A 144,179-nucleotide genomic window follows, 5' to 3' on the forward strand; every position below is an offset into this window, starting at 1 on the left:
GTTTTGTGGCCCTTCAGCCTGAAAGGTGTCTTGTCTTCTTACTTTTTCTCCTGAGGCTCAGTCTTTGAAGAGAACAAAGTAGTTCTGGAGTTTCTCTTCCTTCCCCAGAGTCATTATCTGAAGGGCAAAGAAAATAAAGCAGAATGTTGCTTCACCAAGGCACTCCTCAATCTCATGCTTGTTTCATCTTGTGATAGTGGTGGCGTTGCTCCACTCCAGGCTATGGGGAAAATAGGCTCTTACATTAAGTGCTTAAGCAAAGAGTAATTTATTAATACTAACACAGATGAGTACATAGGCGCTAAAAGAAATAAACAAAAGGAAGAAGCCCTTTAGGCATGCTTGCAACAGTAAAGCACTATTCCCTCAAGGGCCACCCTAAGAAACAGTATTTTCTATCAGGCCCTTGTCTCTAAAATTTCACACCTTCTACTGCTTTTTCTCAGTGCCCCAGTTTATTCCTAGGTGAACTAGGCAGTCTCTGGTCAGTCACAACAGAAGATTAGAATTAGAAGTATGTAAAATAGGTTATTTACTGCCTCACCTCAAAATGACATAACTGCTCCCTGAAGATTACCAAATTTAAAACTGGTTTAGTTTTTCAGCTTGCAATACAAATTCAATATAGAAATGCCTATCTGGTGATTTGTATCTCATCAATCACCAAGGAGAGAAAATTAGCCCAGCTATTTTTTTCTCAGATGTCGGACAACTATAATTTCCACACAAAATTTTCTATTTCAACACATTTTAAGTGGAAATCTTTCTAAAATGCGTAAGAAGTTTTCACAACTCTACCAATAGAGTAAATACAACGTAATTTAAGTTGTTAATAATCTCAGGATTATCCAAGTGGGTCCTAGTCTTCCAGATTAAGACACTGCTTTGTCAAAGAGCAACATGGCCTCTCTTAAGTGAACTGCAGCAAGCCAGGCAGCTGCTAGGTAGAAAGGACTCCTATGAGTCTAGGCCAGTGGTTATCAGATACTTGGCACCAGGACCTTCAACTGACATGACTATTCTCAGAAGTTCTGGGAAAGATTCCTATTTAACTCCTCCAGAGCAAAGACTTGGCATGAGACCACAGCTACCCCAGAGTTACAGATGGGGCTGTCTCGTGATTCTGTGGGAAATTTGCTTCTTTACTTGGCACGTGCTGCACAGTATGTCATTTTCTGCCCACAGTTTGGTGAAAAGAGAACTCCTCGAAGCTCCTCTTTAAGCATGTACATGCAATGCAAAAGCTAGGCTTCTGAGTGCCAAGTATAACTGAATAAAGGACAAAGGAATAAGATCGTCTATTCTCTAAAAATACCTTGCATAATACAACCCAAAGAATGCACTCTACCTTCAAGGCTATGGCTAGTTCAAATAAACGTAGTCATCACTACCCTTGAATTAAATGGATAATAAAAGGTTATAAACATGTTGTAAAATAATTCAAACTCAGTCATAGCAATGATTTTTCTATGTTTTGGGCAAAGGGTTAATCTCTGAAGAATACCAATAGTATAAATGGTTAAAATATCTATAAGAAAGATACTAATTCAAACCCCTTAGCCTACTTGGATATAGTTTGCTAGAAGTAAGTTTTGTTGACAGATGTTGATAGAGATACTTAAGAAAACATTATGAACAAAAAGATGTATAAATGTTATAGTTCAAGTATAATTCATACACTTCCTTTCCCAAGTTTCTCCATTATACACTAGCTTCAATTTTTTTTAATAGTAGGTGTATTTTACAATACTTTGATCCTCTTCAATATTCTGGCATGACTCCCTTTTTCCTAATGAAGCCCATATTTTAGCATTCTTAAGTTTATATATTACAAATGTAAGAGTCAGGTCTCTCAGTTGCAAAATAACAGAAACCCTCCTAATTCAAAGTGGCTTAGTTCCTAAATGGGGAATTTATTGACTCATATAAACGGCCAATCCAGGGATGCAGCAGACCTCAAATATAAAAGGATTTATGGTCTCAAAGAATTTCATTACAGTTCTCTCTCTCCATCTCTCTACTCTTTCTATATTTTTTTGTCTTCATTATTTAAGGAGATATTTTCCCCTTGGCAGTCAAAAAAGGCACCAGCAGCCTCAGGTCACAAACTCCAGGAAAGAAAACCATTGGCTCTTCTTGGGTTTCATAAAGTCATACCAGATACAGAAATAAAAGCATAGTTTCCTAATGGAACTCAAAGACAAAAGAAGCATGCTGGACAGTAAAATAAAAAACCCTACGAAATTACACTGCAAATTACAAATTAACTTTTTAAGAATCTTACAGACAAACATAAGGGTTAGCTTCATCATTTTTAAATTTTAGTGAAAATATCAAATCAACAAGCAAATATTATATGACTGTGTATTATGCTCAAGGGATATAAATGTTATAAAAGCCAAAGTTTCAACCACTGAATAATCATAGTCTAGTTGGTGGTTGACAAAATTTGATGCATGACAAATGAATGAATGGAAGATGGGATTTTAACCAAGTGCTAAATATTACAGCACATATTATAACCTTAATATTAATTCAGGAAAGAAAGGATGATTGTGGAGTAGAACAATCATTGAAGGTTTATAGAGATGGTGAAAACTATTTTATTTCATGAAAGATGGATTGTCATTGTTGGAAGAGGGTGGGAAAGAGTGAGGGTTGAAGGGAAAAGAATGAAATGGCTCCGAGGTGGGCATTCTATATGTAGAGACCTGATGGTAGACAACAGCCCACTCATAATGGAGAATTCATGTTGAGGATAAGGTAAGATGGTTACAGAGAAGTTAGCTGACGGAAGATTTTAAATACTGGGTTTGAATTTGAACTAGTTATAATTTCTCGATATGTAGGTTTGCAGAAGAATAGAGAGGGAAATCCAGCTGCAGGTCATGATATAATTGGAGTTCAGAGGTTGGAATAATATTTCTGCTCTGAGACAGGGGCCGTCGCTTCCATTTATGCAGGTTGTAATCTGTACAACGCTAGTGGGCACCAACCACGTTGCAGTGTGAACGGTGCTTCTGAAAGTTGGGAAATACACTACCCTTATAAAAATATACGGTCCATCTAGATGACTTCAAGAAACAAAACATATCAATTTGAAGGGGGTAGAAGATAGGTAGGTACTAGGTAGAAGTTAGAGAGAAGGTTGAAGAGAAAAGTGGAGACCAGATTATGGAGTGCCTTGAATTCCAGGCTAAGAAATACAGACTTTATTCTGCGTTTAATGCAGGGAAATTGGGGAGCGATTGCAGGATTTTGACTAGAATAGTGAAGTAGCAATCAGTGTTTGAGGAAAATTAAATTTAGGCTACAGGTCCAGGATTGATTCAAGGGGGCAGAAATTAGCAAAATAGAGAACTATGAAAAGATCATTAGAGCAGTGCAGGAAAAAACTGGACCATAAGATAGAAAGCAAAGGAGATCTTTGGGAGGTATTTTAAAAAGAAAAAAAGATAAAAAGAAAGAAAGGCAAGAAAGTGGAATTTTGTGAACCTCTTACAAAAGAAACATATGTCCTGGGACATATTATTATTATTTAGGTAGAGAATAAAGAACAGAAATTACGTTTCTTTCAAATCGCTCCCAGTGACTTTACTGTTGGCAGTTATATAATTCTTTAGAGTTTACACAGTAATTTCAAATATATTATTCCATTTGGATAAAGATATTTTTTGAAATCATGAAACTAAGCACTGTCCTAAGCTTATATATAAAGGTAACATCTAAACTACAGAAATTTTTATCCATCACCTATGATAGAATGCAATTTAATATTGCAATGACAAACTTCCATGTGTTTATTTGGACCAGAAAAGAATGGGCAGTAATACCAGCATGTCTGAAACCAAACTTTCCATGTACTCTGGATCTTATTTCTTTCTGATCTCATTCTTCTTCAGGGACCTTGTTCCCTGTCTTTCCTCTTCCCATCCCTGATCTTCCCTTCAGCATTTTAGAAAAATATTCTTTAACCTATTTCTATTCTGAGTCATCTCTTCACTTTCCATCAATCTACACTGCTGACAGCGTAAGTGTATGTTTCATGTCTCTACCTCCTCTGCATTGGCAATTCTCAATCCATCCCACCTCTGTAAGGTTTTCTCCCTGGAGATAACACAAATCTCCTATTTGCTATTTTTGTTGGACGTTTTTCAGTATTTACCATATTTGACCTCTTGGCAGTGGATGATAGTTTTCCTCTTCTTCATTCTTGAAACTCCTGCCTTGGGTTCCTGGTCTCATTCTGTTATCTTGCCTCTGTGACTTTGACTTTCTCCTGTCCTTTCATATTTATAATCCTCCAGGGTTCCATCCTTCACCCTCTACCCTTTCTTTTTATACACACTTTCTCTGGGGAATTTCATCCTCTCCTTCTAAAGCTTATATACTGACCACTGTCAATTCTGTATCTCCAATCCAAATCCAAAGCAGTATATTTACAATTGGATGCCCCATATATGCTCCACAAAACATGTCCAGCACTAAACTTCTCACCGGTACCTCAAGTCTGTCCTTCTTTCCATACTCTCTTCAGAAATTATGGACCCACTGTTCACACAAGGATCTAAGGTAGAACACAGAGAACTGTCTTTGATTCCTTTCTTCTTCATCCTCCATGTGATGGTTAATTATATGTGTTAACAAAATTGGACCACAGGGTGCACAGATTTTGATTAAATATTATTTCTGGGTGTGTCTGTGAGGGTGTTTCTGGATGACGTTAAAATTTAAATTGGTAGTCTGAATAAAGCAGATTGAGCAAAACTACTTTCTATGGGGCTGCATGTTTGCCATCCTTCCTGAAATTATATTGATTTTTCATAGGAATTCTTCCTAATGACACTCTTGCACACAAATCCTTTTTTCAAGGTCCCTTTCTGAGGATTCCAAGTTAGAACAACAAGTTTTAATGGCTGGTTAATATTTTTATATACCATTTATACCAGAATTTAACTATTTCCCAATAGTTCAGTGTTTAGATTGTTTCTATTTTTCTCTACAATAACTAGCTTTGTAATGATTATCTTTGTATGCAAAAATGTTCTCATGTGTTCTAGATTGCTTTCCATGGATATATTCCTAGAAGGGAAATTACTAAATCAAAAGGCGTGAAGCCATATTTTACAGTGCTTGATCGATCTGTATTGCTGTCAAAAATATTTTTACCACAATACGCCAATCTTAATGTAAACATTTTTAAAAACTTATTTTATTAGTTATGAGATTATTAGCATTGTTTTCATTTCTTTGATCGCTGAGATTAAATATTTTCTTACATATTTACTGGTTGTTTACCTTCTGTTTATAAACTTTGCAATTTTAAATTATCCTAGTGTTTTTTAACAATATTCATATAATTATATAACTTAAAGTTGTTAAATCTATGTCATTTATGCAATCTATTTAATCTATGCAAATATTCTGTTTGCTTTTAAGTTTTTAAAAATTGTTTAAAATACAACAGTTTTGATTTTTGAGTAATCCAACCTATTTGTTTTCCTTTGTGATTTCTTCTAATGCTTCCCTACTCAGAAAGTTGTCCTGCAATTAAAATCAGATAAATTTTATCTTACATTTTTTTCTCGAAATTTTTCTCTCTTTCCTATGTCTCTCTTTAACATTTATCTTGTGCATCCCTCTGTTATTTACTTTGACACATGGCAGAGATCGAAAATAGATTCCATCTTGTGTGCCAAGTTTATTCACTCACTCAATAAAAATATATTCAATGTTTACTATGTACCAGGCACAGTGTTAGGCATCATTGTTAGAGGCAAATGTTGAGAGGGATGCTGAAGTCACATTTGAAGTCACTCAGTGGGAGAGTGCACTTAACTGATTGCCAACGGGAGAGAGAAGAGGGAGGGGAAATGTGTGGCCCCATAGCCTAGTGCCAGGGATTTTGCCCTCTTTTTGCATGTTGTGCTATCAACTCACTCCTTGTAGAGAAACAGATCTTATGATCAGGGGATATGCTCAATAATGTTAAAAACTGCAAATGAGTCAAAAGCATAATTATCCTGAAAAGAATAAATAGGTTTTCAGGAGTAAGTAAAAATATCTGCTCCCCCCCACCCCACTGCTTCATTTAATCACTCAAAAGTAGTAAGATATAACAAATTACCTTTTCTATAAGTATTTTAACATGGTTATAATCATATTGTTTGTACAATTTTATATTCTACCTTTTCCATTTAACATTATAAAATATTTGCATATGCCATAAGCTTCTTAGTAAACATAATATCTGATAGTGATACCTAACAGGTTTCAATGGACAAATTACTCTTTTCAAAGCAGAGTTAGTTTCTTTTCTTAAATAAGTAGACATTTTTACAGGTTCTCTATTTGAGATATTATCAGAAAACCATGCCCATTTTTTCAGGTGTACACATTTAATCCAAGTGGATTAATATAAGCACACACTACCTTACGTCCTCAAGCAAATTTCTTTTTCTATTAGCCAGGCAGTGTTTTCAATTTTCTTCTTTTTGGTAACTCTGAAGACCATTCATTCCATAATTTATTGAGCCTCTAAAATGCAAAATGATCTATAATAGGGCACTGCCTTAAGAAATCATGTTCCATATATTCTAATATATTTAAATGTAGCCCTTTACATTCTTAACCTACTCCTCTCTACTAGCTCCTTTCTAAAATTTTTAAGTGTATGGTAATCCAAAAACAAAACCCCAAACTCCAAAACCAAACTTCTTCTCAACCTAGTTTCTTCCTCAAACTCCAACCAATCTATCTTCCTTCTCACCCAAACATAACCAAAGCAGAGTCCACTCTTACTACTTCTCTCCCCTTAATTATCTATCACCCATTTATTCCCCAAGTACTGCAATCTTCCACCTCACCCCTAATCAGTTAACTTTACTTGACCTCTCTGTAACTCAATCAGAAAGACTCCCCTCTCTCTTCAAAGTACTCTCTTCCCAACACCTTTGCTTTCACTGTTACTTATCTCACATAACCTTGTTCTTAATCACCAATTCCTCCTTTTATCTCACTAGCCTTTGAATGTACAGTAGAAGCCCTTAACTCCAGGTAACTAATTCACAGGATTAGAGGAGGCTCTTCCCCTCTCTGTAAATGGGTTCCTTCCCCACCGCACTTCAGGGCTGAAGGCTCCTGGCACAAAAAAGTGAACCTCCAATCCATCTGTGTATACTTACTGACCTATATGCTCAGTCAGTAGAGACAAACAGTTTATTCTAAAAACTGTTAAAGCAATTACACTTGCTGTTTTTATTATGTAATTTAATCAAATGGTATATAAACTAATGAGATATGAGAGTAAAAAAAGAGTTGTTTCTATGAAAATTAATGAGTGGTTTAGAAAAGCTTCATAATGGTTGGTAGCTTAAAGAAAAATTGCAGTCAAATTAGGTGAAAAACAAGGCCAAGAAAAATATTTTTCAACTCTAGACATATTTTACATTGAGTGACCTTACCATGCACATGTCTTTAAGTTCTCTCACCACTCAACAAAGCTAAAACTGGAATCTGAATGATGCTCTATGGCTTAACAGACGAAGGTGAGCTCCAACCAACAATAGATCCACATACAAAGCAAAAACCTTGACCCTGCATCAAGAGAGAATTAAAGGAAAGTAGATTTATGTGTTTTAAGATGTTTATGCATCACTTATTTTTCCCAGCTGTAACTGACTCTACTGATTAACCTGTCCCAGTTGCCTTGTCTAAGAGGCATTTGTTAGAAATATCTTGATTACATCATGAGGCCTCTTCTTTCCTTGCTTTGCTGTCTCCTTGAGAAATTTCATTTCCAACCAGAGCTTCAGCTGAGCCTTTAAACAAATAACCACCACATCTGCAAGCTCTTCACAGAAGGGTCCAAGATTCATTCATCATCACCTTCTGCTGCCCTCACTGCATTGTGTCTTGCACACAGTAACTACTTCAAAACTTATTGAGATTTAAAGCATAATGAAAATGTTAGTCCATAAGTTACAACCCAAGAATTAGAAATCTGGTTGAATTTGGTGTATTACAAGAAAACTCCTCTATTTTGAAGTCATAATTTACCCCCTCTCAACAATTAAAGGAAAGAAACTCAATCGATAATTATAATCGGAAAACTATCAGTTTTAATTGGGTAGCTGAAGCTAATTTTAAAAATCAACTATAGTTTTCCAGCAATGTACAAACAAATTTGGTAGACAATGACAAGTACCACTACAGCTTTCAATTTTATCTAAATGAAGGCTAAAGTTTTGCTAATCTCTTGAATCCTGTGGGTTTATTCTCTCTGAAGCAATTTCCTCTAAGCTAGATAGGACAGATATGATTATCTCTTCCATTTGACAAATGAGAGAATTAATGGTTCCTGACTTACCCTTGACCTTATAGATAGTTTGTGACTTAAATGGGATTTGTACCCAGGCATTAGGCATCTTGAGTCACCTTTAATTTTTCCTAAGCTCCTTCATAATTGGGCAGGAGAATCAGGAAGTAAATAGTGAAAAGCCAAACTCTTCTATCCACAATTATCACTCCTCTTTTTACCAGGTTGTCTAGGATTATGCCTTTAGAGTTCAGTCCTTTAACACATTTTCCCACAAAATTCTTGGGAGGAATAATAAGTTAATAATTCATTCTTTAACATCTTTCTATTAATTAATATATCCAATTTGCTGTCCTTTGATTAAGTAATTACCTGAGGAAAAGGAAAGGAAAGTAATGGGCATTTTGAGAAAGAATTTGTTACTTTTTTTTTGCATTTTTAAAAATTGAGGTTTCTTGTCCCATTTCTTTTCAAACCCTCATCCTGATCTCCTGTTGAAGATGGCGCCATCTTTGGCTTCCAGGCATCATTCTCCATCTAAGATCGACAATGTGCTTACTAAAAAGAAAACTAATGTTAATTGAAACTGTTTTTTGTTTCATTTTTTTTCTTGCTATTTACATTTTGCCTATACCTGTTTGTGACTATCGTTCTGTCCCTAGTCCATGAATGTTTTTCTCATGCTTTCAACAGGGAACTCTCATCATCATAATACAATTCCTAGTCACATATCGCCTTTTTTCTGGCATTCCTTTAATCCAACACTTCCCCATCTCATAAGCCTAAATTTACTTATCACTTGTGCTAGAATAACAAATACATCACACAAGCCAAAACTTAATTAGCATATTTTCTGAAATTATGTGATGTTGAATGAAAAATTCTGCTAACGCACATAAAAATTAGTATAACTATTCAGACTACGAAGTTGTTTATACACTTTGTCTCAGAAATAGCATTCCTGGGAATTTATCCTTAAGAAGTATAATTAGCAGATGTGAAAACAAGCAAAAAACCAAATACAGCTTTTATAAAATATTCACTGTTAATTATTTTTAAAAAAAGCTATCCAAATGTCCAAATATAGGAGACCAGCTAAGTACATGTTACATCATTGAATAGGATAGATAGGTAGACATTTAAAAGTATAATGATTAAGACTATATAGGAAACCAAAATATTATAAATGTGGTGGTAATTAAAAAGCATTATTATAAAACAATATGCTGTTTTATAATTTTAATTAAATAAAATATAACTATGCAGATCAGAAATAGATGGTAACATGCAAAAGTGGAAATAGTTGCTGTGCTAAATGAAGGAGTTGTTAGTGAAAATTTTTTTCAGAAATTATTATTGTCGCTACTTTGTTTTCTGTTTGCTTGACTTTTAGCTTTATTGATATTTTATATTAATAAACAATGTTAATTTCATGTAAAAATTTGAGGTTTAATTGACATATAATATTATATTAGGTTCACGTGTACAACATAATGATGTTATATTTATACATACTGTGAAATGATCACTGCAATAAGTCTAATTATCATCCATCACCATACAAAGTTACAAACTTTTTTTTCTTCATTTGATGAGAACGTTTAAGATTTATTCCCTTTGTGATTTTCAAATAAATAATACAATATTGACTACAGTCATCATACTGTACATTATATCCCCATGACTTATTTATTTTATAACTGCAAGTTTGTACCTCTTTATCCTGTTTACTCATTTGCCCCACCTGCCACCCACTTCTGCTCTGGCAGCTACCAATCTGTTCTCTGTATTATGAGTTTGGGTTTTTTTTCTGTTTTGTTTGTTCATTTGTTTTATTTCTTAGAGTCCATGTGTAAGTGAAATCACGTGGTATTTGTCTTTCTCTGTCTGGTTTATTTCACTTAGCCTAATACCCTCAAGGTCCATCAATGTTGTCACAAATGGCAAGTTTTCATTCTTTGTTAGGGCTTAGTAGTATTCCATTGCATATGATACCACATCTTCTTTATCCATTCATCTATCAATGCACACTTAGATTATTTCCATATCTTGGCTATTATAAATAATACTGCAATTATAGTGGGGTTACAGAGATATTTTGAGTTAATGTTTTTATTTCCTTTGGACAAATACCCATGAGTAGAATTGCTGGATCATATGGTAATTCTATTTTTAACTTTTTGAGGAACCTCCAAACTGTTTTCCATAGTGGCTGCACCAATTTATATTCAGCCAACAGTACACAAGCGTCCCTTTTCTCCACATCCTCACCAATACTTGTTATTTCTTGTCTTTTTGATAAAGCCATTGTAACAGGTGTAGGATGGTATCTTATTGTGATTTTGATGTGCATTTCCCTGATGATTAGTGATGTTCAGCATCTTTTCATGTGCCTGTTGCCCATCTGTATGTCTTCTTTGGAAAAGTGTCTGTTCTGGTCCTCTGCCCATTTTTTAATTGGATTTTCTTCTGCTCTTGATTTGTATGAGTTCCTTATATATTTTCAATATTAACCTCTTATCATATATATGATTGGCAAATACTTTCTCCCATTCCATAGGTTGCCTTTTTCTTTTGTTGATGGTGTCCTTTACTGGGCAGAAACTTTTTAGTTTGATGTAGTTCCACTTGTTTATTTTTGCTTATGTTGCCTTTGCTTTTGGAGTCATACCCAAAAAATCACCACCAAGACCAATGTCACTTATGTTTTCTTCTAGAAGGTTTATGGTTTCAGGTCTTACATTCGAATCTTTAATCCATTTTGACCTAATTCCTGTATATGGTGTAAGATAGTGATCTAGTTTCATACTTTTGTGTGTTGCTGTCCAATTTTCCCAACACCATTACTTAAGAAACTGTTTTTCCCCACTGTGTATCCTTAGTCCTTTGTCACAAATTAATTTATCATATATGCATGGGTTTATGTCTGAGGTCTCTATTCTGTTCCATTGATCTATGTATCTGTTTATATGCCAATACCATACTGCTTTGATTACTATAGCTTTGAACTAGTTTGAAATCAGGGAGCATGGTGCCTCCAGCTTTGTTCTTGTTTCTCAAGATTGCTTTGGCTATCTCGGATCTTTTGTAGTCCATACAAATTTTACAATTGCTCTATTTCTGTAAAAAGTGCCATGGGGGCTTCCCTGGTGGCGCAGTGGTTGAGAGTCTGCCTGCCAATGCAGGGGACACGGGTTCGTGCCCTGGTCCGGGAAGATCCCACATGCCGCAGAGCAGATGGGCCTGTGAGCCATGGCCACTGAGCCTGCGAGTCCAGAGCCTGTGCTCCGCAACAGGAGAGGCCACAACAGTGAGAGGCCCGTGTACCGCAAAAAAAAAAAAAAAAAAAAAAAAGTGCCATGGAATTTTGATAGAGATTGCAATGAATCTGTAGATAGCTTTGGGTAATACGGACATTTTAACAATGCTAAATGTTAACATCGTTAACATTTTTATCTTTTATCTTTATTTTTATCTATTCTTATCTTTTTGGTTAACTTTATTTGTAGGTATTCAGTGCAATCGTAAATGGTACTATTTTCTTAATTTCTCTTTCTGATAACTCATTTTAGAGTATAGAAATGCAACCAATATTTGTATACTGATTTTGTTCTCTATAACTTAGCTGGATTTGCTTATTAGTTCTCACAGTTTTTTTGGTAGAGTCTTCAGGGTTTTCTACATATAAAATCATGTCATCCACAAATAGTGACAGTTTTACCTCTTCCTTTCCAGTATGGATGCCTTTTATTTCCTTTTCTAACCTAATTGCTGTGACTAGGACTTCCAATATTATGTTGAATAAAAGTGGCAAGAGTGGGCACACTTCTCTTGTTCTGGATTTTAGAGCTGAAAGCTTTTCACCTTTCAGTATGATGTTAGCTGTGGGCTTGCCATGTGTATGTTTAGGAACGTTCCCTCTATACCTACTTTATTGAGACTGATTTTTTTAACCATAAATGGGTTTTGAATTTTGTCAAATGCTTTTTCTGCATCTATTGAGATGATCATACGATTTTTATCCTCCATTTTGTATCATGTTGATTGATTTGCAGATGTTGAATCATCCTTGCATCCCTGGAATAAATCCCACTTGATCATGATGTATGATCCTTTTTATGTATTGTTGAATTCAGTTTGCTAGTATTTTGTTGAAGATGTTTACATCTATGTTCATCAGGCATATTGGCCTATAATTTTCTTCCTTTGTGGTGTCCTTGTCCATTTTAGATATCAGAGTAATGCTGGCCTTGTAAAATGAGTTTGGAAACATTCCCTCCTATTCAATTTTTTCAAAGAATTTGAGAAGGATAGGTATTAAATCTTTTTTGAATGTTTGGTAGAATTCATCAGTGAAACTGCCTAGTCCTGGACTTTGTTTTTTGAAAGGTTTTTGATTACTGTTTCATTCTCCTTACTAGTAGTCAATTTATTCAGATCTTCTATTTCTTCATGATTCAGTCTTGGAAGATTGTATGTTTCTAGGAATTTATCCATTTCTTCTAGGTTGTCCATTTTAATGGCATATAGTTGCTTGTAGTAGTTTCTTATGATCCTTTGTTTATTGTGGTACCATTTGTAATTTCTCCTCTTTCATTTCTGATTTTATTTATTTTGGCTCTATTTTTTTTCTTAGTGAGTCTAGCTAAAGGTTTGTCAATTTTCTTTATCTTTTCGAAGAACCAGCTTTTAGTTTTACTGATTTTTTTAAATTGTCTTTTTAGTTTCCGTTTAATTTATTTCTGCTCTAATCTTTATTATTTCCTTCCTTCTACTAACTTTGGGCTTCATTTGTTTTTCTTTTTCTAGTTCCTTTAGGTATAAAGTTGTTCATTTATTTGAGATTTTTGTTAGCTGAGGTAGGTCTGTATCACTATGAACTTCCCTCTTAGAACTGCTTTTGCTGCATTACATAGATTTTAGTATGTTGTATTTCCATATTCATTTGTCTTAAGGTATTTTTTAAAATTTCTCCTTTGATTTCTTCATTGACCTATTGGTTGTTCAGTAGCATGTTGTTTAATCTCCACATATTTGTGATTTTTTGCAGTTTTCTCCTTGTAATTGGTTTCTGCTTTCATATTATTATGGTTGGAAAAAATGCTTGAAATGATCTTCTTAAATCTATTGAGACTTGTTTTGTGGCCTAAAATATAATCTATCCTAAAGAGTGTTCCATGTACATTTGAGAAGAATATGCACTTTGCTGCTTTTGGATGAAATGTTCTCTATACATCTATTAAATTCATCTGGTCTAATGTGTCATTTAAGGCAAATGTTTCCTTATAGATTTTCAGCCTGGATGATCTATCCATCGATATAAGGGGGTATTAAAGTCCTCTATTCTTATTGTATTGCTGTCAATTTTGCCCTTTAGGTTTGTTAATATTTACTTTATATATTTAGGTGCTCTGATTTTATGTGCATAAATATTTACATACGTTATATCTTCTTATTCAATTGACCACTTTATCATTATGCAATGCCCATCTTTGTCTTTCAGTACAGCCTTTCTTTTAAACTCTATTTTGTCTGATGTAATTATAGCTACCCCAGCTTTCTTTTAGTTTCCATTTGCATAAAACATCTTTTTCCATCTGTTAACTTTGAGTCTGTGTGTCCTTACATCTGAAATGAGTCTCTTGTAGGCAGCAGTTAGATGGATCTTTTTTTGTTTTTTAATAATTCAGCCACTTTGTGCTTTGATTGGAGCATTTGGTCCATTTATATTTAAAGTAATTATTGATAGTTATGTACTTATTGCCACTTTGTTAATTGTTTTCTATTTTGAAGTTCCTCTCTGTTTTGTTCTTCTTCTTTTGCTCTATTCCTTTGTGGTTGGATGACTTTCTTTAGTGTTATGCTAAGATTCCTTTCTAATTTTTTTGTGTGTATAGGTTTTTTACTTTGAGGCTCACATATGACAGCCTGTGCTTGTGTGTGTGTGTGTATATACTGATATATATATATATATATATATATATATATATATATATATCAGTCTTTCATAAGTTGATAGCAAGTTTGAACATATTCTAAAACTCCACATTTTTACTCTTCCAACACATTTTGTTTTTGATGTCACATTTCACTGTATATCCCTTAACTAATTATCGTAGTTATTGTTATAACTTTTCTCTTTTACACTTCATACTAGCTTTATATGATTAATCTACTATCTTTACTATATATTTACCTTTACCAGTGAGAGTTTTACTTTCACATGTTTTCTTGTTATGAATTAGTGCCCTTTCTTTTCAGCTTAAAGAAGCCCCTTTAAAATTTCTTGTAAGGTCAGTTTAGTGATTATTAACTCCTTTAGCTTTGCTTGTCTGAAAAACTCTGTCTCTCCTTCAATTCTGGATGATAAATTTGCTGCGCAAGGTATTCTGCTTGGAAGTTTTTTTATTTCAGCACTTTGAATATATCATGCTACTCTCTTCTGGCCTGCAAAGTTTCTGCTGAAAAATCTGCTGATAGTCTTATGGGGGTTTCCTTGGATGTAATAAGTATTTTTATCTTTATCATTAACTTACGATATCTTAATTATAATGTGTCTTGGTGTGGATTTCTTTGGTTTCATCTTATTTGGAACTCTCTGTGATTCCTAGACCAGCATACCTGTTTCCTTCCCCAGGTTAAGGAAGTTTTCAACCATTATTTTTTTCAAATAAGTTTTCTGCCCCCTTTCTCTCTCTCTCTTCTCCTTCTCCAACCCCTATAATGCAAATGTTATTCCACTTGATGTTGTCCCATAGGTCCATTAGGCTATCTTCAATTTTTAAATTTCTTTCTTTTTTGGGGAGGGTGCTGCTCCGTTTAAGTTAGTTCCACTGCCCTGTCTTCCAGGTTGCTGTTTCTGTTCTTTGCTTCATCTAGTCAGCTGTTGAAGCGCTCTAGTGTATTTTTTCAGTTCGGTTGTTGTTTTCTTCAGTTTTGTGACTTCTGTTTGGTACTTCCTTACATTTTCTGTCTCTTTGTTGAAGTTCTCACTGTTGTTGTTCTCATCCATTCTTCCCTCCAGTTTGGTGAGCATTTTTATGACCAGTACTTTGAACTCTTTATCAGGTAGATTACTTATCTCCATTTCAGTCCTTTTTCTGAGGTTTTATCTTATTCTTTCTTTTGGAAGATATTCCTCTGTTTCCTCATTTACTTGACCCTGTGTTGGTTTTTATGTATTAGGTGCAACAACTACCTTTCCCAGTCTTAAGGATTGGCCTTGTATAGGAGATGAACCTTTCTAGCTCAACCTTGTCCTAGCTCTTGGCTTTCTCTCAAACATTTTGATTGTCTGAGCAGCCTAATTTATTCTTGATGTCCCATTTGTTGAGCATGTGTGAAAAGGAGAAATCTCAATCAGCCTGTTGGAAGCCATACACTCAGGCAGCATTTTTTAAAGTATGCCAACATACACAGTCTTATGAATGGCACCTCATTCGTAAGCCCTGCTGGCCTCCAGACCAGGTGATCTGGAAGTGTCCCATGGGTTACAGTTGCAAAAACTGGGGCTCTAGATGAGTGTATAAGTTCCTTTCTGGGACGTACTAGTGAGCTGTAGTGAGGCCAAGGGAGAACGCAAAGATGGCTCCTCCAGCCTCATTCCTGAGAGCTCCTCTGTAGCCTCTAGATGTGTGGCAAACATGAAGCCTGACCCACAAGCTGACGCTCTGGGACAAGTAAATAGGCCTTTTTCACAGGCAGACTTGGGGTGTGTTTCAGTCTGATGTCTGTGCAGTGCCCTGGGACTGGTAGCCTGCCAAGAACTGTCTCTCCAATTGTTTCAGTCCTGTGGGGCCCAGAAATGCAAGCTCCAGCTACCAGAGCCAGGCAATCAAGGATCGTTTCCTGTGTGAATCACATTTGCCTACAGCTTTAGCGAGGCAGCAGGGGAGTGCAGGGTCAAGGCATGCCCACCAGCTTTATCGAGGCAGTGAGAGAGCACAGGGTTGGGGAGCACCCACTGTTTTTTGCAAGGGAATGGGAGAGCACAGGCAAGGGGCACACCCTCAGGCTTTAGTGGGGAAGCTGGAGAGGGCAGTGATTGCACATGCCTGTGGTGCTAGCAAGGGAGAGGGAGAGTGCAAAAAGAGAGAGCTGGGGGTCAGGCCCCTGACCCTAATGCTTTAAGATTAGCAAATGAACCTCCTTCACATTCAGCCTACAAGCTTTTCAAGTTGCTGCTTTTGCGCTGGGTCCCTGGGAACGTTAGTTTGCACACAAGCCCTTTAAGAGGGGAATCTCAGTTCCCTACAGCCCTTTGGGTCTCCTGGATGTAAGCCCCATTTGTTTTCACAGCCAGACGTTTGGGGGGCTCTTCTCTCTGGTGCAGGTCCCAGGGGTTAGGGTGCCTGATGTGGTGCATGAGCACTTCATTTCTCAGGGAAAAGCTCCATATTTGTGAGATCCCTACAGATTGGGGCTCTCTGTGCAGGGGGTGAGGTTTCTGGTGAGAATGTATCTCTCCCTCTCCTACCTGTCTCGATGTGGCTCTTTTATCCTTTGTTGTGGAAGAGCTGTTCAGCTAGTTTTCAGGTCTTTTTCAGAGGGACTTGTTCCATATGTGTGTGCATGGGAGGAGGTGAATTCAAGATCTTCTACACAGCCATCTTGAACTTTCTCTCAAGACTGTGGAAGGATTATTTTAGATTAGTATACTTTGTCTTCAAGAAGGAAAGTCCAATGTATTATATGTACATGGGTGGGTGGTGAGGAGTGAAGGGCACAGTCAAAGGCAAGGATTCTGGGAAACTAAAGGCAATCATTAGGATGTTGGATGCCAGGAGTTGGAGTTGAACTAGAGAAGGAGCAGAATAACACAAGACAAATGTTTCTATTTCACAATTTTAATTTAAGCTGAACTTAATCCTGAGGTAACTCAATTCTTCTTATTTGAAAATTTGCTCTACTTTATTTCTAAGTAAAAACATTGATAGTCTCTTTGTTTTGACTCAAAATGTTCCTGGAAACTAGAGCATTAAGAATGTTTATGAAGCAGGTTATGATTTCCTTTAGGAACAGTTCTGAAACTGAATATAGAATATCTGACCCAGGACTCAGCATTAGATACATCATAAATATGACCAGCCATGTCTCATGACGATTAAGAAATTACTATAAATACCTACATATAACATATAAAATTAAAATACCAATTCTAGAAAATGGTCATGGATAAACCAAACACCTCTTTAATACAAAGGACTCCAACAAACTATACGTTTAGAGGGGAACATTTAAAGATGTATGTTTCATTGGCCACTGATCTTTTCTGTGGTCCATCTGCTTATCTGAAGTGTCTGAGTTACTGAAGGCAGTGAGCTAGTGAAAAGCTGCCTGAACCAGGCAGCAGCAGATTTGGGAAGTTCGCTTCACTTCTGAGTCTCACTTACAGTCCCTTTCCATTCATTCTAACATTCTATGGAACTAAACTATTTTCTAAAATTAATATGTTAGCTATAATAAACATTAAGCAACAAATTCAAAATAATTTCTTGTGCCATCTTAGAATTTGGAAGACTTTAGGGTATGCTGGATGGTCCTGCTTTAGAAGGTTAAAGAAGTTTGAAATGATAATTTCTGTTTCTTTAGCTACACATTGGTGGCAAGTAGAACCTTCTAAATCATTTTCCTCCATTATCAGAGTGTGTTCACAAAGTATTTACCAGTGGTGCTGATGGTGTGGTTTCTGTTATTGAAAAGCATTTTACTTTTCATCTAATCATCTACTTTCCCTTTTACTCTCCTCTAACTCCTTAAATAGTTCAAAGTTACCCACGTGGCAGCTTAGAGACAGACCAAAGCAAGGCACCAAGACACATTGAGTGAGGTTTCAATTGCTTTGTTAAGCGTTTAGCCACAGGCTTACCTTGTTAATCTGCTAACAATTACCACCAGGTCATTAGCAAAATCTTGTAAAAAGGAGTTATAAAAACATCTCTCACAGAATCCTCAAAAAGACAGAATACCTTGAATGTAGCTTCCTTTACCCCTCGAAACAGGCAGGTATAGGTGGCATGCAGGAAGCCTGTGTGCTAATTAGGTGATAGCCAAAAGGCAGAGATAAAGAGTGAAGTTTCCTATAGAGAAAAAAAGATAGTTGATTTCAGCAATTTTCACATGAAAAGGTTAAAACTCATTTATTAATACCGAAACGCCATTTAAAATTTTATTTACTTATTTTTAATTGAGTATAATTGACATACAGCATCATATTAGTTTCAGAGGTACAATATAATGATTTTATATATGCATTTATTTGAAATGAGCACTACAATGTCTAGTTAACATCCATCACCACACCTAGTTATATATTTTTAAATATTATTTAAAATTCATCATCTTAAGTGTTGATTTCTCTTGCAAATTAAAAAATATTGAATTCAATTTGTAAAGAGATTTAAATGAAAAATTTGCTCTAGGATCCTGAACATTATTAATTTAAAGTCATCTATTTTTATAAATTAGCTGTATCTCTTGACTATAATTTTCTTGCCTTCCCCTATTTGGAAAATGAACAAATTTTGTTAGAATGACAAATTCACTAAAACTGGAGAGAATACTAAGGTTCCCAAATGTTGCTTTAGCCCTTCTCAAATGTAAGATCTTGAATCTGTTTAATTTCTTCCTGTCTTAGGAATAAAACATTAAACTGGTGAAATTCCTCAAGATTTACAATTTTTAAATTTTACATACTATATTGTTAAATATATGGTATATAGAAATATAATTATATAATACTATTTTTTAAATGCTAGAAACAAAAGTAAGATAGAACTTACAACAGAGCTAGCAAGACCAGAATGAATAGCTCATCTATTACAAGCTCTGCCCAAAGGCAATGTTATGTAAATTCAATTTATAGATGTTGAATAGCTTCCCCAATGTTGGCCTTTGAAAAGCTCTACACTGATATTTTCAAGAAACTAGCAGCACACTCCAACCTGAAAAAGTAATACTATGAAGACGCTGCCATTAGTGATTTTATGTACTTCTACATAACCTTCTTGAATTTGAAATAATGGATAAGTTCAGGTAATAATTTTTGTTCTCTTTCAAATTTTATGACTTCAGTATTGAGTTGTGTTTTATGACCTACATTTATTATATTCTGTAGAGTCAGCCAGCAGCTTTAGGCAAAGAATACCTTCAGAGTCTGAAATCAGACTTTGGGAAGAAATCAGAGGTTTAAAATGAGTAATCATGTATTTTGGAAGCATAGGAATTTTCCAAAGATTTTGAAAAACAACCAAATACTGCATACTGTGTAATATATGAGCAATAATTTCCCAGTACTCTAGACAGCTTCTTTTTCTTTTGTGGCTAGGATAATTATCTATTCATGTACGGGCAAGGATTGTTGCTATAAAACTTAATTTCTTCCAGAGCAGTTTTGGTATTTTTTTTTGGAGGAAGAGTTTGTTTAGCAAATTGTACACTGACAACGGTGAGGAATTTTTAGTTACGAGGAATTCTGACAAGGTCACAGGAATTATCCAGTCTCAGTTTCCAGTCTTGAGTCACATTGAAAGAGTGAAATTTAAACAGTGGTAAATTCAATAACAAGTAACGTTACATAATATTTACATGACAGGACAAAATCTAAAACTTCAGACCTTTTTCTCTTTAAATTAGGTTCTCACGCTAATAGACCAGATATAATTTGTTTATATAACTTGCTTAAAAAGAATGAGGACCTGGCTTCTATAGGAGAAAGAGATCGAAAGAGGAAGATTCTGACCTGGGTTATAATCCTGTTGCGCTCCTAGCTTTCTAGAAGGTCTTAGAGCTATCACAGTACTTTGATAAGCTTTGCTTTCTTTATTTACCAGTATGTGAGCCAAATATTTAACCTGGCTGTGATGAGATAGTAAATGAAAGCATTTAAAAAATATAATGTAAGTTATTTATTAGGGAAAAGCACATGCTAGGCACACTTAGTTTTCATGGTAATATAAACGTCATAGGCTGACTAGGTTGTAAATTTGGTTACTTTTATGGCTTTTAACACTAAAAAATTTCTGCACCAGGGGCTGTCTTTAAGTTGTATTTGTGGCTAAACAGATCTACCCTCATTTTGAGTACTCACTGGCCATTATTAATAGTGATAACTAAAATCTGGTTGAAGTATCTTTAAAAGTATGCAGTATGTGATAAATTCCATGACATGACTGAGGCATTTGAGAAATATTTAGTTTTTTAGAATTTAGGTCAAGAGCAGAAACAAAATTATAATTTATGCATAACCTCAATTTTTTTCCCTCAAGTACACAGAAAGAACAAATGTACTATGGATTTTCTTTGAAGAGGTTTGTAGTTATTATGTTTGTTTTACTTGTTTTTACATAGGGAACCTTTGTTGGCCTTTAAAATGTAACTTAGCAGTGTAACTGATGTATTTTTGCCAACAATAAAACAAATACATATGACAAAATAAATGCATACTCATTTCAGCCCGTAAGATCTGTTTTAAAATTATTTTATTTGCAGACAGGGGAAACATATGAGATCATTTCTTTCCCCTCTGCCAAAGACAAGCTGATTTCCCCAACCCACGTGTACAGTTGAGCAGTAAGTCTAGCATGCTAGCGCGCTCGACTCTCCGGACTTGTGTCTTGCCATCTATGGGGACACACGCATCCGTGATAGTGCACTGGTTGGGGCAAGACTCAGTAGGCAAGGCATCTCCGGTTCACAAGAAAATTGTGCTGACCGTGTAGCTATCCCGTGTGCCTGCCGCATCTGCCCACTGGACAGGGAAAGAAAGGGTGCTTGGTGTAGTGTACACAGCTGTTCCTATCCACTCTCTCCGACGTTATACACTGTACTCCTCTCCCCACGTGCGTTCCAAGGGCAGGATCACAAACACACACACACACACACCCGAATCTCTCCCAGCCGTCACCCGGGACGCGTCGCCCGCTCACTCCGACCTCCCCGCCGCTGGCTCCGCGGCGTCTCCCAGCCACCAGCACCCCACATGGGCGTAACCCCGCGCCAGGCGTCCGCGCGGCCCACGGAGGCCCTAGCCGGCCCCCGCGTTCGAGGGAAGGCGCGGCCCCGGGGTCGGACGGACAAAGTGGGCGTCCAATCGAGCCCGGCACTGCCTCCCCGAAGGGAGGGAGGGACGGCTCTGACGGGCCCAATGAGCGGGGAGCCCGAGTGGGACTTCCTCCCGGAATCCCGTTGGCCAGAATAGCTGGGCCGTGGGTGACACGTAAGTTAAGTGGGAGGCGGCGGCGGCCGAGGCGCCGCAGCCCCGTCAGTGACACCGGCCCGCCGTCCCCCAAACCCGGCCGGGGCAGCCGGCCCCCACCCAACTACTCACCCCCGCGGGCCGCGCGCTGAGGCGCCGCCTGGAGCCCGGCTCCCTTTGTTGGGCGCGCACCCCCTCCTTTTGGTGGCAACAAAGTCGCGCAGTGAGAGCTGCCGCGAGGGGGCGGGGAGCGGCAGGGGCGGGACTCCGAGAGCCGCCGGGGGCAGCCGGGCCAAAAAGTGGGGAGGAGGGAACAAGGCAGGCGGCATCTGCGGACCGGCGCGAGGACAGCCCGCTCAGAAGTATGCGGAGGGCCCCCTCCCGGGCCCAGGCACTCAAGGAGAGTCAGCCTCGCCAAAGTTTGGCGGCGGTGGCTGCCCCGGCGGCATCGATGGCTGCACGCCCCGCGGCGCGCGGAGGCTGAGCGGGCGCCACTTACCCTCCGGCCCAGCTTTTGTGTCTCGCGTCTCCTCCTCATGCTGCGTCCGGCCACCTCCTGCGGCGGCCGCTGCTGAGGCGCCCGCTCGGGCCGAGGGGAGGAAGGGACGGCGGCGGCGAGGACGGCCGCGGCGCGGGGTCCCGACGGGACTATGGGAAACGGGATGTGCTCCCGAAAGCAGAAGCGGATCTTCCAGACGCTGCTGCTGCTGACCGTGGTGTTCGGCTTTCTCTATGGCGCGATGCTCTACTACGAGCTGCAGACACAGCTGCGGAAAGCCGAAGCGGTGGCACTCAAGTACCAGCAGCACCAGGAGTCCCTTTCCGCCCAGTTACAAGGTACGGTTAACGGGACGCGCGCGGCCGGTGGCCAACTTTGCCCCGCGCCTCCCGCCCCGACTGGAAAAGTGGTTTTGATGAGCTGTTGGCACCGCGGGCACCACCTCTGACCTTCAGGGACATCAGAGGCAAACCCCGCCGGACCCCGGAGTGTCAGAGATGACACATCCGCATCCTCCCGCTTCCTCCGGTGGTTACATTTGAAATTGGCAGCGCCAGCCCAGGTTCCGCTGGGCGATGGATGGGCGGGTACACACTGAGTCTTTTACCCCAGCCCTTGTCAAAGGCCCGGCTGCAACCCGGGCAGACAAACCAGGATCCCTGCCTCCGCTCCTGCCAGCCGATCCGGAGGGGCATGGTTTCCTGGTTTCTAGGCATTTGCTTTCCAGTTGACGTTGTCAGTAGCCTAAGAAATGGGGAGTTCGGCCGAGATTTCTCAAACTTCTGTTTCTTCAAGGCAAATTAAGCCATGACCTGGTGGTCCAAACTAATGGCCCAGTCGAATGGAGCCTAGACCTGCTAGTTGCTTATCTCTGTTTACTCAGTAGTGTGACTTTAGAGATGTTGGATGTGTTGGAAAAGTCCATGCTACTGTTCACCATACTGCAGGTATGTTTTTGGAAAAAGAAAAAAAAAAAACTTTATTAAACTGAGTAACTTTCAGTTTGTCCCGGAGAGGTGCAAGAGGAGAAACCTGGTTTTTCACTTTGCCAGACACACAGCAAACACAACGTGATCAATACCTGCAGAAAGACGGAAAGCTCCTATCCTTCTATTTTAGAATCCCATTTAACGTAAATTTCAGGAACATAAACGATGCATGACTGCAAAGTAAGCACCATGTGGCCTTGTTAAGAGCAGAGTCATCCTTTACATATTTTTTGAAAGCTTTTTCTTATACTTGTGGTTAGTTTTCAACACTTATGCAGTCCTCTCCCCACCAAAAGAAGTAATAATAGTAAAGGGCTCTGAGTAGTGAAATGTTGACAGTCCTTGCTGATCATGCAAATATAGCTTATTTCATATTTCTAGGAAGATACAAGCTGCATGGATAGTTTCTGTCATTGTATATTTATACAAATATAAAACAGATACCTTTTCGTTGCTTTAGCTATTTTGAATGTTTTCTGATTCTTGGTCTTACTTGCTTTTCCCAACTTAGAAACAAAGGAAGTATTTTTAGCTTACTGAAGCTGTATAGCCACAGGCAATGAAAATACGTGAGCTGGGCTTTGTTCAAAAGGAAAATCTGTTTTGATTCAGCCTTACTTTAAAAATGTTTTTCTTTAAAACTTGTTGAAATTTACCCATGAGTTAATGTTGGTATGCAAAATATGGATATTTATTTATTTACTTGTTTACTTAGAAGACACCAGCGGCAGTTAGACCAAGGGAAAAACTTGCCATCCAGTAGTACAATGGCAGGACTGGATTTTCACACACGTGACTGGAAGGGTGTATATGGTGGATTATGCAAGGTTGGTGCCTTGTTCTCTTAGTTCAGGAGACTCATGAGAGCAGGTGCTGTCACATTCACCAGTACATCCTCAGCACTGCACAGTGCCTGACACTCAGGAGGGGGTCAATGTATATATTTATTCAGTCAACAAACAAATTTTAACTGTGATGAGAAAACTAGTTCCAATCACTTTTGTCTGCTTTCTCAGACTTCACTTCCTAGTCTGCTTTTTGAAAAAAACCAAGTAACAACAATGAAATATTTTGCCCAAGTAGCACATTTGCCTGAACTCCCAGTGCTGGAACTCATTGACTGAGGAGGCCCTGATTTCTGAGTCATGGCCTTTATTTGCAGTATTCCATTTGGAAAATCCATCTCAGTTTTTTTCCCCCTTTTATTTGCCTTCTTTTGGTGTTGGTAGTGGGGGAGAGGGGTGGTAAGTGGTAATACAAGACCATTAAAATACACAACATTTGCTTTGCTGCAGGAGATGAAAAAAAAATGTTGTAGCTAGTTTGAACAAGTGGCCTTACAGTCCATTTCTTAATTTAGTGTTTTGCCATTTGCTCTTGAATTGTGGTGCTGCACAGTTGCAATATGATTATGTGTGAAGAATGATTTCCCAAGCAGGCTACAGTTTCTTCTTCTTCTTTTTTTTTTTTTTTTTTTTACAATTCTTATTTTTTCACAATTCTGTTCTGTAGCATTCATTTTGGATTTCACATCTGCAGGCCATTTAATGAAGATTTTCTGATGGTACGCAGCTTTTGCTTCCCTTTTCCAATGACAAATGACATTTTACTCAGCGGTGCTGTGTACACATATAGATTTGTTTTTAGGACATTAAACTCTCCATTCTTAAGACTTGTTTCGTTATGTGAGATCTCTTGACCTGGCTTGGATTAAAATCAGAGCTAATTATGAGTGGCCTTCTTTTTTTTAAAAATGCCTCTTGAAAAACGTTAAGTAATTTGGCCATGTAATCTGAAGGTATACATTTGTTAAATGAATGTATTTAGGTCATCTTCAGTTTAATAATGGGTTGTCACCAGACATTATTCTGAAAGTAGGTTATGTCTAACTCCAAGTGTATTTTGGAGTAGAACAGTTCTATAAATAGGAAATGGCAGGGGTTACATGGGGAAAGTTCCAGACTTTGGCAGTGCTCCGTCCACTAAAAACAAATGTCTGTGTCTGCCAGCCTCTCTATCTTCCATCCATAGTGTTCCTTAATTATATTGAGGAGTGGGGCAGAGGTTACCTCTGGTGGCAGAAGCAGTAGTAACAACCTTTGACCAGCGCAGTGTTTAGTTAACTTAAAATTTTTTTTAAAAAACTGCTTTTGGGACTGCCCTGGCAATCCAGTGGTTAAGTCTTGGAGCTTCCACTGCAGGGGGCGCGGGTTAGATCCCTGGTCAGGAAACTAAGATCCCATGTTCCTCGCCAAGCAGCCAAAAACAAAACAAAACAAAACAAAAAAAGCAAAAATGCTTTGGGGGCCATGCTCCATTTTCTGTGTCTATAAACAGTGGTTCTCAGCTTTGACTGCCCATTAGAATTACCTGGGGGCAACTCCCAGTCCAATTAAGTCGCAATCTGTGGGGTGGAACCCACCTGGCAATCTCCCCAGGTGAATGCAATGTGCAGCTGAGGTCGAGAACCACAGCTCTGTAATCTTAAGACTGAGCTGATTCGCACATTTACTTCACTGGCTTGGCTGCAAAGACATTTGAGGCTTTTTTCTTTTACCCCAAGCATGTGATTCAAATTCTAGCCCTGCAACTTTTTGCGTGATCTTGGGCCTCATTTTTCTTATTTATATAATGGAGATTAGAGGGACCTATTTTATAAAATATTGTGAAGATAAAATAATTAATACCTGTGAAGCTCCTAGCACATACCTAGCACATAGTAGGTACTGCTCATTCAACATTAGCTGTTGTTATCATAGCAGTCCCTGTTTGAGATATTTGATCATTTTCTCTTCCCAGGGTTGCCATGGGTAAAATTTTGAAATTGGCAGAATTTGTTTTTATAATTAGCTCCTTTTTTGTTGTACCTAAATGAACATCAAAGAAAATAGGCAGACTGGAATAAATCCAAGTACTTTACTCTGGATAAGGGACCCTCCCTGACAATTTAAATTTAGAATTCAAGTCTGGTTACTAATTAACTCTCTTTATATCATGTCAGATTAGGAGAGGGTGTGATTGCCAGAGGTAGGCAGTAACCTTGTGCAATAAGATCTGGGAGAGGGATGTAACTATTTAAATTTTGGGGGGGGCAAACAATCCCTCATTCTTTTTTTTTTAACATCTTTATTGGGGTATAATTGCTTTACAATGGTGTGTTAGTTTCTGCTTTATAATAAAGTGAATCAGTTATACATATACATATGTTCCCATATCTCTTCCCTCTTGCGTCTCCCTCCCTCCCACAGTCCCTCATTCTTAAAACATTGTATTACATTATTGCAGTGCTCTTGGTCTTCCCAGTGATGACCAGAAACCATCAAGAAAAGGTTCATAGGGCTTCCCTGGTGGTGCAGTGGCTGAGAGTCCGCCTGCCGATGCAGGGGACACGGGTTCGTGCCCCAGTCCGGGAAGATCCCACGTGCCACGGAGCGGCTGGGCCCGTGAGCCATGGCCGCTGAGCCTGCGCGTCCGGAGCCTGTGCTCTGCAATGGGAGAGGCCACAACAGTGAGAGGCCTGCGTACTGCAAAAAAAAAAAAAGAAAAAGAAATAAAGAAAAGGTTCATATGATGTCTTCTATGCTCCTATTCCAGATAAGTGTATTACAGTTATTTAAAACAAACACGTTTGGTGCTTCTAAGGGTGACATGGTTATTCAAGTTAGTTGTCCTTTGCATTATGTTCCCTTGAGACATAGAATGGCCCATTTGCCTGAGCATGAAAACATATTATATCTGGTTTCTTCTTTGTTTTCAACCTACCCTGAATTTGCTTTTAAAAAAAAAAAAAAGTTCTCCTTCAGCTCAGGACCAGGCTTTTAAAAAATTCTTTCATCTCCAGTGCTAAGTGCTTGGCATATACTGTAGTAGGTGATCAATAAATATATAGGTCTATACCTGTATATTCATTGGCTCTCTGCCAATGAATGTGCTTCTGTATGGTGAGCAGTGAAATGTAGTAGATGTGGGCTGAGGAGTCAGAGCTCTTGGATTTGATGTCTTGCTATATATATATATGTATATTTTTTTTACCAGCTGGGTGATCTTGGGTTACTTAACATCTCTGTGATTTGTTTTCATCATATATAATAATCAGGATAATGGTGTTTATAATAGTTTGTCATAGGATCAATAGTGTTAGCGGGTGTACAGTGCTTAGAAGGGTGATACTTGCATTTTGGAATACTGGGGAACTTCATGTACAACAGAGTGGTTCACAGACCTCAGTAATTTAGCCCCACGGGTATAGGCAATGCGTAGTAGGGATACTCGTTTTCAAGTGCAAAGTTAGCACACACAAACATCAATTAGATACTGTCTATTAAATAGACATTTTCACTGAAGTACATACATCGTGCAGTTAAAAGGTGAAATTTATCAAGCTGTTTTTGTTTAGTTCTGTTCTATTTAAAAAATGGAACAGACATAAAAACTCTTTATGTAAAACCCTGCCTTAAGATTTATTTTCTGAATAAAAGATAAAAGCTTCTAGATAACTTTTGAAAATATGACTCAGTTAAACATTCTGTTAAATATATGTGACATGCACGAATATGTGTGACTCCACACACTGTACGTGCCTTAGTCGTCCCTGTAAATTGGAACTCGCCAATATTGGTTCACCAGGGAAGAGAATTGCTCAGTATCTGTGAGCCTTTTGTTTAAGTCTGAGGTAGAAGACCCAGGCATGTTATACAGTTCACTACATCCAAGTAGATTGGAAAACTTACCTTGACCTTTTAAAATTCCCTCCTGCCTTACCAAGAGCTGGGACAGGAGACCAGGTTTTAGAGACTTAAGGAATGAGTGAATTGGAGTTTGAGAATGACGACTGAAGCCGGGAGGACCAAAATGCAAATGATTTGAGAGAAACTAGAAGTGAGAGAGAGAGAAGGGGACTAACATCAGTTTATGACATTTCAAAGCATTGGGGATGATTCTTGCCCACATCTGCGTGTCCTAAAAAGAAAGAAACAGGGACTAGCGAAGGGGGAGTGGGTTTGGCATCAGATACTGTTAGAATGCAACTCTGGTGTTTACCAATGGAGTGACCTTGAGCAGGCAGGTAACCCCTCTGAACTTCGCTTTCTTCCTAGTTCGCTGGGGATATTTTGCACACTTGCATGCACTAGAAATAATACATCTAATGTGACTAGCACAAATCCCAGAGCGCATCACTATGACATTTACTAGGTAACCAGGACTGCTCTTGCAAGATTAATACTGGGCTACTTTTTATTTTGCCCACCGTGTATTACATCTAGTAGGTACTAGAGTCATTACCTGTGGTCTAATTGTGACTCTTTTCAGAGCCATATGCCCACCTTGGCTGAAACTTTTACTTGATTAAAGACACTCTCACTCTGTCTTTTCTACTATATTGACCCTCTTTTGGTAAGAAAGGACTTGAGAACACTTTGCATGGTAGCAGCTAAGAGTTGCTGTTTTTCATTTTGACAAATAAGTGTTCTTATTTTATCACTGAGGACAAAATGTTTTTGCTACTTTTGCCAGTCAGTGGTTTATGGGTTTTGTAGCTTTGTTTGGAAGTGAAATATGTATAACTTTACTGTAAAATAAAAATGGCCAACTGTATTTTTTCTTTCGAGCCACTCTTATTTGAAACAAATTTATTTTGATAGAAATTTGAAAATTTCCTTGAAAGAATTAAATTATGTTAAATACATACCATTTATTGAGTGTCTGCCACATTCAGGTGCTGGGCTTAAGCACTTACATGCATTTTCTCACTTAACCCTGACTGAGCACTTTGGTGTGAAGGAGTAGTCTGCGGCTCAGAGGGGTAAATTAAGTTGCCAGTGTCAAGGTCGAATCTAATGAATCTGCACTTGGAACCCCAATGTGATTTCCTAGCCTGTGTTCTTTCCATAGTACTCCATTGCCCTCAAAATTATTTTAGTGTCTCTGTGACAGTATTAAAGGTTTTGAGAAAGTGGGTTAGGTGGGTCATGTGAGGATTCAAGATAAAATTTAGAATCAGAAGTAACAGGTGTGATTATTTGATGCAGCATTTCCAGAGTGTAGGACATTTGGTGCTGTTGAAAAAGGTGATTTTAGTTGATACTGGAGTTGATTTTAGGTGATCTGCAGATGCTGCATAAAATAACATCAAATCACATGAGAAACTTCTGCCCTTTTGAATTCCCTTTCAGTGTTTTCTTGGCAAGTCAAGGAGAAACTCTCAGTTTGATACTAGAGCCTCTCTCCTAGATATAGTTGCTCATTTGTTTTCAGAGAGCCGACTTCAGGCAGCCAACAGCCTGACAGCTAGACTTTAATAATTGTTTTGTTGTTTTATTGTATTTAAATTTTACGGTTACTACCCATTAATGGCACGTTAAGTCAGATTTTTCATTTACAAAGTAGTAGTGTAAAGTTTCCTTTTTAGAAGTTTATGTTAGGGTAGAAAGTGAACATTTGGCCACCCATTGTACCTATGCAGGTTTTGCATGTATAAAATAAGAACTCATGCTATGAGTACCTGCATGTCTGACGTTCAAGAACGCATCACTTGGTGATACAGACACTGAATTTTACAGTTAAGAAAACAATCCTGAAGAGGATGAATCACTTAGCATATGTCTCAAGCTAAGCCCAGAGCCTACATACGCTGATTTCCAGAACAGCGGAGCACTCCTCACTGCGCTCAGCTGCGTCTGCAGACTGGCAGCACCCTCCTCTTGGTCTGAGCAGCATGGGTGTTGCTATTTTTAAACAATGCTATGTATTTCTGAATGGCACACTTGTGTTCTTTGTTTTTATTGGCCTGTGGGTGCTTTTCCAGAGGACATGCCAGACATTGCCCCACGCTAATAAGGCTCACTAAATAGGCTCATAGCCTGGAGGGACATGGGCATGAAATAAATTGCTCGTTATAATAGTATGACATTTAAAAAAATATTGCTTTAGCTATTTTTCACACATAAAATGTCACAATATGATACGTAGTGAATAGAAAAGTGAAAGATGTGCTGTCATTCTGAAGGATGAGGCATTTTAGAACATTTGAATGACACCATGTCCTTTCCTTTGAGAGTAAGTGAACTTAAGAAAAATATATAATCATTTTAGGAGAGTCAAACATTCTATTTCCCATTTCACCTCTCATTTAAAGCCCTTCTTTAAGTGGAATTTTTAAAAAAAAAAAAAAGCTACAAATCAAGGTATGTAAGAGAACTTTGACGTTGCTTGTATGCTCTAGACAATAGCTATGATACTATAAAATAAGTATTCTAAATGTAAATTAATATTGGGCAGCTGATAAATTGCTTGATTAGTTTGGTTAGTGTAGAACAGTTTATCAAGTTTTACGTTAGTGAGATTTAATATTGTAACTCTATGCTTCCTACTGCAATAATCTCTCAACCTATTAACAAACATTTAGAGATAATTTTTAAAAGGACTTTATATCCTTTTTAAAGGTTTGATTCTGTAAAACACGTTAAATAGTACTGATGTCAAACATCACTTTTATTAGAAGATGAAAAATATATCCTCTTTACTAGATAGGTGAGTATCAGCTCAAAATCCAGAAGTCATCTAAGTTTTATCCGGGTGTGGGTATGGCTCCTTGGATATAGTTCCTCAGGTACAACTTCTCAAGTATAGTTCCTCTTCATGGTAGATCTGTGAAACTAAACCTCAACATATAAGCAACATACAACAGTGGGGCCGGCATACGATACCTACATATTCTTATTCAAAATAGCAGAAAGTGCAAGGTGTGTAGGAGTTGCTGGTCCATGAAAATTCTGAAATCCAGTTAGACAAATGTTCCTCAACTAGGTCCAGGCCTGGGAATAATTCTCCATGGTTCTTGATTCTACCCTATGGACTACTGAGTCATCCTTCCTTTTTTCATGAAAGGTAGCATGTGTTGGCAGCTGAGTTTTCTGTCTGCTTCCTGCCTGTAGAATTTTGGGGATCTATGGCCTTTTTTCATTTAGGACCATCTCCATTCCTTCCAGTCCAAACTGGCAGTGTATCTGCTGGTAAAATCCTCTCAAAATTTTTGTGGGTCTCCTGTGAAACTTGTTGAGGTTTACTCTGTTAGACAAAAAACCACACCCATCTTGGAGATGATTCCTTCTCTACCTTGAGTTTCTGCAGAGGCAAGGGAGAGACAATGCCCTTTAACTTACCAAAGGCCTGTTGAGAGTATCTGTGAGTCACACCCTTAAAGCTGTAGGAGATCCTGTGGTCTGATTGAATAGTACTCTGAGGTGCCGCATTTCCCAGGGCTTACCAAAAGATTTCAGAAGCTGCACCGTTGATCTCATTTTAGACCATGTTTTCTCAGACAGTTCCCTAGAAATGATCTTTGCTTGGAAACTGTTTCTTAACTTTAGCATTGTTTGCTGTCTAGAGAGACTGAGGATTTTCAAAACCTTCAGGTCCTGCCTCCTTTTTTGTTTGGTAGTCCCTCCCCCGATTTATATTCTCATAGTTTGCTATATAAACAGCAAGAAGGAACCAGGTAGCATCTTCAGTACTTTGCTGGGAAAGCTCCTTAACTAAATCACCCAGTTCATTTGGCACTTTGTAAACGTCTCATATAAATGCATGGGTCTGCAGGTCACGTAACTACACATAAGTGTCGTATTGTTAAACCTTTTGCCACTGTGCAATTTCTAGTTTCCAATAAGATTTTCCTCACCTTCATTCATGCCCTTAATAGAAATCTCTTCAAAGTCCAAAATTCTGTGAACAATGTGTCCAAGGCACTTTACACTGTCACTGGCACTCTTCTTAGGCCCACTACATGGTTCCAAAGCCTCTACCACCTTTTAGGTTTTTGTCATGGCAGCACCCCACTTCTAAAATCTGGATTAGTTATCCTGTTGCATAGCAAATTACCCCCAAACTGAATCGGCTTAGAATGACAAATATTATCTCACAGTTTTTGCTGGAAAGGAATCGACTTAGCTGGGTGATTCTCTGAAGATCTCTGTCTCACGATGTTGCAGTCAAACTGCTGATCAGGGTTGTAGTCATCTCAAAATTTGACCGGGACTGAAGGATCTGCTTCAGAATTCACTGATGTGGTTGTTGGCAGGCCTCAGAAGATCCACTTCCAATCTCACTCATCCAGGCCTTTCTGAAGGCCCATGATTCCAACCTGGAACTTAAAACATAATAGCTGGCTTCCCTCAGAGCAAGAGATCCAAGAGAAAGCTAGAGAGAGAGTGTGTATGAACCCAAGATGAAAGTGAAAGTATTTTAATAACCTAATCTTGAAGGTGATAACTCATCACTTTCTGCCATATTCTGTTCATTAGAATCTAATCACCAAGTCCAGCCTGTGCTCAAGGGCAAGAATAACAGAAAGTAAGGATCACCTGGGGCCATCTTAGTAGCTGCCTCCCACAAGGTGAGAACGACATTGTCATTGTTGGCATTCTTCGAGCACTTGCTATGTGCCAGGCACCGTTCTAAATTATATTCTTGGAATAGCCAACATAATACTTTGGTAAAAATGTTCTACTATATATTAAAATGTGATTTACCATTTAATTTTACATATATTAGTGAGAAGTGGCATTTGAAGTCATGGAACTACAGAGGGAAATTATCTGCTGTTTAAACCATCTGACTTGGAAGAATTAAAATTAGAAGAGATTTCCAGGTATCTCTCTGAAGTATAAACCTAACTAGGAGGCTGTTAGGGGAAATCCCAAAGTGGAAGCCATCCTGTCCTTGGGGAGTTTCAAAATCCATCGACAACTTGTGAAAATTTCCTACTCCTACAAATGACTATTTCTTTGGCAAGTAGATAGGAATGCAGTGCAGTGTGTTTGTTCATACAGTATTTTCATTTGCTTCTGAACGTTCCTTCTGACTTCATATAGCCTGCAGTCCTTGGTGAAGACCTCATTATTCGACAATCAGAAGATACAATTTTTAATGGAGTTCAACTGGTCTTAGATAAATTTCTTTGATTTAAAGAAAGAGCACTCATTGCATGACTAGTAATTTCAACTTGTTCATTCATCCCTATTTTGAAAGTCAGGTTTTAAATATTGCAATACATGAGTTATTCTTTTGTGAGGTCGATAAAATAAAAAATAGAGCATATGAGCAATTAGGAAAAAGTCATTAAATGTTTTATGAACAATTGTAATTTCAAATTCACAGTATGGCCTCACTCTTCCAAACATACTTTAATAATTAGAGATACATGAGATGAATATTTCTGTTTTCCATTTGACTTCCATTGTACTTTCCTAAACATATTTCTGTAAGAGATTAGATCGGGAAGTGGGTAGAGAATATTTTGTCAAAATGTTTGAAGCTATACTTGATTCACAAATCAGGGAGAGTTCTGTTCTTGTCAGTGAGAAGTTGCTGTTGAATTTCTAGGAAATCAGTGATTCTCTTCCTGCTCTCCTGCTATCTATGTGGGTGCCAGATTGCTGCCGTGATCCTCTCTGTTAGGCTAGGTTGCTGGGGACTTCTCTTGGTGATACTCTCAGTGATTGTAAGTCCCTTGGGACATGTGGTCTCTGTTATCTGTCCCAAAAACCAAAATGGGAAAATTCCCTACGTGTTCTACAGTATAGTTCTAACATGTGCAGTGTGGTTCTTAGGGACACTTAACAGGCTGCATATTGTCTTTGTCTCGTTTACCTTTTGCTCCCTGGGTTGGTCAGGGTTCATATGGATTAAGCTAGCAGATGCTCTTTTCTGTTGAAACTGCCCAAGGAAGCAGTAGCTTCTAACCCAGTTAGCTAGAATGATGGTATTTGTGAACACATGTGAGACCCCTTTTTTAGCCCCCGAGAAGTGTTCATCTGAGGGTCCCACGGTAGCAATACTTTGAGCAGAGACCGAGCCTTTAAAGAAAGACTGCTTTGTTTTTATTTCAGGCCTCCAGCTTTTCTCAAAACTGCCTCCTACCTGGCAACAGCTCAGTCTAAGACCATGTCGTGTGTCTTGTTTGTGACCCTCTCTTTCCTGAGGGTGGCATTTTCAATTTGGGATCTGTGGGGTCTATGAATTTTCTGAAAATTTATGTCAATTTTGTATAAGTGCCTTTTCCCAAGACAGACGCTATAGCTTTTATCAGATCCTCAAAGCATCAGTGACCTGAAAAAGGTTAAGAACCCCTGCTTTTGGGCAAATTCCCCCTTCTGAGGTTTTTTTAAGTCCATCTTGGAATTTGACCTCCCCTGGTTCCACACCATGAACCCTCTAGAAAGTGGCCAGGTTTGTAATGGAGTCATCAGTGCTGACTGCTATTCCTCTAAAGCCCAAACCCACTCCACCTCCCTCAAATGTAAGAATCCTGATTAGAGATTTAAATGACATCTAATAAATTGCATTCCTAGAATCCACTAGTAATTGCTTAGTAAATAATAAATAAAAATGCCTTGCTATCACATGAGACATTTATGCTTTTCAAATTGCTTTGTATTCATGATATCATTTGGTCCTGAAAACCTGTGATGTTGAGTAAGGCAATATGCAATATTCTTACCATTTTGAATTTGGGGAAACAGAAGTCACACAGCAAGACAGCGACACACTTGGGATTAATGCTCAAATTGCTTGAATCCTAACTCAGGACTCTTACTAATTCTCAGTTTCCAAGGCTCCCTCACCCTGGAACTAAAAGGAGGTTTTGACAGCACCTATTCCAAAACAGAGTTTTTTACTTTGCCTCCTCAGAGTTAAGAATATTCCCAGATGGTGACGCAGCTGGACTTGAGAACTGGCCTCCTTGGGGTCCACTGCCATCCCCCACCACTTCCCATCTCCGTGTCCTCAGAAGGTGCTGCTGGCTGCTCACGCTACCACTTGCTGCTTCACCTCTGCAGCTTTCTACTGTCACCAGCATGTTCACCGTGTCCCTCTCTGTGTCTCATGCCCTGAAGGATGGAGGCAGGCTCCACTGGATTGGATCCCAGGGTAATAAGAGTGATAGTCAGTGTGGTGAACTTGGCTTCACTGCCCTTTCCACCTCTCTCCGGCACATTGTCCTTGATCCAAAATTAGGGGCTTGGGCTGTCCCTAACCTTCAGATGATTCTTTCTCAGACACCTCTGCAACCTGGGGTGTAGACATGGCACGGGCCCACACCGGCATCCTGCTAACTTTCACCACAGGCTCTGTAGCTTCACCTTGACTTCACAGGGGGGCTTTGAAGCTCACCACTCAACTGATTCTCCAGCTGTGTTTTTTAGTTTCCAGATGTAGAAGCCAAATCACTCCTAAATAAATCACAGATTGGAAAAACAGGAAAGAAGCTTTGTAGAACCCAGGTTGCAAAGAGCAGCATATGGATATGTTTTGGTTTGGCCCACACAGTGCTCGGAAAAATTTCACGGTAGTTGTCTACATGGAAAAAGAAAGATATTTTATGTGAGCATCCGGATTTCCAACTTTGTCTGAAAAGTCATAGGATCCCTCGACACTGCGCTGCATTCCTGCGTGGCTTCTGTTTTGAGTGGGGCATGTGGGCTTCGGTTAGCAGACATTTCCGCTGGGAATTCTTCCTCTCGAATACCTCCTTTAGTTTATCAATGAAGAAAGCGAACCTCAGAGAGGTCGAATGACTTGACAACTGTGCTGTCCAGTGTGGTAGAAGCACTTAAAGTGCAGTTAGTGTGTGACTGAGGAATGGAATTTCATTTTTTTTTTTTTTTTCTTTTTGCGGTACGCGGGCCTCTCACTGTTGTGGCCTCTCCCGTTGCGGAGCACAGGCTCCGGATGCGCAGGTTCAGCGGCCATGGCTCACGGGCCCAACCGCTCCGCGGCATGTGGGATCCTCCCGGGCCGGGGCACGAACCCGTGTCCCCGCATCGGCAGGCGGACTCTCAACCACTGCGCCACCAGGGAAGCCCTGGAATTTCATATTTTAACTAATTTAAACTTAAAATTTTTAGCCAAAGCATTGTGAAATATTTTTCTGTTAAGCACAGCTTTATTGCCGTGGTGGCACTGCATTTCGATGAAGTCTTGGGTCGCATTAGATCTTATTGGTGTATTGCAGTGCACATATACTTCCTACCTTTTAAAATGTGGCTGCTAGAAATCTAACAATTACAAGCGTGGTTCATGGTGTATTTCTGTTGGACAGTGTTGACCTGACAGAGCTCACACAGCTTGTTGGTGGAAAGTCTAGAATTTGTCAGCAGATATCCACGGTTCTAACCATTCTTTTTCTCTATTACTACACTCTTGCCCAGCTTTCCTTCTAATTCTCAAAACCTTTTCATTATACCAGACAATCTCATAAACCCCTAAAGGAGTTTTTTTTTTCCTTATTTTTGCATGGCACATGATACAGAAATGATTTTATGTAAATGAAAATTTAGCTTTGTGTATTATCAATGATCATATAATAAAGGTAATTTTAAAGATAATATAATATTCATGATATATAAAGACTAAAATTATTTTTCTTATTTTAAGTGACACTGAGCATTTAGTTGTCTCTGAATTATTTGTCTAAGAAAACAATTTTCAACACATTCAGAATAACAGTGTATTTGATTTTCGACACAGATGTATATTAAAATGTAGTCTAAAATTAGTTACATATTGTAGCTCTAAAACTAGACAAAATTACATTTAGACTTAATATATTGAGTTCCTATATTTGACATGAGAAGAAAGAAATCAGACACTTCACAAATAAAACACTGGGCATGTGAATAGCCCAATCAAGTCTAACGTTTACTTTCTTTTTTTACATTTTAGTTATTATGAATTGTGACATACATACATAAAAGTGTACAAATGATAAGCAAGGCAGTTTGATGAATTTTCACAAACACCTTTGTATGATCAGCAACCTGATCAAAACACATAACAATACCAGCACCCCGGAAGTTTCCTTGAGCTCCTTTCAGTCACTAACTGTCCCCCACCCGCTAAGGATAATTGCTGTGAATTGATTTTGCCTGTTTTTTTACTTTACATAAATGAAATCAAACAATATATAATCTTGTTTCTGACTTTTTCTCTTTTTTAAAAATATTTATTTATTTTATTTATTTATTTGGTTGTGCCGGGTCTTAGTTGCGGTAGGCGGGCTCCTTAGTTGTGGCTCGTGGGCTCCTTAGTTGCAGCATGTGGGCTCCTTAGTTGTGGCATGCATACTCTTAGTTGCGGCATGCATGTGGGATCTAGTTCCCTGACCAAGGATCGAACCTGGGCCCCCTGCATTGGGAGCGTGCAGTCTTAACCACTGCACCACCAGGGAGGTCCCCTGACTTCTTTTTCTTAACATTGTTTGTGAGATTCATCCAAGCTATTACATGTAGTTATAGATCGTTCACTTCTTTTAGTGTGCCATCTTATATGTCTATCACAATTTATCCATTCTACTATTGATAAGCATTTGAGTGATAGATCTGCTGCTATGAATGCTCTAGTTCCTTTTGACTTGTTTTTTTTTTTAAGGGCTAGCGACTTCTTGATGTGCTTGATGACTATTTTGAGTAAGATAATGCAACTTAAGGACTATTTTGAGTGCATTTGCAAAATTGTTATTTTATTATTTCCCTTCTACTAGTGAGTGCTAATTTAGTATCCTTATGCATCCTGTCTGTATGCACTGGACTATTATCAGTACAAATGTAAAAATATGAGCAAAAATAAAAACAACTAAAACCTAACATTCAAAATGCAAGTATTGGTGTCATTGCTCCGCCAAGGATAAGGATAAGCTGCCCAAGGGTCCGTCCAGATGTGAGCTGACTTGTCTGTTCTCTGTTTACCATCATTCGTGCTCTTTTGATACATTCTTTTCCCATTTGTGTTGTGTAAAAGGGTCATTTTTAAAGTAATTATTTTATTTAAAAAGTGGAAATTACAATAGGCCTGATTACCGCCTTTTGCTAACTTACTGAAACAGGTTCACAATCCCCCTGATTTGGGAACACTGCCTCTCACTGGAAGGGTCCAGAGGATAACTGAGCATCTGGGAGCAATGTTACAGAGTTAACTCAAGTATCTGGTGGGTGGTTGAACTAGCCTTAAGAATCTTGTTTTTATATTCTGTGATGCTAGCTTTAGTGCACAATAATGAAAATAAGAATTATTTGTAGTGACCCATGCTCAGCAAATTATTAATATACAGTTTTCACACTGTATATTAGTTTTGCCTTATTATATATAAATGGCTAAAAAGGCAATAACGTTCTTGGAAGTGATTCATGAAAATTTCATTGCTTTTATAACTTGTCTTAATTGAATTGTGTTAGGCTACAGTTTGTCTTCATACAAATTATAACAGAAAAAAATCAATAAAATATTTGTGTAAACAAAAATCTACCCTACTTTTTTTTTTTTTTTTTTTTACCCTACTTTTTAAAAGAATAGATTTCTAAATCACTTAGCATAAAAAGGAAAGACATCCTCCTAGCCACAGAATTAACAGATGATTCCTATCTTGTGATTCAGGCAGACCCTAAAAGTATTAGTATTCAAAATTAACAAAACTGTACTTACTAAACTCTTCTTTAACTGAAGATTTTTACTAATTTATACTGGTTCCTCCTCCTAACACTACTTAGTTCACAGCTGTGAAGTTTTGAAGGGAAGCTATTCAGGAACTGCTCAAAAAACCAGATGAGCGGTTCTGGAGTATTTCAGATAGTTAGGGAGATGGGTTACTTTCAGTCCACTTAGAGTACTGCTTGGTAAATTGTAGACACATCTGAGGTTACAAAATTATAACTTGAGTTTGTTAAAATATAGTTTATTTGGCATATCGTAATTTATTTCTGAAAATTAGACTTCATAGAATGTCTTTCCATGACAACTTTTTCTTTAAAAATTCCTTTATTAAAAAGATTTCTGATTCTGTTTTCTGGAATAGAAGATAGTCAAAGAAAATTACTATTATTAGGATAGGTAATCCAAGGAGGTGTGGTTTGATGCAACTAATGTTATATGAGTAGCCATATAAAGATACTGAGCATTGATATATTTTTGTTTTGTAACAATTTCAAAATCTCAGTTCCTTAAAAGAACAAGCATATTCATGGTCACAGGTCTGTAGTTTGTTTGTGATTTGACCATTGTGGACTGGGCTTGCCTGGGACTGATTTGTCTGGATCTAGGCGTAGACAAGCTTGGAACTGGCTCACTGTCATTTCTATTATCCCATTGACCAGATAAGACACGTGGTCAATGCCAACATTGATGGATTGGGGCGTGGAAGAACACTCTGCGCACAGCTAGGCACTACTGCCTGTGTGGCAGGGTGTGAGTATATAATTACAGTAGTGAGGGGTGAAAAATTAGGAGTGATGACCCTATGTACCATAGTCAATTTCAAAATTGGTACAGTGTGAGATAAAAGAAGAAAGCTTCCTTCATTTGAAGAATTATTTTACAGTGATTTGATGTAGACTTTTAAAAAGGTTAACATAATTTTAGTCATATTTGAGTTTTCTTGGCAAAAGGAATGAGTTCATAATGAAAAGGCATGTAGCATAAGTTATAAACAGAAGGCAACGAGTATATATTTTCTTTTAATCAGCAAACTTTTTCTGAAGCACCTGCTGTCCACAGGCTTTCTTGGAGGATATAATAATTTTACAGGGGCTGCCATTAAGAGATAGAATGTAATTGAAGTATCCTTTAAAGCTGAAGGCTTTTCTATCAGATTTTTATGACTGCTCTTTCAGTGACATAGAATAAGTAGAACTTCTCCACTGAAGTATTTCAACATTTAATATGCTGATTTTAGCAGCAAAAGCAGATGTGATCAAATACAGGATTTAATTTAATACATTGATTTATGTGGGTTGAGAAAAAACTAGAACAATATAGAACATGGACCCATGGATAGGCTTGGACATTTAAATTTTTTTGTAGACTTCTCATGAATATGCAAGTAATGCTTGGCTTTTTAAAAATATCCATTATATATTCACTGGGATTCTTTTCTTTAAAAAAATTAAATGAAAAAATTATTCCAGGGCTTCCCTGGTGGCGCAGTGGTTAAGAATCCACCTGCCAGTGCAGGGGACACAGGTTCGAGCCCTGCTCCAGAAAGATCCCACATGCCGTGGAGCAACTAAGCCCATGCGCCACAACTGCTGAGCCTGCACTCTAGAGCCCACGAGCCACAAATACTGAGCCCACGCACTGCAACTACTGAAGCCCGTGTGCCTAGAGCCCGGGCTCCGCAACAAGAGAAGCCAGCGCAATGAAGAGTAACCCCCTGCTCGCCACAACTAGAGAAAGCCCGCGTGCAGCAACGAAGACCCAAGGCACCAAAAATAAATAAATTAAAAAAATTATGCCATTAGTATTTACTTGAAGGTTCTAGTGCCTACTATAGCAGCTATATATTTTTATACCCAAGGTCTTGGGGAAAAAATATGGAAAATTTAGAGAGATGGGTGCCCTGTCTTTTTGTCAGTATTTCTGTCTTTTTAAAGATTTATCTAATTTTAAGCATTTCTTTAAAACACCCTTATTTTTCAAGTTGCATATTTATTAATTCCTCCATTTAATGTGAGATGTATATATATGTAGTATATATGTGTGTGTATGACTAGTAAGTTAAGAATTGGTCTTCTGTAGTAAGATAATCCTAATAATAATTTGTTTATATTTTTACTTTTTAAAGCTTGATTCTTCATGTCTCGGCTTGAGAATATCAGAACTTTTTTTTTTACCAAAAAAGGGAAGCCGAAGGCTGGTCCCCAGGTACAAAAATATGGCCTTGATTTGGAAATAAATATTTCCTGTGAGTCGTCCTGACATGCTTTTTGTGCATACAATGGAAGAAGCAGTAAGAAAGGCAGGTTTTTTCGACAAATTACTTCTGTACTTTTTGTGAACAGTGCCTGCTCAGAAAATTTTCAGAGTAGGAACATGTAGATTCTTGTTAAGCCCCAGTAAGTAAAACTCTAATACTCTATGAAACCAGTGAATAATTGGCCAGTTACCATGTATTTGTTCTTTAACTTAAAGAAATACTTCCTGTCTTTAACTTTGTCCCTTTGGAAATATGTTGATGTGGAAAGAAAATCTGACTTTGTTTTTGGTTTTCCTTATCTCTGTTTTATTACTTAATTTTTTTTTAAACTCTACTAGTTGATTGCTTAAATACTTTTTTTTTTTTAAACACTCTGGTTGGCACCAGTTGGACCAGATGCCAAAGAGAACATTTCTACTGACTGCTTAATTATTTTGTAAAGGGAAGAGTCTTACCAGGCCCCACAGCATTTTAACTGCAAGAAATTACAATTTTTAACCATCACACCAAGAATTATGTCTTGAATTTTGAGTTGTGTCTCATTCAATCATATCTAATTTCCCCTCTTTCTAGGTCTGTTCTGGTGTTATCCAGGTGACTCAAAAACCTATTGGCATGGTGTAGACTACGTGGATGCTTTTTATATAGTTGTGTTGACTCCACTTTGAAAATACATTTCCTGAATCTTACCAATCTGTGATATTTCTCTTTCTAACATCCTAGTCTGATTGCCTGTCATCTCTTGACTGGGCTAGTTGCAGTAAGCTTCTGCTTGGTTTTCTTGCTTCCACCCTTACCTCCCACATAGTAGCTCAGTAGTCTATAAAGATTATTCATTGTAAAATATAGGGTAGGTAATGTTATTTCCTATCTCTCTTTAAGGAAAATTTCACTTTTCTCTTACCACTTGGTTGTGCTTCACCAACAAGTTTCCAACCACATGGGCCTTTTAGCTGTTGCAGTGACACCCCAAGCTCACAGCCTTCTCAGAGTCTTTAAACCTGCTATTCTCTCTACCTGGAATCTTCTTCCCTAAGATCTCTTCATCATTGACTGACTCCCTTTTATTCAGGCCTCAGCTCAGATGCCAACTCCTACAAAGGCAGCAGTGTTAGCTGTCTATTGCTGTGTAACAAATTACCCCCGAACTTAACACTTTCAAGTAACAAACATATGTAACCATTAACTGTTTCGCGTAGTTTCCTGAGGGTCATGAATCTAGGAGCAGCTTGGCTGGACAGTTCTGGCTCAGGATCTCTCATGAGGCTGTACTCAAGCTGTTGGCTGGGCTACAGTTGACTCAGGATGGGCTGGGGGAGGATCCACTTCCAAACTCATTCACGTTGTTGCTGGCGGGCTTCAGTTTCTTACTGTTGGTCAGATACCTCTGTTTTCCACTACAGAACGCCCCTCCATAGATTGCCTGAGTGTCCTCATGACGTGGCATCCCCCGCAGAGTGAGGGATCTAACAGAGGAAGAGCCCAACACAGAAGCCAGGCTTTTATAATTGAATCCACTTGCACTGGATGCTATCAGTCACGCAGACCAACCCTGGTACAGTGTAGGAGGGGAGTGCACAAGAGTATGAGTACCAGGCGGTGTGGGGATCATAGGGAACCATGTGGAAGGCTGGCTACTACAGCAGCCCATGGGAATTTCACTGGTTACTTTTGAGAAGCCTACATCTTTCATATTTTTTACCTCTGAACAATCTTTAGAAGTCATAGCTGCGTCTCTTCCTTGATATAAGGGAATAAGTTGAAAAATGATGATAGTTCATTCACCTAAGTACTCTCTGTCCCATTATCCTACATATTTATCTTATTTGCACTGATGACTATCTGAAATCCCATATTGTATCTCCTTGTGAATTGTATCTTGTTTGTCTGTCTTCCTCTATGAGAGTATGAGACCTTGAATTCAGAAAACGGGTATTTCATGTCCACTATTTTAATCCTCGGGCTTAGAACAATGCCTGAAATGTAGTAGATCATTTTGTGATAAATGAACACATAGGTTACCTTTTCAACCATTTCGTATGGAAGTTGTTTCTCCAGGCATCCCTGTATTCTAAAATTGAGTGTACTGAACATAAATTTCATTAGTTTAAGTAATATTTGCTGAGTTTACCTTATGTAGAAGGCATTGTGCTAGATACTCTGAAGTTACAAATGAAATAAGCTTACCCCCAAATGGTCTTTACCCCCAAGGAGTCCTTTAAGTAAGGAAGGGTATGTGCCATATGAGAACAAGTGAAATAACAAATAAAGTAAAGAATGAGTAAAATAAAGAAGAGGGAGAAAATTGCAGTGCGAGAGGCAGGGTGAGAATTGGAGGAGGCTTCACAATAGAAGGCCCTCTTGATGTCTTAAGGTCAGTATGTTATTTTGTCCTGAATATTGTGTTTCTTTTAGCATTCTCAGAATGTAAGAAGGAAAGAAACCATATTTCCTGAACAACTAAAAAGTCAGGAAGCCTGGTCTACAAGAGTATTATAGATATGGTAAATTGTTTAGTTATGTATTTTTAAAGATCACCTTGCTGAAATAACTAAAAATAAAGGAAATCATGTTTCATAATGTGTGGTTGTCATCATATATAGAGCAGTTGCCCATACTTTAAATAGCCTTCAATCAGTGTATCTTTGCAATTCGTTCTCCGAGTAACAATTGTATTCTTGTATTGTATAGTATTCTTCACTGTTATCAGCTTCTTATGGTAGTCATTCTGCCTCCCTCGCCTTAAAAGTTGCTTCATCTAGGGCTTCCCTGGTGGCGCAGTGGTTGAGAGTCCACCTGCAGATGCAGGGGACACGGGTTCGTGCCCTGGTCTGGGAAGATCCCACATGCCGCAGAGCGGCTGGGCCCGTGAGCCATGGCCGCTGAGCCTGCGTGTCCGGAGCCTGTGCTCCGCAACGGGAGAGGCCACAACAGTGAGGCCCGCGTACCGCAAAAAAAAAAAAAAAAAAAAATGTTGCTTCATCTAATTTTGCTGTGGACTTGAAAGCCCAGTAACCACACTTGATAGAATTATGTATAATAAGAATAAATGAGACTATGAAAGAGTTTTCAAGTAATTAAGTTTTAAGGGAGGTTTTCTTTTTAGTTTAGCTCTTTGTGGCTCATTTTTTCATCTTTCTGGTACTCACCTGTGTTTTAACAACTTCTCTTAATAAACAAGATGCTGTTTTACTTACGTTTGCTGTTGAACTTTTTGTCTCTGTTCAATATATCACAGTTGGCTTTGAAGTCAGACTGACTCATAAGTCTGTCAAATTTTAGTTTTACGTCCTTAAACTAATTGTTGTATCTTTCTGAGCCTGATTTTTAAAAAGTTGTATCTTACAGTGTCGCTGTAAAGAGTAAATATGTTAAAGGCCTAGAACGTTACTGGCATGGATTTTCTTCCGTCCTCTCTTCCTTCCCCAGTCATCCCCACCAGATTGAATGGGCTTCACACTCTACCACCTGGTGCCTGGCAACAAATGCCTTGGTAAGCAGCATCCATATGCATGCCACTTTGACAAGGATGTCCTAGCTTATACCCAGTGGTCTAGAGCTAGACTCGGAGGACCAGTCCTGCAGACAGCTTTCTTTCCTAAGATTGTCAGCACAACTTGGGGAGCAATCCAAGATTGAGTTTCATGGCAGACTGGTACCAGTACCTTGGCCCTATGGAAAATTCACAGTCCAAGATTGACTGTAAAATTAAACACACTCTCTTGGTATCCTTTAGAGATTTGATACCCTGAAGCAGATATTAGCTGCTACACGGTATTTCACTCCCTGCCTGGGGTTTACAGCAGTGGAATTCAGAGGCAGCTCAGCCCTTGAGAAGTATAAGGCCGTGGGGCTTTCATGGGGGGATGTATCAGTCCCTGTACATACTCAGAGTTAACAAAACATTCAGAGCAAGGAATTTTTTGATTAAGTTCTACAACATCCGTGTAATTACTTACATTTTTCCACTCCCTCACATATTTTCTCAGTTTATCCACCCTTGTGACTCATTCAGTAGCAAAATCAGTGACATCAGCATTCTCTTCTAGTCATCAAGCAAAATGGGTCATCTCCCTGGCCTACTGGATTGTCTGGTGTGCCCCAGAGAATCTCATTTCAGTTTAGGCCTCTTCCTGCTGCTCTATTTCCTTGTTTCCTCTTGGGTGGTTTCCACTGACCGTCAGGAACTTCTCACCATGACCAGTTTCTTCACTCCAGGTTGCTCCCTTCTGAATGTTGCATTTCTTGCATTTATTCATCGTTCATGCCTTGAGAGTCCTGCCAAGATTCTGCCCTTTTCTTGCTTTAAATTCAGCTGAAATTCACTGAGTACCTATTTTGTACCATACATAGAAACAGGCCCTAATACTTACATTCTGGAATAGAAGAGTGAGGTTCAGAAAGGTTTTGTGTTCAGAATGACAAAGGTGGTATATGAGAGAAGGAATTTGAATGAAAATCTGCCCACTCTAAATTCAGTTTTCTTTCCAATTTAGCACAACTCCCGTTTTCTCTAGGTGTGCCAGGGCACTGAGAAACTCTGATGATGTGAGCTGGAAGGCTTCATTAGGTCATGCTTAAGTGTGTGCCGCTGGCCATCATCCCTCTGCTGACGCAGGAGGCTGCTGTAAGCATGTGTGGCAGATGTGCCCTGGGCACCAATATCTGGGTCCACCTTGAGTCTGTAATGCCAGCTCCTGGCCTGTAGGATGAAGAGAAAGCTGCTGTTTTCAGTGTTGATTTTTTTTTTTTTTTTAAGAACTGGTCTTAAAAGTAGATTTAACAATTTAGTGTAAAAAAACCTCCACTCACTAAGAGGAGCGAATTTATTAAATGTAAAGAAGTCGGGGAACTCCCTGACCTCAGTTTTTTCAGAGTATGGTTTTAATCTTTAATCAGAAAGGTGTTATATTAAATAGATAAGCTTTCCCTTTCAGGTTATAAAGCCATGTGCCTCTGTCTAGGCAGGCCACAGAAACTGTTTTCTTTTTTAAAATTACTTCTTTAATAACCCTAATGAAAATGAAGGTTGTTTCCGTGAGTTGAAAATTAGGCCATTATTGATTAATTTTATCATTGGAAGAGAATATTAAAAATAATTCATTTTGAGTTTTATAATGTGTTTTTAGAGGTCCTTTGAATCTGTATTTGATGAGGCAGACAATTACGTCAGAGACTTTAATGAAGCTACAGTGTGAACACCCAACTCAAGAAGATGAGGAAACTATGCACTTTCCCAAAATTTGGAATGAGTGTAGACCAGGGTTCAAATCTGGACTCCATAATTAAATACTTGGATGATCTTTGACAGGTTACCTAGCCACTCAGCCTGTTTCATTGCCTGTTTGAACAAAGATTATACTTGCTCTCTGAAGTTATGAGTCTAATGAAAACATCTATTCTGTGCCTGGTACACGGTAGATGTTTTGAAAAAGGTAGTCAACTCCACCCCACTTTAATTAGTTGATAAATTACGACTTCTAGAAAAACAAATTAAAATACTCGCCTTACTGGTGGTGAGTTAGTAACTTCATCTTTCTATACAAAGGCTTCGTAGTTGAAAACTAGCTATATTACATCAAAGTTTTCATATAACACCAACTTAGAGCTTTATGTCCTATTTTTATTTTCTAATGACACCCTTTTAAGATCTCCATTAGGGAAAGTAAGTTTAGCATATTAAAAGACATGATGCTTTTAACAGGCATTTTTATTTCTCTCATGAAGCATATTTTGGAACGATCTTTGAAAGGCTGCTGCTTCAATCGTTAATTCATTTTACTCAGAGACTGTGAACATCAAAGCAATAAAATTCAGTTAAGTGGAAGAGTCAGGAAATAGAATATTCTGGTGAATTCAGTTGTCAGTGTTAAATAAAAAACATATTACCTTCTCCACCCATGTGTTTTCTGGTCTCTGTATTTAAATCATTCTATTGAATTTGAGGTTGTATTGAAAACTCTGTACCAAGTTACTTTTCTGGTAAAAGAGAAATCAATTAAAGAAAATACTTTTTGTTTCATGTTATATTATTGAAAAGCAGTTCAAACTGTATTAGTTGCTTTACTTCATTGTTAAGAATGGCCATCATTAGAAACAATAGTTCTCCTCTAGGGATGAAAATGTAGATCAGATATGAAGATTCAACTAGATGTATATTGTCCCTTGGCCATGGCAATGAACTTATCAATAGATTTTGATCTTTCCCTTTCTTTTAGAACATGAATACAATAAAAAAATTCCACTTAAGTTATGGTAAAATGAGCATTAACATAATTAATTACTATGATATAAACTTAAGAGTAGTTTATGTTTGTGTAGAAATTTGAAAAGTGCAGAAAAAATTTTGAGACAAAGTCACTCATAATTATTAACAACCAGCACAGTCTCTAAAGTTTTAGTGTTTAGTCTTTATTTATAGAATCAAAGACAAATGGATGTGCAGTTTTCTTTGACTAGTTTAAGCTTTTTAAAATCTGTTTAACTTGATGTTTTGCTTTATCTAGTCATATTTCCACTTTAAGTTTTAGAAAAATTTACAAATGGATGAAAAGAACAGAAGTGAAACTTCCCTTCGTGGCTTAAAAAATCTGTCCTTAATCAATATTGCATTGGGGAAACAGAAAAAAAAATAACAGATTATTTTTAAACGGTATTCTGCAAGAAGTTGATATGTAAAATAGTAAATCAGGTACCTGCTTTCAGAATTCGGGAAAAAAGTTTCTCTGAAAAATAGAACCATTCAGAAGCCAAATTTTAAGAGGTTTTTTCCCACTTATTTTCTGACTTGGAGTATTGAAAGAAAAGTTTTAATCACAGTAATTTTTTGTTGGCTTGCTTTCAGGTCTTTCCATCACAATAAGGAATGTAAGCCTAACAGAAAAACGCAGCCATGAATTATCAATATTTTCTTTATCTTACATGGGTTAATTTCTGATAATTGACTTGGTAAGGAAAATCTTGTGAAAATTCTTTCAATTCTATAATACAGTATTATCAGATACATATTTTCATCAGATATATATCATACATAGTGATACTTTATAAACTCATTTAAATTCAGAGTGAGAAATTAAGCTCATAATAACATCTTTTATTTCTTAGTTATGAAGTTAAGGAATTAAAAAGTTATTTTTGTATATTCCTAGTGAAACACCAGGCCAGAAGATATTAATGTGCTCTTGTTAGATTATCTATGTTCTTTTCAAATTCATGAACTGTGAAAGACAAAATGATGGAAGTACTCCCTTTTTGCACCTCAGATAAATATCATGTATATTTGGCATGTTGATAATGTAGAATTGTCCTTTCTGCCTTACAGGAATCGGTAAGGGCCTTTTTTTCCCCCTCAAATGCCTGTGTTGTTTTCTCTCATGCTTTTAGTATGGGGATGATTTACTGAGTTCTGACAGTACATTGGCAACAATGTTTAGATCAGAGGGTTTTTTTGTTTTGGGGGGGGTTTTTGGTTTTTTATACCGTGTGCTTTGTGTGTGTGTGTGTGTGTGTGTGTGTGTGTGTGTGTTTGATAGCCTCAGAAGAAAAACTTTAATAACTGTTTAGTGCTATTTTTTTGTTTGCCTACATATACTGCTAAATGTATTTATGCCTAATGTGTATTTCTAAGTTTATTGTTTTGGATCAAGAGCTACAATTCCTAATTCATAAATTTGTGGTGTTGAAGGGATAGACTACTTGGGTACTGTAGTTTTTATTTCGGCATTGAGCAAGTAACAAAATAGCACAAAATTATCTTCATTAAAAGTAGAACTCAAAAGTGGGTCCTTTAAAATGTTAAAAAATTTACCTAGTGAGTTCCCAAGATTCTAAAGCAAAGATGAAAGAACCAAGCATGAATATTAACTAAAAATTGTCCCAGTTCTCCTATGATAATTCATATTCAGCAGTAATTACAAAAAAACCACAACATTTCTTTTATCTATATACTTAAATTCATACAGCTTTATGGTGGGGTGATGGGCATGTTGTATCAATGATTTAAAGGTGAATTTACAGATAATAATTTCTTTCTCACAATCTCTTGAATGACAATCAAAAAATTACCGTAATAAATGGATTCCTTTTCTTATGAAGTATCTCCCCAGAAATTCAGAATAATGGAACAAGAGTACACTAAATCACTAAAAAGTTTAATGCTTCTTAAGTAAATGTCTTTTCAGTACTGAGCTAATGGCTAAAGAAAGGTCACTGGATCGTCTAATGAATAGATAGGAGTAATTTCTAATTAGCACCTGTTCCGCCACAAATTACATGTGAATTGGGTGTAAAAAAGCTCTTTGTATATAAATTGTAAAGGACTATAAAAGCATAGTTTTGCTACCAAGAGTGGTTTTTTTAAAGGACACTTTTTTCTCCTGCATATATTAACACTCATCTGCAAATGTATTTAACCTCTTAGTGACAGGTTTATCTACAAGGTGATAAAGAATAGAACCGAGATCTTTAGTGGAATAACTGTTTGCTCTTCCAGAGAAATTCTGATTTACACTTTGTCAATGGGGAAATAGCATAGCATCAGAGGTGAAGTGTTTAGTATGCTAATGAATCTTGTTTTAAGTTATGGTTATAATTAGTTTTATTCTATATTACTTGAAAATCAAAATGTAGTATAATAATAAATGTCAGCTACTCTTGTCCAAATTACTATAAATATTGAATTGTCGGAATCTGGAACCAGTGAGGTTATTCTGTGCCTGCACTTCCTGTTTTCACCCACCTCCCAATTACTTGCAGCTGTCAAAATAGTTTTAATCATTTTCAGATACTTTGCAGAAGAAAAGGGACTTAAGCCCTTCAGCCAAAAAAGATGTTGCCCCTCCTCTTGTGGTCTTCTTTTATAACCCCGCTGGGTCCCCCTAGTCTAGTCAGGCCAGCATTCTTTCTGAGCATCACTGTTATGCTGTAAGATCTTAAACGTTTATCCAGGTCATTCCACAGTTCTGATTCTGTGTCCTTGCTTGTTAAACCACATCAGAGAATCAGAGAATCTTAGAGCTGGAGGAAGCCTCAGAAATCAGTTGCTAAGCCCCTTTATTTTACCAGTGATGAAATGTATGACATTAAATAAATACCTTTCAGATTAAAAATTAAACCCAAATCTCTGGACTTCTAGCCTTTGGCCTGTTCCACCAGGAAATGTTGCCTGCAGATATGTGCAAGTAGACACATGCAAAAATCTGCCTATTCCAAAGAATACCTGATATTTGCATTCTCCCACCTCTGTGTCCAGGCTGTTCACCACATATGCTTGGTTATGCCCTAGTATGGGAAAGAGCAAATTGAAACATGAATCAGGCAGGGAAAAAAAGGAGCAAGCATGCTCCTTAGACCTGTTTGCAATGGGAATAGGAGTTGTAATTGTATGCACTTTACTGCTTTTATTAGTCATTCAGTATCAAAGTTCATTCAGTATCAAAGAAGGATAATGTGTCTGTATCTTTTAGAGTTGTACCTATAGAAAAGGAGAGCCCTACCATAGAACACCTTAAGTATGACACAGGGTCTTAGTTGATATATAATGGTTTTCAACTTATTGAAAATCATAGGTGACAGATAAATCTGAAATAGTATTCGTCAAAAACTTTTTCCTAAAAAATCAGAGCCTTTCCCAGCATTCTGCTAAATTGAATCTTAATCAAATGTATTTATATTTTTTAAAGATTTTTTTTTGGTATGGACCATTTTTAAAGTCTTTATTGAATTTTGTTACAATATTGATTCTGTTTTATGTTTTGGTTTTTTGGCCATGAGACATGTGGGATCTTAGCTCCCCGACCAGGGATCAAATCCACGCCCCCTGCATTGGAAGGTGAAGTCATAATCACTGGACGGCCAGGGAAGTCCCTAAGTTTATTTTACTGAGAATATACAAATCCACTTTGAAATGATTAGTGTATCGCTGATGCCACCTACTCTTCTCCTTTGCTTTAAATATGCATATTTAGAATTTTAGCATTGGAAGGACCTTGATGACTCAGATGTCCAACTACCTCATTTTATTGCTGAGGAAACAGAATTTGAAAGGTGAAGTTTCTTAAATGTGAGCACAGAACTGGTTAGTGTCTGGTAGCATGGAGCTCAGGAATCTTGGCTCAGGCCACTGTTATTTCCCCTAAATTACTTGAAAAATTCTCATTAAATTGTCTCTTGGCTCCATCTGTTTCTGTCTGTTTCTCTGTCAGTCTGTCTCTTTTTTCCTTCTCTCTCTTTTTTTCTTCTTCCAGGCTAATCCATCTCAGTTCTTTGTAAGTCATTTTCAGAGGATTTAATGTGAATACTAACTATGGAATGGGTTGAAAAGAAAAACTGGAAGTTTAACTCTAATTAGAATGCTGGTATCATCAAAGATTTTTTTCTTTCTTTTAGCATCCAGTTATATATGCACCTTTCTACAGATCTGGACTGTCTGTTGATTTTACTCTGCTTTCAAAGATCCCCATGTGCTTTGTCAATTTAAACAATATAGATATTAGATATATTGTCTCTACCTTTCATAGAAAACCTTTAGAGGTTGCCAGTGGATTCCTATGCTTATATTGGTATAAGTCAGCTGTATCAAATTTAAAGCTTCTTAAAGCTGGACTCTTAGGAATCCATCTTGATATGTAACCAATTACAAGTTTTATATGTAAATTTTGTGAAATAATTGGTATGAAGAGTACATTGTTAACGTCATGTGCTGATTATCTTGGTTCAGTCATTTAATAAACCATCAGCAGAGGTATCCACTTTGTACCAGACCCAAGGCTAGGTGACAATCTGCACAGATTTGACTCTCTCATAAGTAATTCCACAAAGTCGTAGGAGTGACAAATCTGTATGTAAAGTATTATAATAAGACCACGGATAGGGATTTGCTTAGGCCCCCATGGAAGAATAGACGTGGGGCATCCATACTGCCTGGAGAAGCCTCTGGAGAGCACAGTGAAGGTGGACGCTGATCTCACATGTCGGGTTTCACATCGTGGGTGACTGTGTTTACGTGATGGAGGCCGGTACAATCGCAGTACCTCAAGGGCTACTCACCAGAATTTCACAAAACCCTCTGTGTCCTCCTCATGTCACATCATCATCAGAAGTCTCCTGCTGTCACCCTAAAATCCACACGTCCTGATACGTAATATACCCTTTCTTTTTTTTGTTTTTGTTTTTTTGTGGTACGCGGGCCCCTCACTGTTGTGGCCTCTCCAGTTGCGGAGCACAGGCTCCGGACGCGCAGGCTCAGCGGCCATGGCTCACGGGCCCAGCCGCCCCGCGGCATGTGGGATCCTCCCGGACCGGGGCACGAACCCGTGTCCCCTGCATTGGCAGGCGGACTCTCAACCACTGCGCCACCAGGGAAGTCCTACCCTTTCTTAAAGGATGAAGGAAAGATAATATTTTTATTTGACCTTGGAGGGTCTCAATCAGTGAGCTCAGCCTTCTATTCTTAAGGTCTTTGACGGGCCGTGCAGTGAGTGGAGATTAAAATATGACCATTGCCCCGAATCAGGCAGTGCCCAGGATTTCAATGCAGGAGACATTCTTATTTAGAGTCACATATGATCTTAACAAACTGAAAATATTCATTGTTCTGTAGCAAATATAAGGAAAGAAAAGAAATCATACCTAATTATACTCCTCTCTCAAAGGAGAGCTTAAAATGTCCAAAAATGGAAAGAGAATGCAGGATATCACTAAGAATTTTAATCAAACTGGTGAAGCAGGTTTTAGACATCTGGTGTTGACTTTGTCCCCGCAGTATCTTATCTTCTTAAGTTCCCTCAGTGGTAACTGGTATAGGTAGTTAAGCAGTTTAGTTGTGGGACAAAAAAAAATGTCAGGAAGCGTACGACGTGGCTGTGGAGGGTAGGCTGGGGTTTACCTCAAAGGGGTCCTTGTGTTGGGTCTTCTTAGACTTGTAAGTGATAATGAAATAGACCTTCCCAGCAGTGACCTTCTAGCTACTAGCAACTTGAGTGTTTCTTAGATTACTCTTCCTACTTCCCTGCACTATCTTGGTATCTCTCTCAAGCATTAAACGTGTCCAACGTGGGATGCAGGGTGCATGATGCCCTGCCCCCACCCACAGAGCTTCCACAGTCCTCCTTGGTCCTGGACCCTCCTTTCACGCAGTAGCATAAGCCGGAAATCTTTGCACCATCCTTGGATCCACTTTCGTAACGTACTTTGAGTCAGTCACTGAGGCATTTTGCATTTATTGCTTAAATACATTTTGCTTCTCTTCCTTCCCCTTCCTCCATCAATGATTACGGCATATACTTGAATATTATAAAGCTAGATTCCCTTCCCCCTGCAAAAGTACTCCTCAGAAAAGAGGAGGTCTTGTACTGGAGTGAGCATAAAGCCTCTGCTATTTCTGGGAGCTCTCCCAATTGCTTCATTTTAAACCGCAGAGCGCTGTGTGAAGGAGACACATTGGCCCAAAATGGCCTCGTTTTAAGGCGACTAGATATTTATGAAGGGCACCTGACAAAAATCTTCTTTTTTGGTTTTAAAGGATGTGGCAGCATTTAAGATAGTGTGGGTATTTATTCCCAGGAATGTGATCTCACAATGGTAAATGCAAAATATCTTTATAAATAAGCCTTTTCACTACCCTCCCCCCCCCACTGCAAAAATAAAAGAAAACAAAAACACCCCCAGTACGTTCAGGAGTTAAGGCTACCAAAAGCATGAATCTGCACCTCCAAGGCAAATGGAGATGTCAGCTATCCTAATTTTTACCAAATATATGTGACTTAGGACATTTCCAGTGACCGCATCAGACAGAGATTCCACTAATGCTGTATTCCAGTGAAGATGGGTATGCTTCAGAAAACTGTCAGAGGACTAAGATGCTGACCTGAGGTGATGCAGACGCAGATGTCAGATATGCCTGTGAAGAGTTTGAATCAAATTGGGGAGACGCGGATGGAGGGACAAAAGTGACCTATCTAAATGTTTTATATTTCACTATTAATGTCACTTATGTAACTGAAAATAACAAAGACCATGATCTTATGTAAACACTTGTACATTCAGAAAAGTACATGAATCTTAAGTATGGAGCTCAGTGAATTCTCACAAAGCAGACAGTGTGGAATCAGACCAGGAATCAGACAGTTACCAGCACCCAAAAATGCGCCCTCCTGCGCTCTTCGAGGAACTGCCTGTCCACCTCCCACTGCCAATAGGCACGGTGTGAACAGGTGCTTCCTCCTCTCGCCACGGAATACTTTCGCTTATTTTTGAATTTTCTGTAAGTAGACTCATTCAGTAAGCGCCACTTTGCTGTCTGGCTTCTTGTCTCAACATTATGTTTGTGAAACTCACATGTGGCTTCATTTGGTGTCTCCACGTTGCTGAGTGGTATTTCATTTTATGAACAACCACACCTTATCCATTCTCCGGGGATAGATGTTTGTGTTGTTCCCAGCTGGGGAGGGTCGTGAAGAGTCTCGTTCTTCCGAGTCTCCTCTGTGACTTCTGGTGACCGCATGCCAGCATTTGCTTGGGTACCTATGTGGGAGTGGGATTATAGACCACACAGGATACCCCTCATCAGCTCCGACGGGTGCTGGCAAACAGGTTTCTGAAGTGGTTGTACCAAGCTCCACGCCCATCAACAAGGTAGGAGGGCGCCTTTCTCCATATTCTTGCCAGCTCGGTACTTTCTGTCTTTTTTATTTTAGTCATTTTGATGGGAGAATAGTGGTATTACGTTATGATTTTAACTTGATTTTCCTGATGACTTAACCCAGCTGACCACTTTTTCAAATATCTAACCACCATTAGGATATCCTTAAGTGTCTGTTCATATTCTTTTTCACTCCCCACTCATTTTCACTTCTCTAAAATTTTGTATATTCCAGTTGGAAAAGAAATCAACTTTTTTTTTTAATTGGATTACCTTATTGGCAAAACTGGAGATCATCTTATATTGGGGCAATATGGAAGTCATTGAGGTGATCTCTTAACTGATCCATCACCCTCTGCTCTCTCTCAGATGCTTTACTCCATCTTCCGTACTACCCATAAAGTTATTTTCTGTACGCAGATCTGATCAAGTCAGTTGTAGCCCTATCCCACTCATTCTCTCCCCTCCCTGATTACCTACCTTCCTGTCGACGCTGTGCTAAACAGAGTGTTTGCAGAACCTCCCTTTGAAAGGTCATGGGGAAGAGGAGTTGGGCGGGTTCGAGGCACACTTGCTAAATATTCAGATTATCAAGGCTCTTCCCTGGAAATTCTGATTCAGTAGCTTCCAGTGGGGTCAGGAATCTGTGTGATGAACAAGCACTCCAGGTTTCTCTTATTTTCAGGGAAGTTTGAGGAATACTACAAACAGGTTGATTTTGTTTTTGCCTCAGTGCTCTTACATGTTCTCTGTCCACTGTCTGGGTTATTCTTCTCCATTGGAAGGAAACATCCACACAAATGTTGCCTCTGGGAATCCAGATTGACTCCTGCAGGCTGAGTAAATCACTCTGTAGTCAATGAAGTCTTACCCCCGGTCTTCCTCATAAACCTAGTCCACGGTGGCCTTCCCCATCTCAGCTGATTGCATGCACTGGTTTTACCTTCAGTTTAAATTCAGAATCAGCTGCAGCTTGCACACGGTCCTGTTCTCCCATTACACTCGGGCCTGCGTGACTGCACATGCCTGCTACTAGCTAGCTTTCCCGCTTGCATCTTGCACCCATGTGGTCAGAGTGATCATTATTTTAAAATCTAAGGTAACATCACATGTTCCTGCTCAAAACGCTCCAGTGGGTCCGCATTTCTCTCAGAGTAAAAGCCAAGTCTTCATGAGGTCCTACAAGACCCATCGCCATCTGCCCCCTTCCCTACCTTTACCCTTTGACCTTCTAGGCTCACTCTGCCTCAGTTATTCTGGCCTCCCTGCTTTTCTTAGAACATCCCAGGTATGGTTGCACTGTAGGGCTTTTGCACTTCCTGTTCTATCTATCTGGAACACTTGACCTGAGGCGTCTGTAGTACTAACTCCTTCACCACGTTTTTCAAGTGTTGGCTCAAACGTCTCCTTCTCAGTGAATCCTGTCTTGCCCACCCTGTTTAAAAGTGAAACCTGATCCATCCTTCCCACAGCTCCAATCTCTTATACTCCGTTCTTTTCTCCCCGTGGCATTCACTGACTTCTAGTGTACTCTTACTTATGTTTATCATTTACATCTTTCTGCAGAATATGAGTTCCCCAAGGACAATATTTTCTACTGTTGTGCTCACAATATATTCTCAAATATCAGAACAATGCCTGGCATATAATAAATGCTCAGTGAATATTTGTTTGATTTGTAGAATGTAATATTCAGGGTGCAATAGAGAAGAGGCCTTACATAGTATCTCTTTATAAGCCAGGTTTTTTATGAAGCCACTTCCAAGATACGTTGCATACCTTCACATTTTGAAGTGAAAACTTGACACTGGCAGTTTGGATGAAGATGGGGTTGCTTGTGTACTGCTTCATTGGTTTGAAGGAGAAGCCAGTTGCAGCCCAGCTCATGCTCCCTGAGTTGTGTGTATTCTCTGAGATACAGGTTTATACAACAGGGTTGATACTTGAGTCCTGGATTTTAGGTTTTTCTCTAAAAAATGCCAGCAAAGATGCTGGCATTACTTGAAGTGTCCATAGAAGCAGGTTTCCATGAAGAAATCAGGTAACTTAAGAAATGTCTTTTACGTTTGGATCAAGCACATCGATTTTGAAAAGTTTATGCATAAATTCTTAGTCCCATTATAGAACCAATGTGCTTTTGCCTATTTTAGCCCATCTGAAGAGCATTCTTGTATACCCTTGCATCAGTTTTGGGTGACCAGAAACCTAATCCTCTCTCTCATGCATTATTTCTTGAAATGCTGTGATGCAGTCCAGCTGAAATCTGATTGCTAGATAAGCATATTACTCTAGAGGGTCTATGCATATACATCTGATTTTAGAATAACTTTTACTTCTCTTACTGTGAATTCCTAAGTTTCTAATATATATGCATATGTACTTATTCATGCCTTTGAGAATGTAACTTTTACTTTGTTGAGTCCCGTATTTTCATGGGACAGGAGGATAATTTTTCTCTTAGCTTACCAAGAGATTATATGTAAAAATCTGCTGGCTCAGCAGGCCGTTCTGTCATCCTGGCTTACCTAACCTTTGGTGATCTCTCATTGTCTTCTTACTGTTTTAACTGTCTTAGCCTCCTCTCGCAACCCAGATTTGTTGACTAGAAGCTTTTTATAAGAGTAATGCCTGTACTTTAGTGTCTCCCAAGGGGCCTGGAATACTGCTGGTGCTATGATAGCTCTGAGCAGCTAAGAGCAGAATTATTTCATGAGGAGTGAATAGATTTCCTCTAATAATAAGAATGATTATTAGTAGCTCACCACTTGAAAGAATGCCAAGAAGACTTGTGTGAAGACATATATCTTAAGTCAGCTAATATAATACTTGTTTGAAAAAGCCAAATCTCAATTAGATAGTGTCATGAGGGAAAGCCTTCGTATAGTTTTATCCAAAATAAGAAAGGCAGTTAGGCACCAATTCAAATCATGCTTAAAATTCCATTTAAATGACTTCATAAACTGTATGCATTAGCAAACTTAAAAATAGACACTTTATGAACTATTACAGGAACTTTAGTGTGCAGTAAAAAAATAAATACAGCAGGGGCTTCCCTGGTGGCGCAGTGGTTGCGAGTCCGCCTGCCGATGCAGGGGACACGGGTTCGTGCCCCGGTCCGGGAAGATCCCACATGCCGCGGAGCGGCTGGGCCCGTGAGCCATGGCCGCTGAGCCTGCGCGTCCGGAGCCTGTGCTCCGCAACGGGAGAGGCCACAACAGTGAGAGGCCCGCGTACCACCAAAAAAAAAAAAAAAAAAAAAAATAGCAATTGCCATGAAGTAGAATTCTAATACCTAATCAGACTGTCCTTTTTTTCCCCTCAGCATTCTGAAAACTTCTATATTTCAGGGCTGTGATTTAACTAATGCTAATCTTATGAGCCTATACATCAACAGATAAATTTATATTTAATCTCTATTCTGTTATCTGTCTATTCTCTGGGATATGTGAGTACTAATGAGCCAACAAATATGGAAATTCAGTTAAAAATGCTGGGACTTAAAGGATGACAGGCAAATGAGGAAGAGAATGAAATATCTTCTAAATGCATTCATTTATTTCTCAAGTATTATTGAATACCACTAGATATTAGGAGCTGGGGGATTGGAACTGAAGTGGTAGTGAGGGCTGGGAATATAGAAGAGAAGGAAAGAGGAGCTAGCCAATCCCAGCCTTCATGGCACACAAAGTTCATTCATTCATTCATTCATTCATTATCTGTTGAATGCCTGTAACTCACTGTAATAGGGATACAACACTGAAATAAATCAAACGAGAAATTCTTGCCCTGACTGAGCTTATATTCTAGTGAGATAGAAAGGCAATAAATAAGGCCCCCAAAAGTAAAAAAAATTAGTAGAAAGAGTTAAGGACTAAGGAGAAAAATGAAGTGGGGAGGGAGCCTGGAAGTGTTGAGGGTGGGAAGCAGGTGGCAGTCTTAGGTTGTCCAGGAAAGGATCTGATGAGAAGGTATCTTTCTAGTAAAGACCTGAGGGAAGTGAGGGAGCTAGTCGCACAGATGCCTGGAGGAGGAGCAGCGGGGCTGCCAGGAAGAGGCAGTGTGAGGTGCTGAAGCGAGAGCTCGCCTCGCATGTTTGGGGAATGCTGAGGAGGCCGCTGTGGCTGGAGCAGGATGGACGATGGGGTGAAGCCTCGTGAGGGCTGTGGGTTTCGCTCAAGGCGTGACGGGAAGCCATTGGGAGGTTTTGCCCCCAGGCCTGCGATGTGACCAAGGTAACTAACCATAATTCAAATTCAGCCATCAATGGTCGAGCAGACAGGAAAGGTTGAATTGTACTGGAAGTTGTAAAACCGGAAGGGGGTGAGAAGCCAAAGCTGGACTTAATGGTTTAGGAGTTACCTGTGAGAAAAACGCTCCATGAGTCAGGAGGATGGGGCCGACTTTGTGGAAAGAGTGGGGTGGAGACACCAAAGTAGAGCCTTAGGGGTGCCTTTGCCCACTCACGGGGGCTGCAGGGGGATCCGGTGTGATCCTCAAAATGGTAATAGGTGTCCCCCTTCTTTTGTCTTTTTACTTGTTTTATATGGGTTGTTTTCTAAGAAGATCTTTGGTATTCTTTCTCAGACTTCTTATGAGGTGAAATGATGAAACAAGGAAGGAAAGATAATTGGAAAACTGTATCTATGATGTTGTCTTCATGTTAATTACCAGCTCATTGTGCAGCGGAGGAGGTGGGTGGGCAAGTGGCTGGCCTCCAGCCCACTTCTGGCCAGTTAGAACCACAGTTGAGAACTGTTCGTAAAGACATAATAAATATCTACGATTTTAGGCCTAAAAAACCAAAATAAAGCAAAACCTCAAGAGTATTATCTTCTGAGAACTATAGTGATTTCAATTTATTTTCCTTTTTTGTCATCGCTCTTGCTATCCTACTTAAGTATCTTCAGCCACAATTATCAAAACACTAATTTGTTCATTTTAATTTTTATCACCTGTAAAATGATAAAGGTACTCGCAAATCAATGTTTTCACAAGTTGAATTGTGTGCCTTTCATACCAAGACTCGGTTGTGTGTTTTTTTTTTAAAGATAAAACCCTGTGTTGTCGTCGGGACTGAAAGCAAAATTTCACAGGCTGTTGCTTCTGCCAAAGAAACCTTGCCCTCTCTTGGCTTAAGGTGTTAAAACACTTAGCAGTGTTTTCTGTCTAATTTTATTTATTTTTATTTTTTATTTTTTGCGGTACGTGGGCCTCTCACTGTTGTGGCCTCTCCCGTTGCGGAGCACAGGCTCCGGATGCACAGGCCCAGCGGCCATGGCTCACAGGCCCAGCCGCTCTGCGGCAAGTGGGATCTTCCCGGACCGAGGCACGAACCCGTGTCCCCTGCATCGGCAGGCGGACTCTCAACCACTGCGCCACCAGGGAAGCCCTTCTGTCTAATTTTAAACTGTTGTTTTCTAATTCTGAATTGGAGCAGCTTGTCATAGATGAAATGTCATAGATATATATTTTACCCCTAAGTGGATGCATGCACCTAATTTCTCTGTGCCTTTTGGATGGAAGTCAGAGTTAAAGTGGAAAATTGCTGTCGGAAGCTGGCATATTTTTAAACTCTTGAGTGAGTTAAGGGGGGAATAAAAACTCTTTCCACCCTTGACTGCATGGAAAATATTAAACTCCTTGTCAGTAAGCAGGGGAGATGATGAGTATTGTGGATTTTCATCCTTCTCTCACGAGTTCTTATGATTCACATCCTATCCCTGTTGTAGTGTTGGTCTGCATTAACGATCTTGAATGCCGAGATTGAACCATTATTTTTATACTTATTTTTTCTTGAACCTGATGGGTGCTTTGAGAATATTAATTATATACCTTTTTTGTTGCAAAGGTTCTAGCAGTTTGGCTTCATCTTGACTGATGCCCTTGACTTCAGAGTATAAATAGAAAAAGAGATAGGTGACAGGGATTGATTAGCAATCCTCCTTCTAAGCAAAACAGTAAACCTATCTAGATAAATCACCAGCCCCAAAGCCTGGAGAATGCATGCTAAAGAATTAAGGGTAGCGTGCGTGTGTGTGTATGTGTGTGTGTGTGTGTGTGTGTGTGTGTGTGTTTAATTGATAGGGAAATTTTCTAGAAGAGCCACAAGAACACAAAGATTCTATCTGGTCCATTTTGCTGTTCTTCAATTTTTATTAGAAAATAGGCTTATAGGTTTTACTAAGCTATTAGAATGATTATTCGCAACCCTCCCCCCTTTTTAAGGGAATTTTTTTTTTTTTTAAGTAACAGGAAACTGAGATCAGTATTTCATTGCTGTTTCAAGTCTCTCTCTCAATATATATGTGTATTACTTTGTTATTATTAGACTTTAATTGTAGGGTTGAAAGAGCTCAGGGAATCACCTGATTCATCCTCTGGCACTTTGAAGCCATCACAGATAGATGAAAAAATATTTTAGTATTTTTCTGGCATTTACTCTGTGCCCTGCCGTGTTTGAAGCACTTCACATCAATTAACTCATTTAGCCCTGACATCCACCCAAAGGGATGGGCACTGTTTTTATTCCCATGTACCATATAAAGAAACTGAAGCACAAAGAAGTTTGGCAACTCTACCCATAAGGAATGGATCTGGGACTTGAACCCAGACACCAGAGTCTGTGCTCTCGACCTTTACGTACCGCCTGCCTCTTTCCTTCTCCCATTCCTTCTAGAGTTTCTAATTCTAAGGGTTAATTTTTACTCTCACTTTCCTTTACCTAACGTGGTTTCCTCAGCCTATAGTTTAAGGTTCCTTTTCGGTTTGGGTTGTTTTTTTTTTTCCTTTTTCTGAGCACTTCTCCAGCTTTCCGTCAGTCACTGCGGCTCCATTCTCTCACCTTCCTCCTCAGTGATGTTCTCAACCCTCAAACCATTTCTGAATTCTTAGGTTATATGTCAGGACTAGAAGCTGGTGGCTGTCATAATGACCAGTTCTGAGTAAGATAATATTAATAGTACAGTTACCTCACGGTTCCTCACATATAGCCTCTATTCCTGTTTACCACATCTTTTTTCTGCTGCATTTGCAAAAGCACGTTATTCATGCCTTAGGTCATGCTATGAGTGATGCCATTTTATGGATTCGTGAATAGTCTCAGATTTCCCAAGACCTTTGGATGTGGACTGTAATCCATAAACATCCTCTCCTCTTTGTGGACCTCGTATAGCATCTCTTTAGGTGATCTAGGAAAGTTTCTAACTGTGTGTCCTAGGATCTTCTAGCTCTTGAGACACGCTGCTCTTAAGATGTCGAATGTCTAAATCCCCATTATACATACAACTGTCAAAGACAGTTTGGTCGATGGGGACTTTGGACCAGCCGGTGGCACGTTATCCTCCTGGCTGAATCGCAGGGAAGAGAGTAAAGCGCGGAGCACCGTCTCCCCTGCCTCCCACACAGAGCGCTCCTCACCCCATTCCCCACACCCCCTCTCCGCTAGGTGGAATCTAGTGGACCCTCTGCCCTTATTGAGGATGAAATCCTGCAGATGAGTTTTCTGCTGCCTAAACCAAAGGTAAGCGTTCCGCGGTCAGTCACTGCTGCTCCATTCTCTCGTGATGTGCCACGTGACGTTGAGTGACTGCTGCCATATTTTACTAAGTCAGGAAGAATTTCACAGGATTATAAGTTGCAACTACAACGTTTAGCGCCATCCTTACCCTTCCATGATAATAGTTGACATCTAGAGTCTGAGGTGGCGGGGGATGGTGGGAAGCAGTCCCCCACTTACGTTTTCTTGGATGTGCTGCTGCTGGGTTTTGTTGTTGTTGTTGTCTTGGGTGTTGCTAGGCTGGATTGTCTCCCCATAAGGGTCCTAACCTCCCTTCAGGAGCCCCCTAGACTCAGGACCCCTGCTGCCACTTTTGACTCCATTAGAGCAAGATCTTGACTACTTTGCCTGTTGACCCTTCTTTGAAAGTGATGTACATGCTTGCTGAAATTGTCCAGTTAGTGCACCCAGATTCCCTATTACCCGGCATGTTTATGTTCCTGTGACCTTCTTCCCAGACCGTGGGAACTTTGGCCAGTGGATTGGAGATGAGGGAGTGTTTTTCCTTCCAGCTGGGGAGCTTAGGTGTTCCCATGGCATCCTGTTCTTGCCTGTGTATATCATGATCACACTGTAATTTATCTATTCCCCTGCGAGCCTCCACTACCTGGCGGAAATTCTCAGACTATGGGCAGGCAGTTCTGGGTCTGGCTTGGTGAGGCTCCCCAGCTCTAGTCTTTGTTTTCCCTCCCTCGTTCCAAATGTCATTCAAGATGGCAGTGTTAGTACCAATCCAAGGAACCTCTTGGTTTTAATAGGCTTTCAGGAATTGGCCGAGAGACTTATCTACTGTACACCTATATGGCTGAAAAAAGTCTAATTTCTCAACAATGGACTTAGAACCAAGCTTTCTGGAGCACAGCTGCCTTTAGTCCAGTTCCAACACCTCTGTGTCTTTGTCCTGTGATGTCTTCCAGCAGTGCCCTTCTCCTGTGGGGCTCCCATCTACCAAACTGTTCTTCACTCCCAAAGCCAGCCAAGAGATTGTCACCTCTGAGAATCTCCCCTCACTCCTCTCCCATCCAGAGCTCACCCCTCTCTTTCACTGGGCTTTTAGTATGCCAAATGCATTTAGCTCTAATTATTTAAAATTACCTAATCTATCTCCTGTGTTGGACTAGAGCTTCTTGAGGCCAAGGCCCATGTCTATTCATTTTGCATTTCTGCTCATAATATGGTGCCAGGTACATCGCAGCAGCTCAATAACTGGGGAGTTGGATTAGATCCCTTTGTAATAATAGCACTGGGGGAAGGAGAGGGATCATCTGGTGAATAGAATAGGAACCCAAGTGGAGAAAGGGAATGGAGCAGCTCATTATTTCGATGACTAATGGGAGGCTGAATTGAGGGGAAAGATGAGTTTGGGGCAGGCATGCCATCAGGGGATGACACCATACCAGTTTGGCTGGTGGCAGGCCTTCTAGGAGTTCTGGACTGAGATGCTAGCAGAGGTGTGAGGAGAGCTAGGGGCTGTGGGATTCGTAGATGGAGCCCTGGGAATGGCATGTTTCTATGGGACACCAAGGTGAGAGATGCAGTGTTGGGAGAAGGGGAAGGACCCTGGAGATGATGGGCGTGTTGGAAGGAGGACAGAGATAGCTGGTAACTGGCAGGGGTGGCAGTGGGGAAGGGGCGGGGGGAGGGACGGGGCAGGGGGTCCAGCAGCAACAAGCAGATGTCAGGGAGGGGAGTTGCTGCGACCATGGCAGCTCTAGGCGGCCGGCAGTGTCGGGCAGCTGTATGCACTGGACGGACAGTCAGCGACTGGTGATTGAATTGTATCTTAGGTAGTCATGGGGAGCTAGGGCTGGTAAAAGAACCAAGTGACAGGCTTGGCTGAGCTTGCAGGGAATGAGATCATTTGTGACCGTAATGCTGAACAAACAGGATTAAAGGGCGCGTCAGAAACGTAACTTTGTTCTCTCCTCCTCTCCCCTATTCCAACCACTCCGCGGAGCTGGGTTTTCTGTCCCTGCATGAAATCTAAGACAGACTTCACTACTTTACAGCTTCTCTCAGATCAAAGAAAGAAAAAAATCTTTCAGTAACTTTTATCCATAAACACAGTCTTGGTTTAGTAAGGATCGTGTCTGGTCTAGTCCAGTGTAGTAATACACATTTTTTTCATTTAAAGGTAAAGCTTTTCCCACTCTTGCAGCTCCCATTTGCTGTAGATGTGAAGCCTGTAGTGTGGGAGAGAGTCCCGATGGGCTTCTGCCTATTTTCCCCCTAATACATCTGCTCTCTCTCCTGCACTCCACAGGCAACTCCAGCTACTTCAGAGTAGATGGGGGAGGTGGGGTTGGTAAAGTGCAGGAAGGTCCTACAGCAGGACATCAGTTTGCCTTGGGTTTCCTGCCATGGCAGATGTAAACCTGACTTGTTCCTTTGTGGGCACTTGTATAGGTTCTTTAGTGGGGAGAGTCTCTCCCTCCTTCATCTCTGTGGCTATCTTACCTAAGTTTTTCCTGACATGGCGGAATCCACCCCTTCTTTCAGCAAGCCTTAGTATGCTGCTGAGGTTTCCTCACCCACCCAGGCATCTTTCACTGAGACTCACGCAGCTCGTGTTGACTTGGCAGTACTTATGGGATATCTGGGTGGAAATCCTCTCCTAGCACCTGAGGGAGAGGTGGGAGCTGGACACACAGATGTGAGGGTAAGTGCCGTGTAGATGTTGGCTGAAGTCGTGAGCGTGGACACGCTTGTCCGGGAAGAGACCTGGAGCCTCACACAGACTCATGTTGCAGAAGCATGAGGACAAGAAGGTGGAAGCCTCTTCCAGAGTGTTGGTTTTACAGAGGGGCAGACTGCATAGGAGTCAGCCCAGAATTATGCCTATTATTGTGTCCATCTTTTACCAAGAATGTGGAACTTAAAATGCATACATTTTAATTTTAATTGTGAAAGGACTCTAAACTGTCTTCTTCCTGTTTTGAAAATTGATGTTAATTTTACCTTAGAATTTCTAATTCTTTGAAGATAAGTTTTAACTTTTTTTTTTCCAGTTGTGTATGAACACAGATCAAGATTAGAGAAATCCTTGCAAAAGGAAAGACTTGAACATAAGAAAGCAAAGGAAGGTAAATAAATAATGTAATTCGTGTTCTGTGTTTTTATCATACTCTTCTTTGAAGCATCACGTACTTGCTTTACTATTTTTTTTGCTAAGAAATTTTTCAGATCACCCAAAGTCAGTTTTATTTGGTGGATGGAGAAGGAGATACCAAGCAATATGCTATACATTGTGCGACAAAATAATTCCTGTTCAAGACTAGATTTAGAATCTTTCATTCAGTTGGTGCCACTTTGAGGTCATTCATATATTGGTTATATGTATTGCTTCGGAAATAACACACAGCTTTTCTTTGAATATTATCAATGCATACGTTACTAACACCTGACTTCCGTCCACAGGCATCCAGGAAAAGTAACAGCATGCGTTGTCCAGAATATGACAAACGTTATATAAACATATACATATACATGTACATTTAGAACGTAATGAATTGATCTTATTGTACAATGTCTTTTAGGTTATACACCTGTTTTCATCTTGTGGTAAAGGCTTTATTGGCACAACTGATTGGTTTGGTTTGAAAAATCAACATTTAGCACAGGTATTAGGCAATGCTGTTGATTTTTATCAGAGTTTTTCTATAAAGCATGGAGCTTATACAGGTTGTGGTTTGAAATTACCTGCATTCTTTTTTTTTTTTTTACATCTTTATTGGAGTATAATTGCTTTACAATGGTGTGTTGGTTTCTGCTTTATAACAAAGTGAATCAGTTATGCATATACATATGTTCCCATATCTCTTCCCGCTTGCGTCTCCCTCCCTCCCACCCTCCCTATCCCACCCCTCCAGGCGGTCACAAAGCACCGAGCTGATCTCCCTGTGCTATGCGGCTGCTTCCCACTAGCTATCTGCCTTACGTTTGGTAGTGTATAGATGTCCATGCCTCTCTCTCGCTTTGTCACAGCTTACCCTTCCTCCTCCCCATATCCTCAAGTCCATTCTCTAGTAGGTCTGTGTCTTTATTCCTGTCTTACCCCTACGTTCTTCATGACATTTTTTTTTCTTAAATTCCATATATATGTGTTAGCATACGGTATTTGTCTTTCTCTTTCTGACTTACTTCACTCTGTATGACAGACTCTAGGTCTATCCACCTCATTACAAATATGTGCCACATCTTCTTTATCCATTCATCCGATGATGGACACTTAGGTTGTTTCCATCTCTGGGCTATTGTAAATAGAGCTGCAATGAACATTCTGGTACATGACTCTTTTTGAATTATGGTTTTCTCAGGGTATATGCCCAGTAGTGGGATTGCTGGGTTGTATGGTAGTTCTATTTGTAGTTTTTTAAGGAACCTCCATACTGCTCTCCATAGTGGCTGTATCAATTCACATTCCCACCAGCAGTGCAAGAGGGTTCCCTTTTCTCCACACCCTCTCCAGCATTTATTGTTTCTAGATTTTTTGATGATGGCCATTCTGACTGGTGTGAGATGATATCTCATTGTAGTTTTGATTTGCATTTCTCTAATGATTAATGATGTTGAGCATTCTTTCATGTGTTTGTTGGCAGTCTGTATATCTTCTTTGGAGAAATATGGTCACCTTATCTTTGATAAAGGAGGCAGGAATGTACAGTGGAGAAAGGACAGCCTCTTCAATAAGTGGTGCTGGGAAAACTGGACAGGTACATGTAAAAGTATAAGATTAGAACACTCCCTAACACCATACACAAAAATAAACTCAAAATGGATTAAAGACCTAAATGTAAGGCCAGAAACTATCAAACTCTTAGAGGAAAACATAGGCAGAACACTCTATGACATAAATCACAGCAAGATCCTTTTTGACCCACCTCCTAGAGAAATGGAAATAAAAACAAAAATAAACGGGACCTAATGAAACTTCAAAGCTTTTGCACAGCAAAGGAAACCATAAGCAAGACGAAAAGACAACCCTCAGAGTGGGAGAAAATATTTGCAAATGAAGCAACTGACAAAGGATTAATCTCCAAAATTTATAAGCAGCTCATGCAGCTCAATAACAGAAAAACAAACAACCCAATCCAAAAATGGGCAGAAGACCTAAATAGACATTTCTCCTGCATTCTATTTTTATTTATTCATCTTTTTGGTAAATCTTGAGATTGAAGTGAGATGTTCCGCCTGATTACCTTGGTGTGAGGTAGAAGGAGGGAGAACAGAGGAGGGCAGTGTGGGCTAGGATGTTTTACTGAGATGTTTCAGATCATTAAAATGCTTTGATAGGATTTGGATTTCCCTTGTCTTCAAAAGCAGAGTGATTTTATAGAGCCATCTAGTGGATAATAAAGCCTTAAGAGCATGAAAGATGGTTTCCACGGCTTGATTTCCTTTTCAGGTCCTGAATGATTTTCGTGTGCCATCTAGTGGCTGGCAATAAATCATCTCTGTCCTTAGGTGCACTTCATGTTTTATTTCTCCTTAATTTCAAGGACAGTTCATCACCAAGTACACATTCTAAATGCACTTTTAATCAGTTGGTTATAGTGTGTATTTTGTTGATACAAGATTCACAACTTAAAGGTAAAGAGGAAAATTATATAACAGTTTTTTTCAACTCTTTCTAAAGCATTAAAAGACAAAGTATATAAGTCACCAAGTAGATTGTCTTAAACCTGAAACATTTTTTAGGTCTGAGTAAAGTATGCCTATGTTCTTTTAGATGTCTAAAAATGCCACAGTGAATTAACTTATACTCTATTTTCTCCATTTTGTATTTTCTAGATTTTCTGGTTTATAAATTAGAAGCACAAGAAACACTAAATAAGGGAAGGGTGAGTTTTTTTTTTTTTCTCCCTTAATTTTTTATTTCACGAAACTTGCAAGAGGGGGAAATATGGAAATATCGCAAAACCTTTTACTCTGTTGATCATTAGGACTGAAGGGCTGAAATACATTTCCCTCCTCCCCTCCCTCCCTTCCTCTCTCCTTTCCTTCCTTCCTTGCCAAGAGATTCTCAGAGGAAGACCTAAAAACTGCTCTTTTAAAACCTACCTTCCTTTATCACATTACTGTGATAGTGATAAATTGGAAATAGCCTTAATAATGTTCAACCATAAACATAATCTCTTCATAAAGAGATTATTTTTATTCACTTATTTATTCATTTGTAGTCTCTCTTTTCTATAGAATGTGATATTTATTTTAATTTGCCTTTGCAGGAAGTCACTGTCACTTGCATAGACATTGCTGTTTAATGTCTGACACGGTACCTGGCCTAGAGTTCCCATGTTCAAAAACATCTGTGGAACGAATGAATACATAAATGATACTGGCAGTTTAAAAAGGTTTTAAGTCCAAATTAACTAGAGAAAAACAAGTTTTTCTCTTACTCTAAGAAAAATATGTAAGCATTGGTTGAATAAAGCATTGGTGTTTTGGGGTATTAAAACTGAGAAGAGTCTGTTCCTTGAATATCTAGGAGGCTGTCGGCTTTCAACTCTTACCTGCTTTAAAAAGCCCTAGCCAGAACTGTGTGTATTCTGTTGTGCATTTTGTAATGTAATTTATTACAAATTAAAATGGTGAAGTGATAAAATAAAATGATAAAGCAAAAATGCAGTTCATTTTAGAAGCTGCAAGAATATGAAAGAAAGAAAGAATTGAGGCTGTGCTTGTACCGGTGACGGGTAAAGCAAGGAGTGGGGCACATAAGATAGAACAACACAGCAGCCTGGGGAGAGAAAACCTTCAGGTGGTTTGTGGTTTGCACCCTCACTAGTTATGGTTGTCCAGGACTGGACTTGTGTGAGGTCCAAATGTGAAGATGCTCCACTGGCACACAGAGACACACTCCTGGAGCGCGTGCTTCAGCCATAGGTGTAGGCTCAAGTTTTGGTCCTGGCTCTGCTACTAAAGGAAATGTTTGTCCTGGCCTGTTCCTTAGCCTTTCTGTTTCTCACTCTGTGAGTTGGATTCTAGTTGGGGTAAAGTCACGTATGTAGAATTTCTTACCCGCTGAAGTTCGAGGCAGGAAAGTGCCTTTTCTCTCCCTTCCCGGAAGCCACGCGAAGCTTGTGAGGCCTGGTTTATCTCCTTTTCCCCTTGGAGCACCGGGCACAATATATCAGCCATGTGCGGTGCTGCATCTCAGGACAAGTTCCCCTGTGCCTCTGGCCTCAGTTTTTCTTCTCAATATGAGAGTGGAAGTAAATCACCTCCAAGGGCCCTGTCAAGCTGCTGTTTCATAATTCCATGTCCTGATTTTTCATTATTAAAGTCTAGCAAACTTAGAGGAATGTGAAAACTTCATTTCTGCTATTAAGTAAAGAGATGGCCTCAGAATTGTCCTGTTTCGAGCTTAGAGTTCATTTTCACTTAACACAAGTGAAATGAGTGAAATCCTTCCATTAAGACCTTTAAGCTCTGGTTAGCAAAAGAGCCAAATTTGTTATTTTTGCGTTAACTGTTTGCTTTTCAATTTACAGCAAGATTCTAATAGCAGGTACAGCGCGTTGAATGTCCAACATCAGATGTTAAAGGTGAGTAATTTAAAGTTGTTCTTCGTGAGTGAATCAAAGGATTAACTAAGTAACTTAAGTGATCAAGGAAAGTTTACAGAAAGTTGATTTGTGTTGTGTTATGGTATATTAAAGCCATTTCTGGCTGAAAGCGATATATAATTGTAATGCTCCATCGTGTTTATCACCTGATTACAAAGAACATATTTAGCTCATTGCACATTTTTTATAAATGAGGCTCTCTGGTCACCTAATTTTTAATTTTGTTCTCTATCCTTTAAGGATTTTTGTTTGTTTGTTCTTTGTTTTGTTTTGCGGTACGTGGGTCTCTCACTGTTGTGGCCTCTCCCGTTGCGGAGCACAGGCTCCGGACGCGCAGGCTCAGCGGCCATGGCTCACGGGCCCAGCCGCTCCGCGGCATGTGGGATCTTCCCGGACCGGGGCACGAACCCGTGTCCCCTGCATCGGCAGGCGGACTCTCAACCGCTGCGCCACCAGGGAAGCCCCTTTGTTTGTTTTTTTAAATCTAATTTCTCAGAGTGGTTTTTCTTAGATATTTTCTTTTATCTTAGTTGCACTGGAGGCAGTAGAAGTATTAAAATGCTGCCTTCCTGTTACTAATGTGTAATAAGTGTTCTGCCTACCACAGGAGCACAATTTATGTTTAAAGATTCTCCTTCCATGGTACTTGGATAAAACTCATTATTGTGTCAGGAAAATTGAAAAAAAAAAAAAGAGAGAGAGAGATGCATTATTTCTGTTCAGGCCAGAAGAGATGAACAGCAGACAGTATGCCACCCTGCACAGCAGGGAAAAAATACCACGCCACTGTCTCCAGCCCTTACCCCCCAGCTTTTTGTTTGGTGTTGTGTTTTCTCCTATATCAGTAGGGCATATCTTTTTATTGAAACCAGCATCTTTCCTATTATCAAGAAAGCAATACATGAATTAAAGCAGACCACCCTTTCACATTAAGCATCTGGAGACTGTAGAATTTATCTAAATTGTGATTACAGTATTATAATCAGGAGTAGTATAAGTGAGAATCGTTCTATAAACAATCGATTTATTACTTCTCCCAAACGGAAAAAAGTCTTTTTCCCCCCCTTCTTTAAACTGGGTTACCAGGAAGGCTGAAAATCAAAGAAAGGAAATAAAAAATGTTGCTGGGAAAACATCAGATTGAAAGAGGCAGTCTAGAGTATCCACGGAGGGGTAATTTTTTCATTGGCTTTACCCTGTTTCCACAGTAACTTGAGTCCCTGGGCATTTCCCCACATCCCTTCCTTTTCCATCTCTCATGCAGACTTCCAACTTCTTGTTTTTCCCGTTAATGTTAAAAATTCAGGAGAAAATTATTTTTGGCCATGATCCCAAACTATTCATTTGGAATGGAAGGGAAATGGAAGGGAGCTGCACAAATTCAAAGCAGTCTGAGGAAAACGAAGGCTACTTCTTCATTTGTGCTGACTTTCTGGCAAGAGAAAGACTACACTATCGAGAGACAGATTCTGATATAATTTAGAGAATGTACATCCCTGCTAAAGTTTTCATCTTTGCAGAGTCAACATGAGGAGCTAAAGAAACAGCACAGCGACTTGGAAGAGGAACACCGCAGGCAAGGAGAAGACTTCAGTAGGACATTTAATGACCACAAGCAGCGATACCTGCAGCTGCAGCAAGAGAAAGAACAAGAGCTTTCTAAGCTAAAAGGTATTTGGAAACCTAATTAGTCACTGTGCATGGAAATGAATACTCATATTAACGTTTGAATAGAACAATAGACTTTTGTTTTATTTTGTTTGTTACTTGCTGATTGATTACCTTACATATGGTCTTTACCAGCTACTTCTTACTTCTTTACGAAGTTTCACACTTATCTCTTTGGGTTTGTTTAGGGAAACAGAATAGAATACTTAGTGTTTCTCAACGGGGCACATTGGCCATGTTGGGCAAGACAGTTCTCTTTTTAAGTGTGTTGTGAGACATTTAGCATCTCTGACCCCATCCACAAAATGCCATCAGTGCTCCCCAGTTACAGTGATGCATTTCCAAATGTCCACAGGGGCATAAAGACTCCCTGTTGATCGCTAATAGTAGCTTCAAAAAGCTCAGGCTCTGGAGTCAGACTGCCCTCGTGAATCTTGGCCTCTTCAATGACTAGTTTATATATGACCACAGGCAAGTTGTGTAGCGTAAACCATCCTCATCTGTAAAAGCGAGCTATTCGTAAAAAGTATCAACCTTGTAGAGTTGGTATGAGGATTACATCATGCAGAGCACCTAGAACAGTTACTGGTACGTGGTAGACCTTCAATCTATATTAACCACCACCAGCATCAGCATCAGGTATTTTCATAGTAATGTGGAACAAAATATATCACTTCTGAGTACATGTTAGTTCTGGAAAAGGGCTATAGCATATTCTACAATCACCTATCCAGGTACTAAATAAGTCTGAAGTGTGAGATTTGGTTTAAAAACGTACATGGTGCTTGCAAAACCACGGGTGAAATCCTGGCGCTTTGCAAAAACACGGGTGAAATCCTGGTGCTTGCTAAAACACGGGTGAAATCCTGGTGCTTGCAAAAAAATGGGTGAAATCCTGGTGCTTTGCAAAAACACGGGTGAAATCCTGGTGCTTTGCAAAAACATGGGTGAAGAACAATTTCCTGGTTTTATATAAAATGTCATCATAGAAAGAAACCGTGTGAAGGGTCCTTTGGACTTTTCTGTACTTTTTTTTTTTGCAATGTTTTGTCTCGAAGTGTTCCAAAATAATAGGCTAATAACAGTATTCCAAAATAATAGGAATACTTTGTAAGTATTCCAACAAGGCACCTGGGAGTTAAATAGCCACTGAGGCAGTTTACAAAGGGTTGAGGTGGTCTTGATGGAGCCAGATGTCAGCGGATGATACCCAAGAGATGTAGACATGTAGGGGCCTTGGCTTGTTGGTGGTGAGCCGGGTGGTGAGGAGTCAGTAAGATAACAAAATAGAGAAAGGAAGAGACTAAACACTGAAAGCCCTTACAAAGGTGGTAAAAGGAAGAGAGAACCAGAAGACTCCAGTGCACAGACAGCACTTGCCACCCTGGGGATGCTACACCCTTGTGTGGTGAAGGAGGACATTTGACTTGTAGGATCCACTGTTGAGCATTTTCAAACCTGAGCCAAGCTGAGGGGATATATTTAATTATATTGATATGAAGGAGATCCATTAAGTAGTGAGAAGTAAAATTTTCTAGGTGTCTGACCTTGGAATGCTTTACATAATTTAGTTCATTCAATTTTAGTAATAACCCTAAATGGCATATTATCTTGTGTCTACTCTATAGTTACTCCTTTCTTTGAAACCAAGTCCATGTATAGTAAAATGTTAACAAGAAATCAGAACCATGGAAAATACTTGTCTGTGAGTTCTGCATATACTCAGATAGTTCAAGCCTGATGGCCTGGTCTGAGCTTCCTGGAACCCAGAACAAAAGTAGAAATACAGCAAGTGATAGGGCTTTTGTCATCAGAAGAGAGAATCTACCAAATACCTTGGTGGGTGAGGGAGCGATAGAGAGAGACAGAGATGGAGACAGAGGGCGAGAGAGAGAGAGAGAACGGTATTTTTGATGTCAATTAATTTTTGGAAGAAGTTTATCAGAGAGACTTAAAACAACTTAATGTGACAGTGCCTTTGATGACACTTTGATAAGTGATTTTCACATCAGCGCTTTTGTTTGATTATGGTCCCTGATAGTAAATTAAAGATAGATGCATCGTGATAGACGCGGGTCTGTAGCGGCAAGCCTATGACGTGTGTAGTCCGAGTAGTCTTTGGCAGGTTACTATGACACGAGGAGGGAGTTTAGAATTTAGAATATGGATAGCTATGAGCTGGTAGCATATAAACTTAGATGATTATTCTTCCCATTATCGTTATAATAATAGCTGACACTTAACAAATGTTTTCCATGTGCCAGTACTGGGGGAAATTCTTTGTACAGGTATCTTATTTAAGTCTCACAACAACCTGCAAGGTAGGCATTATATTTAGTCTAATTTAACAAGTGAAGAAATTGAGGCCTGCTAAAGTTAGGTAACTTGCTCAGGGTCACACAGCAAAGGCACAGGAGACACTGTCATTAAGGTTATAAACTGAATTCCTTTAAAAGTCAGCCACGTTCGGGTATTTCAGGTGCATGTGTGCCTGTGTGTAGACTGAGGGCCCATCCAGCCGATGACACACTTGTGGTCCTCTTCGATTGCCACAGTGTCCTGTTTTGTTTTTTTTTGCGGTACGCAGGCCTCTCACTGTTGTGGCGTCTCCCGTTGCGGAGCACAGGCTCCGGACACGCAGGCTCAGCGGCCATGGCTCACGGGCCCAGCCGCTTCGCGGCATGTGGGATCTTCCCGGACCGGGGCACGAACCCGCGTCCCCTGCATCGGCGGGCGGACTCTCAACCACTGCGCCACCAGGGAAGCCCCCACAGTGTCCTGTTTTGACCTTTGAGAAAATCCGGTATGACATGTAGGTGGACAACCCAACCACTGGCCACATTTCCCACCTTGTTCTTGATCTCTCCCCAAACCCAATCACGAAGCCAGTGCCCGGGGATCAAGCAGGGACTCTAGTGGAGTGAAAGTGGACAGAAAGTATGAGGCGGGATGGTGACTGGAACTTTCCTTCTGTGCTGAGGGCCACCCTGGAGACATAAAGTTCTGCCTGCAGCGAGTGGCTGCCACTTTGGGGACGGTTTGCCCAACGCAGTGCAGGTCCACACCCGCTGCTGTCCCAGCATAATTCTTAACAGCACCCCTTTCACTCTCAACAGTATCTCCCGTTGGAGATGAGTCATTATGGTCACGCAGCCACCATTTAACTTCTGCTGAGTGCTGTCACATGAGAACTGGCCTAATGTTGCCAGAATCTTATTAGACCCAGATTCTTGGTTTTTAAATGGTGACAGCTCTTCAAATGTGGAAGACACTATGTGTAGGCCAACACTGCAGGGGCCGAAAAAAATGTTTGTGTGTTGTATTTAGCCCAAGCGCTGCCAGTTCATACCATCCAGATACTGAAAATGTGGGAAAATTAGCAAGAGGTGGTTCCCCGAACAGTGGAGCTTGTGGTTCAGGAGTTTTTAAGACTTCGCTCTGATTGCTACAGTCTCACATGGTAGCCCTGGAAAGAACTGTCCTATAGCTATTGGAGGGAGAATTTGGATCCGTCAAGAACTCAATGGTGGGAGAAAGAAAATATATTTAGAAGTTTTGAGCAGATGGGGTGTCTCTCTGTCTCTTATTTATTTCTTGGGTTGCTTTTGTAACTGAAATACCTTTTGGGGACTGTGGAAATTATTCATGCTATGAGAAATGTGGTTTTGCTTTTTGATAGCCCTGTTTTTAATTTGTGAAGAGATCAAAATCTTAGATGACCCCTACCCATTACATTTCATTCCTAAGGGTTTGCTTATTAACAGAAACATTTCATTTTTAGCACAGGACTAATTAAAAATCCTTAACTTCTACGACGTGTAGCTTGTTTAAATGTATTTAAACCACTGAACCGGATTGTATTGGGTTGTCCAGCTGAATCCATGCCGCATCCCAAAATGGTATAGGTTTTGTTGATTTGGAATATGGTACTGTCAAAGTTCAAAACAATCCTAGAAAAAGTTATGTGAGGCTTTAGATGTGAAAATAATAGAATCAAGAGCCAAAAAGGCCCAGGGCTTTACGCATGATTTCCCTTTTTCTAAAATAGAATCCGTGTACAATTTGAGAGAAGAGAACAGACAGCTGAGGAGAGCGCATCAGGACATGCACACACAGCTGCAAGATGTCAAGGTAAACAAAATACCCAGCATTTGACTGTTTAGTGTTTGCCTGCTTTACTTTGTAGAGTGACCTTAAAAGTCGTTCCCTATTTGACATGCTTTACAATGCACACTGTTATTTTGGGCTTTGCATAAACCGGACCAGGCCCAATACTTCTACCACTTCTGTATCATAAGCTAAACGATGATCTGGAAATCCCAGCATTTCCATTAGTACTGAAATGATTCTTTTGCTAGATGGTTCAATCTTAATAAGCTTTTTTTTTTTTGGCAATATAGAAATACCTTTAATATCTTAAGTAAAAATAAGTACATGAAGTAGAATGCAGGCTACTATGATAGCTATATACAATTATGTAGAGAAGACCGAAAGGAAACATATAAAATCGTTTGTAACTTATTTAAGGATAGTGGGATTATATATTTCCCCATCTATTTTTCAAATATTCTGCACTATTGTTATAATTTTTAATAATAAAAATGTTAATTCAAATATTATTAATAATATTTTTCACTTATTTCCAGTATGGCTGTAATGTTGCAGGTTTGTTAGATTAATAAGCTTTTTATTTACAAAGGTTTATTAATAACGAGAGGTATTTTTCTTTGTGTGTTGATTTCACTGTAAGTGATTGTGATATTTGGGCAGCACATTTTAGATTGTGGAATACATTAATCATAGTCTTCCCTCTACAAAGATTTCGGAACTTAACGAATACTGCAAAAACAAACCAGCAAGCAAGCAGCATCTGGGTGCTCATGCCACTGTCTGCCCAAGAGGAGTTTGTCTTAGAATGTTAAAACTCAACCTGTAAAATTCTTTTCTGTGTAGCAACAGCATAAGAATTTACTCTCCGAGCATGAACAACTTGTAGTGACTTTGGAAGACCACAAGAGTGCACTAGCTGCTGCACAGGTTAGAAGGGTAGCGGCCTCTCTGGGTTCTTTTTAAGTCTGCTTAACATTTCTGAATTCCTCTTGCGTGTAGTCTCTTAAAGGCCAGGCTTCACTGAGTTCCTTAGGACAGAGCTTTCCTGATGCTGAAGATCGTGCATGCTTTCAAAACTCAATCAAGAGAATATTAAATAAACCTTTGTTTTTTGGTGTTTTTTTGCACTGGCAGTGTGGTGCATATTACTTTTTCTACCCTCCTCCAGCCCCTGCATGCAGTAGTCTAATACTTGTTTCAGTCACAGAAATTATCCCACATATGTGGTCTTTTGCCACCGTGTGACCTGTATTGACGCTTGCTATATGATCTGTAGGATTTTATGATGCTAGCTACCTAAATAAATTATTGTCAAGCTCTATATTTTATTCCTCCCTCCCTTGCTCCCAGCTTTACAGCCTGCACACACTGCTTTGGGGACTAGGCTTATGTGTTGTTTGGTCAAATTACAGGAAATAAGAAGAGCTCTCAAGTCAATAGAGAAGGAAAACGAGAGTCGTAAGCTTCATTTGTTCAAAGCCTAGAACAGTCCTCGGCACAAGGCAGGCCCCGAGTAGACACTTACTGAATGAACAAGTGAACAAATACAAGTGTTGGAGAGCTTATTAAAGTAATATCACATTGAGTGTTATACAGCTTTCTAGTCGAAGCAAAGAAATAAGAATGGCTTCTTAATCACCGGTCTTCACTTTTCTTCTCTTGGAAGAATTGAAAGAAAAGGGCAAAGGAAAACCAACTATCTTTGCTTACCAGGAGACCATGTATTATCTTTTGTCTTTATAAAATTATTAATAGAATCATATGCTGGGCCCTGATTCATCTCAGAGGCTGTAGCATCTGTGTCTCTGGGACCCTTTTTCAAGGCAGTCATTGATTATCTCCCTACAAAACTGTAGCTGTGTGGTAATTTTTTTCCATGGGTATAAATTAAATTGACTTTAGAGGATATTATTACATTCAAAACCTTCTTTATAAAATTTTTACCAAGTATTATTATTTTCTGTGAGGCTGCTTTTCATACTGAAAAATGTGACAAACCAATTTGAATACTCTATGTACTATAATAGCCATAAATATTAGACTAAGCAACAATTTGAAAATTCAGAAAAATATAAGTAAAATAATTCATTTAATGACCAAAGCCAGATTCTGTCGTAAGCATCCTGGGAGTATTGCCGACAAGGTTTTGCAACAGAAAAAATATTTTTATTTAACTTACATATAATTTTCTATTTCTTTCAATAGCTTTTTGGTTCTTTTGGGTGGGGCCTCCAAGTTTCTCCTGCTCTTTTACCCCCGTATTAAAACTTTCCCCAGATCTGCTCAGAAAACAACTGCTATTTCAGGCATCTACGTCTCTCATGTAAATCATCTTATGAGATTCTGTCTTGACAACCTGATTTTTTGCGGTACGCGGGCCTCTCACTGTTGTGGCCTCTCCCTTTGCGGAGCACTGGCTCCGGACGCGCAGGCTCAGCGGCTATGGCTCACGGGCCCAGCCGCTCCGCGGCATGCAGGACCTTCCCGGACTGGGGCACGAACCCGTGTCCCCTGCATCGGCAGGCGGACTCTTAACCACTGCGCCACGAGGGAAGCCCGACAACCTGATTTTTAAATGGAATAATTAAGAGCGGGAGAAAGCAGGAACAGAGTAGAATTTGAGAGTTTACAATTTATCAGGGATTATCATAATAACTTTATGTACAGAATTTTATTTACTGTTCACAACCTACTGAGTTATATAATACTGTATCCTTTTTATATCTAAATAAAGTAAGGTCAAAAAGGAGTACTGTAGCTGGCCCCAAATCATTGCCCAGAACCAAGCTGGAAGCTTATGGACATCAAAGTCACACTTAACTCTTCAGCTGGAATTTGTGGAGACTCCCTGTATCACAGTTACCTGGGCCTTGCTCCAGACCTACTGAATCATCATTTCTAGGGTGGGGGGTCCAGGAGCCTGCATTTTTAACATGATCCTTCCATAATTTAACATGATTCTTAATGCACGCTAGTATTTGAGAACCACAGCATTACTGCCTTCAAAGGTTATGTATCTAGGAGGAGGAGAAAGAAAAAAAGACTAGAATATTTATCTTATTAAAAGTATCATTGTGTGGATGTCATCTTTTTTTCTTTGACCTCCAAAGTTGGTTTGCAAATGTTTTGGTAGATTTCTGGGCTAAGGGCCATTGTTAGCCGTTTGGCACGCCGTTGTTCAAATGATAAAGAAGCACTCCCCTGAGACAGATTTAGCAAGCAGACTTCTGCACCTCTGTGTGAATTAGAAAAAGGCAGAAAGGGGGTGGGAGAGCACTGTACAGGTGCACAGCTGTGGCCGCAGGAGCATGACTCACCAGCCTCGACGCCCCGTCTGCTGTGCACACTGAGGGCGGCGGCCCTGGCCAGCAGGCTCTTTCTTTCAGAAGAGATTTCTGGGTTCTTTGTGTTCATGGAAGTGTGTGTTTACACACACAGTATTTCTGTTTTGGGTTACGGTGTTGGTGCATATGATGAGCTAAGTATAGTCTCTTGGTTTTCCTACTTAAAGTGTTTGATTTTTTCCGTCTTTCTAGCTTCTTGTATTAAAAATATCACACACACACACACACACACACACACACACCCTATCACATATACACACGGGTACACACATGTGAGTATATGAGTATATTCTAGACCTATGCCTTCGTTAGTGCCTTTGTTGCTCTAGAAGAAAAGGACATTCAGAATTGAAGAATAAAAATCCAGCCTCATTTCATGCCTATGCTATTGCTTTCCAAAACTGCAGAGCACAATACAGGAAGCGCTCTGGAGAGGAAGGGACCCTTTGTGAGCACGTATTGACTGGAAGAAGAGGGTGGCCTGAGTGATTTTACATATATATTCAGTTACTTATTTGAAGCCTATGGTTCTTTTCTGCTGAAAAGTGTTACTCAGACCATATTGGTAAAAGATAATCTGCACTTATATTTACATAATTGTGCAATTTTAAAATAGAGTTTAATGTCATAAAACTGATTGCATAGCTGTCTTACTTTTAATAATGATATTTAGACTAGAAATTTATATATAAAAATCCTGACTTAGTTTAATGTAGCATGGGAAACTAACATCTGTCTTAGATACTTTTTCTCTGTTCCCTTTAACTCTGATTTGCATGTGCTTATAAATGGTTGAGCATGTCCAAGTAAGTATAGATAATGCATGGAAACAGTCTGCGTATTTTTTCTTTCTTGCATTTAGGTATAATATTTTTGTCTAGTCTTCCAGTGAACCGTCTATGAATGGTATCCTTTTCCCTCCTCAAATTGTGCAATTTGCATCCAATTGTGCAATTTGTATGCAGACTCAAGTTGCAGAATATAAACAACTGAAAGATACTCTGAATAGGATTCCAAGCTTTCGAAAACCAGAACAAACAGAGCAGCAAAATCTTACCCAGGTGGCACATTCTCCACAAGGTGACAGCGCAACAAGGGACAAGTTACCCGGAGAGCCTCGGGAGGTAAGAGGCATGAACTGGTCATCTGTGGTCAGGTCGCTTTCCCTGTCAAGCTGTCCTCAGGTGAACTGCTCTAAATATTGCCAGCTCTAACTGCAGAACACTGGTTCTCACATTTTAGCATATATCAGAGTCCCTAGCAGGGCTGTTAAAACAGGAATAACTGGGCCCCAGCCCACAGTTTACAGTTCAGTGAATTTGGGGTGAGGCCTGAGGATTTGCATTTCTAGCTGATTTCGGTGGTCTGGGGACGCACACTTTGAGAACTGCTGTTCTGTTTCCTGGAAAAGACTGAACTAGTTTTGTCTTTCTTCATGTGGGTATATTTGTTTGAAAGGAGCTGTCATGTCTGAATATTTTAGGGGGTTTTTTGGGGGGGTTTGGGGATAGAGTGAGAAGGTTAAATGATCATGAGGATATTATATGACAATCAGCCCACTTAAGTATTAAAGCCGATAATATATTTGAACTTGATGCTGTACTTGGTCCATACAAAATATGTCAAAGTTTGTATTATATAGCCTTCATAAAACTACAAGAGTATAAGTGCTAGTCACAGAATCCATTTTTTGTATTCCTGTTCTTCATAAAATTAAGCCTTGTTGCTTAAGAATATCTCCCAAGTGAAACATCAAAAGTGGTGTCGCCCATATGATTAATTCTTACAGAGTTGTTTATGCAATCACACCTGTAATAAAAATGGCAAGTATGATTATCTTTCCCCCAACAAAGTCGTTTTAAACAGTGAATGTTTGAGAAGACTTTCCCCAACTCACCTTCTTATCACCTTATGGGAATAATTAAGTTGAAGTGAGTGGACTTCGTTTGAATCTTCAGTCTGAGCAAAGCATTCCTTCACAGGTTCTGTATCCTCCTGGATGCTTGTTCTTTGTCTGGGTCTTATGTTGCTCCTGACTTAAGAAAACACAACCAGAGCCCTGGTGTGGAAATTGGTTCTATTCTCTATCTAAGTTTAACTACCAGTTTACTGGATTAATCTTTTAAAGACTCAGACTTTTTAGTTCTTCCATCTGGGAGGTGGAGATAATAGTCATCTGCTCTAACCTTTCTCACGGGGAGGTTGTGGAGATAAGTGACAGGTGTTGGAAAGCACTTAGGGCCCTTCAGAGAAATATTTCCTGTAAAGCCAGGGCAGTATCAATTCAAACTTGTCAGGTATGCAAGGTCTTGGTAAAATGTACACCTCCAAAAGCCATCCTCAGATGTCTGAGAAAGGACTTTTTCCCTTGGCTTATTTGTTTATGTATACAATCCAGTTTCTAAGTTATGTTTCTGCTAATTTAAGAACAGGGCTTCACATTTATTTCAATTATGGGACAGCAACCTGACCAAAGAAAGTATCCTTTCTGCTAAAGAAGGTTGGTGGGAGGGAGGACAGTGACACATTTTCCTATTGATATTATACCATCTCCCTTTTGCCTCTCTTTTCTAAGTAATGAAGACCGTATAGAAATCTCTGAAACTTGCAGAGAAAATTGATTTAAATCAACCACTTTTAGAAGAGGAGTCCTCTGTGAAAAGACACATCTTTTTTTTCCTTCAGAGTTTTCTGTGTTAATAAAGTACTCACAAAAGACTTCCTCTGGTTTACAAAGAAATACCACTTTAATACGTCAGAAATGTTTAATTGTACCTGATTTAATGGGCACTATTATAGCCAACATATGGGTGTCCATTAGTAATGGCATTCTTTTTTTTATGTTTGCTAACAGGAAACAAAGCTAGCTCATCCTCTATTTGATCTTATCCTCTTCTTTTCATATAATTATTGAAAACAAAATTTACCTTGAAGAAAATTACGTATTTGATCACTTGAAGTATGAGGGTTTTTCCCTTTTTATTCTAAGGGAGAACAGGAGTTAGATTGCTTTTGAGGGTAGGGTCTACTGAGATGTGGTCACTTATAGGCTTTACTTTTAGGTTATTTACGGTACTCTTTCCACGATGAAATTTTGCTTACGTTGTCTCTATTTTGTAGGTGAGATCACACAGTGAGAAGAGTTAAGTGACTCCACTGCAGCCATACTTTTCAGTCAGGACTGTGTTTCTAGACTCCAGGATTTTGCTTATGTTGTAACCCCGTAGACATGGTAATAAAGAGATTCTATCACTGCTTTTGAAATAGAAGAGTGTCATTTCCAGTGATGTGCTTGGCCTAGGTGTCCCGAAATAGCGAAGTGTGGCAGAACCATGAAGCAGTCCCTGGAAGAACGGAGGAAACAGAACCTTACCCTCCCACCCAGAAGGAGGCAGGATTCCAGGCGCCCGCAGAACTGACCCAGCGAGAAGCAGGCCGCGGGGAGCCCGAGGGGCGGCCGGCAGAGGAGGAGCACAGGAGGGCCCTGGAGGAAGAGGCGATGGAGCAGGTTGGGCAGGCCGAGCACCTCGCGGAGGAGCACGACCCATCGCCGGAGGAGCAGCGGCATCGGGAGTGGGCGGAACGGCGTGAGCGGAAGGAAGCCAGGCTCCTGGAAGGGCAGGCTCGCGCTGGGGTACGAGGTCATCCAGCCAGTTGCCTGGGATAAGGGGTGCGCCTTTGTGTCTATGGGCAGTTGACCCTTGAGCAGGGCAGGTTTGAACCTCACGGGTCCACTCATACCAGGATTTTTTCAGTAGTAAACACAAGATCCGCGGTTAGTAGAACCTGCACGTGGGGAACTGCCCAGAGGAGCCCCTATAGGGAGGGAGGCTATGGAGGAACCCAATATACAGGGGCCCGACTGAAAGCTGTAAGAAGATTCTCCACTGCACGGAGGGTCAGCGCCCCAGCCTCCCACGCTGTTCAAGGGTCAGCTGGGTTAAGGAAAAAGCCGTCGTGTATAACAGTCTATAAAGTAAAATTGGGATGATCTTGCTAAATGTTACATGTACCTATTTAAATGTTCTATTGTGATGTTAGTAGCATAGCTACCTTATCCCAGAAAGACGGTTGGGGAAAAGAGAAGGTCCTATGCATGTGTGTATGTATTGTCTTTGTCAAGAGTGCACAGTGAGAGAGACTCAGTCACACCCCTTTAACAGAGTAGAAGAGTAGATGGGCACCTCATCCTGCACCTTCCAGTCTGTGCTCGAGCCCCGTGGGCATCTTGAGGCCAAGAAGTGACGCATTTTCTGTGATCAAGGGTACTTTTCTCCCTGTTCACTTACTTACTGTCAAATCCTATGTTGGCTTTTGCACGCTCACCTTCAGGGTGGTTAGCAAGTCATCAGAAAGCTGACTTAAGGACATGCCACTAGGTGAGTGAGTGTGTTTACCAGTCTCTGCTCAGGCTCCACCACTGAGCACTCCCCTCTCACATAAGTAAGGCTCATAAAAACATCCATTATTTTCATAAATGAGACTTTAAAAGAACTGAAAGCAACCCTGAGTGCAGCCAGGTGTACCTTCCTTACACAGCCTCGAAGGTGATACCTGACGGTAGGCTACCTGGCCCTTACGTGGACGCTGGTCACCTTTTATTTATAGTTCTGAAGCTTTGTTTGGCCTCAAACTTTCCAAGACTTCAAGCCGCTAGAGGCTTTGGCTGGGCAGGTGTGAAGGCCCCCCTGTGGGTGCACTCTTAAATTGTTGCAAAGGTGGCATGAAGAAGCCTCTCTCCCAGTCTTGGGTCCTTCATAGCTTTCCTCAAAGGTAATTCCCCACTAGGTTTAATTTCCCTCAACCATGCACACTCTTTCCTTTGGTGAGAGCTGTGTGGACTCGTATTAGTTGGGAGAGAGGGGCGGAGGAGGGAGTGGTAGACGGCTTAATGGAAGCAGAGTTTAAGAATTCCTGTATCAGGTTTTCCTTTAATCAGAAAGTTCTCTCTTCTCATCCATTTTTGGTTTCTTTGAAGAAAAACGGTTCTCTGCTTTTCCACCCTAATCTGAAATTTGACTCGTCTTGGCTCCGCTTAGCCTGAGATTAGTATATGCATTGCGAGAGTTAATTAGCTTCCCTCGGTCTTTAGGCTTCATGGGAAAGCCTTAGCCTCAGCCTCAGCTCACAAATCGCCCCATTTAGTCTGAGGTTATTACGTGCCCACATATACCAGAGCCTTCTGAGCATAAATTTAATTAGGGTTGAAACATTTCTTCTGTTGCGTCCTCCTCCATTTGAGAGGGAGCACATTAAAAATCTGCCTTAATGCCAACAAAAGGAGAAGACCAGTTGCTGAAAGAAGCCAAGGGTGATTCAGAGCGTTGGGAGACAGGAGTGGAGTCCAGCCGCGGGGTGGCTTTGGACCATTATGACAGTTGACCTGACAGATAGGTGTTCACAAACCAGCCCTGCCTTCTGCGCGTGTCACGCAAAAGGGACGAAGGGAGGACCCAGGGGACCCGACAGTTCTTGCTCTGCAGCGACTCTCTGTTCCCCAGGTGTATCCCTCGGGCAACCCGGCCGCCAAATTCCAGTCGCCGTATGAGGAGCAGCAGAGGCTGGCAGTGCGGCGGGTGGAGGAGGCCCAGCGGCCGAAGGAGCGCCCCGAGGCCCCGCCCCAGCAGAGGCTGCAGCGGCCCTTGCTGCACCAGCACCAGCCGCAGCTCCTCGCCAGGGAGACGGCCCAGCAGAGGCAGGCTGGGCTCGCCGAGGGCCGGCCGCGGCGCCCGGAGCAGACACGGTAGCCTCCTGATGGGCCTAGGCAGCCCGCCTCTGGCGTTCACGAGCAGGATAGAGATGGCTTCCTGTATTTGTCACCCATGAACTTGAGGGGCTCCTGTTGCTCATGTAGCTGAGGCAGAACCACTACCTGAAAACTACATTCCAAACATTGAATTTTCAGAATAATCAACATTTTTTTTCCCTGCTTAAAAATGACAGTGTAGGGCTTCCCTGGTGGCGCAGTGGTTGACAGTCCGCCTGCCGATGCAGGGGACACGGGTTCGTGCCCCGGTCCGGGAAGATCCCACATGCCGCGGAGCGGCTGGGCCCGTGAGCCATGGCCGCTGAGCCTGCGCGTCCGGAGCCTGTGCTCCGCAACGGGAGAGGCCACAACAGTGAGAGGCCCGCGTACCACCAAAAAAAAAAAAAAAAAAATGACAGTGTATGTCTCAAAATAACCTATCAGGTTTTGTGCTAACTTCATTTTATTTTATCATTTGAAAGGTATTTTATCTTTTATAAGGCATGTTTTGAAAGTATCTGGAATCTTTATTAAACCTAATTGGATAAGTTTAAGAAATATTTTTATGGCTTTTCAAAAAGTGTCGAAAAATTCATTGATAACTCTCTTTAAAGATAAATGACTTATGTCAAACTGTGCTACTTAATTTGTGTCCCTGAGGTGATGATTGTTTCCCTTGCAGGCAGCAAGCTCGTTATGATGCTGTAGATAATGATGTTGTTCAGGGAGCAGAGGACCAGGGCATCCAGGAAGAGGAAGGAGGTGGTGAGCTTCTTAGATGATGAATGTTTTAATAAAACTGCTTGGTAATATATAATATCAACTCAGAGTTATATGTGTATCTGCATACATGTTTCTCCCGCTCTCTGAAAGTAGAGCGTTCCTGTGAGACCTTTTGTAAACTAAAATGGTGTAAAGCAAAGAAGCAATTACCATAGGACACATCTTGCTAAGGGATACACAGAGTAAATCGAGGTAAAGCACAGGTGCTCACAGGCACAGTTCAGAGCTCTGGGGGCTGATGCTGAGCCGCTGAGTGTAGGTCCTGGGGAAGGAGCTGGACGGACAATGCCACTCTCCCTGCTCTGCTCTGGGTGTGTACTGTCTCCACGAGACTCTCTCTCTCTCTCGCTGCAGAACCAACACTAGTCGCTATTTTTGCTTTTCACCTTTTTCCATAAAATTGGAAATCCCCTTCCGAATTCTTTCGGTTACCCAAAACAGGTACTAATGTAGGTCTTTCGGAAAAGTGAGGTGACGTAAAACGAACTTTCAAAAAGTGGAGGATACCTGCACGTACTACCATCTGTCTTTTGTTGTTGTTGGTATGCTTTTCTTAATCCTCCCAAACAGTTCACATTGGTAGCCTAAATCACGCAAGATAATCCGTTTGTTCTCTGACATTTTAGAGAGGAAATGGTAGTTTGTTTTGTATGCTAAGTACTTATTTCTAACACATTGTCATAGGACTGTTATACTTTGGGAAACTTCTACATTTTCTTCTTACCTTGGAGGTGTTTAGATTATTGCCTTGAAAGTTTTTCAAATTAAGTCAATAGTAGCTTTCATTTGCAGGGCGCATCTATGTGTCATTTATCAAATACCACTTACTGTGATGATAGGACTAGACAGTAACCGTTTCCCTGGCAACACTAACACTTAGCTCTGTATCCTTTCCTAAAGAATCTAAAGGAAGGTGATTACCCAAACTCCCTCTACAGCCTGTTCTGATATTTTATAGCCCTTATAGTCAAGACATTGTTTTCCTTATGTCCCCCCATACAGCACTTTAAGCTTTTTTGTTCCATTATCAGTAAGACTAGAGAACCATTTGTTCTCTCTTTTATTTAATGGATCCCTTGGTGCGCTTGAAACCTGATGGAAAGTCACCTGCACCTTTATTTTCTACAGGCTGAATACTCTCCCTATACTTAACCTTTCCTCTTGCATCTTACCGAAGGAAGTTATTTGTTCCTCTCTTTGTGTGCTCTTATCTATCAATACATTCTCTTAATTGAAATAATTTTGTTCAAAACGAAGCAAGTAAACGTGTGTGTGAGTATAAGCATGCAGTGCTTGTGGCATCATCATTACCGCCAATTCAGAGAACACAGGACGACGGGCTGAATTTGTTTTTTTAGCTCCACAAATGGGGTTGTTATTTCTTTCATTTCCTGAAATAGCATCAGTTTCTTCTTTCAGTGCCTTGCCATTTTCTCTGACATTACCAAAAATTAGTTGATAATTTTAGCGATGTCCAATTGACTGGGCTTTATCTTATCAAGAAAGTTTTGATTGTTGTTTTTGGCATAATGGGGGGGAAAATGCCGCTTTTGTTGTAAACATTTGTTTTGGGAGAGTTAGAATGGTGTCACTTACCCACACTGTCTCTGTAGACACAAGGCCTTTCCACACTATCTCTGTAGACACAAGGCCTGGGGAAAGGGCATAACTTTTCCAGAAAAGCTGAAACATACACCTTATGTCGAGCTAACCTAGCAGGAGGAGAGAGCAGGTGAAGTGGTCTGCAGGAAAGCCCGCTGGTGACTTTGCTTTGCTTTCAAGGGGAGAATCCTGTCTGGTTTGTTTGGACTGATATTAGTTCCTTTGATTTGCTAGCCTATGAGAGAGACAACCAGCACCAAGACGAGGCAGAAGAAGACCCAGAGAATGGACATGAGCTTCAAGAACAAGGGCCCCACGAAGCTGACCCAGAATCCGAGGCAGATGTAAGTGTCCTCTCTTCCGGTCGTGACACTTGGGAACTCACAAGGCAGAAAGGAAACCTGAAGGTTTACCTGACACCGTGACTCTGGCTCCAGATATGTCTGTTATTTCATCAGCACAGAAGGAAGGTGGCCTACACAATTATATGATATGAGCAGTGTTGTTAACTGTAAACCATGGGGTGTGTGTGTGATGAGAATGGGTTAAAGGTTGCTCTGGGAAAACATCCAAGGAGTTTCCCTCTGGGGACTTTCAGATTAGTCAAATTAAAATAGAAAAGCAAAAAAGAGGCATTGAAATATGTAGTAGTTTTGAAAGATGAAAAAAAAAAAAAAAAAAGCAAGTGTGGGAGTTGGAGAGAGAACCAGAGAAAGGATATTAACCACTATGAAGCATGTTGAGCAGTCTGCTAGGGTGTGAATGTGTGTCATGTGACTCTCTGTAATCTCCCAGCAGTCCAGTGACTATTTTAATAAATACACAGATAGGATTGTGAGGTTTGAGAAGTGAAAGAAAAAAATTTCCCAGACACCATGATGCTATATAGAAAAATTAGAATATTAGCAGTTAGAGATATAGTAACCAGAAATGTTCTTTTTGTTTACTCAAAAAGGACCAAGACTCCCAATTCAGTTGGGTGGTCTGTGGCCTTGGCCTTGCCTGCAAATGAGTGTGTCCTTATGCTTATGTGTAGGTGATTTTCACAGTGTAAAATCCTAGCGCTCCTGTCATCTTTTGCTAGGAAATCCACCACCATGTTAATAAAATTCAGTCTGTGCTATCCCATGGGCCCTGCCTGTCCATATTCTTCCTTGATAAACATTGAGAAGGTCTTCCTGCCAGATGCTTGAAGTCACCCTGATGGAAACAGCTTTTGTACATAACTTGCACTGAGAGGTGGCAGAACACATTTACCCACCAGCCCCTGAATTGGCATTTCTCAGAGTATGCTCCAGGGAACCCTAGCCCTGAAATATTTTCAGGAAAGAGCAAGAGCTATAGATAGCAGGAGAGTGTGAGAGAGCCAGAGAATGTGAAAGAGCAAGAGAGTGTCCATGAGAGAGCAAGAAAGCGAGTGTGCAAATGCCTGAGAGCGTCCTGAGAGCGGTGGAGGGGACAGAGGAAGGGTGGGTATTCCAGTCACTGACTTTGGGAAACGCTGTGTGTTTCGATTGCTTACCTGACTGCATAATTCTTTACTCTCCTTTCATCAGTTGACTTGCTCTAGATAACACGCTGGGAAACGCTGGCCTTTCTACCATGCCTTCTCTTAATTAGAAATTATTAGCCTGCTTGTCCCTCTCTTTGTCTCATACTTTATCCATTTATTTTTAAAGTAAAAACATTTTTGTCCAGCTTTACTGAGATTTAATTGATTATCTATTTTTTGAACGTAACAACCGTGCCTATTAAACGTTTTTACTACTTGGTTAGAGTTGGAACTAATGTGTATATTTTCACGTACTTTTGCAAAAGACATGTACTTTTTTTCTGAAGAAAATGTGTTACATTTTTCCTATATTTCCACACAGTTTATTGATAACGTACAAAAAGTGATCCATATAACAAGATTGTGGAGTAATTGGAGTTTAGTGTGAAGGTTATGATTTGTCACATTCCCAAGAAAAGTGTCATTTTGCTCTTGAGCAAAGTACATAGCAAGGGATGTGCAGATACTACATCAGCTGAGACTGCAGCGAGCTCTTGTACATGGTCAAGGCTCTGAGGTGAACTGAAGTAGAATTTTGTGGTCTGGAGACTAAATCTCACTCTGAGGCTTCACCGTCTCTGGGAAGCATTTGCTGCTTCAGTGAAGTGCCCTATTGATGACCCTGGTGTGATCAGAGAAGCTCTTGCAAGCATCTCCATTTCTGCCCGGCTCAGGCTCTAAGATCTGAATCTTTATGAGGGCATGTGTTATTTTGAAAGGTGCTTTGGGAGCATAAGTGGGACATCCAGATAATTCTAAAGTTGATAATGTGAAGGGCATTCACTGAACACAATAACAGAATCACTACTTGAGAGGTGGGGTGGGGAGGGGGAGGTATTTTTCAAAATATATTGCCGGAGGCTGGGTTAGCCCAGTCCCTTTTCTCCTGTCTCTTGCCAGTGCAGCCTCTCTCAGCTTCACGGTAGTGTTCATTATAAAGAAATGTGGAGGCTTCCCTGGTGGCGCAGTGGTTGAGAGGCCGCCTGCCGATGCAGGGGACACGGGTTCGTGCCCCGGTCCGGGAGGATCCCACGTGCCGCGGAGTGGCTGGGCCCGTGAGCCATGGCCAATGAGCCTGCGCGTCCGGAGCCTGTGCTCCGAAATAGGAGAGGCCACAACAGTGAGAGGCCCGCGTACCGAAAAAAGTAAAAATAAAAAAATAAATAAATGTGATCCACACTAGAACGTGATCGTCTACTTGTGAATTAGCCTCCTCTTGTCTCCTCGTGGGCCCTCTTCTTGGGTCCTTTCTGGTGTGGGCTTCCTCTCTCCTCAGCTGCTTTTCACTCACTTACATGTAACAGCTGGTTTTGCAAAGGATAACTCGTCTGTCAAAAAAATCAACATACCAGTGAAAGAAGTTACTATTTGCCTATCTAAATCTCTCATTTTAATTATTTCTCCTACTTGGTCCTTTGGCTTTCATTAACTGTTTTTCTTGTCATCTAGTTATGTTCATATTACTTGTGATAATTAGAGTTTTGAGAACTATTTTGGAATCGCTTGCAGGAAAGAAATGCTATTTGAACTTAATTCTGACGCATCAGTCTCTGACACATAAAGCAGAGGCTTTATCTTTTGACAGTGGGACGAATACTTGTGAGTCTTGGCAAGGATAGATCTGAACAATCTGGTGAAGGACAATTTCATTTTCTGCCAGTGTCTGGCCTTTCAAATGAAATTAAACTTGATCCTGGAATTTGAAGTGGTGGTTGCTTTTCATTAAAATTTTACAGAGGGCAGCTGTAGAGGATATAAACCCAGCAGACGACCCTAATAATCAAGGGGAGGATGAATTTGAGGAAGCCGGGCAAGTGAGGGAAGAAAACTTGCCAGATGAAAATGAAGAGCAGAAACAAAGTCACCAAAAGCAAGGGAATGCAGAAATGGAGGAGCATTTGGTGGTAAGCGGATGCCACGAAGGAGGGTGGTTTTAACTCGGGTATTTTAACAATGCCTGGTTTTACGCAAAAGGGTAGCCATAACCTCATGGACAGGAGGTTCACCTCTTTGGGTTTTTGGGGGGGGTCATCATGTGAAATGCCCACCCTCAGAGAGAGCGGGGGATGGGCATCCTGGGCTTTGTGTTGAGAATGGTTAGTCATCATTTCCTGGCCCCTGATGCATTGAAAGTGTAATGTTCATGGTGGCCTGCCTGTTCTTCGTCCCAGAGGACTGGACAACCCATCTCCAGTGTTCGGTAACCTGAGCTTCCCCTTTTGTTTCAACAGATGGCAGGAAATCCAGACCAGCAGGAGGACAATGTGGATGACCAGTACCAGGAAGAGGGGGAAGAGGAGGTAGGAAGGGGGAGGGCAGGAGGCCAGACTGTTTGGGGCCTCACGCTCGCCTGCAACAAACCTCGGCCGCGCAGGCTTCTGTAGAAAGGTTCAGAGAGCCGTAGGCTGGGTAAGGAAGGGTGGTTTCAAGGGGAAACGGACCAAGGCCGTGGAGACATTTGGTTAGAAGATAACAAAAATGGGGTGATAAAATCCTCCTCTCTGGTTTTTCCCTAGAAATTTTGAGTTGAGAAGACACTTGGCCTTCCAGAAATGGCGGACTTAGGTTCATGTGTTGTTTGTAAGAATATTTTCTCCTGTTTCTTTCCCTCACAAGAAAGAAGAGCAAAGCTCTGCACACTGAGGGTCTGGATAACCCCAGAGACTTTCCCTGTAGACATGGCCACAGTGCCTGTGTCACAGGGGCACCCCCAGACACTTAAAAAATTTTATAGCCTCTCCTTTTAGCCTCTGCCCTTCTAAGAATTTAGCATCTTAATCAAGTTTAACAAAGAAGAAAAGGAAAAATATGTAAGGAGCTCTGTTGAGTAAGATGCGCTTGGGTGGAATTTCTTAACATTTCATTTTAGTTTGCTTCTTATTGTAAACCTCTGGCATATCGTTGTTAATTAGGTTTATAGAGCATCTACCTTGGTGCCACAATCATGTAATTGACTGATGAACACTGTTGGTTGTAGCTGGTTAGTCACGGCGGGGTACTGTATGGACCGCTGAAGCTCAGTTCTCGGGAATATGATACGGATGAGGCCAAGGCCCCATGTTCAGTCTCTCTCTGGACCAGCAAATGGACCAGCAGATTAAAGCCCTGGTTCAGAGGCATCTCTCAGCCAGGCCTCTTGCAGATGTGTGGCTCTGACCCTAAGGGGAACGGCAGGAGCGGACAGACAAGTGGCAGCCTGAACTAACTCCCCCAACCCCTGAGAGCCTGCTCAGAAGGCACGAGCTGCTACACTCACGGGCATGGTTCCCTTGACTAGGTCTGCCGCCTCGTTTAGATTGCATTTATCAGCTTTTCAGAGCTGATGCTGAAATTTGTGTTTATACCGGGAAAACAGAAAAGAACCTCATTCTTTGCAGTCATTGGCAACATACACCTCTAGTCACGTGCAGTCTACCTGGCTTGATCTTCGTATTCTCTCTCCTTTTTCTCATCCTGCTGTTCATCCTAATGAAGCCCCTGAGCTGTGTTATCAGAAGAGAGCGTTAGAGAACCCAGCAGCCTTGAATATTAAGACGTTTGGCAAGAGAAAGATATTCATCTGGACCTCTCTTGTAACAGGATGTCTAGACTAATATTACTTTGTTTCATTATGTCAGATGCCAGGAATCTTTGGGAGATTAAAAGAGAAGAGATTCACCTTGGCTCCTTTTTAAAAATTCAGAAGGGTAAACATAAAATTTTAATCAGTATTTACTGATTTTTATTTTTAACTTCTATATTCTATCAGGTAAGGTGGAGAGAGAAATCCTGGGATCCAAGAGGGATCAAAGATGGAAAGAAAACAAAGGCAGAGAGGCGGGAGGGAAGGAGGATGATGACCAGGCAGAGCCTGGTGCCCGACGCCGGGCAGCTGCTCCCCAGGCCGCTGTCCCTCCTCCCTCAGGGGGCCTGACTGACTGGAGCCCTTACCCCTCCCTGCGCCTGACCCCTAGTTTCCTGCCCAGAGCTCCTAGCTGTGGCACCCCGTCCCCACTTCCTAACCCTCACACAGAGGCTCCAGGTCACCACGCCCTCTCATTTAGGGTGGTTGCCACGTGAGCTCTCAGCAGAAGACCAGCGTGCCTCTCTTCTTCCCTGGGTACCTTTCCCCTCTGCCCGCTAAGCGCCCCTTGCTCAGGCTGTGTTATATTTTTGTGGTAGTTCCTGTGGTGATTAGTTACTGGATTTTCCCACCTCTTTCCATTGTTCTCAGCTCTTCCCTTGAGGAGGGAGAAGCACTTTCATATATCAGGCAAGGACTAGTAACAGAGACAAAGTTCTCAGCAGACTGCAGCAAAAGAAGAAAAACAAAGAGGGATGCAATACGTGAGAACACATAGCGTGTTGTTTACAAGTGCTGTGTGTGTGAGCACTGAAAACCATAAAACGCTGTGTGATTTGCATCATTCTTATCTTCCTTAAGCCTCAGAGTCTTCCACTGCCCCAGCTGACCCCTGGGATGTAAGGCCCATTGCTGCTGTTGGGTCCCCTCCCTTCCAGCCCACAGTCAGCCTGACTTCTGTCACATTTGCTCCTAGGGAGGAGCTGCATCTTGCCAGGGTTATACCTGTTCAGAGGTACAGCCCATCAGACTGATTGAACTATGAGAGTAGAGGACCCAAAGCAAGTGTGCATTCTCCCTGCCTTCTCTTATCTGAGTGCAACAGTGTTATCCTTCTGAGACATAAAGACGGATGGCTATTAACACACATTCATTGTTTACTGTTTGGGATCCTTAGAGTCAAAGACATTCATATGGTGAGCCCATCCTCATGCTGCTTACTTACAGATTTTTTATATCCTTATGAGCAAACGAGACAAACTGTGACATTGCCAAAAAATAGTATGTGTGCTTTAAAATTATTTATCTCTTCGAAGATTTTTAATAACAGTTTCAATTTCAGTGCTTGTGATTGGTCTGTTCATATTTTCTATTTCTTTCTGATTCAGTCTTGGCAGGTTGTGCATTCTAAGAATTTGTCCATTTCTTCCAGATTGTCCATTTTATTGGTGTAGAGTTGCTTGTAGTAATCTCTCATGATCTTTTGTGTTTCTTCAGTGTCAGTGGTTACTTCTCCTTTTTCATTTCTAATTCTATTGATTTGAGTCTTCTTCCTTTTTTTCTTGATGAGTCTGGCTAATGGTTTATCAGTTTTGTTTATCTTCTCAAAGAACCAGCTTTTAGTTTTATTGATCTTTGCTATCATTTCCTTCATTTCTTTTTCATTTATTTCTGATCTGATCTTTATGATTTCTTTCCTTCTGCTAACTTTGGGGGTATTTTTGTTCTTCTTTCTCTAATTGCTTTAGGTGCAAGGTTAGGTTGTTTATTCGAGATGTTTCCTGTTTCTTAAGGTAGGATTGTATTGCTATAAACTTTCCTCTTAGAACTGCTTTTGCTGCATCCCATAGGTTTTGGGTTGTCGTGTCCCCATTGTCATTTGTTTCTAGGTATTTTTTGATTTCCTCTTTGATTTCTTCAGTGATCACTTCGTTATTAAGTAGTGTATTGTTTAGCCTCCATGTGTTTGTATTTTTTACAGATCTTTTCCTGTAACTGATATCTAGTCTCATAACGTTGTGGTCAGAAAAGATACTTGATTCAATTTCAATTTTCTTAAATTTACCAAGGCTTGATTTGTGACCCAAGATATGATCTATCCTGGAGAATGTTCCATGAGCACTTGAGAAAAATGTATATTCTGTTGTTTTTGGATGGAATGTCCTATAAATATCAGAATGCGTTACTGTCGATTTCCCCTTTTATGGCTGTTAGTATTTGCCTTATGTATTGAGGTGCTCCTATGTTGGGTGCATAAATATTTACAATTGTTATATCTTCTTCTTGGATCGATCCCTTGATCATTATGTAGTGTCCTTCTTTGTCTCTTGTAATAGTCTTTATTTTAAAGTCTATTTTGTCTGATACGAGAATTGCTACTCCAGCTTTCTTTTGGTTTCCATTTGCATGGAATATCTTTTTCCATCCCCTCACTTTCAGTCTGTATGTGTCTCTAGGTCTGAAGTGGGTCTCTTGTAGACAGCATATATATGGGTCTTGTTTTTGTATCCATTCAGCCAATCTGTGTCTCCTGGTGGGAGCATTTAATCCATTTACATTTAAGGTAATTATCGACATGTATGTTCCTATTCCCATTTTCTTAATTGTTTTCAGTTTGTTATTGTAGGTCTTTTCCTTCTCTTGTGTTTCTTGCCTAGAGAAGATCCTTTAGCATTTGTTGTAAAGCTGGTTTGGTGGTGCTGAACTCTCTCAGCTTTTGCTTGTCTGTAAAGGTTTTAATTTCTCCATCAAATCTGAATGAGATCCTTGCTGGGTAGAGTAATCTTGGTTGCAGGTTTTTCTCCTTCACCACTTTAAATATGTCCTGCCAGTCCCTTCTGGCTTGCAGAGTTTCTGCTAAAAGATCAGCTGTTAACCTTATGGGGATTCCCTTGTGTGCTATTTGTTGTTTTTCCCTTGCTGCTTTTAATATGTTTTCTTTATATTTAATTTTTGACAGTTTGATTAATATGTGTCTTGGCGTGTTTCTCCTTGGATTTATCCCGTATGGGACTCTCTGTGCTTCCTGGACTTGATTAACTATTTCCTTTCCCATATTAGGGAAGTTTTCAACTATAATCTCTTCAAATATTTCCTCAGTCCCTTTCTTTTTCTCTTCTTCTTCTGGAACCCCTATAATTCGAATGTTGGTGTGTTTAATGTTGTCCCAGAGGTCTCTGAGACTGTCCTCAGTTCTTTTCATTCTTTTTTCTTTATTCTGCTCTGCAGTAGTTATTTCCACTATTTTATCTTCCAGGTCACTTATCCGTTCTTCTGCCTCAGTTATTCTGCTATTGATCCCTTCTAGCATATTTTAAATTTCATCTATTGTGTTGTTCATCGTTGCTTGTTTCATCTTTAGTTCTTCTAGGTCCTTGTTAAATGTTTCTTGCATTTTCTCTATTCTATTTCCAAGATTTTGGATCATCATTACTATCATTATTCTGAATTTTTTCAGGTAGACTGCCTATTTCCTCTTTATTTGTTAGGTCTTGTGGGTTTTTATCTTGCTCCTTCATCTGCTATGTGTTTTTCTGTCTTCTCATTTTGCTTATCTTACTGTGTTTGGGGTCTCCTTTTTGCAGGCTGCAGGTTCGTAGTTCCCGTTGTTTTTGGTGTCTGTCCCCAGTGGCTAAAGTTGGTTTAGTGGGTTGTGTAGGCTTCCTGGTGGAGGGGACTAGTGCCTGTGTTCTGGTGGATGAGGCTGGATCTTGTCCTTTCTGGTGGGCAGGTCCACGTCTGGTGGTGTGTTTTGGGGTGTCTGTGGACTTATAATGATTTTAGGCAGACTCTCTGCTAATGGGTGGTGTTGTGTTCCTGTCTTGCTAGTTGTTTGGCATAGGGTGTCCAGCACTGTAGCTTGCTGGTCGTTGAGTGAAGCTGGGTGCTGGTGTTGAGATGGAGATCTCTGGGAGATTTTTGCTGTTTGATATTCCATGGAGCTGGGAGGTCTCTTGTGGACCAGTGTCCTGAAGTTGGCTCTCCCACCTCAGAGGCAGAGCACTGACTCCTGGCTGCAGCACCAGGAGCCTTTCATCCACACAGCCAGGTACGTGGGGAGTTTCTTGCCTTTTGGGAGGTCTGAGGTCTTCTACCAGTGTTCAGTAGGTGTTCTGTAGGAGTTGTTCCCCGTGTAGATGTATTTCTGATGTATCTGTGGTGATCTCCACGTCTTACTCTTCCACCATCTACCCCCTCTCCCCGCCATCTTCCCCCTCTCCCAAAATTATTTAAATGTTTAAAAATATATAGAGACTAAATGACCACTTTGCAAAACCCGAGTGCTCAGTTTCTCCCGTCTAACTGAAAACAGATTGATCTGAACACTCACGCAAGAGCAGGTACAGGGTTACCTGGCTCCCTTTAGTGGTATGTCAGCCTGTGAATCACCACATCAAGAAGCTGTCCAGATCGCAGAAACTCTCCTATTAAATATTCGCTGGTAAGCAGGGGTGTTCACCACCATAGTGGACATTGTTGGAAGGCCCTTCCTTTGTCACATCCCATACACTTCTTTGGATTCCAGGATTCTTGACTACTTAAGGTGCAGCCTTCTGGTTCCTGGCTCATCCCGTAACACCTTTGATGCATCAGAGAAAGGTGCGAATACATACGGGGACTGGGTAGCTAGCCAAAGCCCATTTCAGATTCAGAAGATCTGTTTTATCTTGTTTAGTTTTCGCTATTTATTAAACTTTGCCACATCACATAGAGACCATTGCTAAAATGCCTAAAACATTAGATTTCAGTAGTGAGTAATGAGGAGCGGTGTAGGAATATATTTAACAAAATGTTTGCGTCGGCTTTAGCACGATAGTAAAGAGGGTCAAGTGTGGAAGACATAATTGGCGTGTCTACATTGTAAAAGAGTCACATTTGGCTTCTGGTTATTAGTGTAAGCATATTTTAAAATGAGAAACTCCATATCACTTTGTCCCATTTCAGCAGTGCCTTTAAGATGGATTTGAATTACTTTTGCCCCAAACATGAAGCATATATTACTAGAATAGAAAAGGTACATTTATAAATTTGAAAAACTACAAAATTTTCTTTTGTGCAATCCCTAAATTAAAAAGTAATTTAAATCAGTGGTTCCCACCTCAGATTATATTGACAACTGGTCAACAACCTAAATTTCCTACAATAGATCCCAAGAGAAGAGAAGACAGAACTCATAAACAGGTGTTTATCTCCCTAGCCAGAGACATTCATTGTCACTCAAGTGAATGGCTCTCAGGCTTTGCTGTGGCTAAGAATCACCTTGGAAAGTGTGTAAAAAGTACAGATTCCTGGATTAGACCTTACCCTTGGAGATTTTGATCCTATCTGTGTGGGCTGTAGGAGTTGGAGTTTTTCACAAGCCCCCCAGCTGATACTGATGTTTCAGGAGCACACTGTTTAGAGAAGCACGCCTATGACAGGTCAGGTCTGTAGCTAGACTTTGGGAAGTCTGAACCTCCTGAAACTTCCATGCAAAATTATGTATACCTATGCCCATTTACTAAAGATTTCCTAACCAAAGTGTTAAAAGGGTCCATGACTCCCCCTACCCGTCCTCCACCCCCCACACACACGGAGAGAAAATTAAAAATCACTGCTTTTTATCTAACCCTCTCTTTGACAGATAAGACATTTGAGCTTCAGAGAGGTTACGTAAGTTTTCAGAGGTCACACAACTTGTTATTGTCAGAACCATGATTAGACCCTACCCAGGTCTGCTTTTAAAAGCTACCATGATTAAATATACTAAGCACAGTAACTAAAGAGCTGATATGGGCAAGTTTTTCTTTATAGAAGTTAGTCAATACAGAAGGAATGATGGAATTAGAAAGTCACCCGTTTTGTGACTCCTAATTAAAACAGTTGATTTAAGAGCAGTCATCAATGGATATCACCAGATAGATGGAGGTCAGGGGATTTTACCATGGAGGGATCAGGCTGTAGCTATCTGAGCTCACTGGCCAACCTTAGCTTCACTAAAAGTGGGACAAGCATTATATGCCTCCTGATGTGATGAAAACATGAAATCTACAGCATCACCTCTGAAAAGTCCTTGTTTTGCAAATTGAATCTGAATTAATTCAAGCCTTTAAGCTAACTTCCTTTTATAAGAAATGTGGAGGCTAAGAATATGAGTTAAGTGATACCTTAAAGAAGCAAATAAATCCAGAATGTGGGTCATTTTACTGGACAACAATTCAAGATAGCATTAAGGGAAAAAGAGGGGAGCGGAAATGGTGTTAGATGTGGCCTTTGTTTGGATCATGATTAGAACAAACCAACTATAAATAGACATATTTAAGACAATCAGGAAAATGTAAGTAGACACTAGATGATACCATGGAATTATTTATCAGACGTGATAATGGCATTATGGTTATATAAGAAAAGTCCAGTGTGTTTAGAAATACATTCCGAGATGAGTAGGGGTGAAATTACATGCTATCTAGAATTTTAAGAATAATTCATCAGAAAATAAAAGTGATAGGTGATGCAAGTGTGGCAACACTGCGGTAACCTTTGAGCCTTGGTGATGGCTGTACGGAGTTTATTGAATTATTGTCTTTATCTGTGTGTGCCTGAAAATCTTCACAGTAAAAACAAGTGACCTTATAGTTCATACAACCTGGCGAGTTGAGGAGCGAAGGTTTTAACACAGGTCTGTCTGACCCCACGGTCTGCATTAGGGGGTTGGCAGACTACAGGCCTGGGCCTATTTTACAAGTGAAGGCTTATTGGAACACAAGCCATGCCTTCTGGTGTACATGTTGTCTAAGGCTGCTGCTGCACTAGAGTTGGGTAGTTGCTAGAGACCTTATGGCCAAGAAAGTCTGGATATTTACTCTCCGGCCCTTTGCAGCAAAAGTTTGCCAACACTGGTCCTTTTCACCATACCACAGTTTCAAGGCAGTTCCCTCCCAACCCCAACTAAAGCATGTTTAGTGTTCACTAGTATATTTTCATTATTAAGGCTGTAGAAGACACGTCTGTTCACGGAAATTGACTGGGGACACTTCAGCAGTTTTCAATTAGTGAGACCTTAATATAGTCTGAAATAAGTGCTTCACTGTTTTCGTTACAATGTCTTGGGAAATGCTGTGATGAGATTCCATGACTAAGGGCAGAAGAGATGTCATTGGCCACTGACAGAAACTGCAGTTAAGACAGAGTTGTCTTCTTTATAGCTCGCTCTACCAGGACACATGAATACAAAGTATACTCTATACCTGTCCCCACAATGTATTTATTTGGTGCCAGCGTGGTGTAGGGGCTGAAAGTCCAGCCAAAAATTGACTGGTTAGAAGGGGTTCGTGAAGGCTGGGCTCTGTTAGGGCATCTTTGAAGGGTCATCTTTGTAAGCTCCTAACAGGCCAGGGTCCCTCCAAAGTGAGTCTGGTGGGTTGCAGTTCATCCTGCTGAACCTGGGCTGGACACCTTGAGGCAGCCCTTAATTAGTCGTTCCTTAATTATAACACCTGCATACTTTCCTCCCCTTGCCCATTTCTGGGATATTTATCACACATACACCCCGCCCCCCAAAATTAGGTAATTTTGTGTGTTATTCAAGAAGACTTACTTTTATGCCGCTCTCCTCAGAGAGATCAGGTTTCTTTCTGGTACCTGGACACTGCATTATGCTTAATTGGCAGTCAGCAATTTTTTGAAATGTATTCAAATGACTTAAACCTTTTGGCATATGTATAGTTTTCAGAATCGTTAAGTTAGAAAATATTTTACCCTGTATTTGTGTGGAATGTGATCATTAAATAGAGATTATTTCGCAAAAATATTTGGATGCTTTCTTTGATTTCCATTTTGAAAAAAAACAATCGGAATCAATGACACATAATAGTAGTAGCATACACGAAGAAAACTACTTAAAACAGAAATGTGTTAGAACACTAAAGAGATGTAGGGATTTGAGGTAGCTTAATAACTATTTTATGAAGAAATTGAAATGATTGTATTCTGTGTTCTAGATATTTTAGCCAGAGAAGTTTATTCTTAATTATAGAAACGTATATACACAGGTTTTCCTCAGTTTTCTACTACATTATATATAGGTAGTGGTGCCTGATTTCTGTGCCTTTACAGAGTAGCTATATTTTGCATTGATTCATTGATTCATTCATTGACTCATTTCATTCAACAGTATTTATTAAGCAATTGCAGTGTGCCAAGTACTCGTCTAGGCATTGAAGGCAGTTAGTTGAGTAAGACAGTTGGTTCCTGTCTTCACAAGAACTTACATTCTGTCAGAGCCTTCAGACTTCCAACAGTTCTCCCATTTAATTTTATAAGGTGAATTTCTTCAGGTGTTATACTTGGAGTGTTAAACAAATCAGAAACACAAAGGTCCTAGATTCTGAATCACATTGATTTTTTTGTAGTAGGTGTATTATACATTTCTTCATGGCTAATAGACCAGTCAAATCTCTGACTTTCTTTTCAGATTTATTTTTAGTTTGATTTTGTCTCTGCTGCTTTGAATGAACTTTTGGGAAATCAAAACATGTTGTTGCAAGTGTTGAAATGATCAAGGTGTCACCTGATGTCTCTGGTTTGTTTTAGGTTCAGGAAGATTTGACTGAGGAGAAAAAAAGGGAATTGGAGCATAATGCTGAAGAGACCTATGGTGAAAATGATGAAAATGTACGCGTAGGATCTACCTATTTCTATTGCGCTTGTGTGCCTGTGCGCGCAAGTATGGGAGATACGTATGTATAGTTGGAAAGATACCAGTGGGTACATCTAAGGTGCCGTAGAGTTTAACAGGCCAACCTAGAACTAGGAAAATCTGTGACAACCTGAAGATTAGAAAAGACTGTAGCACTCTCGCCTGTTGGAACATTTTTCTTCACTTGTTTTCTTTCTCCAAAAATGAGTAACTTCATACTGGTTTTTTGGGGTGTTTTTTATAGAGGGAATTATTTATACCACTAACTCTGTGCCCTCTCTCTTAGTCTTCCTTTTTTTTCTTTTTAACTTCAAGGCCGATGAGAAAAACAATGATGGAGAAGAGCAAGAAGTTCGAGATGACAACCACCCCAAAGGCCGAGAGGAGCACTACGAGGAAGAAGAGGAGGAGGAGGAGGACGGAGCCGCTGCTGCTGAGAAATCTCGGCAAAGAGCTGAAATGTAGCCATGTCCGATTTCACAGACAGAGCTCAGCCGATGGATTCTTTTCAAGCTGCTCAAAAATAAATCTGCCTACTGAACTCTAGGATATTTAACTACAAAAATTAAGAATTTAGACTTCTTTTTTAACTTTTGTATTAGAAATGCTCATACATTTATATGAATATATTTTGTTAACCTAGGTTAGAGCTTCTTTTTATATTCAAGCAAAACACAAACGAGAAGAAAGACAATAAAGCAGACCTTAGGCTCTGAATCTCATTTTTCATAGATTATGTGATGTTGGAGAAGACATTGCTTTTGTATATGTTTCAACTTGTTCCTTCTCTGTCTTCTATGTTCCAAGCATTCTGTTGTTTGCCTTTGATGAAATGCAGGATAGAGAATACTGAAAAATGCTGTACAGACATTAAGGAGAATGGCCAGTTTACTAATTGCTGTCTTTCCGAGGTTCTTATGCATAGTTCTGATAGAATTTTCACCAGTCTGTGTATCTCTAGCATAAGATTCATGGACAGAGTGACATACAGTTAGAAAGACGTTTTTGTTATAAAGACATTTTTTTCAGGCTTTTCAGATCAGTTAGAAAAAATGTTTGGCTTAAAATCACAGTTCTTCCTCTTGAGAGGAATTAAATTTAAATGTGAGATAGAACTAAAACTCACTTGACAGTATTCTGGACTTAGACATTTCAGGATTCGAACAAGGTATGCCACATCAGCGTATTAACCTTTTTGAAGGACTGACACCTTGTTTAATAACGAATTTAGTGTGTATGGGTGGCATTTTCCATGTAAGCACCCCTTTTTTTTCTGTAGTCACCCAGTGATAGCTTTGTTTTAGTATCTAATTCTCCACAGTAATATATATTTCCCCTGTGAGCTCTGTGCCTCTGTATGTAATCACTGATGACAAGCATAAATATGAAGACATATCAAATTGTACAACTGAATAGGGTATTTTTCAAAAACGATATGGTAAAGTATACATGGTCGTATGGTTGACCCTCATGACTTTTCTCTGTGCTGGGAATGGGTCTACTTTATGCCCATGGATAGACTTTTAATGATTATGAATTATACAAGTCCCTTAAAATAAAAATATTAAAAATCAAAAATTTCCCATGGGATAGAGACATATTGCAGTCTCCAGTATAAAGATTTTTAACTAAATAGAATTAGGTTATATCATTCTTCTGTGTATGGTTTTATAATAGTACTTTCAAATCAATAAAAACAGATTTCAATTTCTACCATTATCGTATGAATGTAATTTTATTTTTTAATAACCACACTCATGTATGGTTTTGATTATCCCACTTGAGTGATTATGTATGTATGCATAGGAATGTTTTGTTCAAATGTATTTTGGGTTTTCGGTAATCATGAATCAAATCTTACCTTTATGTATAAAAACCCTTTATGTAATGTAAAATGTATAATATTGTACATAATATTCAGAATACAATTATTTTGGTAAATTAGTTTGTATTTTTAATGTCCCAATTGCAGTATTTAATTATTTGAAACTTGGTAATAGTCAATAAAGCTATAAAAAGCAAGTGATAAATCTTTGAAAGTATGTGATTTTTTACTAGTTTCTGATCCTGTAACATTATTCAGTTCTTTTTCATAAAAGGAAAAAATTTTAAGGGGAACCAATGTATATTAATGAATTATAAAATGCCTTTCCCAATCTTTCTCGACTTGGATTGGCACATGAGTTTCCCCCCCCCCCTTTTCTAAAGGAAGAGCTAAGAATTTTTATTTTATTTGAGCTAGTTCTGGAGGAAGAAAAATGAGAAATGTAAGAGAGTGTCATGTGCAAACACACAAAATAAACAAAAAAACTACTGAATCCTCCCTGGGAAAGCAAACAGAACAATTGCAAACCATTCTACTCTGTATGGCACCAAGTTATAGGGCTGTTTAACCCAATGTGTGGAAGAGAACTAATCACTCAGAACTGATCTACATTAATGAGATGAGCAGAAATAAAATGTCACTTGTATTTACCTTGCCAATTAATCTGTGACTTTTGGTGCAACCCGTATGTCAAAGGATTTGGTACCAGTGACATAATCAGAAGGGGAAAAAAAGTACTTTTTTTAAGGCCAAGTACAGTGGAGCACAAAAATGCTGTATTAGTACAGATGTAATGACTGGATATGTATGAGTGACTGAGTAAGATCTAGGAGTAAGAGTATAATCTGAGCCACGTGGAGGTCACAGTGACTCACTGTTATAAAGGAAAATGATGGGCACTTACTGAATGCCTTCATAGTGTGAGAAATGTAAAAAAAGGACCCACTTTATCCCCTCAGTGCTCCTTTAAGTTTGATGGAATTCCTTCCTTATCTTACAACCAAAGAATTTTGATTTCCTGAAGCTTTGAGTTCTTTGTTTTGTTTTTAATTCTCATTACCTTGTGGTACATTGTCGTATGGCATGTTGCACAGCATTTAAAAAAAAAAAAAGGTCAATTTCTACTCTTGAATTATCTTCTTTTGGCTTCCCTTCTACTATCTATTCTTAGTTTTCTTCTAACCATCCTGGCTACTCTTTCCCAACTTTTTTTTTTTTTTTTTTTCAGGTATCCCTTCTTCTGCCTGCCCCTAAAATATCTGTTTTTCAGCTTTTGTCCTTGAGCCTTTTCTCTATCTAGCCTACTTCTCTGTCATGTCTTGGACATGTCTCCCAATCCATCTCCTCAACCTAAGCTTTCTATGACCCGTCCTACCTTAAATTTATAATTTTCAAAGTTGAATTTGCCTTCTTTCCTTCCTGAAACTTACTTCTCTTTCTAGGTTCTGAATCTCAATTCACTTAAGTTTCCCAAAACAGGAGCAAAGTTTGTCCTTTATTCTGTCTTCTCTCCCTATTGATGCTACCAAAATATCTTTACATTTGCCCATTTTTTTCATCCCTAACTGTCCTGGCTCAGGTCCTTGTTATCTATTACCTGGACTATTATAATAGTCCCCTAACTTGTCTCCTCATTTACCCTCTCCTATCCCTAAAATCTGTGCTAGTGTGATATTTCTAAAGATAACACTAACACTACCCCCCATTATAAAATTATTTAATAAATCCCTATTGCACATAGGAAAAGTTCCAAACTCCTTAATATGACTACATAGTTCTTCATAACCCATCTTACTTCTTCAGCCTTATAATTTGTACTCTAATTCTGAATCATAATAAATATGACTCATCTTTGTCAAGCACCATTGTCTTAGTAACCGGCCTTGACTCCTGTCTTTGGGTGGGAAGTTGATTTTGACCAGAGCCAATAATATTACCCCATATCCTGGGACAAAGTGCTTGATCCAAGATGGGCACGTGACCCAAGACACACCAATTCAATTCCTTCCCTGGGATTTTGGTTGGAGGGCAATTCTCCATGGTGTTTCTACACATCCTGTGACAGCTTTTATCCTGGACTATCTTTTCAAGGATATTTGCCTATCAAACAGCCAGACGTTAGAGATAGTAACTCCCTGTGGGTCAGAGGACATTTTTGTTCCCTGGCTAGAATAATAAAGATAATGTCTCCCTGCAGGGTGAAATTTGAGCAGGTTTGCTAGCAGTCCCTCTCTAAGATCGAAAGTTTCTTAAGATCAGAGATCCTTAGGGGTGACACAAGCCCACTGTGGGTGCAACATCTACCTGGGATGCTCCACATTGTCCCCATGATGCTAGGGGACCAAGGGGGACTGATGTGAACAGTAAGCTCACACGTTGCCCCGCTGTGCCATGAGAATTACCTGTCTTTGAGCCAGCAGTCTAGAGTCTTCTACCAGCATCCATGTAACTATGACAGGCTAACTTGTTAGCTTGTAAGGTAAACCTCAGACCCTGCACAATTACTGACATCTTTGCAGCCTGGAGCAAATGGAAAATAGCACCTCTCCTTCCTTTTCGATAGCAAAGCTACCGTTTGTAAATTCACATCACTTGGTATCTATTTTCTCAGTTGTGTGGAGAAAATAATCTACAGAAGTAGAGAATAAACCTCACCTGCAAAGACAAGCAAAAGGCAGGGGCAGAGATGAAGAGAACTGTGTCATTTTTTTAGTCTTTATATCTTGCCATCCCTGATGCCAGCCAAGTAGACCCACAGGTTGATTAATGAGCCAGTAAATTCTACTTTTTCAGCTGAGCCAGTTGGAAATGCATTTCTGCCACTCACCACCTGAAGATTCCTGACTAATACTTGACTAACGTTCAGTTCCTTTAAATCACCATGCTCTCCTCTATTATGATAAATTTGCTACCCCCAAACACTGTTCAATCACTATTCACTCTCCTCTCCTTTCCCTGGCTCATTGCTTTAGGTCTCACCTTAATACCAGTTCTGGGAAGTGTCTACTTCTCACCCCCACCCCTGTCTAGGCTGAATATCTTTTCTATGTCCCCTTATAGCATCCTGTGTTTCATATCACAGTACCTCCCACAATACATGGAAATAGCCTATCAATGTGTCTATACTCTCCTTGACATACATGTTCTGTGAGGGTGGAGAACTTGCTTCTCTTGTTCATTGTTGATATCCCAAGCATTTCAATAAACATTTACTAAATGAAATCTTATAATCCTCATCTATGAAATGAGAGTATTATTTAAAGATCATACAACACGTAAGTCACAGAGCTAGGATTTCTTCCCAGGCGAATCTGATTCCAATGTTAATTCTAAATATAGCCAGGGTTGTATGGATCATTACCCATTGTCACATTCTGATTTTCATATATTAAGAAGATGTGTTTTAAATTTGGCAAAAACAAATGTTACAGTAGTAAAAAAAAAAAAAAAAAAAAACAACAAACAAAAATGATTGAACTCTCAGCCATAGAGTCTTGAGGAAGAACCAAGAAATTGGAATTATTTGCCCTGAGAAAGATATGGTCAAAGGAAAACGTAACATTGTATGTCTATCTTCTATGAAGCATCAAGTATAGCATGAAGAATAAAGAATTTCTTGAGAAACAAGTGAATGGAGTTGTGAAACCTAGTGAGGTTTTCAAATCAAAATAATATTAAATAATTATGATTTACAAGAGCCATGCCTAAGCCAATGAAGAGATGGAATATCCTCTTAGAATTTCCTTGGGTCTTGTCACTAACTATTACGGCAGGGCCAGTTGGTACTATGGAGTAGGCTGTGTCCATCCATTGCTTGTCGTTTTGTCTTCACACCATTTCCTCTTCTGTTCTTCATCTGTAGAAAGGCTTAACCCTGTAACCACTGGAGTGGGCCCCAAACCAATCATTGTACCTCATCTTCTGGGATTTCTATACTGAGGTTAGATAAGAGAAATGATCTCTTGGCTGCTCTAGTGATGACAGGAATCATATATTTGGAGCTTCCAGGAGTCACACTCCTTATGACATGGAGAAAACTCAGTTGCAGCAGAAAAACTGAAGCCAACAGAGAAAGAGGAACAGGATTGGGGTGTAGGGGGGAGCGCAGGAAAGGTGGGAAAGGGAGAGAGACAGAATCATAAAGAAAGAGAAGAATGGTGTTCAAATTCCCAGGTTCTGACTCCCTTTAATTTTATTTGCCAATAAATGTCTCTCCCTCTTTTTCATGAAACTAGTTTAAGGTTCTTTTCTATCAATTACATACTAAAGAGTACTGACTTACTTCCAGATTACATTTTTACTTATGGGATGAGAGGAAATACTCTCATTAACTTTTAGTCATATTGCCCTAAATGTAGCAAGTTTTAATAAATAATGGCATGCTTTTTGCCAGTCTCCTGATCATCATTTTTTCTCTTAGATCTGTCTCTAAGCCCAGAGAATCTATCATAAAAGCTTTGGGATTATTGTAATGAAGTTAATAATGCTCATATATCCCCATCTTGAGTCTATAAGATTGGCAAACTTTTTCTGTAAAGGGCCAAATAGTAAACCTTTTGGTGTTGTGGGCCATAGAACCTCTTTTGCAACTACTCAGCTTTGCTGCTGTACTGTGAAAACAGCCAGGGTAAATGTGTAAAGGAATGAGCATGGCTGTGTTCCAATAAAACTTTATTTACATAAAGAGCAGGCCAGATTCAGCCTATAGACTGTAGATATCTAGTCTAGATGATCCAAATGCTTGCTGTAAAAACAATTATTTCAATAGAAAACAGAGCATTTTGAGATCTTCTGGTATCAAGGATTTCTAGTTCTTTCCTATAATCCCTTCTATTTTAAGTTGACAAGCACTCAACATTATCCTAGCTGCTGCATTTGTACACTATTTTAAGTGATTGGAAATGAAGTACTTTTGTCCTTTACCATCTTGGCTGACCTTGTTCTCACCATTCTCACTATTCCCTTGTTCTCACTAATGGAGCTTGAAATTAAACGTCATTTCTGTTTATCTGTTAACAACATGCATAGCATTCGCCATAAAGTACATGTCTCTTAAAGAACTGATTCACTGTAAAACCGGGGTTTGAGCAAGATGAGATGACTTCTTTTGGTCTGGTGTGTTCTTTCTCCTTCTTAAGACTTAAGGTATGGGAACCAATTGCCGTGGCTGCCCATTAATACATTAACATCATGAAATTTGTGATCTCAACTCCGAGAGTTTTTTGCATTCTGTAAGTGTCTGATTACTGTTAAGTAATTCGACTTTTTTTTCATAAAGGCAATGTAAACACATTTTATATTCCCTTAGCCCTATCCAATTATCTTCTGTGGTGGTTTTAAGATTTGTCCACAAGATCTGACAGTTTTCCTTCAAAAGGTGGAGTCTAGTTTCCCTTCCCTTGAGCGTGGGCTAGACTTAGTTACTGGCTTCTAGCAAATAAAATTAAAGGGGGTTGATGGTGTGTGACTCAGAAATTTGGTCAAAAAAGACAACGCAGCTTCCTCTGTGCCGTCTCTTAGAAGCCAGCTACCATGTCATGAGGGTATTCAGACAGCCTTATGTTGAGACCTACACCCACGTGGCAAGAAACTGAGGACTCTTGGCAACAGCCACATGAGTGAGTTTAGAGTGGACCCTCCAGCCCCTGTCAAGCCTTCAGATTACAACTTGATTGTAACCTCATTAGAAACCCTGAGCCAGAACTACCCAGGTAAGTCATTCCTAGATGCCTGGCTCACACAAACTACAAAATAATAAATGTTTATCATTTTAGATTTTGGAGTAAATGGTTACACAATAGTAGACAACTAATACATCTTCTAAGGGTATTTATGGCTCCAAGCAGAGAGGCCAGTGGTGAAGGCAATGTGCAGCTACATGGTATAAATAAGCATCCAGCCAGTTGCTCAGCTGGAAGCCAGGCCCAGATGTGCAGGTGAGGGAAGACAGAGTTCAACTTAATGAGTTGAATAAATTTAAGCCAATTTATTTGTTCAAAATTATTAGATTATTTTTGCCAGATATCAGTGGCCTCTAATACAGTGGTTCTCAGCCTTAGCTACATACCTGAGGAATTTCAAAAGTATCAATAGTGATACCTGGATCCCACTCCCAGAGACTCTGAAATAACTGTAGTAGGCTGTAGTCTGGGTATCAGGATTTAAAATTTCCCCAGGCATTTCTAATGTACAGCTAAGACTGAGAACTACTGCTTTAAAAGTTAGAAGTTGGAAAGCGTAATGTTTTCCCCCAACGTCTCTCTATCGGATGGTAAATTACAAAGAAATCAAGTCTCAGACCAAATTTGCAAAGCAAACATTTAGAGGTAAGCAGAGACAGATATCAAGCTTCTCTGAAGTCTCAGTGAAATCACAGATACCTATCCTTTTAGGCACTCTAGACAGCCATGAGGCATAAAGGATTTGCTCATGCACATCCTATAATACTCTAGGGACAGAATTCAGCTAAACGTCTGGTCAGATCCTGCACCTGACAATCTTCCTTGACGAGGCCCATGGTCTTCTGCAATGGGTGATGGGCTCACCAGGTGCCCAGTCCTCTCTGTGGGGGGTGGGGGGAGGTGCCTGGGCAAGACTTCTTCCAGGTCACTCACATATTTTGAGCACCATTCATTTCTACAATGAAAAAAAAAATTCTTTAATATCCATGATCCCAACTAAACACATACTGCAGATTTGAGCTGAAGTGAGTGGAAGATCTTGTGATAGCAGCCTCGGGAGTGTGGGCTGATGAGGGCACCAGCTTCTCAGCCCTGGAAGCACATTAGAGCCACCGAAGAAACTTTTAAATAAAGACCCCAATATCAACCCCACTCTAATTTAATCAGAAACTCTGAGGGCAGAGCCTAGGCATTGGTATTTTTTAAAAACCTCTCAACAAATCAAGATTGGCACTGGACCCTGAAGGGGTCGTAATACACACAAGGGAGTTTTTTGGGTGAAGAAACTCTTCTATGTTCTGATTGTGAGAGTTGTATACAAATCTGTACGTGTATTAACACTCATAGAACTATACAACAACAACAAAGGAAAAGGTCAATCTTATTGTATGATAATTTTAAAAATAAAATATTATACCTATTAATTCTTTATAAAAGTCTCAGAGGCTAATGTACAGCTAGGGTTGGAAGTCACTGGCTTAGATTCTTTCAAGGGCGGATCTACCATCTCTGAGACGAGCATTCACAGTTTAGCGTACCACCAGCATTAACTTCTTAAGTTAACAAACCTCCCCTCACCGTACATATGCACATGTCCACATATATAAACTCACCACATTGTCTATGCAGAAGTATTTTAAAGTAAAGTATAAATACTGTAATAGTGAGGTAGAGCTGTCTTTTGCAGATTCACACTGGGGAATTTCAGAATATTACAGTGTGGAATTACATGAGTTAATAGTTCTATTAATCTCTGCACTTGGAGAAAAAAACTCATAATGCAATTGCTTTGCCTCAAAACAATGTTTCTCAAACCCATAAACTGGGGTCTTTATAGAATAACAAAGAATCCCCAAAAGAGAGTAGTTTGGCAGTTTAATTAGTTTCATTTCTGAGTAGGATCACAGGAAGAAATAGAGACAGTCTCTATCACAAAACAGTGTGCATGAATATGTGTGTTTATATTACATAAATGAAACAAAAGTTTCAAGAAACAACTCATGCCTCTCTTACTTTATTCCATGGCAGTGTTGGTCATGACTCAGTATCTTGCTATCATGATGCACTAATGGTGAGAAAATCACAGTTAAAACACTGGGAGAATATAACCAGGTGCCTATGCTTCTTCCTGCCACCAGGCAAGGAGACAGATAAGAATTTGACCACTGGCTGCACCATTCTCTAGCTTTCTGAAGTTAGACAAATTTCTAGATCTTTGTGTGCCTCCATCTGCCCACTCATAAAATGGGAATAATAACAGAAAACTTCATGCTGTGGTTGCGATCACTGAATCCTCATCTGACAAACTCAACTCTTAAGTTTCTCTCCCTCTACATTTAAGACTCACTGAAAAAGAGACAGGACATGGACACCCTGAACTATTTCTGAGTTTGGAGGCCAGAAGGCTAAACCTGAATTTATCGTCTTTTTCCTTTGATGAATGATGAAAGTCTTATCAGAGCTTTCAATATGTGAAATATCCAAAGGTCTAAAAACCAGCATGAATTCTTTAATCTCCAATGATTTGAGACACTCTGGTTGGCACTCTGCTTGGAGGAAGAAGAATAAATTAAGCAGTTGTTCTGGCCAAAGAGAACTGAGCAGTGATCTAAGTTGATCTGTACCATCCACATCCTTACATTAAAATAACCAGGAATATCTCACTTCTATGACTTTGCCTTACGGAAAACCAACAGTATATAAGGGAAAATGAGACGATTATCCTAGCTAAAGAAAAAGGCGTGCAAACAGTCTCAGTGGAAGGGCATGGCCACACAAACAGTTCTGGTTGAATTCCTCACCATTCATTCACCCCCAAGGCGTCCCAGGGCATCTGGGGACCTAACCGACTAAGCAGAGTTTATTCACATATTCACCAGGGCACTTCCTAAAGCTTTATAGACATGGGAAAATATGCTATATGTATAGAAATATAAATCATGCAAAATACAAGTGAATGCTAAGAAATAAATCACAAGGCAGGCAACACAACTACTTCGTTCAGCCTCTCACTTCTGTTATTTTGGGCAAGGGCTGGGGGGTCGGTAGATGGCGGTTGTCTCACCGGCAGCCAGTCCTGCTCTTAATTCACACCTTGGGCAGAAGGTCTAATTCACTAGCATGTGCTGTTCAGCCTAATGTCTGTTCAGGCCAAGACCAGAAACTTCTCCAAGTCTTGGAGGAAAACAGTGACCCCGATGCAAATTTCGCGGCTAAGTTAGCGTAGGTCAATACATTTAAATCTCTAAACTGGCATTTAGATTGCAAAAACTATCAAAAAGATTGCTAATCCTGAGAAAAAAGCAGGTGTTGGTTCACAATTCTGAGAATCCCCCCACCCCACCCCGGGGTGAAATCTGAAACTGGCCCCTGTACACAGAGGGCGGGGAGAGACTGCCACTCCAGATCGGTAAGTGGCAGCTTTAATGAGCAAGGAAACTTACATTGGAGGCTTGTCTCTGGCGGCCGCAAAATGAGCAATCTCGGCAACGGACAGCCAGAATCTTAAAAGTTTATACAGGGCTTCCCTGATGGTGCAGTGATTGAGAGTCCGCCTGCCGATGCAGGGGACACGGGTTTGTGCCCTGGTCCGGGAAAATCCCACATGCCGCGGAGCGGCTAGGCCCGTGAGCCATGGCCGCTGAGCATGCGCGTCCGGAGCCTGTGCTCCGCAACGGGAGAGGCCACAATAATAAGAGGCCCGCGTACCGCCAAAAAAAAAAAAAGTTTATACAGAGGCTTTAACTGGGTTCAGTCACGTTTTCAGTCCGGATGGTCTCAACACCACATTGCTTTCTCAAAGCTGCGTCCTGGAAAACAGTTCCTTGTGTGGGAAACCTGGACAAAAGGTACTTTCCAAGGGCGGGGAGTGGGTGAGGAGCCGCCGACTTCCGGGTCCAGCTTCCGGGTCAAACAGCGATCACATCCTCCCCACGACCTCCTTCAAAAGCTGGAGCAATAGGTTCTTTGAAGTGAGACAAAATTACTAAGGGAGCTAAAGAGCACAAACCATGCTTAATAAGAATGAAACTGAATTGGGAGGAAAATTAGCTATGACGTACATTTAGAAAGGGAAGAAACGTCAGTGTTGAACCTGAAAACGATAATTTTCAAATTACGCCTGGGGCCACGCACGAGGGGACTGCAAAATGAAATCTTGGCTTCTCACTTTGAAAATGCACTGGAGTTTGACATGAACGTACACATTTGACTTTTGCATTCTGCCGGTTGGTTACACCACAGGACAGCCCGGGTCAGGGACATCTGTGTCTGAAAGCACTGGAAACCTTCACCAGGTCTCTCGGAGTCTTTCTGGTCCAACATCTCACAGCGTTTCTATAACTTCAATGAACTATATACCAGGTAATCCTCACTTGTTCTTTTTCCTTTTCCTCCTTGGTTTTCTTCTTTTTTTTTTTGCTAACTAGCGTACTAAGATTTGAAATGTCCTTAACTGAACAGGAGGACTTGAAGGCTTCAAGTCCTCAATGAGGAATGAGTGGTTTAGTACAGGGTTCTGTCGGAATGAAGTTGGTTATCCACCTCCAAAATCTCAGGTAACTAAATGTGTGTCACTGAATCCTGGTGGTTTGGGGTTGGAATGCTGCTACGTGAACAGCCAGAGAATGCTGGCTGCCTTGAGGCTGGAGAAGGAGGAAGGAGGGAGCAGATCGAATTGCCTAAAGCCTGCTCGCCTTGTTTGCCTTTAGCTGTGAGTAAAGTAAAAAAAAAACAAAAGTTTTTTTAAAATTTGCATTAAAGTTCAAAGATTCTGACCCTTTGCAAAGTCTAGGAGTAGTACTTTTATCCCAGTGGATTGCAGACCTTGATTTCTTAAATGGATTACTTAGTAATTTTGTCCTGCACCCCTACTTTGGTGTGGGTTTTAACAACCCCTGGGAGCCTCTTCTATTCTGCCTCTTCATAGTATCTTGGCTTCCATTGTCTCAGAGCTGTAGGAAGGCACATGGGCAAGGTCAAAGCTAATGGAATGGAGACCATGATTCCGTTTCCTTTCCTCAGCTTTTTATACTTTCCTCTGCTTTTTACTCCTTGGGCTCCACGTCTATAAATATTCCTGATTTTGAGGACAGACATCTGAATTAATAAAAACCTGTGCATATGCACATAGCACAGCAGGGACATATGTGGGCTTTAATCCTTTGGCATTTCCCTGTTTTCAGCTCTTGAACTGACCTTTGCTTCCTGTTCAGAGGCAAGCTTGGCTGAGGCCCCTTTCCTTGCCATCCCACCACCTATTCTTCTTACCTCGTAGCCTGGTAAAGGCAAGATTCTGTGAGCCAGGATTCAGTGTGAAGGACCAGCTGACCACTGGCCAACATCCCATGGTTTCTTGACCTTTGTATTATTTTTAAAAATTTGATACCATAAGGGTAACAAATAAGACAAAATTTGCATTAAGCCAGGAACCGGCTTCTGGAAGGAATCTTAATGTTATACTTCTTTGTTTTTAGATAGCTTAGAAAAACAAACATCCTATGGCTGGAGATCAGTACTAATTTTTATATAATGTCTATGTTCTAGAGAGTTTCCTCATTTAATATAGAGCTCTCGATAGCCATTTAAGATGGCCATAGACATTAGTAAATATATTCCAGAAAAACTTCACAGTATAGCATTAATTTTGTTTATATCTGAGAGCCTGATATAAGCATACAATCTGTTTTAATGAAGAGGTAACTCAACAAGCTCATCCATATATAGAATTGATGAATTAAGAGGGACTACAACATTTACTTTTGTATATTCCCCAGCCCACAATTTTTTTGAACATATATCACTATTTTGCCTTTTTAAAAACAGTATCGTTGTGAATTACGAGTCTGTAAATGGTAATTGTTTGGTTCTGCTTATTTTGAGGTTTATTAAAATGATTGTACATCCTAGTTTTTTGACATGCTTTTTTGGTTCAGTGTTATACACCTGACATTCATCCATATTGATGTATATAATTGTTCTTCATTCAGTTTTGTTGATGTATAGCCTGCTTTTAAAATTTATTCATTCATGGCTTTGTCCAGGTATTTTGGAATAAAGGAATAGAAGGGGGAAAAAAGGAAATTCAGATTTTTGAGAAGAAATTTTTAGAGAGCAAAACTTTTGCACATAGGGACGTCACCAGCCCACAATTTGAGATCATTCAATTATAATACTACCTCTTTAATACTTTCTTTACCTTACATATGAAAAATTAATGAGCTGTAATTTATATTTTGATGGAGTAAAGAACTAGTTGTCACCTGCATCTCACACTCTTCTCTCATCACTTTCTCTGTGTTATTTCCCCAGGGATACAGTGCCTGTATGTCTTTAAATCTATAGGTGATGCCAACAGCAAGTAAGCTTTTCTAGTGATTCATACGCGCTTAAGTCCCAAATGAAAAATTTGAAAAAAATTTCAGCTGTAAATATTACTTTTATACCAATTGAAAAATCATGTATTTCTCCCTGTTGCTTAGCAATGGCACTCAGCCTCTTAAGTGGTAGCTCTTAGAGAGCCAAGAAATTGCTAAAATAAGAAAAATAATTAGTAGTTCTAGGTTTCAATTAACATTGTCATTATATTAAAGTATATTTAAGTTGTATTTTCAGAATTTAAATGCACTTGCCAAGTAGTATCAGAAGCAAAATCTAAATATGAATAATTTTTCTTTGTCCTTATTTCAAGCTGAAAATATTCCTGGGACTTGTGCAAGTAAATAGAACAAATGGTTAAAGTGTTTTGTATAATTACAAATGGCTTCATGTAGTCAGAACTGACTTGAGCAATTTTTTTGTCAACTTAGTTTAAAATAATTGCCCAAAATTCATTATTTAATAATTTAACATTTAATTACATTACATTACATTACATTGTAGGTGCATCATTACAGAATCTACCTCTGTCATTACATGGTGTTTTCTTTGTATTGTCTCTGTCTCTGTGTAGGCACACCACCTTCTTATAAGGACAAATCTAATCTAGTATGACTTCATCTTAACTATTTACATCTGCAAAGACTATTTCCAAATAAGGTCATATTCTGAGGGTCTGGGTAAATATGAATTTTGGGGGGACACGATTCAATTATTCAACCCAATATCTCAACAATTGCAAAGAAAAAATTAACAGTTCAAAAAAGTGGCTCAGGGCTTCCCTGGTGGCGCAGTGGTTGAGAGTCCGCCTGCCGATGCAGGGAACACGGGTTCGTGCCCCAGTCCGGGAAGATCCCACATGCCACGGAGCGGCTGGGCCCATGAGCCATGGCCGCTGAGCCTGCGCGTCCGGAGCCTGTGCTCCGCAACGGAAAAGTGGCTCAGAATATATTTTTGGTACTCATGTACTTGAAGTGGCAGTTAAGTAATTTTTGAGGGGAAGTGCGTTGCTTAGTTTTTATTGAATTTTATCAGACTAGAGAATGAGGAAGTAATAATACTTTACTGTTTTTAGGAAATATTGGCATAGTCTCCATATACTTTATTAGAAAGAGCCAACAAATATTTATTGAACTTTTACTATGCTCAAAGCACAACTTTATGGAATATCAGTCTTTCATTTATCTGAGACATGATTACTATTGATTAAAATATTTATCATATCTCTTCTTGATTGCTTGCAGTACATAAAGAAGGACATGAGGTATTGGCAAAACGAAAACAGAAAAGATATAGTACTTTTCTTGAAAAGCTTTTAAATAAAGATATACTATATTATAAAGAGAGAGGGGCAGTTTGGTAAGTTGGGGCATTACAGGCAGCTACTGACTAGCCAGGTGAGTCAACTTCTCTGCATCTCAGTTTCCTCATCTGTCAATGAAGACAGTAATACTTGTACCTGCCTCCCAAGACTTTTAGGAGGATTAAATGAGTAGATGCATGAAGAGTGTTGAGAACCATGCCTGGAAACAGGAAGCTTGGTATAAGTGTTAGCTATTGTTACAAGAAAAACTAGTACATGTAAATATTTAATAATAATGCAGGGGCTTCCCTGGTGGCGCAGTGGTTGAGAGTCCGCCTGCCGATGCAGGGGACACGGGTTCGTGCTTCAGTCCGGGAAGATCCCACATGCCGCGGAGCGCCTGGGCCCGTGAGCCATGGCCGCTGAGCCTGCGCGTCCGGAGCCTGGCTCCGCAACGGGAGAGGCCACAACAGTGAGAGGCCCGCGTACCACACACACACAAAAAATAATAATAATAATAATACTGCGGGACAATATTGGAAAGCCTTTTGGGCCCCAAATATTTTCCAGAAAATGGTTTCCAGAGAACACTGGATAACTTGGTAGTAATAAACAAATTATTTGTGAAGGTAATTGCTTTTCTTATTGATGGGAATCATATGTCTATTTCAATGTAATGAGTGGTTTTTGCTTGAATACTATAATAATTTATTCTGGAGTTGAGTTTCCTGTTAAAAGTTAATCAGAAAAATCAGTAAATGGAAAAACTTTTGAAGAATTTGAATTGTATTGTTTTTTTTTTTCTTTTTTATATCATGTGGGTTTATTTCCCTGTGTGAGGTCTTCTGACAATGGTCAGGATAAAAGTCTGGACTTTCTGCTTTTTACCCCACTTAAAAAAAAAAAAAAACCACTGAACTAGGAAATAAGACAAAATAGGACAGTCACCTTGAGCATACCCTGGTCATGGGTTCTTGTCTCTAAAGAGGAATCTTCTACTGCCATCGATTTCTCAGACCAACTATACTTCCTTGAACACCTACTGCCACAGACAAAAACATACCGAACCAGAGCAGTTGAATTACCCTGATTTTAATGTTTTCTTCCCCAAATCCAGCCAAGACTAGTAGGGGAACTAAAATGAAGGCTGAGTGACCATAAATCTTGCATGAGTGCAACTCCACCACTGGCTGTTGGGCAGTGCATTTTGTTTTGCATTGACCAGCAATATTTAAGGAGGAAGTGAATCGAGGTGGTTAAGGCATGCAATACCTGCTGCTATAGCTGTCATCCACTCTGTATATTTGTTAAGATGCCGCTGAGCTGGGAAACCTGCGATAAGCCAGGTTCTACCAGTCGCTGGAGGATGGTGGGCCAGATAATTCCCGAGCTACAGTTTCACAATGTCTGCAACCAGAAAAAGGCTGCATACTGCATCCTTCTCCTATGTGCTTAAATGTGTCTTCATTTTCTTCTACCACATCTACTTCCTGCAGGTGCTTTTTAGAACTGCTATGAAGAAAAGAACAGGACTAAAGTGTCCAATATTGTCCCAGGCAAACATGAATGTATGGTCACCCAACTTATTATATGTCATATTAGATCCTTTAGGGTGATAATAAATATTTGCTTAGGAAGGAGATAGTGTATAGCACTTGCAAAAAATGTTTGGAACACATTGAGGGTCTAGGTGGACCACTGTTTGTGAAACGTTTTATGAAACAAAACATGTTTGTGAAATGGATTTAAATGTTTTCTTAGAAACAATGGATTCTGCATCCCCATCCTCATTCAGATTTAAAAAGAAACTACATAAAAACCAAAGGCGGGAATTATCACTTCTATATCAATTTAAATGCCTATGGATGATGTTCAGTTCTTTAATGAGGACCTTAATTGTGTAATACAAATCTTTGGGATTAAAGGTTTCTAAGGGTGACTGATATCCCATTAACGTTTTAATAATGTTACAATACCTCAGGAGGAAATTAGGTCTGTCCCTAAAGATCATTAGAACAGTCTGCCTATTTTGCTTACATTTTCGTCATGGTGACTTTTGATTCTAAGGGTCTTTTATGGTTGTTTCAGGAAAATGGTTTATTGTAAGTCCCATTCATTTATGGGTATAAGATCATTTAAGTGCAGATTTCCCTGTTGCTGGAAGTACCCCTCGTATAATTCTAGCAAGTGTTCCCAATTTTATAAGATGATAATGAGAGTTTAATGGCTCTCTACCCCCTGGAGGAAAAACGGTTTCTAGCACATTAGAGATATAAGGACTTTGCTTTCTCGGGAAAGATAAAAACCAAAATTGACCCCATTCTCAGACTTTAATCCTCCAGTGGTTAATTGGATATTATTCTTAGCATGTTTCAGTCTGTTTTCAATGCTTTCTTATCACATCTGCTGTAAACTGCTTGATGATTTTAGAGATATTAAATTATGGAAAATATACGCATCTTCAAATAAATAAAACTTATTATCTGCCTTTCCAAACTAGAATAGACCCAAAAGGAAGGTAGAGAGGAAATAAACCCTATGAAGGTTCAGGGTGTTGTCCTCATCAGTGTAGGTTATAGGACCCCAGTGGCCTGGGGCATGTTGCGATATCCTCTCAGAAATAAAGAACAAGTGGTTATATGTTGCACCTCTCCCCATTTAGAAGGATTCGTGATGCTTGGTAAGCCACTTCAGCTTCTGGAGGCAGTATATTCCGAGGTTGGAAAATGATTCTAACTCACTTACCAAGTGACAGAAAAGGCTGCGAGCACTGATTGAAACGTGGCCTGGGAAAGGTTTCTGCTGCAGACCCAGGCTGTGGTACAGGAGGTCTGCTGCTGGAGCTACACCACCCAGAGCCTCTTTGGTATAAGAGGGACCATCTGTGGGAAAAGATAGTTAGGGTTCGGGAATCTTCTCTAAGGAAAAACTACTTAGAAATAAAAAAAGAATGAGTAGGAAGAGGAAGAGCAACAGAAGAGGATCCTATACTTAGATGTTTCTCACCATATATATATATATATATATATATTGTTTTAAATTTTTCTAAGTGTCCGCGCATGTGACTCCTCACCATGGCTTTGCCAAAGCTATCCTTTTACAGACTAAAATTTGAAATATCAATCTAGTATGGACACATGACAACATTTCCAGAGAGGTGAGCTGCTTGGCCCTCAGACATCAATAGTACGTAAATTCAAATATGGTTGAGAGCAAGAAAGAAGACTTATAGTAGTTTTATTAAGTAGCTTTTCATAGGATATCTAACAAAAGTAAATTAATCTATTGTTTCTCACAATACTAGTTTTTTAAAACATTTTTTAAATGTATTTATTTATTTTTGGCTGCGTTGGGTCTTCGTTGCTGCATGCGGGCTTTCTCTAGTTGTGGTGAGCGGGGGCTACTCTTCGTTGCGGTGCGCGGGCTTCTCATTGCGATGGCTTCTCTTGTTGCGGAGCATGGGCTCTAGGCTCATGGGCTTCAGCAGTTGCAGGACACGGGCTCAGTAGTTGTGGCTCACAGGCTTAGTTGCTCCACGGCATGTGGGATCTTCCCAGACCGAGGCTCGAACCCGTGTCCCCTGCATTGGCAGGCGGATTCTTAACCACTGTGCCACCAGGGAAGTCCAACAATAGTAGTTTTATTATAAAAAATTAAATACAGCTTAAATGCCAAGGATAGGAGAATGGTTAAGCAAATTTCTGCACCTTCAGACTTCGGGGTACTATGTAGTAATTAACAATAGTGTTTAGAAAAAATGCTCATGTTAAAATAAATATATATATTCTTACTAAATATAATCTATATATATCTATATACATATGTCATACTATGTATACAATAGGTGCATAATAAATTATTAACATCATCATCATCAACATATTCATGATAGCAACAAAAAACAAAAATATTAATCATTTATTCATTCTACAGATAGTTTATTGATAACATAATGCCTAGGCACTAATTGTCAATATAGTATCCATGACAGTGGAATTTTTCTCCTTTGTTTCCATATTCTCAAAGCTGAGAATAGTGCCTGGCACATTTTTAGGAGCTCAGTAAGTATTTATTAAGTGATTTCATTCAATCTTTATGACAGTATATGAGATAGTTTTTAATTGTCCATAAGTTTCTTTAAAATACTTTATCCTAGACAGTGGACTGTAAGTGAGTATATTGGTTTTTACTTCTAATCCAAAGACATTTGGTCAACAATTCAGTATTCAGATTGGAAATACACAATCCAGAGGTGATTGGTAATATTTGAAAGACGTTAACCAGGAATCTCTACTGCAGGGCTATCTATACCAGGTTTCAGATATCACTATGTGATTTTTTTATTAGAGAGTTCATTAGTTAACATAAGGAATATTAGTGGTTATTTCTCATGGGTGAAATGAATGGTGTTCCAACTATGTTGATCCGTTAGAAATACTTTATGTTCACCTGTAAATTTGCGTGAACGATGTATTAAACCTGGAAAGCCCAGCAGCCTAACATCTCCGGAGTAGTGTTTTAGATGTCATCATCTGTTCCCACTAGAAGGATAGTCGATCCTCATCTTAGAATAGTGTTAACATCTTTGCCTTGGAGTGTAACTTCCAAGAAAACTGCTGGGAGGTTACCTAAAGAGACAGAGAACTGGTATTCCTGGTCGTCATGAAATATCCGTAAGTTTGACAGAAATCAGTCTGAGCTTTGCTCTCATTGCTACAGATCTTTTGACAGCCAGAATGTTGGCGAGGAGTTCTAATTATGGTAGATTACCAATATTCACCAAAAAGAACCTGAAAATTGTGAGGACATATACTCAGGTCAGATCACAATAGACAAATGTCAGTATTATCCCCATTTTATAGATGAGAAACTGAGGCTTAGAGAATTAAGTGATTTGTCAAGGTGACAAAAATAAGTCAGAGGCAGAACTTATTGAGATGGGATTTTAAATATCATTCTAATGTCCTTCTCCTTGTACTTAAAACTACTAAAAAAAAAAAAAAAGATACCAAATTGTATTATTCTAACCATGGGGGACAAATAACACCAAACCAAAAATTATTCATTAAAAAAACCAAAAGGAATTATACCAAAAATATTACTAATAGTGGTTTTATGGGCAATTATTTTTCTTTCTACTTTTCTGTATTATACGAAATTTCTGCAGCTAGCATTTTTCATTTATAAAGAGGGAAAAACCCAAACTTTATTTTTCTTTAAAAAAATGTCTGGCTAAAGCAAACTGTTCTATTGATGTTCCTCAAAATAAGACATGTAGAGATAAAAATACATTCATAGGCCAAATAAAATTCTTCTTGTGTCATAGTCCTAAAATATACTTATGCTGTTGACAGAATTTTTGAAACTCACACAGAATCCCAGCCAATGTATTATTTTTTCTGTTGTTAGAGTATTTTTAAATTTTCTAAAATTCATTTTGTAAAAACAGAATATTGGTTTTATTGACTAAAATATAGTGTTACTCATTATTTCAAAACCACATCGGAAGACAGTGTTGAAAAGGAGTAGAAATAAATCAAACCTCTACATTCTACTTTAAATTTCCTTTTGCATAGTTTATGTGAATATAATAATAAAATGCATTGCAAATCTTCCTAAGGACACCCTGGATGAAAGAAAGGGTTATATTTATGTTTTCTGTTGTTGTTAATAATGTGAGAGCTCTGCTATGTTTCACTTAAATGCTGTTTGGAATTTCCAAGCTGATGAATTGGAACATTATAAATATGTGTGTTATTGACATGACAGGTAAATAACACCAGTATAGTGACAATCATTTTCCAGAACTGTTTTCAGTAGAGCAGTTGCACACTAAGTTTTGTATTAAGTAACTTTGCAATGTGTGAGATATTTTAAATGTAGGCTTTTGGTTATGCTAAGAAAAAAAAATGTAAGCCAATACGATAGTAGGATTTTGTTTGTAAAGTAAGGGGTGGGTGGAAAGACCACCTCTCTTCTTCTAATGCTTCTTTCTCCACTTATATATGTGTATAATTATTTATGTTTACATGTGTGTGCTTGAACCACAGTTTTGTATTATTTTGATTTATTTCAATAAGCATACTGTCTAATGTTTGAGACATGTTCTGATCTTGGTAACAAACAACAACAACAAAAATATTATAATACGAGTTGCTAGAAATGCTAGACAATGTCGTTTGGACTATTTCTATTTCTTCAATAGAAAAGTAAATCAATACACTGATTATGTCATTCACCTAATATATTAACAGCTGTATAAGACCTGTTTTTTTGTGGTGGTGGTGGTGGTTATAAAATATGGAAGAACTCATTTGAAACAAAGAAATGAATGAAATTGCCTTTAGCACTGCCAGGGAAGACTAGCCTCAGTGAGGGTTCATCTGACGTATGAGAGCATACCTCTGGCCAAGATGGGTCACTCAAGTCTCTACCATTGCTTAGATTCCAAAGATTTTAAAGTTGCCTGTTCTAGAATATGAGAATACAAGCCTGGGGAAATAATAAGCTAGTCTTTGGCCTGTTAGAGTAAAGAATGTCTACTGGACTCCCTGGGATGCTAAATACCTTCTCACCATTTCACTGTACTGCTCCCTTGGAAGCCCTTCCATATGAAGCAAACATTATACTATGAACTTAGTCATAGAGCACTTGCGGTCCTTTAAAATTCTGCTTAATTCCTGGCCAACCTAAAAAAAAAAGAAGTTTTATGCCATAAATGAAAGTTACACTAATTTTTTGCTTAAATAACTATGGAAGAAAGGCACTTTATCTTTTAGATATAAATTTATCTGATTAGTTCTTTGAACTAACAGTACCAATGGACTTGTTTTCTGTTTTATTAAAGTTGGAAGAATTTTCAAATTATAACTAATTTGTATCTTGAGTTCTCTTTTAGTAGAACTAATAACTATTTTTCAATGTTTTATACATTCCTTTAGCTTGTTTTTAAGATGGCTTTTGTGTGTGTATTGCATTATTTGTTTTGAAAGATTAATCTCCAGTTCCCCAAACGTGTCTTAGACTGTATTGTGTCATAATTAGTTTTTGCATATTTCTTTCCAAGTAGATTGTTAAATTCCCCGAGGGGAGAGATGATTTCTAAATTTTTTAATCTTTATAATACCACTAATAGAGTCCTGTACCTAGCTGGACTTCAACAAATACTTGCTAAATTTAATTGAATTTACAGATTTAAAAAGAAAGAGAGAGAGATTGAGAGGGAGGAGAGGAAGGAGGGAAGAAGGAAGGGAGGGAGGGAGGGAGAGAGATTGAGAGAGAGGGTTTGAGAGGGAGGGGGAGAGAGAAAAGTTGGAGAGAGGCAGAGGACAACCAAGATATTAACAGGGGGAAAATGCCCTTTTAGAAAAGGTCAGAGGAAGTGGGATTATTTTGCTTGTTAAGGAAATAACCTCGTTATAGGTTTCACACGTAAAAAATTAAGATGGGCTTCCAGAGTAGCAGGGAAAATGACCTGAGATAATGAAAAATTGTTTTGACCAGAAAGAGGGTTAGAATGGTAGCCCAAAATAAATGAAATGGCAGTGATCTCTATGCTTTTGACCTCCATTAGTGTTTAGAGAGAAAATTAAACCAGATGCAAGAAAGATTGCTTCCAGTATGGGGAGAGGAGAGAACAGGGAGGATTCACAGAGGAGACAATTAAAAGGGTCTAGAAGAATCCTACAGACTTGGGCCCTCAAAGAAGAAAGGGAGGCAGAAGGCCTGAAGCAGAAGGTTCAGCATGAGCAGAGGCCTAGGACTGTGGTGGTGGAGGGGTGTTGAGTAGGGTACAGCTGATACACAGGTGTATCAGGGTTTGAACCCAGGGCCAAATGTTAATTCTCTTCTGTAACTTCAAACTTTCCTCTTAAATGCTCAGAACTCATTTTCCCTGAGTCTCATAGTGTCAGGGTATGAAGTTAATGGAGATGGTTTTTGTATAGAATTTCTAAACTTAGAGAACGGATGGAGTGGGAAAGTCAGGTGGCAAAACTTCTGGAGTTGTCAGTGTTTGTAGAGACCTTCTGGTTCTCCTCGCCCCTTTCAAAACTGTGCCCATTAAAGCTAAGAGAGGTTAGACAACATGGAAAAAACAAACAGCTGGTTGGTGCAAGACCCCCATTGGTCTGCTGTGCGCTCCACGGACCTTTCTTTAGGGAGGGCACATTGGTGTCATGGGAAGGGCCCGGATTGTAGAAGGCTGACAGGGCTGGGTTCAAACCCTGTCTCCATTACTCATTACTACATGCGAACTAGGAAATTTCACTGAAAGATGGAGATAAACTTACTTGCTTCATGGATTTGGTTGTGATGAAACACTATATCATAGTGGTTAAGGATGTGATAAATTTCTGTGCCTTGATACCTGCTATGGACTGAATGTTTATGCCCTGCCCCCCCCCACCACCATGTAAGGACACAATGAAAAGACCTCCATCTGTGAACCAAGAAGCAGGCTCTCGCTAGACACCAAATTTGCCTCCACCTTGATCTTGGACTTCCCAGCCTCTAGAACTCAAAGACATAAATATTGGTTGTTTACGCTACCCAGTCTATGGTTTTGTTATAGAAGCCAGAACTGACTAAGACAATGCCATCATATCTAATGGGAGGATAACAGTACCCACCCATAGAACTGGTGTAAGGATTAAATTGGTTAATTCCTCAAAACATCATTAATCCATGGAAAAAATTTTAGGACAGTGCCTGATACATAGTTAGTGCTCCGTAGGTATTAGTTATCATAACCATCATCATTATTGGAGCAGGATCTAGGGTTTGAATCCTCCTTCCATCACTTCTTATTTTGGGGACCTTGGTGAACATCTCTGTGCTTCAGTTTCCTCATCTGGAAAAAGTTAATAACAGTACTTGCTTAATACTGTTATGGTAATGATTAAACAAACAAATATAGCAAAAGGTCTAGAGCCTGCTTGGTACATGCTAAACACTCTATAAAACTGAGAGCTGCTATTAATTGTCTGAAAACCACCAAAAGATTGCCTTGTGGCTGTCATTTAATATGTAAGTGATATAATTTGTGGAATCTACAAAAACTGTAGAATGACAGGTTTAGAAAGAGTTTTAATGTAAATATTGAGATGAACTAAGGAGAAACACTTAACACACAAAGATCTGAGTAAAGAGTGATGCAAATCCCAACTATTCACCATATGAAAAGAGATGGCATTTTTAAAAACATTAAACTGGTACCGGTAAGTGCTTATTCTGAGGAATTAATAATTGCTTCTCTTTGCCCTGAGGCTCTTCTCTCATTAAAACCGAAGCAATCGTAGCTTCAGGGGAAGGTAGATACTCCAAAATAATTGCTCAACTCGAAGCAATTTTTAAATAAAATTATATAATATTTATACACACATTTTTTTAGAAAAAAAGCTTTATTTAAAAAACTAAACAAATGTTTTTGAATATAAAAAATGTATTTATAGGTTTTACAGTCACATGGTTCAAAAGTCAAGAAGTATAAAAGAATATCTAGTGAAAATTTTTCCTCCCTCTTCTGAACATTATTCCCCCACTTCCTCTCTGCACAGTCAATCAGTGTTATTGGTTTTGGTGTAACCCTCTAGATATATCATGGAGATTTTACACATCAGTACATGAAAAGCCACATCATTACTTTTCATACTTTCATTATATTCCATTCATGATTTACCATAATTTTTATTTAACCAGTGTCATATTGATAGTCATTTAGGTGGTTTCCAAATTTTCACTGTTACAAGCAATCCCATAATGAATAATTTCATTAAAAACTCATGTATCTGTAGTATAAATTCCTAAAGGGAGAATTGCCATTCAAGGCCATGTGTTTTTAAAATTTGGTAAATATTGCTAAATTATCTTCCACAGAGGTGGTACTAATTGATATGCCAACTGGAAATGTATAGGAAATCTTCAAACTAGACTTTTTTTTTTTTAACATCATTATTGGAGTATAATTGCTTTTCAATGTTGTGTTAGTTTCTGCTGTATAACAAAGTGAATCAGCTATATGCAACATATATCCGCATATCTCCTCCCTCTTGTGTCTCCCTCCCACCCTCCTTATCCCACCCCTCTAGGTGGTCACAAAGCACGGAGCTGATCTCCCTGTGCTATGCAGCTGCTTCCCACTAGCTATTTTACATTTGGTAGTGTATAAATGTCAGTGTTACTCTCTCACTTCATCCCAGCTTACTCTTCCCCCTCCCCGTGTCCTCAAGTCCATTCTCTATGTCTGCGTCTTTATTCCTGTCCTGCCCCTAGGTTCATCAGAACAGTTTTTCTTCTTAGATTCCATATATATGTGTTAGCATACAGTATTTGTTTTTCTCTTTCTGACTTACCTCACTCTGTATGACAGACTCTAGGTCCATCCACCTCACTACAAATAACTCAATTTCCTTTCTTTTTACAGCTGAGTAATATTCCATTGTTTATATGTGCCACATCTTCTTTATCCATTCATCTGTTGATGGACACTTAAGTTGGTTCCATGTCCTGGCTATTGTAAATAAAGCTGCAATGAACATTGTGGTACATGACTCTTTTGGAATTACGGTTTTCTCAGGGTATATACCCAGTAGTGGGATTGCTGGGTCGTATGGTAGTTCTATTTTTAGTTTTTTAAGGAACCTCCATACTGTTCTCCATAGTGGCAGTATTAATTTACATTCCCACCAACAGTGCAAGAGGGTTCCCTTTTCTCTACATCCTCTCCAGCATTTATGGTTTGTAGATTTTTTTGATGATGGCCATTTTGACTGTTGTGAGGTTATACCTCATTGTGGTTTTGATTTGTGTTTCTCCAATAATTAGTGATGTTGAACATCCTTTCATGTGTTTGTTGGCATCTGTATATCTTCTTTCCTGAAATGTCTGTTTAGGTCTTCTGCCCATTTTTGGATTGGGTTGTTTGTTTTTTTGATATTGAGCTACATGAGCTGCTTGTGTATTTTGGAGATTGATCCTTTGTCAGTTGCTTCGTTTGCAAATATTTTCTCCCATTCTGAGGGTTGACTTTTCATCTTGTTTATGGTTTCCTTTGCTGTGCAAAATCTTTTAAGTTTCATGAGGTTCCATTTGTTTATTTTTGTTTTTATTTCCCTTTCTCTAGGAGGTGGGTCAGACAGGATCTTGCTGTGATTTATGTCATAGAGTGTTCTGCCTCTGTTTTCCTCTAAGAGTTTGATAGTGTCTGGCCTTACATTTAGGTCTTTAATCCATTTTGAGTTTATTTTTGTGGATGGTGTTAGGGAGTGTTCTAATTTCATTCTTTTACATGTAGCTGTCCAGTTTTCTCATCACCACTTATTGAAGAGGCAGTCTTTTCTCCATTGTATACTCTTACCCCCTTTATCAAAGATAAGGTGACCATATGTGCATGGGTTTATCTCTGGGCTTTCTATCCTGTTCCATTGATCTATATTTCTGTTTTTGTGCCAGTACCATACTGTCTTGATTACTGTAGCTTTGTAGTGTAGTCTGAAGTCCAGGAACCTGATTCTTCCAGCTCCGTTTTTCTTTCTCAAGGTTGCTTTGGCTATTCGGGGTCTTTCTCAAGGTTGCTTTGGCTATTCGGGGTCTTTTGTGTTTCCATACAAATTATGAAATTTTTTGTTGTAGTTCTGTGAACAGTTCTGTGGTAGTTTCATAGGGGTTGCATTGAATCTGTAGATTGCTTGGGGTAGTACAGTCGTTTTCACAATGTTGATTCTTCCAATCCAAGAACATGGTATATCTCTCCATCTGATTGTGTCATCTCTAATTTTTTCATCAGTTTCTTATAGTTTTCTGCATACAGGTCTTTTGTCTCCTTAGCTAGGTTTATTCCTAGGTATTTTATTCTTTTGTTGCAATGGTAAATGGGAGTGTTTCCTTAATTTCTCTTTCACGTTTTTCATCATTAGTGTATAGGAATGCAAGAGATTTCTGTCCATTAATTTTGTATCTGGCTACTCTACCAAATTCATTGGTTAGTTCTAATAGTTTTCTGGTAGCATCTTTAGGATTCTCTATGTATAGTATTATGTCATCTGCAAACAGTGACAGTTTTGCTTCTTCTTTTCCAATTTGATTTACTTTTGTTTCTTTTTCTTCTCTGATTGCTGTGGCTAAAACTTCCAAAACTATGTTGAATAATAGTGGTGAGATTGGGCAACCTTGTTTTGTTCCTGATCTTAGAGGAAATGGTTTCAGTTTTCCATCAGTAAGAACAATATTGGCTGTGGGTTTGTCATATATGGCCTTTATTATGTTGAGGTAAGTTCCCTCTATGCCTACTTCCTGGAGAGATTTTTTTTTATCATAAATGGGTGTTTAATTTTGTCAAAAGCTTTTTCTGCATCTATTGAGATGATCATATGGTTTTTATCCTTCAATCTGCTAATATGGTGTATCACATTGATTGATTTGTGTATAATGAAGAATCCTTGCATTCCTGGGATAAACCCCACTTGATCATGTTGTATGATCCTTTTAATGTACTGTTGGATTCTGTTTGCTAGTATTTTGTTCAGGATTTTTGCTTCTATATTCATCGGTGATATTGGCCCATAGTTTTCTTTCTTTGTGACATCTTTGTCTGGTTTTGGTATCAGAGTGATGGTGGCCTTGTAGAATGAGTTTGGGAGTGTTCCTCCCTCTGATATATTTTGGAAGAGTTTGAGAAGGATAGGTGTTAGCTGTTCTCTAAATGTTTGATAGAATTTGCCTGTGAAGCCATCTGGTCCTGGGCTTTTGTCTGTTGGAAGATTTTTGTTGTTGTTGTTGTTATACGCGGGCCTCTCACTGTTGCGGCCTCTCCCGTTGCGGAGCACAGGCTCCGGACGCGCAGGCTCAGCGGCCATGGCTCACGGGCCCAGCCGCTCTGTGGCATGTGGGATCTTCCCGGACCGGGGCACGAACCCGCGTCCCCTGCATCGGCAGGCGGACTCTCAACCACTGCGCCACCAGGGAAGCCCTGTTGGAAGATTTTTAATCACAGTCTCAATTTCAGTGCTTGTGATTGGTCTGTTTATATTTTCTATTTCTTCCTGGTTCAGTCTTGGAAGATTGTGCTTTTCTAAGAATTTGTCCATTTCTTCCAGGTTGTCCATTTTATTGGCATAGAGTTGATTGTAGTAGTCTTTTATGATGCTTTGTATTTCTGCGGTGTCAGTTGTTACTTCTCCTTTTTCATTTCTAATTCTGTTGATTTGAGTCTTCTCCCTTTTTTTCTTGATGAGTCTGCTAATGGTTTATCAGTTTTGTTTATCTTCTCAAAGAACCAGCTTTTCATTTTATTGATCTTTACTATTGTTTCCTTCATTTCTTTTTCATTTATTTCTGATCTGATCTTTATGATTTCTTTCCTTCTGAAAACTTTGGGTTTTTTTTTTGTTCTTCTTTCTCTAATTGCTTTAGTGTAAGGTTAGGTTGTTTATTTGGGATTTTTCTTGTTTCTTGAGGTAGGATTGTATTGCTATAAACTTCCCTCTTAGAACTGCTTTTGCTGCATCCCATAGGTTCTGGGTCATTGTGTTTTCATTGTCATTTGTTTCTTGGTAATTTTTGATTTCCTCTTTGATTTCTTCAGTGATCTCTTGGTTATTTAGTAGCATACTGTTTAGGCTCCATGTGTTTGTATTTTTTACAGTTTTTTTTTGCTGTAATTGATATCTAGTCTCATAGCATTGTGGTCAGAAAAGATACTTGATTCAATTTCAGTTTTCTTAAATTTACCAGGACTTGATTTGTGACCCAAGATATGGTCTATCCTGGAGAATGTTCCATGAGCACTTGAGAAGAAAGTGTATTCTGTTGTGTTTGGATGGAATGTCCTATAAATATCACTTGAGTCCATCTTGTTTAATGTGCCATTTAAAACTTGTATTTCCTTATTTATTTTCATTTTGGATGGTCTGTCCATTGCTGAAATGGGGTGTTAAAAGTCCCCTACTATTATTGTGTTACTATCGATTTCCCCTTTTATGGCCGTTAGTATTTGTCTTATGTATTGAGGTGCTCCTATGTTGGGTGCATAAAGATTTACAATTGTTCTATCTTCTTCTTGGATTGATCCCTTGATCATTATGTAGTTTCCTTCTTTGTCTCTTGTAGTAGTCTTTATTTTAAAGTCTAATTTATCTGATATGAGAATTACTACTCCAGCTTTCTTTTGATTTCCATTTGCATGGAATATCTTTTTTCCATCCACTCACTTTCATTCTATATGTGTCCCTAGGTCTGAAGTGGGTCTCTTGTACACAGCATATGTATGGGCCTTGTTTTTGTATCTATTCAGCCATTCTGTGTCTTTTGGTTGGAGCGTTAATCCATTTACATTTAAGGTAATTATCGATATGTATGTTCCTATTCCCATTTTCTTAATTGTTTTGGGTTTGTTATTGTAGGTGTTTTCCTTCTCTTATGTTTTCTGCCTAGAGACTTTCCTTTAGCATTTGTTGTAAATCTAGTTTGGTAGTGCTGAATTCTCTTAACTTTTGCTTATCTGTAAGGTTTTAATTTCTCCATTGAATCGGAATTAGATCCTTGCTGGGTAGAGTAATCTTTGTTGTAGGTTTTCCCCTTTCATCACTTTAAATATGTCTTGCCACTCCCTTCTGTCTTGCAGAGTTTCTGCTGAGAGATCAGCTGTTAACCTTATGGGGATTCCCTTGTATGTTATTTGTTGTTTTCCTCTTGCTGCTTTTAATATTTTTTCTTTGTATTTAATTTTTGATAGTTTGATTAATATGTGTCTTGGCGTGTTTCTCCTTGGATTTATCCTGTATGGGACTCTCTGTGCTTCCTGGACTTGATTGCCTATTTCATCTCCCATGTTAGGGAACTTTTCGACCATAATATCTTCAAATATTTTCTCAGACCCTTTCTTTTCCTCTTCTTCTTCTGGAACCCTTATATTTTGAATGTTGGTGTGTTTAATGTTGGCCCAGAGGTCTCTGAGACTGTCCCCAATTCTTTTCATTCCTTTTTCTTTATTGTGCTCCCTGGCAGTTATTTCCACCATTTTGTCTTGCAGCTCACTCATCCATTCTTCTGCATCAGTTATTCTGCTATTGATTCCTTCTAGAGTATTTTTAATTTCGGTAATTGTGTTGTTCATCACTGTTTATTTGCTCTTTAATTCTTCTAGATCCTTGTTAAATGTTTCTTGTATTTTCTCCATTCTGTTTCTGAGATTCTGGATCATCTTTACTATCATTACTCTGAATTCTTTTTCAGGAAGGTTGCCTATTTTGTCTTCAGTTATTTGGTCTTGTAGGTTTTTACCTTGCTCCTTCGTCTGTAACACATTTTTTTGTAGTTTCTTTCTTTCTTTTTTTTTTTTTGATGGCTGGTTCTGTATTCCTGTCTTACTGGTTGTTTGGCCTGGGATGTCCAGCACTGGAGTTTGAAGGCAGTTGGATAGAGCCGAACCTTGGTGCTGAGACGAGAACCTCTGGGAGGCCTCACTCCTATTAATATTCCCTGTGGTCTGAGGTTCTCTGTTAGTCCAGTGGTTTGGACTCAGAGCTCCCACCACAGGAGTTTGGTCCTGACCTCTGGCCTGGGAACCAAGATCCCACAAGCTTCATGGCATGGTTAAAAAAAAAAAAAAAAAGAAAGAAGGAAAGAAGAAAAGGAGCAGTACAATATCAAAGAATTAAAAAATAAAATTAGAAAGATAAAAAATAGATTAGGAAAAATAAAACTACAATTGAAACAACTACAACAAGGTAAAATAAAACCACAACAGAAAAAGAAAAAAAAAGGAAAAGGGGGGAAACAAGACAAAGGGAGAGAACAATAACAAAGTATAAAGAATAAAATAAAATTAGAGAAATGAAAGATTTCTTAGAAAAAATAAAGCTATAAAAGAATCAACAGCAATGAATCAAGAACGTAAAAGAGAATACCAATCTAAAAGAGGAAGAAAGAAAAAAAAAAAGCCTTGGCTCTGGGGGTGGAGTTTAGGCAAGGGTGGAAGTTAGGCGGGGGTGGGGTTTAGGGTGGGGTGGGACCTAGGCAGGTTGGGGGGGGTGACATTTGAGTGTGGAGTGGGGTCTAGGCTCAGGACCCAGGTAGCTGGAAAAGGCCCCGGGGGTGGAGCCTCTGCTTAGGACCTGGGGAAGGGAGAGGTAGTGCATGGAAAGGAGGGCCTCTGGAGTTTGGAGGTAGGGCCCTGAGTGAGGGCGTGTGGGTGGGGTTTAGGCCCAGAGCGTTGGAGGGGGTCTCCGAGGGTAGAGGTGGGGCCCTGGGTGGGGGTGTGGGGCGGGACTTGAGCTCTGCATGGCAGGAGGGAGGCTCCGAGGGCAGAGGATTAGGCCCAGGAGCCCAACAGTCTTCCTGGTGCCTAAGTGGACAGGGAAAGCACTGGCCCTGTTCCCTTCCGTTCCTTCCCACCCTTCCCCACCATCTCCCCCAGGATCTCCCCCTCGCTGCTGGACCCCTAACCGTGGGTGGGTCCTTCTGGGTGTAGGAACTCCTCCCCTCCCCCAGCCACTCCTCTGGGGTGCCAGTCCCTGTAGGTCTGGCCTTTACTTTTGCTCCCCCTTCTCTCCCTCCCACTCCCTCAGGACCCACGTGGCTGGAGGGGGCCTCGGTGGGTAGAGCATCAGGCCCGGGATCTCAGTAGGTTCCTGGGGTCCCAAGTGGGTAGGGGAAACCTGGCCACGCTCCCTTTTGATCCTCTGCCCTCCCAGTGGTTCCCCAATTTCCCTCTTCGGGCATGGGATCCCTTCCCCTCCCCCAGCTGCCCCTTAGGGGCACCAGTCCCATCCCAACTCCACTTCTCCTCCCTCTTCACTCCCACCACACCCCACGTCCTACCTGGCCACTGGGGATTCCTCCTTTCCCCCACTGGTGCCTGGTAGGTGCCCTAGTTGTGAGGAGACGTGAATTCTTATCCTCTTAGTACGCCATCTTGACTCCGCCCCCGAGACTTCTTAAAGTCTACATCAAGCATCAGTTTTTGGCTTCTCCAACTTGATTTGAAATTCAGGAAAGAGGAGGGGTGGGGACAATGGAATTATCATTCAAACAGAATGTCCAGTCTGGTGCTCACTGCCTGACCATTTCCTGGTGAAGTGACGAGCCTCCAGAGAGTTCCCAGTTCCCATGGCTCTGGATTGCACATGGCACACTGGCAGTAGCTGGACAGAGTTTCCAGGGCTCTGGGTCTGAGAGCAGCTTTGAAGGGTACCCCTCACACAAACGAGGCATGGAAGAAGCCCCTGAGAATCTCTGGGACCCACATAAGGCTCAGAAATGCTCAGAGGAGCAAGGAAAAAGAAGAGGAGTAGATCTGGGACCAGGGAGCTGCAGAGAGCAGAGATCTTGTAATCGGCAGTGATGGCCAGTCTGCTATTATCAGTAACAAGTGCAGAAGGGTACCTGACAGCACCTGACAAGTCTACAGCCTTGTAGACTGTCTTCTCCTGGGCCAAGCGAGGGGGACGGGGACATAGAGGATGAGATAGCCAGCCAGAGACCAACTAGGACCAGACACCCATCCTCTCTCTAATGACAGAAGAGTGTATAAACTTGAATCTCACCTGGGGATAGGACAAGCACTCTAGACTTTTCTGCTTCATCTCCTCCTCTCAGATATTGCTTTAGCAATTTGCCCAATGTCTTTACCTTGGATCTCTCATTTCACTATTTCCTTAGGTAATTTATTCCTAGCTGCAGACTAGGATCTACTCCAACTAATTTAAACATAAAGAGACTCATAAAACAGTCTTGGGAAACTCACAGGAGCTCCAGGATTCCTGGTAACTAGGCTGAGATGTAAAATCAGCAGCCACAAAGCCAGCAGAAAAGACCAATAGGAGCCATAGTCACCATTCTTATCACTCATACTGCAGGATGCAGAGGAAGGGATGCCGGAAACTCAGCTCCAGCTATCCTAGAAGACCAGGGACCTCTCCACCATGCCTGGCTGTAGTAAAACTTCTTCCTGTGACTGGCAGCTGCTTCTCGTTGCTGTTGGAACCAGGCCTCATGTGGAATGCTAGCCAGAGGGTGCCTGGTCTATAGCACAAGACAAGCAAGATAGGTATCAGAATGGGTGTTGCATAAACAAGAGCGTCTGCCCCACTGTGACCTTCGTTGTTGAAGAGTTCCAGATCTATCTGTATCTACGCCTCAGATCTGCGTTTCCACCTTCCTCCTAGACAGAGAAAATGACTGCTCACGGTGTGGAAGCAACACCTCTTTTGAAGTAACACTCATTTTTTTAGTGATTCTTTCTCCAAAAGCTAGGCTTGTTCTCTTATATTTAGCATTTTTAGATGAGGTCTCTGAAGACATGTTCTCACCACCCCATTTCTGAGTTTTCATTTTGAACAGGTTCCCCTGAGGTGCAATCGTTCCCCTGAATGCCAATATCGTGGTTACTGTGCTTCAGCTGGAAATGAGTGAAAGAATGAACATTTAAAAAAACAAAAAAAGACATTTGAATTCTGAACCAACACATGAAACACAAGATGATTAACCATTTAATGTTCTTAATGTTCTTCTCCCCCACTAAACTCAGACTTACTTATTTTTTGTGGATTTTCTGCCAAGGTGGATTTACAGGGGTCCACCCTGGGGGTCCCTTGATAGCATACAGAACAGTGGTTCCCTCCAGGTCTGACCAATTTTCTAGAATATTCTGTTCATGGTCTCTTTCTACAAGTCATTTCCTCATTTACCATGTAACTTAGCTTCTTTTTCTGTTTCCTTTCTTTTCATTCACATATGTTCAAACACTTCTTTTATCCATTGTTTACTGTTCTACTGTCTTATCAAGTAAGATAAGTGTCTGCCTATATACATATATATGCATGTATATACACATATAAATACATATACATACATATATATGTATATACATATACACACTATATATATGCATATATACACATATACAGGCATACCTCTGAGATATTACATGTTTGGTTCCAGGCCACTGAAATAAAGCGAATATCAATAAAGCAAGTCACACAAATGTTGTGGTTTCCCATATGCATATAAAAGTTATGTTTACATCATACTGTACTCTGTTAAGTGTGCAATAGCATTATGTCTAAAAAAATGTACATGCTTTAATTAAAAAATAATTTATTGCTGAAAAATGCTAACCATTATCTGAGCCTTCGTCTAGTCATAGTAGCAACATCAGTGATCATTGATCACATATCAGCATAACACACATAATAATAATGAAAAAGTTCAAAGTATTGCAGGAATTAGCAAAATATGGCACAGACACTAAGTGGGCAAAAGATGTCAGAGAAATGGCACTGATAGACTTGCTCGATGCAGTGTTGCTACAACCTTCAGTTCATAAAAAATGCAATAAAGTGAAGCACAATAAAATGAGGTATGCCTGATATATATGCAACAACCATAGCAAAGATTTATTCTCATTCATACTGCATATCTCATATAGGTCGGTAGAGACCTCTGCCCCAACTTCCTCATTCAGGGACTTCGGCTATGGCATTTGTTCTGGGAGGGAGACAACTGGAAGGCCATCCCTGGGCTCTTCTATGCTTCAGCCTGTAAATAACACAGGGGTTGTTCACAGTTCATTGGCCGGATCTAGGCCAATGGCTCCACCTCAGTGCAAGAAGGCTAGGACATGGGGACGAATGCTTGGGGAGCAGCATCATTTATGCTTCAGTTCATGTCAGAGGGGAAGGAGGAAATTAGTATTCCTAGGCATGCCTTTCAGCTCCATCCTCTTCCCTTTCACACACCCACACAAGCATAGAATCAGAGAGCATAGGGTATCAGATCTAGACAGCCCACCCCGCCCCCATTTACAGATGGGGGAACTGAAGCAGAGAGAGGGTTGAGGACTAGCTCAGCCTCCACAGACGACTCCCTGCTAGGCTGCCTCTGCCGGCTGCTTTCCAATGTAGCAAATTTCCCTTGGTCTCTCCTGGTTTGTTCATTGGCTCCCTCTCCCTTGTAATTTTTATTTCATTATTCTCCTCCCCTCATCCTGCCTCACCACATATTTTAACTGTGACCTTTATGTTGAAGAGTTCCGTGAAGCGTATCTGAGCCTCATATGTGCATTTTCAACTTGCTGCTTCTGAACTTCTTTTGGTGGCTCAGATGCTCCAAATAAACTTTTTATAAGTACAATTTTATACACAGAAGGCAAGAAATGGACACACACTGCAGTAAAAGGAATCCTGTGAGATACAGGTGTAAAGGGAACCTTTGTCCTGAGGGCTGGACCATAGGTTTCCAGAGTCAGTGCAACAAAAAGCATGATCGTGAGAACAGAGAGGGTTTCATTTAAGCATCTATGCAAGTGCCTTTAGATGCAAGAAACGCAGCAGCTTATATTAGCTAATGCTATGAGCATCGTTGTTTTTCATTTTAATAGCTACTGCAGATTTTTGAAGCACCTAGTATGGTGGAATCAGAGGCTTAGATGACACAAGCTAAAGGTTACTGGTGGTTGTGAAATGTTGACTTCTCCCTCTTTGCATTTCACCTTATTTCATTTAAAGAAAATATTGTGTATCTTTTCTTTGGTTACCTGCCTGTAGCTTTTGAAAAGCTTATTCTAACAACTCCATTGGCATTTTGCCCGCTTGAGGTCCTCAAGTTAATGATACTTTATGAAGTGCAGTCCTTCTCCCACTTTCTCTCTCTCTCTCTCTCTCTCTCTTAATTTTCTTGGCTAACATGCACTTCAGTCTTGATTGTTTAGTAAACTTTGTGAAGAATTATTTAAGGTCTTGGATATTAGGAATGGTGCATTAATTACTTTTTCAAGAAACAAGACTTTTAAAAGAATGGAACATGAGTAATTTCCACTTATTATTTTTTAAAGCTTCTCTAGAAAATGCCCTTTTCTCCCTAGGCATAGAAGCTTGTTGTTTAAAACTACAAGGGTGAGTGATTTTATTTTCACTATGGGATTGCTCCTGCAAAAGCCAGATATTGATTCTTTTGTCAGATGTACAGTAAAGTCATTTTAAAAAACTTGTTCCTTCTTTTACTTTAAAGATGAGCATTTTAAATGTGTGTTTCTGCTCCTTCTGATAAATCACTGCCTAACTTAAGTTCTCTACATCATTTCATACTTCTTGTGTGTGTGGCAATAACGAGATAGAAAAAGCATTCGGAGAAGTGAATACAAAAAGACTTATCTTGTGTCGAATCTTATAAATATTTTTCCTAAGGGCTTTAGTGAAGCCATTTTGCACAAAGCCCTACCAGTGAGAATAAAGAAGTTGCAGAGAGATTTTTAGTCAAAGAAGGCTTTTTACTTACTGAAACAATAGCAATCTGTATCTATCCTGTAATTATTGAGGAATAACAGAAAACAGTATTTCTCTCTAACACAGAACAGCACATTTATATGACTATATGACAGGATAGCTATGCATTTTAATTATAAATATATACTTCAGACACCACTGAGGCAAGTGCAAATTGGAACATTTGTGGAAAATGATTTGGCATTCTCCATCAAAATGTAAAATACACATGACTATAGATGCAATATGTTGGGTTAAATAAAAAATATGGTACACCCATAGAGTGGATTACCTTGCTAGCATAAAAAAAGAGTGGAAACACTGTATGTACCACTACAATATGATTCCAATGTGCTTTGTTAAGTGAAAAATCAAGGGGTAGAACAGCATGTAGGAAATGTTACTGTTTGTGTTACAAAAGGAGAAATGAGTAAGTGTATATATTTATTACATGTAATATATTGTTGGTATTCCAAATTATGTTTGGGAAGACATCCCAATAATCCCAAATAATATTAGTTGTATGTGGGGAGCAAAATTAGGAGGCTGGGTAGAAAATTGAGGAGGGGGGAAGTCTTTTACCTTGGTGTTCTGGTGAATGTTCAACAAGTAGGTGGGGTTGGGGGATTAGATTTATAGTGTTTGCCAATTTCTGTAGTATAAATGCTCCCACTGCATCCACTCCAATACATGAATGTGATGTCCATACATGGAGAGTTGGGAGGAGATACTCAACAGCAGCCCTGTGATCCAGCGTGAGCCATCTCCGGCACAACCCTGCCGTTCACTCTTTACCATGTTGCACCTTCTGAGTTTTGAACTGGCTGTATTGAGATACAGTTGACATAAAACAATGTGAATTTATGATCTATTTAGAAATAAGTAAAATTTAAAATCTAAGTGTTCATGCTATTTGTTATCTAGTAACCACATGTTTTAAACATCAAAACCAAGGCTTTGTAACAGCAAGAACAAGAATAATGAACCTAAGAAAAATTATGTATTTTTTCACTAAACTTCAAATATTACTATTAGTGCTAAAAAAAAAAAAGGTAAATCTGAGAATTTCGAAGAGGTTCTGAGATTTCTAGTTTTGAAATATTTAACATCATGTTTATTAAATTACATAAATATTCATTAGTTTTTGTTTGACATGTAAACAATCCTGGCTCAAATGGAGAGAACTATCTTAGTGAGCCTTTTCATGTGCGTTTCCTATACTATTTCTAGGCCTGAAGATTCACACTTCCTGGTACTTGATACTATTTTTCCTTCCCAAGGTTTTTAATTCTTACCCCACATGGAAGGGAAAAACAGAAATTTAGAGGGCGTCTCCTGCAGCCTGCCCATAACTAACTCCTCTGCAACCCACATTTTGTAAGCACTCTTCTCTAGCTTAAGAGTACAAGTATGTTCATGCCCTTTCTCTGTTTTTAAATGAAATCATCTGAACCCTCATGTAATAGGTTTTCAAAAAGTTTATTATCCCTAACTGTTTCCCAATGAATCAAGAACCCCAGGAGCTTACCCAACCTAAGGAACCCAGATTTGCTTCCAAATGTCTCAAGGAGGGACGACCATAGAAACAGTTCACCCAAGTTTGGGGATGCCATCTCTCCTGTTGCTGCCACACTGTTAAAATGAGCTAAAACTAGTTCTGCACAATACAGTACATCCTTGCTTACTCCTGCAGCAATGCTTATGTTAATCACACCCATGCCTACCCCAGAAGTGTACCATTTCGGGGCTTCCAAGATTTCAGCTTTTTCATTTACACCTTGTAGTGAAAGCTGTTAGTGTCCCATGTACCTTTACAAGGCTGGTGTGTTCATCCCACAGCTGTTGTGAGTTTGGATTGCTAAGCACTCAAAACTGCAACCTTCTCCAAATACTGACCTTTGAGATATAAGAGCATCTTGTCTGGGAGGTTACACTTGAGCCTTCCAACCCTGGGGCAACCCATAGCCAGTCACGCTGACTGATACTAGAATACAGAGGGCCAGCTCCCTTGCCTCAAAATGAACTGACTCTGGAGCCAGCACAAGGCCTAGAACACAGTAGAGATTCAGTAATATAAGGTGATGAATGAATAAATAAGGAGATACTTTAATATATACTGCAGACTATATTCAAAGCAAATATTTCACTAAGACAATGTGTCATTATTTTCTTCTTTGGTTGCTAAGTTACAGAGCATGGTAAGGCAGATCTTCCCGTTAAAAGCTTAGTAAAAGATTTTGTTCATGTTTTCTTTAAGTACTTTTAAGATTTCTTTTTTTACAATCAACCTACACTTGGGTTTGTCATTGTTGTGGCTAACTCGGGTCATTATACCATGAGAGCTCTATATTTAAGCTGTGGTGGCCTCCAAATTTGAACTCCAAAAAACTACAGAGCACTTTTTCTTTCTTGGAGGTGGAGTGGGGCAATGGCAGGTGAATGGGAGCTGATTTACGTTGCCTTCCATCCATAACTCCTATAGAAGAGGATAGAATTTAAGCAAAGGTCAGTTTAAACCTAACACTATCCCACAAAGAAAAGGTGAGGGAGAACAAAGTAGGAATTTTTTAGGTAGAGGGAGTATCATTACATGGACTCTGGGTTTGGGAGGATGAATATTTGAGCAGCTGGAAAAAGGCCAGAGCTGTTATTAGTGGAGATGATAAGAGGTTTGAGATGAAACATGTGAGATAAGCAGGGGTCAAATCATGCAAGATCAAGGCAAAAAAATCTAAAATATAAATGTGACATGACAGCATTATTTACAATAGCCAAGACATGGAAACAACTTATGGGTCCATTGACAATGAATGAATGAAGAAAATGTGGTATATATAAACAGTGGAGTATTTTCAGCCATAAAAAGAAGGAAATCCTGCCATTTGTGACAGCATGGATGAAGTCCGAGGGCACTATGCTAAATGAAATGTCATACAGAGGAAGATAAGTACTTTATGGTAACACTTATATGTGGAATCTAAAAAAACAACTCCTAGAAACAAAGAACAGATTGGTGGTTGCAAGGGGGTAAGGGGTGGGGGAAATGGGTGAAGGTCAAAGGATACAAACTTCCAGTTATAAGATGACTTAAGTCCTGGAGATGTAATGTATAGCATGGTGACTATAGTTAGCAATACTGTATTGAAAATTGCTCAGACAATAGATTTTAAAAATTCTCAACACACACACACACATATGCGCGCATCAAATTGTAACTATGTGAGTTGACATATGTGTGGATTAACCTTATTGTGGTAGTCGTTTTGCAATAAATACATATATCGAAATCATTATATTGTACATCTTAAAATTACCTACTGTTTTATGTCAACTGTATCTCAATAAAGCCAGGGGAAAATCGACACGGGCCGATTTGAATCTACCAAATGATCTAGCTGCTTTGTAGAGAATGAACTGGCGTAAGAAGAAATAAAAGCCTAAACCAGGGAAGTTGCCGTGGGAGTAGAGGACGGATGAAGAGATAGATTGCTAAGACTTGAAATCCTTTGGTTGTTGGGAAGGAGAAATAAGGAGGAAAAGGTAACCAAAATTTTGAGCCTGAGTTGGCTGCAAAGGAAGGAGGAAGGAAGAGCAGTATGAGAGGAAAGTTGGTAGGAGGCTGTGGCATATCTAGGCAATTTAGAATGTGTGGCTGCAGTTCAGAAGACAGGATAAGAGAGAGAGAGATTTGGGAGCCATCTTCACAGATATTATCCTGTGGTAACAATAAGGTCAGAGGGGTTCTCCCAGAGAGAATGAATATTGAGAAAATAGAGAAAAGCTCCAGATTCCCAATATGCAATTATAACTTGGAGTTTCTCTGCCTTATTACTAACATGTGTGACTGATAAAGTCTGACTATTTATTTTCCAGCTTTCCAGTTTAAGCAGAAAGGAGAAATAATTATTTTAGAGTGCTTGTAGCTTGCAACATGATTAGAAATTTAATAGTACATTTATGAGATGTGGATGTTTTGTTTTGAGAAATGCAGAAAGCAGGTCAGACAGAATAAATATTGCTATAAATAAACATACAATAGGCAACCCCAAAGCATCCTGATTTTGGAAATCAAACCATCAAGCATCTAATACTTTTGGCAGGAAGAGAGGAGACGGAGGCCAAATGAGACTTAGAAAGAACAGATGGCTGTCCTCAGGTGATAAATATTTAACACGAACTATAGCAGGCATTCTCAGTAGGCTGACAAGATCTTAATGACCTAACATTTATTTTAACTTTCTCTGCTTCGATGAAAGGGAACACCCACCTCCTCGGGCAGCGAATTGCGATAGATATGGCTTTGAATATAAAATATTGACCTGAGCCGTATTGACAAGATGGAAGAGGGCTGCAGGGCAGAGGCTACCAAACTTTCTCTAGTCATGGGGCCCTTGGTGTCTCAGTATTTCTTTTTTTTCCACAGCATCCTTAGGCCAAAATAAGTACCTGAGAGTTCAAAGTGTAAGTAGTTAGATCCAAACAACTTCATAAGTATTTATGTCCTAGCAATTTAGTAGCCACATGAAAAAGTAATACACATAACTTGAAAGAAAATTATTTTATATCATTCTTGAATAACCACAATTACCTCCTAATGGGATGTGTGCATCTGTGGGGTACTGCACAACTTCTCAAACCTTGGAGTCAGACTGGATCCCACTATCCTCACTTCCTGTTCCTCATTAATTTTTCCGCAGTACTTGCTGCAGAACCCCAGCTTCTAAAAGATGATTTCATCCAGAGGAATGTTGTGTGGTCTGAAAATTACTTCAAGCTTGTCATTCATGGGCTGTCTGACAGATGCTCAGTATCACTGTGTTTCCATTAAGAATGTAAAAATTCCACAGCTCCCCTATAAATCTTCTGCCACCTTGAGATGGCACACAGTTAAGAAACTGCAGCTTTAGGGAATTAGGAGGTAGTCACAAATCAGAGTGGGATCAGGGAACAGAACATTTAGATCATCTCTTTGGATAATCAAGTGGTTTCTTCTCTGTGAGAAACTAAGATTCATTGAGTTCCTAAGAGGCCTCATAATTTGTTCCCAGTTATGCATTAACATGAGTTTGCATAACTCCCTTTCTAAAGGATATAAGTAGTTTGCAGGATAAAACAATAACCTCTTATCCTAAGATCGCATGAGAATTCTTGAGTAAAATAAGATCAGATTATGTCAGTGCTTTCGTGGGCAGAATCCAGGACACGTGTAGGTTGGGCAAGGTGTGATTTGTTCCTCTTGGAGTATATTGAGCTGTTCCTCTGGTGCTTTGTTAAAGGACACAGTGTCAGAGCTATTATCTACTACAGGGCCCAGGAAATGACTCTGCATCTAATCACTACCAAGCCTGGAGATATTTTACTAGATGAATGAAATATTAGGCTCCTATGTCACTTACTTGTGTTCCAAATTGGATCCCAAAATTAAATCCTTGTTTCCTGTCTATTATTGCTTAACTTGCTTTTTTTTTTTTTTTTTTTACTGCTATGGTAACAAATTCATTGGAAGCTATAATTTACCAACTGTCTAATATAATCATTAGGTAGAACAACAAGATTACCTCTAGCTCCTAGGACAGTTATGAAGAAAATTACTTCCCTTTTCCCATTTTCCCTGGAATCAGCCTGATTCTAGAATGTGTCATCTGTGAAAGGAAGAAGGAAAGGAAACAATTACCTCCTTTTTTCCGAATGTCTGCCTATTTTGTACTCTGCACTTTTGCTACTTTAATGAATTGAGAATTCGCAAGAACTCTTGAAGTACATAGGACAGTCTCTTTTTAACTGGTGAGGAAAATCCTCCTCAGAATTAGTAAGTGCTTGAGTGGGAATTCAAACGCCAACACCCATGTTCTTTTTACTATATACCGTCCCTCTCTTTCTAGGATACTTGGACAATGCCACCAAATAATGCAAAGTCACGTCTGATCTATATCCTTCCATTCTGCTACCACAAGCCCAGGATCGAGCCAAATTTGGGTTCAGATAGGGTTACAGGTTGGGAATGTCCCAACAGCCACTGTGCAGAAGTTGTTCTTTTTGTGTTCCCTCATGTCCCTGAGTTGAAATCATAAGGGTACCAACATGTAGAACCTTCACCAAAGAATCCAAAGAAACATGGGCCTGGGGAAGACTGAGTGTGGTACTGGAAGAGGCCTTAGAGATCACCTAGTTCAGTTCTATGATATTATAGATGGGAAAAGGAGGACCAGGGTAGTTAAGCTACTGTCTCAAGTTAGTGAAGACCTGGGTTTAGAACCCAGGTCACCTGACATCAAACCTAGAGTTCTTTCTACCACGTCACATAGTCTTTTGTCCATCATGGGCTTCTTTTCTTTTTGAGCAACACACTAATATATGTTCATTATAGAAAAAAAAGAAAATATAAATATGTAGTAGGTAATAAAAATAGAATTTACCCAGATTCCTACCACTCAAGATAACCACTTCTGTTAAGACTTCTTTCTATGCATATATGTTCACATATATTTTTAAAATGTAATTATACTGTGTATGGTAGCTAGTAATCATTTTTTAGCATAATATTTTATAAAGGCCTATATAAATAAATATACCAATATCATAATTTTTTATATCGCAGCATAGTATGACACACAGAAACCTTTTTTGTGGATGTTTAGGTTCTTTCTAACTCGTTGCTATTATAATACTATTTCCATAAACCTTATTATGTAAAAGATATATATATCTCTTATCAATCTATCAGTCTATCTATCTATCTACTGTATGATTAGTTTCTCGAGATATATTCCTAGAAGTACAACTCCAAGAACAAAGCATATGTGTTAGAGTTCTCCAGAGAAACAGAACCAATAGGATTTATATGTAGAAAGAGACTTATAAAAAATCGGCTCACAAGATTATGAAGCCTCAGAATTCTCAAAATCTGCAGGTTGATTCTGCAAGCAGAAAATCCAAGAGAGTCAAGCTTGTGTTTCCAGTCAGAATGCTGGCAGGCTCAAGACCCAAGAAGAGTCAATGTTTTAATTCGGGTCCGAAGGCAGGAAAAAACTGTCGTCCAAGTTCAAAGGCTGTCAGGTAGGAGGAATTCTCTCTTACTCAGGGAAGGTTCAGCCTTTTTGTTCCATCCAGGCCGCCAGTCTGGCTACCACATAAGATTATCACAGTATGCGAACAGTTTTTAAATTTCTGATTCATATTTCCAAGT

The 144,179-nt window shown here is 39.7% G+C and overlaps 1 protein-coding gene across 5 annotated transcripts; it reads left to right on the plus strand.

The window, feature by feature from the left end:
* Positions 1 to 21,529: 21,529 nt before the first annotated feature.
* GOLIM4 (golgi integral membrane protein 4) lies at positions 21,530 to 102,575 on the plus strand. 5 transcript variants are annotated; one of them, XM_022572905.3, is made up of 16 exons: positions 21,530 to 22,349; positions 64,946 to 65,020; positions 67,728 to 67,777; positions 69,431 to 69,484; positions 71,026 to 71,176; positions 75,222 to 75,304; positions 76,127 to 76,210; positions 79,593 to 79,751; positions 81,929 to 82,261; positions 84,129 to 84,370; positions 85,056 to 85,135; positions 86,993 to 87,102; positions 90,047 to 90,214; positions 90,542 to 90,610; positions 100,444 to 100,524; positions 100,865 to 102,575. In XM_022572905.3, the coding sequence occupies exons 1-16, from the start codon at positions 22,163 to 22,165 to the stop codon at positions 101,012 to 101,014; spliced, it is 2,076 nt and encodes a 691-aa protein (XP_022428613.1). In that variant the 5' UTR covers positions 21,530 to 22,162; the 3' UTR covers positions 101,015 to 102,575. The 5 variants fall into 5 exon arrangements, with proteins under 5 accessions (XP_022428613.1, XP_030616546.1, XP_022428604.1 ...); XM_022572896.3 differs by having other exon boundaries at positions 21,531 to 22,349; positions 85,056 to 85,138; XM_030760686.2 differs by lacking the exon at positions 64,946 to 65,020 and having other exon boundaries at positions 85,056 to 85,138.
* Positions 102,576 to 144,179: the final 41,604 nt, after the last annotated feature.

Source organism: Delphinapterus leucas, chromosome 4 (genome assembly GCF_059928025.1).
Source record: "Delphinapterus leucas isolate spDelLeu-1000000601 "Yukka" chromosome 4, BTC_Dleu_Yukka2, whole genome shotgun sequence".
Classification (NCBI taxonomy): Eukaryota; Metazoa; Chordata; class Mammalia; order Artiodactyla; family Monodontidae; genus Delphinapterus; species Delphinapterus leucas.

What these genes read in the sequence shown, in the direction of transcription:
- GOLIM4 (XM_022572896.3), top strand. Translation starts at nt 22,163, where the DNA reads ATGGGAAACGGGATGTGCTCCCGAAAGCAGAAGCGGATCTTCCAGACG. An exon ending in AAACACTAAATAAGGGAAGG is followed by an intron (nt 67,778 to 69,430) that starts GTGAGTTTTTTT and finishes TTCAATTTACAG; the next exon opens with CAAGATTCTAATAGCAGGTA. An exon ending in AAGGGCAGGCTCGCGCTGGG is followed by an intron (nt 82,262 to 84,128) that starts GTACGAGGTCAT and finishes TCTGTTCCCCAG; the next exon opens with GTGTATCCCTCGGGCAACCC.